The sequence below is a fragment of the Amblyomma americanum genome, chromosome 4, assembly GCF_052857255.1.
Source record: "Amblyomma americanum isolate KBUSLIRL-KWMA chromosome 4, ASM5285725v1, whole genome shotgun sequence".
Lineage (NCBI taxonomy): Eukaryota > Metazoa > Arthropoda > Arachnida > Ixodida > Ixodidae > Amblyomma > Amblyomma americanum.
The window spans coordinates 174901215-175015699 of NC_135500.1; the positions used below are offsets into that span (position 1 = coordinate 174901215).

Sequence of the window (114485 nt, forward strand, 5' to 3'; positions counted from 1 at the left end):
TTTTTAATGCCTCCCGCTCGCTACGGAAGATGGCAGATATAATCCTTCGTGCATGGCTGGGCAAGTATATCTGGAATGAGAGTTGACGTCGCGGCATAAGTTATTGCTTTTCCGTCGCCTGTCTCATGTTACCAGGTTAAAGAATATAGCAACGCCAAAAACGCCCAAGAACCGAATGACAGACTGAGCGAAAAGTAAGCGTCATGGTATATTCGTTGCTAGGGAGAGTACTCAGAAAAAAAAACTGCTGCGAGCATAGCCCACTGTTTTATGAGATCACAGTATACACTAAGTGCGAGCAGCGTCTGCTTTGAAACTTTAAGGATTCCTCATGCACTTGGAAATGCCATTGCACAGCTAAAAAACTTTATACATCCGCACTTGTTCGTAGAAAAACAAAATATGTGCAAGCAGAGAGGTGTGATGGCAGCTTCTCGATGATCTATGATGGGCGATCAATTTCGCCTGGCGTCTCTAGACAACAACATCAAGGCTGTGTAACTGTCCCATAACTTAAGTTGTAAATGGAGCGGTACAACAGAAGAATATAGACATCTGCGTTCGTCACCGGCGTATATGATAGCATCAGCCCACACATGCAAAAAATGGCTTGCTAGAACCGGAGAAGTAAGTGCATTACACATTAAGTTGCGTTGTCTCAACAATGCAAACAAAAGCGAAAGTTCAGATGCCTTCTTCCCGTGCACGCATTTAAGAATCATAAGCAAAGGTTTTAGCGTCAAATACTTCTTGGCTGTGTTGGGAGCAGTTTCAGAAGGAGAAACCGCAGTGCGACAGAGAGCAAGAAATGGAACTCATTAAGACGCAGCACTATGGGCGTCAGGTATCCACCCGACTGCGTGAAGGTCAGTCAAAATCAAGCATGCACCGATTAGACGTCAGTCGCCTGCGAGCGCACCATTCTCTTGCTTTTGTTTAAGTTCTCATTCGTATTATATATATATATATATATATATATATATATATATATATATATATATATATATATATATATATATATATATATATATATATATATATATATATATATATATATATATATATATATATATATATATATATATATACAGTCCTTCTAGACTTCAATAAGTTTTGCCTCATTATTTGCACTAAACTTACGCTAAAGGTTTATTTTCTTAGGCATAAACTATTTTTAATAGTTTAACTTTTGAAGTGGTCCTTGTCTATCTCTTATACTTTTTTGCCACTCGTGTGCAACGCGGAACACACTACAGATGACGGTGATCATCCTCAAGCCAAACTGTAGCACCAGCTCGTACGTTGCGTTTAGTTAGTGGTGGTACAGAAGCGGTAACCACGACAAAAGAGTGGCATAGAGAGAGAGAGAGAGACGACCGGAAAGGCAGGGAGGTTAACGAGGCAGCGCCCGGTATGCTACCCTACACGTGGGAAGGGGAACGGAGCGAGAGATAGAAAGGGGAGAGAGCAAAGAGGAGATCACTTTTCCACGTGTCCGTTGGCCAATACTTGCAGGGTACACCGGGCACACACTGATAGTTCACATCCTTGCACTCAGTCCTGAGTCCTTTAAGAACTTGAGAAGTGCCTTCAAAGCTTTCCTCTGCGATGAAGGCTTACTCCAAGGACCCAGAATCTTGGCTTCAGTAAGGGGCCGAGGATCTAGGCGGCGGAGTGTTGCAGCCAGGAGTGCACGCTCACGCTGAAACCGAGGGCAGATACAAAGAAGGTGTTCTTCGTCGCACCCACGATTCTCACACGCAGGAGAGCCTGCCATTGCGATTAAGTGGGAGTAGGCATTTGTGAACGCCACAGGCAACACAGCAGCGTAGCATCGCAGCGGGAGAGGCCGGACGAACGGACGCAGTGGCGAAACACAAGTACGTAGCACTATCCTGTCCTGTACTGCATCGTGTAAGCGCTTCGTCCTGTTGCAGTCTTTCTGTCCGTGTCCTAGTAGATATGGCTATTGCTTCCTGAAGATGAACGTGCATATCCTCTTGCTGAACTTTCTGCCTAATTGTTACAGCTGCTGGCAGCAGCAGTGACATTATATAGATATATACACACCTCAGTAAGTTAGGAATTTATTCTTGCTCGGTCAGAGGAATGAGTATCGCGCTTTCTTCGCAGAGAAAAAAAAAAATGGCGGAAAAGTAGCTACGTCGAATGTACGGGGCACTGCCAAGGATATTAATCGTTGTCGCATACTGACGCAGTCGTTGGAGCGCTGGCAGCCATCCCGACCGCGTTGCGTTTGGCTACGGCTGAGCGGACTGACCTTGCATCTCGCGGAATATGTACGGTGAGTGCTTATACTACTTCTTCCTTCTCTGCGCAAGACGCGCGTGGTGTTGTCCAGCGCTGTTTTGCTGGACCAAGATGGGAAACAGAATTTTATTTCTTGCACATGAGATGCGTCGCGAACAGAAATTCCCCATCGCTGCCCCCCCCCCCCCCTCCCCCAACCGTCCGCGTCTACCACTCGTTCCTTGAAGGGAGAAGGCAAACAGATTTCTGCAAAGCAAGACAACAGAAGAGTGAAAGGAAAAAAAAAACGTCCGTGCGGCTCTGTTTCTTTCCATCCCTGTCTTTCGTATTCCACTCATGCGAGTGTACAGCCAAGCCAACAAAGCCCAAGCTCCCGTGTTACTCTAAATGCGCGAACTATCACTTCGTGCCCCAGCTAAACTATCTTCTCCTTTTATTCTTTCTCACGCAAAAGCCGAAGGGCACTTCGATGCACGCGAAGACGAGGGCAATCGCTCACCGGGTGGCTCAAAAAGCGGCGCGCCGAATTCAAGACCCAGTGCGCCGAAGTGGGCCCAAGGGGAAAAAAAAAATAAGCAAGTCGAACAGCGGGTCCTCCCAGAGACGGAGCGAGGGAAGGATAAAGAGAGAGAGGGGACGTCGAAGGAGAGCGGCGGGGAGAAGAGCCGGCGCGCTCGACGCGGGATCAAACTCTGCTGCTGCTCCTCGCCCGAGCCATCGGCGTCAGCGTGGGTGAGCTCGGCGCGCGCGCCTCGCAGCCACGAATTGCGGCCGCAGCGGAGCGTGCAGCGGTCGATGCTGTTCCGCGTCGGCGAGCGTGCTGCGACTGGCACTGATTGCCCGGCGAGCACCACCGCCAATTGCTGCGCCGGGCCACGACCGCGGACGTCGAGCAGGAAAGGTCTCGGCCCGCCGAGAGAGGCTTACGCCACCACCTCTCCCGCGCCCCTGACCCTGTGTGCGTTCGTGCGTATGCGGCCTTCATCCCCCCTTCTTTCTCTCTTTCTGTGGGGCTGGTGCCCGGGAGACGCGCTTCTTGAACTTGCAGCACAGATAGGAACAGGCTGACTATTTAAGTCCAAACTTTGCAAAGCACGCGACAGAGCCCACTGGGACTAAACTCTTTTTACGACTCTTGCGAGCTGTATGGAGACGGTCGGACCACTTCCAGCACAGCTGTAGTAGCTCTGTATACAGTGTTCAGAGTACCAACAGTAGAACCCCTGCACGCATGCGCGCAGTTTCTTGTACTGTTTGCTAGATAACTTTATGGTCGGGTTTCGGAGGTACGTCGGGACATATTAAAACAAATAAGGTAGTTAAGAAGTGTGGAATCCCTGAAACAGAGCTGCCGTGTTTGAAAGCTGGTCGCTGTCGCATTTTGTTGCAGCTTGTGTCACTTTTGCACATGTAGTCGCCTGCGCCGTTCTTGACATATTAAAGCTAACTGGTACCGGTCGAGGAAGACCCCCTGCCGCATACAATCCCTTCATTTTGCAGGTGCAACAAAAATGAACACGCAAGAAACCGTTGATTGGGGAGTCCAAGTCCTGCTCAACACGAAGTCGTTGTATCGGTAGCGCACGGCATTTTTTGTTTGTTTAGTTTTGGACTGCCCTCTACTTTGTCACCATTACTCGTCATATAGAACTCTGCGACCTGCTCTTGATATTTGTGCACGGAGGTCCGAACTTCAACGTTCGCTTTAATCCGCAGGAAGTACGGCGTTGAGCATTGTCCCTGAATCGGCGTTTTCTTTGGCTGCCGACAAAGTGACGGGACTACTCAAACAATGCAACCGCTCGCGTTCAGCGCCTAGAATCAGACAGCGCAGCGCTGCGCTGAAAAGTGCATCGGTGACGGATTGTTCGCATCAGTCTTCCGAACAGCGAGTGTGCCCATCTTGGAGAAATGCGCAGCTGCTCGCGGCGTTCCTTACTACGCCTCGCACGGGGAGCTGGAAACGAGGCGCGCTCCGAGCGACCAAGATAGCGCGCTCGCATCTCCGCTCCCACCTGCGCGTTTAAGTGCAGTGCGATCGAGCGAACGACTCGGCGGGATAAAACGTGCATTGTTTTCCCGCCGCCTTCTGTGCAAGCGCGCATCGCCTGTCGCACGCGTCGGTGACGCTATCCGCGCAGTAGCCAGATAATATGGACTTGTGCGTCGTTTGAGAGATACACGCGGACCATGACGGCCGGGGTTCTCCAGAGTTCTGCAGTGCGTCGAAGGCCAGTGGAATGCCGCCAGCTCTCCATTACAACACCAGCCTCGTCGCCGGTACAAGTGGCACGAAACTTCAGCGTCAGCGGAGTGCTTCCTTCTCTCGATAACGTCAGTCTCGCCCTAGTGAGGAGAACACTTTGCTCGTCTCCGATAAACAACCCGTTCTGGCAGTGAACGAAAGAAGGAAATACAAAGAAAGCCTCGGCGGCCGGCGGAATCGACGACGTGGCTTCGGCGGGTGCGACGGGCTGCCAGCGAGCGGCCGTGCTCGAGCCAGCGCGCATGATTCGACTGTCCAGCCTGGAAACCTCGGCGCTCCAGGGTTCGATGGCCAACAGCGGGGACTCCGTTGCTGTGTCGCCGCTGGAAGGGCCCGCTCAAGGTACGGATTGGGAAGTCGCTAATCTAATCTGGCCTAATCTCAATTTCTCTTGGTATGCATAATAGGCATTTGGTGTCAAAATACAACGCACATGGTGCACTGGCGCCAAGTCCCTGCGCCGGCTGTGGTCCGCCCGCAGTGACTGCATGCAAGTCCGAAATCGGACACGCATATGGACTGTAGAAGCGTAGCAGACTGGGCGAGTTGGTGTTCCATGGTAACAATACAATTTCAAACTGCGCTAGACAACAGGACCAGAAAGAGGAGGAGACAAACACGGCGCTGAACTTGCAACTTTCTGGACCTGTTGTCAAGCGCTGTTTGAAATTGTATTGTTACGCATATGGATAGAATTTTATACTGTGCTCCATAGAGCGTTGAAATTAGCCCAGTGTACATCTGTGGGCGTTTTCGGGTTTGTTAACAAAACAAAGTCATGACAAAGCTGCCTGCATTGACAGAGTAACGGTAACGGCTAGTCTGTTATGTGCGGTCGAATAATATACCTAACTGCGTCTTTTATTTGCCTCGCACAAGTTAGAGCCGCCGGGGGCAACGTTCGGCGCGCTTGCAGAATCTTCTTTGTATCGGCAACGAGTTTAACGATACCGATGTCCTGCTCGTGCGTTGCTTGACACCTTCTGGCTATTGTTTAGTTCAGAGTGAGTGTGACGGGCGGTGTACTGTCACAGCCAGGGACCTGCGTTCCAATATTTCGTGACGATGGAGAGTGAACACAAAGGGGGGGAAACTGGAAGCACGAGCATTGAATACGGGAGGACTGATTTTTTTCTCTTTTTTTTTGACCGCGCTATCTGCATGAATGGCTTTCTCAGGACGATGGCGTAGTCAGCCGTAAGTGAAAATTTCCCTTCCCTGAGTGCAGCACAGCTCTCATATCATTTCCTCCCCCCAGAAGAGGGAGTCGCGGAGTTTCTTTTTTCACTGCTGTTCATACGCTAATAAAAGAAAAAGACCGATGTTATATGGTAACAGTGAAAAGGTAATTTAATTCTTCTCGGGCAAGATCTAAGAGTGTTGTCATGATATATACGTAGAAGGAAGCCGAGATACTTCGAACTAAGAATGTTTAACTAAGAATAGAAAGCACGACATGACTATGAAGGTTGCACATTTTGCTGTGGGCTTTCTGAAGGGAGAGACGTCCAAGCAAAACTCATGCCCTTTGTTCACTTTTTGCCACTCTGGCAACTTCCTATGGGGTTCCGTGACTTCTCCTCCTCACACGTTGTCACTGTAACTGTTGTCGTTGCTGTTGTCCGAGTGTGCAGGCGAACAGCTTTGCAGGCTGACGCCGACATTTCCTTCTCTCCTTATCACCTGTGGGGTTTCCCAGTGTCAGTTACGCCCACAAAGGGTGCGCGCGGGATGTGGTATGCTGTGGATAGTAGTTCTAACCGCAGTTGATATTCAACTATCAATTCGCACTATCTGCTCCTCACTTTGCAGTTATAAATTCACGACAGGCCCCTTTCTCGTATACGCTGCACTTACAAGCCAATTAATCCCACGAGCAGTGTTTACGGACGGTCGAGGGATCTCAAGTCGTCATGTCCTCAGCAGAATACCATTGCGAAGGTGGTTAGAAAGAGTAGCAAATTAGTGCTCATGTGAGAACAAACAACGCTTCTCGACAATGTCCACGCTTCAAACTTTATCCCGGCAGGATTTTGTTGAAGTACACGCTGGTTTGCAGGCTTTAGGATTTAGCATAAGGTGTTATTTACAACAGAATATTAATTGTTATATTCGTTCAAATACGCCCATCGCTTCACAGGCGTTAAAGATGCTTTCAGCTATCCGTAAATTTACAATGACTCCGTCTTATCTCGAACGACCGCCATTGTACAAAGGAGGCGTCTTACTTTATCCTCAAACAGCATGTTTACGTGAACGTTTCGCTTCGCAAGTGTCCATTGCACACACAACGTGAAGAAAACACATGAAAGAAAAAAGGGCGGAGGCGTATATATGTGTGTTCGTTCAGGCTCTCCAAGGATTTCCCTTATCTGAGAAGCCTACACTGTGATGAATTGAGACACACCCACATGTAGTCACGAAATTTCACAATGCGTAAATCTGCACACACACTGCCCATGCACAGGGGCGCTGCCGGGGGGGGGGGGGGGGGGGGGGCTTATGGGGCTTCAGCACCCCCCCCCCCCCCCCACCGAAATTTTTTCGAACTGTCGCACACCGCTGACCAAAACAACCACCGGCGTCGGAAGTCATTCTGGCTATTGCCACCTACAGTGTCTTTTTTCAGACTACAAAATACATTTTGGCGTGAACATTGCTAACTCGCGTTGGAATTCGTGGCAACGCCCATGCACCTGGAGTCATGTAACGCAAGGGGGCCCATCCCAGCACAAACTTCCAAGGGCCTATCGATGGCTCGCTGTTGCGGCTAAAATTTCAGTGCAATTACTCGCAATACATGACCGGTGACAGCTGCTGCTGCTGCGCAGTACACTGGAACGAAGGACAGCGTCATTGAGATTTTTCCCTGGCCGTTGCATATGTACAAAAATGTAAAGGTTCTTGAACGACAAACATTAATTAAAATATTTGTCCTCTACTGGCTAATTTCATGGCCTTTACGTTTTTTATATCAGTGGCATGCACTGCTTTGCTGGTTCCGGACCGATACAGCTCTAGACTTCGTGTGATATTTTCTTTACTTAATTAATACGCAAAACCATGGAAGCATAGGTATCAGTTATGTATGGCATGAGTGAACGATAAGGTGATAGTTGGTATGACATAATTACAAGGCATAAAAATGAGCAGGGGACAAGACACATAAGAGAAGCAAACACATAACATACATAACATAAGCCACTAGGACACACAACATAAGCAAACAGGACGAGCTCTTTCTGTTTCCTTCTCTCCTGTGTCTTGTCCCTTGCTTAGTTTTATGTCTTGTAATCATGTCAGCAACAATTTTTAAGACATACGAATGCATTCTTTTATTTTGAAAATACATATTTCACCTGTCTAGACAGTGCCTAGCGTTATCTAATACACAGTGGCATTGCCAATGGCAATGGCAATGCAGTTATTATTGTTGCGTTTGATCCCTTCCCAAATTCTATGAGGAGGCCGCGCTGCAACATGAGCCTTCCCCCGAACAAAATTTCTGGCTACGCCACTGCCCATGCATGCATAAATCCAAACAATTCGAAACTTATTAATGCATTAGAATTATAGTTGTGGTCACAACAAAACCCCGTCGATGTCCAGCGTCACTATATTCGTTGAATGGTCGAAAGAGGTCACGTTACTTTGTGACGTCACCAAAACCTTCCCACCGGATTTTGAGCAACCTAGTTTCTAAACAGCAACCAAGATAAAGAACCGAAGTCAAAAAGCAGATAAAAATGCAAATGTCGGCACCGTCGATCACTCCATAGCGGATACCTGCTAGCAATCCGAATCTGGCGGTTGATGGACCGATCGACAATTGGAAAGACACCGACGGAAACACGCCCAGAAGTTGCAACAGAAGCTACGACAAATGTAAAATCAAATACCATCGCATTGCACTCTTAAGGTGACGTAAGCATCTCCATAGTTTCTGTTTGCAATGAGCACCTGGGCACAAAACAAAGGTCAAGCAATTCTAGCGCCAGTTGCATCAATACTGCCTGGGGAACTAAGCATGCATACGCGTGCACTCTTTACACAGTACATTTATATTTGGTGCAGCTCAAAACAACAGCGAGCATGCTTCGTTGACATCGGGAACCATCGCAATAACGGCACCGCCGAGCAGAGCGGCCGCGGGCTACGCCTCTCGAGTCCACACGAAAGCCGTTCGCGGAGCAAACAGAGGTCACTAACGACGACAAGACGGTCCGGACGCGCCCGTCTGCATCTCCGCCCCATTCGACCGGCCGGCACGCTGATAGCAGCGAGGCACGCTTTCCGTGCGTCCTGTCTTCGAACGCGTGCTCCGACTAGAGGACCGAAGGAGGAGGGGTGTTGCTATTCGCGAAGCTTATCTTGCATAAGAGACACGTAAGAATCGTGAGATATGCGCAAGAGATACGCAAGCACTGCTTGTCTAGTTTACGTCGGAGCCCTAGCGAATCACGGAAGCCAACAAAAAGCGGACCCAATCATCCCAGGCAAAAAACGCAATAAAAAATTTTCTGTCGTGACAACATACAATTTGTAGTATTTCTGGCCATGAACTTATAGCAGCAACAGAAACTTTTGTAGTGGCAACAATTTTTTTTAGTATTATGCTGTCTCATGTCGCTGGGACAGACATACGCGAAAGTACTGCAGAAAATTCTACAGTAGTAAAGAAAATAATGTAATACAAAAGAAAAATCTGTCGTTACGACAATACCATCAACCATTTTGTCGTATTTTGGGCGCGATTCTGTCAGTTTTTTTTTTTCAATTGGTATGTGATGGCCAAAAAAGCACCGTCCAGTCTTGAAGGTCGCTTACGTATATTCTAAACACAAATAACACTATGTGGGAGTAAAAAAGGCAGTGAGCTATCTTCTAGGGCACACCCTTTCAGGGGCAGGGTAGGCTGGCCAAGTTCCTGAGTAGATATCGATCACTAAATATACGGAATGCTTTCTCTTGGCAACAGAGGTGTATTTCCAGTGCAAAACATAGTAACCTTATGCAGTTAGCAATGGGGGGAGGCTTTTAAACACGGCACGGAAGACCTTGAGGTTAGGAAGTAGAGAAGGTTGAAACCTCGGTTAAAATCGTCGTAACTGCTACAACTTGGCATGTTTTGAAGAGGGAATCTGTTTTCTTCGCCAACCGTGAGTATTCCGTACTTTCAGTGATGACAATCTACGCCAGTGCTGGACAAGCATACCCTGGCCCGTAAAGAATGCACTAGAGGACAGCTCACTCCATATTTACTACTTTCGTGTTCAGAGTGATATGGAAATCAACGTTTTATGGCTGACACGCCTTCAACGCCTGTGTAGACGTACTTTTCTTTTCCTCCGAACAATTCTTTGCACGCGGGGCCACTTGTACAGCTTGAGGATTGTTTTTTGTCGCTTTTTAAAAAGATATAGCTTTATGGTTGACGTTTCTGCAAATTATCATTTGGTCTGCCAAGTCATGCCTCACACCTTCAAACGCCAACTCACTGTCCGGTCTGTCTTATGTAAGACTTCCCACAATTCAGCCGAGTACACAGTTAACTACTCGGGTCGCGAACTTAACGACGCCCGCCTCATCGGTATTTTTGCAGTTACGGTTCCCATCACCAGAAATGCCGGGTCTCGGAAAAATTACTTGTTTTCGGTTTACATACCAGCAGCTGTAATGTGCTGAGATAAGGGCTTTGCGCTTTCGGTTTCGCGACGCGCAAGCTGCGCATGTGCCGCCTTGTAAATGTGGCGCATGCTCACTCGGCGTCGACTACAGGCGCAAGCGCACCCCTGCCAATGCGCAGGCGCAACAGTCTCCCCGCTTTAGATATGATTGCTGTAGCGCATCGCGCTATTTTAAGACTCTCTAACGACGTGTTTGCTTGTTTGAAAAATACGACGTTTTTGTAGGCTTATTCTGCCTCGCTGATGCCGTTCAGCGTTGCGGATCGGGGGGATTTCACACCGGTTTGCAAGTAGAGGCCACTTCGTCAATTTGACCCTGGACCAGCCGGTCACTGCTCTGAGGCTATACGATGGAGCTGCACTGTATGAGTGGCTCAGATCAGGAGGGAAGAGAATACAGTAGACCTGGCATAGAGGACAACAGAGTCAATCTTACTGCGTGTAATTCACTTGAACACACTGAGTGTCACGCGCAAAAGGAGTTTGTAACCATGTAGCATGGTTAATTTTTATGTGCGATCTAATAGCTCATTCATCTGTGCGAAATGCCATAATGACTGGCAGGCCCATTGTAGTCGAAATCGGACTGTTTGTTATTCCAGGCTGCATTTCGCACCGATCACTCATTGAATACCTCTCTAGGCAGAAAAATGACGTCGCACATTTATACCATTAGACTACGAAGCTATGCACCATTGTCAGAACACGGCGACAACTATATATAGCACGACGAGAAACTGAAAAAAATTATTCGAAAACCAATGTTATTGCGATTTCTGAGCGTTAATAGCGAGATTTTTGAATGGTGAATTCGCGCACCATACACAGGGCATACATATGGCTCCCATTATGTATACGTCGGACACTGTGAGCATTATAATGCACGGTTGTTTTCTCTCAATCTCTCTTTCTCTATTAACGTGCAATTCATGCAGTCTAAGTGTCGTGGAAAATCGCAGAGGGCGCACCATTCTCCAAGCTAGCTACCTGTTCATGAATTGTGCTGCAAAGAAGACGCTCTGGGAAATATTTCTCATGACTCGGCCACTACCTCCGGTGATCCGGTCCATGAGAAAGACTTCCCAGAATGTAGCGGCTGCTGATGCGGATCACGAGAGGGAAATAACTAGAAGAATAAGAATGAGGTGGAGCCCATATGGCAGGTTCTCTCAGATCATGAATAGCAGTTTACTATTATCCCTTAAGAGAAAAGTATACATCTGTATCTTACCGGTACTCACCTACGGGGCAGAAACGTGGAGGCTAATGAAAAGGGTTCAGCTTATGTTAAGGACAACGCACCGAGTCATGGAAAGAAAAAGGATAGGTGTAACGTTAAGAGACCGGAAGCGGGCAGAGTGGGTGAGGGAATAAACATGGGTTAATGACATCATAGTCGAAATCTAGAGAAAAAAATGGGCTTGGCCAGGGCATGTAATGTGAAAGCAAGATAACCGTCGGTACTTAAGGGTAACAGAGTGGATTCCAAGAGAAGGCAAGCGTAGCGGGGGGGGGGGGGGGGGGCGGCAGAGTTAGGTGGGCGGATGAGATTACGAAGTTTACGGGGATAGGGTGGCCGCTGCTGGCAAAGGACAGGGTTGATTGGAGAGACATGGGAGAAACCTTGCCCAGCAGTGGGCGTAGTCGGGCTGATGATGATGACGATACTCACACCTGAGAAATTCCAAGTTTTTATGTTTCACTGCGAAACTATTTCTACTCGTGCGTTTTAATGCATTAGCATTACTGCCCTAATCTTCGCAAAATCTGCCCGTCTAGTGTTGTGTGATGCCGTCTCCGCCCTCCCGAATGCCTCCACCCACCACCAGTCAAGCCACCTCCACCGTACAGACGTCACCACCCACGGGGACCCCACGCTGCACTGGAACGAAAAACTGGAACGCAGGCGCTGGCTCTGCGATTTACGCGAGCGCGAACGATAAGGACTGCGTCTGCTTGTCGCTATCAAGCGTCACAAGGGAAGCATACCGTTTGCCTATATCGCACAGCCAGCTGCTGCGTCGCTGCCCTGCCACCTTTTAAGCGCCAGCACACCGGGTCAAATGTTCTGTTCGTTCCTACACGGAACGTTTGACAGCACTGGAATCGCGGCGCGCAAGCGAACATGTCACGTGGATTTTTTTTTCGTATTTCGCGCGCATCTGCAGTGAACTAAAAAAAGCTGATACGTAATAGATAGAAAGTTAGAAACTGTTGAGTTGGTCGTTTCGCGGACCGTTCTACAACTTTCTCATTGCACTTTTTCGCCTATCTTCGTTGCTTGCAAAGTTAGTTAATTAATCTTACCTAATTATGCAATTATGCACAATACAAAAAATAATGTGAGTTGCTCCATACAAAGGCCAGCATCATGCATTTGGTCGCGTCGTCTTAGAGCGCAGCGGCGTATTTTAAAACCCTGGCTGAAGTTAGCTGGGACAGCCTGTATATACCAACCAATCGCACTGCGCCGCAGCTTGCGTGCGTTTAAAACCCGCATCGAAAAGGTCGGACGCGGCACGGAATGCAGCCACGCAGCTGGGTGGTCGCTCTGTGCACAGGCTCCATTGTTATACCAGCAAGCATGTGCGTGCAACTGCATCGAGATCTGCCGAGTCCGCACAGGTCCTATCTCCACGTCAAGTTTCCGCAGGAAGCTGTCGACATGCCGACAGCTGTCGGTTCGAGCACGGTGGCAACAAAAGGAAAAGGAAAGAAAACTCCGAGCCACCTGCCCGACTGTGGATTCAGTCTCAAATGGTCCCGCTTCGAAGCACTGTTTAATTTTCTTTCTTTAAAGCGAAGATGGTTGAGGGGGATCAATCGCTGCTCCGCCGCCATTCGTTGGCAGCTCGTGTGGCGTTGGATGCAAAGCGACGTCCTTTGCTGAGGCTAGGGCGCTGTCGTTGAAAATGCCTGACTGTTTCTCTCTCTCTCTCTGTTCGTGCGCGGCAATGCTATGTGGAAGTCAGATTTACTGTCAGCAGGCATTGAGAAGCTGCGACGACTAAGCATCTATCCATAATTACTGTCCGCTGACGAAGCAGTCAGTGCACTGCCCGAAACAGCCAGCTACAGGGAACACCTAGCAGGGACAAGGAATGCAGCAACCGGGAATAACTGACGCAGCCTGTGTCCATATAAACTCGTGCGATCGCGCTCACTGCTGCGGAAATGCCGTTTTAATATGGCGGCTGTATCAGTGTTTGCACAGGTACCGCGCTCAGGATATAGCTGCGGAGAAGGAAGTTAAGTTTCTGTGACCGGCAGACAAGGAACAATGCGCGGCGCACCGTCCCTGTTCCTGTCACACTAAGGAAGTGATCGAGCGTGGATGAGTTTTCGATTTAACGCTCCCCCGCTACACGGTAAGACCGAAAGGCGGACGGAGGCATTGCTTAACGTGTTTGCATAGCTCACAGACACTCGCCCTTTATAGAGGCGCAGAGACGGAGCTATAGCGATGAGCTCTTTGTGTACGGTTGTGATACGCTATACAGAAAAACCCTCAGGATTGCCGTGCCAACAAGGCTAGTAGTCCGGCCCTGTAGATGGGCAGAGTGCATGGTGAGGAATACCCGTCGACAGGCCTCTTCTCGCAACAGAGTTACATTTTGGGCCAGTTTGGATCATGAATCTGTAACCTGTGAGCTTTTCAAATACGCGCAACACAGGACGAAGTAGGGCGTGGGACAAGCGCCTTTAGCTGTTCAGTCTTGAGCTCTTGTCATGTGCATTTTTTAGCTTCCTTGACTCTGTTTAGGTGACCTTTCGTTCAAGACAATTTTATTGCCTGTAAAGTAAGTGGCGGTTCGATAAAACACGTATACTGGTAGAGATCTTACGGTCAGGGACTGTGGGAGGTCACCACAAAATTAAAAGTACGGGGAAAGGTATGCAGGTACTAGGTTCGAACTAGTAAATTAATTAATTTATTTATTTATTAATTTACCTACATCACAGATGGGGCATTATTGTAGGGGGATTATAAACGTAGTAACATACAAAAGTCAAGGCCAAAAAAAATAATACCAAACACAACAAGAACAAATAATACAAACTAGTGTAACTAATATAACGAAGCTCATTAAAAACATGCCTCAAGCAGAGCTGAGGAAAACATTGTACAAGGAACATTGACAATTCTTTCAGGCAGACGATTCCATTCGTTTATCGTGAAAGGAAAAAATGAATGGGCAAAATCATTCGTGCGGCAAGCAATCTAACTTTTTTCGGGTGATTAGTTCTAGAGGAAATATTGCGTGGGGCCTTCAGGTAAACAGTTTCGTCTGCTCCGGTGTCACCGTTACATACACTGTGTAAAAATTTCATTCTCAAGAATTTTCTCCTCTGGGACAGGGACTGCCGCCCTATAGCTCGGTTTTAATGTTTTTTATGCTGGAGGCAAAGTCATAATTGTTAGTGACGAAACGTGCAGCGTGGTTCTGAATTCTTTCTAATTTATTAATCAGGTTTTGCGTATGTGGTTCCCAGAATATGCATGCATATTCTAGAATAGGCCATGCGCTAGTGAGACAGAACGCTTCCTCGAGGGTCAGGGGTGCAGTTTTAAGTTTCGTTTAAAGAAATTCAACGCAGCGCTGGCTTTGTTAGCCGAGTAGTTCACATGATTGCTCCATGAACAGTCAGACGAGAAGTCTACGCCTAGATATTTGAAATTATCAACGCGGTTAAGGGAGTTGCCATTAATGTGGTATTGAGAGGGGACGGGCTAAATAATTATTGTTATTAAGGTGCGGTTAACACATCTAGGTAATAGGAGCTATTTTGTGCATTGACAACACTCAGAAACATCCGGTAGTAACAGTAAACAACATATATTGATTCTATTATGTTAATGCGATATAATCGGAGTGAAAAATATAACTGGTAAAAGTTGAATACTTGGACTACGGTTAAGGTTGTAGGGGTTTAACGTGCAAAAGCTGCTCGGGCTATGAGGTACGCCATAGCAGAGGGCTCCAGGCATTTTCGACCACCTAGGGTTGTTCGCACAGCAGTACACGGGCCTCTAGCATTTCGCCTCCATCGAAATGCAACCACCGCGGCCGGGATCGAGCCCGCATCTTTCGGGTCAGCAGCAGAGCACCATAACCACTGAGCCACCGCGGTGTCCCATATGGTATGGTATGGTATGTAGGGTTTAACTTGCACTGACATCACACAGCACAAAGGCGCCTTTTACGTTTCGTCTTTACCGAAATGTGTCCTCTGCGCTCGGGATTCGATCCAGCGACCTTGGTATGAGCAGCTGAATGCCAGAACCACTGAGCCACAGGGACGGGGCTGAAGAACAACCAGTTTTGAAAAGCGTAATCATTACAAAACAAGACAGACTTCGAGCGAGCTGTGACAAATGCCGCGGAGCTATTCTTCTGACCTCGCCTGCAGGCCCGCACATCGTTGCTTTGTCTACAGTGTTTGTAAATTCTGTCTCATTTCCAACCTGTCAGTGACGGACTACATTGTGCTCACAACAAGAGACCAGCAGCGTGCCGCTTTCTGGGACGCAGCTGTGATGGCGTCTCGTTTCAGACGGGGAGCAGATCTCATTACGAAAAAAAAAGCACACCTGTGTATACTGTCACCGTTAAGACTTCATTTTATTTTTTACTTATATATATATATATATATATATATATATATATATATATATATATATATATATATATATATATATATATATATATATATATATATATATATATATATATATATATACAGCTGCATTGCAGTGACGCCAAACATCGCAGCACAGACGCGCCACTAGCCTGCAAAACGCAAACACGCATAGGAACAGAACATCTTTTTTTTTCATCCTTTTTTTTCAGATATAGAGGTGGGTGCATATACAGAAACAAAAAGAGAGTTATGTATCTATCCCAGACGGAATGTGCAGCAGCAGACACCAAGGCAGTCCGCACGGCTCGGTGCCAACGCCGCGTAGACACGATAAGCGATCCCGCACAGACATTGATAACAACGTCACATCGCGAGAGGGGGCGCGGTTGTCGGGTTTCGAATGCGAGCCAGCCGCGGCCGCATGGCGGGCCGGCGGCAGTAGTTTATCGCTCGTCGGGAGCGCTTAGTCGCGGGCATCAAAACTAAAGCGCTCGCCGCGACAATATCGCCGTAATCGGATGCGTGCGGCTTCCGTCACTCCTGTCACGTGACCCTCCCCTGCTCTGTCGACGGGCAGCCGGCGTTTGTTTCGCGGCTGCGTGATGGCGTGATGGACGTCATGGAGAGATTTCGCTTGAACCAGGTGAGCTTATCTCGTCTGTATTGGCGTGAATGCGCGCAAGGGTTGACGAAGCGTACATTTTGGCGTTCCCGGCACCCGCCGTGTTTGCTCCTGTGCGAAAAACGCACGCTGCACGTGCGACTGCCACAGCTGCGCCACCATTGACATGCCTCCTACCGTTCGCTCCGGCAACTTGTCGCTCAGGGATGGGACGCGGAATTGAACCGAATGTGATGGTCGATTAGCGAATGCATTTCGATGCGGACGTTGCTGCGGTGCTGAATTCATCAAAGCGCGTATTGAGAGGTATTGAGAGAACCAGTGTCCGCGCAACCGGTGCGTAATTGATTTCAGGAAATAACTCTTAGCATGACCCCTTTTTGTCGTTAAACTGAGCCAGCGGCGTCTGTAGGCATATCACGTTTAATTCTTCCCTGCAAATATGCCAAACGTTCTACACGGCGTTATGGTCGGGGTTCAGCCAGTTTGTATATCTTTGAGGAAGAATCTTCTATTTTTGTCCAAGCCCAGGCTTGAAAATTTCCGGGCAGCACCGTAGCGTTAGAACAATATTATACTTCGTTTTGGTCTACAGTGTCAAAATGGCTTTTTTCTGTAGCGGTTCTGCAAAGTTAGAAATAAACGCTGAAATAATATATTACTAGCCAATTCATTAAAAATTTCAAACAAATGTATGCAACCTTCGCTAAGATGGTGACGTAACTCTGCAAGACCAGATATCCGACGACTGTGCGAGTACGCAACGCCGGTGAACTACTTTCTGTAACGGGCCGGCAAGGGCGACACACACTGCAATGCAGCATAACTAATCCATGCAATTTACGCACAAATATTCAACGGATATCATGGTTTCAAGTTTATTCATGCAAAGGTTTTCTACAGAAATCTTGGAGCAGTGCATGTTATCTGTGGCAGGCACCATATCTATCGAATTGCAAAGCTCTGCTATTTGAAAAGCATTATTAATGTACGCAGTGGGAAAAGTTCTGAGACACAATGCGTGAGTTTTGTTGGTAATGTTATAGATTGTTTGTTTTATGCGGTTTAATGTCCCAAAGCGACTCAGACTTTGAGAGACGCCGTAGTGAAGGTCTCCGGAAATTTCGACCACCTAGGATTCTTTAACGTGCACTGACATCGCACAGTACACGGGCCTCTTGAACTTCGCCTCCATCGAAATTCGACAGCCGCGGCCGGGATCGAACCCGCGTCTTTCGGGTCAGCAGACGAGCGCGATAACGACTGAGCCGCCGCGGCGGCCGGTAATGTTCTAGAGTTACGATTATAACGTTATAATAACATTTAGGGTGTGTAATGCTGTTTTATAGTTATGGTGTGAACATGAAAGTAAGTTACGACACAACCTTAACATTATGGCTAGTGTAAACGTTATACGACATATAATTAGAGATTGAGTCATCTGCCGCCTTGTTCTTGAGTTGTACCCGACCAAACCGTAGCGTTGTTCACGGTCATCACCTGCTTTGGCCAGTTACTTGCTTAAGCAGGTTTCTCCATTGCATGTAAGGACTCTCGAAAGTAGGCATAGTGCGTCACGAAAACATGTAACGTTCGACTATCACGCCGGTTAAGCGGCAGTTCCATCGCTGCCCAAGTGATGTAAACCACGTGATGCACCGCCCTCTCACTCAAACTATGGAAACCCAACTTTTAGATATGAAACTTCCATCTGCACTTTTGTTAAACTATTATATCTATTTCATTACTTTTTTAATTGGCGACAGACTTACCTTTTTCATGCACAGCTATAAGTGCTTCCTGGTAATTAGTGACCGTTTATGCCTTAATTACTGGTAAATGATTGCTCTGGCTGACAAAAAAAAAGCCAAGGTAAACACTAAGTTATATTTTATTACACAGGAATACCACATTATGTCATAAAAAAATGGCAAGTTATATGCAGGAAACAATATTCACCGAAAAAAACAAACTAAAACTGCGTTCTGAAGTAAACATCGCCGAATTCTCAAAAATAAAAACTAACAAGTCCAACCCACTACATATTAACATTAGCATAGCGCTCCAAAGTAAAATTTAACGCTATATACTGCGACTAAAACAGTAATTTTATATTATTGTAATGTTCGGTGCTACCTGGGTTTAGTTAGAGCTTATTCGATCACGAGCGCGCTAACTGGAGCGTTCATACATGCTGCGAATTTGTGACACGAAAAAGCGGGTCACGTATTATGTGTCCGAGTGTTCTGGATACCGGCTGTAACTGGCAGGCTATTCCTGTATTATAATATTGGACGGTCCATTTCACTGCAGACGCCGTGGGCATGCTTCAAGGACTTACGTCAAACCCAGTACAGTTAAGGATGAGCATTCGCTTCCTCTCCAAAAACCTCGAAGGGCTGGCGGTCAAGGGGAACTTACTAATATTATTAATGACCCTTTATTAATAAAATAACAAAGGAAATAAAAGATGTTGCTCGCCGCGGCATCTGCCATCGAAACCTGAAGCACCTGAGCTGCGTCTTGCGTGAGAAAAAGGACAGGGAGAGGAAAAGAAAGCGGGGAGCGATTTTCTTTCTAATCGCCAGCAGTTCACCGTTGTTAATAATTATTCCTCTCCTCTCTCCGACGTTACATCGGGCGTGCCGCAAGGAAGCGTCCTTGGTCCATTGCTCTTCTTAATTTACATTAATGACCTGCCAGTAAGCATCTCATCTTGCATACGCATATTTGCTGACGACTGCATTATTTATCGACCAATAAAAAGTACTAACGACCACCTTGCACTTCAAAGTGACCTCGATCGCGTTAACGACTGGTGTAAAACGCGGCTAATGACTTTAAACATTTCTGAGTGTAAAATAATTTCTTTTAGCCGAAAATCAGTCAATTCGCATTTTCTCTACCACATTAATAACGATACATTGGCTCGGACTACGCAGTATAAGTATCTAGGCGTCCATCTTTCACCAAACTTTTCCTGGGCTGAACACATAAACATCATTTTCGCTAATGCTTCCCGGTCACTAGGTTTCCTTCCCCGTAAACTGAAATGCACTACCCCTCAAGTGCGTAAACAAGCCTACATTACTTTTGTCAGACCGCAGCTAGAATACGCTTCATCCATCTGGTCACCTCATCAGAAATATCCAATAGAGAAGTTGGAAGCTGTCCAGAATAGGGTTTGTCGTTTCATTTCGCAAAATTACAATTATCATTCCAGTGTATCCCAACTAAAGGTCGCAATTTCGCTTCATCCGTTGGAAATTCGTAGCGACATTGCCCTTTTATCTATCTTTCACACATACGTCCATGCCACTGATTCACCGCCAGCACATCTACTACGTCCCTCCTACTTATCACATAGATTACATAATAACTACAGCTATGCTCGCATTTATGGCAGCACTCGTGCGTTCAACTTCTCATCACTTCCGCGTGCCATCCCTCTCTGGAACGATCTTCCGGACTGCATCGCCCTGCAGGGTAATCATGACACCTTTCGCAAGCATCTACTCAAGCACTTCATTGATAACGCTTAGCGCATCATTTGTATACTCACGATGCATATAACTTCGTTTTCAGCTGCTTGAGACAGCCTTTTTGTTCTGTTGATGAGGAGCTTTCCTCATGTATGCCTGATATACTCTTTTGCTTTTGTATAACTTTTTGTGCATTTCCCTATTCTCGTTACAGGACGCGTAGTTGTTTTGTACTTTTATCTCTTTTTGTGAATTGCGAAATCGTATCCGGACTCACCTGTTTTTTTTGTTTTTTGCTGTACTTTACTATATATTTTTTTATTTCTAACTTATTTTGCACAAATTCTGTATTTGACCCCCCTTACACAATGCCTCTCCGGAGGCCTGTAAGGCATCTGTAAATAAATAAATAAAGAAAGAAAGAAAGGATAGAGGTAGGGCAGCAATGTACACTATAAACAAATAAAAATGTATAAAAGGGGAAGCTTCGTTATCTACTTTTTTCGTACAGCTGACGCACCGAGTTTTAAACTTCTGTTGGATGGTGAAATTCAAAGCAAAACCCGCAGTTAGGAAGCAGCTCTCTGAGGTTCCGGTTAATTCCAGTCTTCTTAATTCCTGTTATATTCAGCATGCCGGGAAAGCTATTTAAGTTTGTGTTGGAGGAGGTCGAGGTGTGGGGTGCATGTATGTGCAAGCATCAGGCGCGCTTATTTTGCCATTGAAATTAAAGAAACACTGAGGACAAATCCGCTTTTTTCACCAGGCCGCTTTGCGCAAGCGCGCCTCTTCTCCTCCAGCACCACTGGTTGAAAACAAAACCGTCAACTCCTACTGCGCATGCGTAGTTCCTGTTAGTGACAGGCGCATGCGACAGATGGCGGCAGCTGTCAAGCACACACCACTTCACAGGCGCAGCTGGCTCCTCGCGGCAGTACATCGCGCCAGCGTCGTCTCCCGTGATGCGGATCCCAGAGGCTACGCTACACCGCCATTCACTTCAAAATGGCGGTAACCAGTCTTCCTCGGTGTATCACGTCACGAGTTTGAATGGGCGGTCGGGAAAATTTTGAAATTCAGCTTTCTCGTCCATAAATGCGTCTCCTGCTGCCGTACAAACGCTAGCTCAGCCAGAAAGAGACGGAGACTCAATTTTCACTGAGAACAATAACTGGATGGAGCTGTCGTCAGTTTTTTTAAAACATGTTCGCGCCTTACTCCACTGCATTAAGATACCAGTGCACGTAAACCACACATGGTTGAAGTTTATTCGGAACCTTTCTCACTACGATATACCTCACACTCCTAAAGTGTAGCTTTGTTGTGTAAATGCCGAATCACTCAGTCACTCTTCTCATATACGTCTGGTGTGAAGAAGAATATGGGCATTGGCCCAGCCGCATTGCCTTCGCTCTGAGCGAGACCCTGCTCAGCCTAACCGATGGCGTACCACCACTGCTTCATCAAATAAACCACTCTTACACTTAGGGGGTGTATCGATCCCTGTACCTCACGCATGCCACTCTTTACACTGGTTATTTTCTGCTTAAGGTGAAATTCAGTGAACCGTTCGGTCTGATCGGAAATCTTGCACTGCAGAGCAGCTGTCATGAAATAGACTAAAGTGGAATAATAGGTCTGTACCCTTTTGCTTTTCAGTAAAAAGGAGGTTATAACGCACCATTATTTGTAATGTTCATATTCATCTTCATACCGCGCATGCGTGCGCGCGTGGGCTAAGTGGTAATTTAGCGCACCCCCAGTGTGCAGTGTGATTTGCCAGCAAGTAGGGTTGGCAGTGTCCTTGTTGATATAGAAAATAGAGAAAACTTTTGCATTTCCGCTTGAATGTGGCAGTTGAATCAAAGGGCAGATTTCCTCGTGAGGTTAACCTTGCGTGATACCTAGAGCTTGCCTGATGAATGAGTTGCGCTGTCCTTGGCACACACTGGGAAAGCCGCTGCGCTTGCAGGCGCAGATGGCTCGTAACCCTTTCTGACGCCACTTTTTTTTTACTATTTTGACGCTGCTCGTGCACTCGAAAAAGGCCACGTACCGAATTGGGAGCAAGTGCAGCACCGATTGTGATGAAGTACGTGTTACTCATTACAACAGCTAGGGGGAAAAAATGAGCAGGCTTGAGAGCAATGGGCAGGGATCCTGACATTCATGTTTCTCAAGGCGCATCATGCTTTACGGCGTGTATTCTTGCATTTTACTAGCCTGCGCATTCAATGAAGACGGGGGCGTTACCATATTTAAATATTTATTCCTTTCTCCTCTTAAAACAGCGCGAGCAAGACAAATACGCGTCCTTGTCACATTCGCGCTGTTTTAAAAATTATCTGCCACCAATTCGTCCACGCTTCTGCATTTATCCTTTGCTCCGTGCCTAAGAGAAAGAATATTCTCTTGCAGGAGCACTCTAGACAATGACTTTTAAATGACGGTATATTTTTTTTTTTCTGCCTCACTCAGCCTGCTGGTGTGGTGAAGTCGAGGCGCCGCGTTTTGCACGCTGTTGAACCGCCTATCTGTAAGGACACGTGCAGAGACATCTTTTGCTCCTTTTCCAGCACTTTAAGGATGTTGCAGCAGAGGAGCTAGCCGCTTCGCTAAGAAAATTACGGTCGTAAAGAAATGTTTCACTTAACTTGCACTGCTAAAGGGACACTGAAAACAGATTGTAGTTTGCCTTTCTCTGTTGACTACCGCATCAAATAACAAAAAAAGCGACCATGATACACCATGAAACGGTCGACAGGTATCGTCACCTCGTGGCGTTTTCGCATGCGAAATGCGGTGATGCCATGCATGCATGGGTGATGCCAAGTTCAGCTGGTATTTTTCAACGCGGATCGCTGAGGCTAGACCCCACTCGTGGAGGAAAAAAAAAAACTGATTTTTTTTTCATGACCACACTACTCGCCAATTAACGTGGCCAATATCACAGAGTCCCCGATCACTAGCTCCAAAAGTTTGAATTGGGGCTGCGGGGGAAAAAAATGCCAGGATATACGTAGTGAAAGCTAAGGCATAGCTTGGTTACCCTTGGGTAATCTTGATTGCAAATTCAGGTTAGTCTGGTTGTCTGGCTAGTTGCTGTCACGTGGTTCGTCACGCGGTTGGTCACGTGGTTGGTCACGTGGTGCGGTGCGAGCATGGCGAAACTGCGAGTCCGTGGCCAATGTAGCTTTCGCTACGAAATATCCGTAATGTACAAAAAATTTTTCAGCGCAAATACGTCTCTTGGCACCGAACCAATGCAAACATAGAGACACGAAAACCCTAACCATCAGTTTTTACTTTAAAAAAAAGATTTTCACGGAGTTGCCGTGAGTGTCCCCTAGGGGCGTCGGAAAGAAAGTTTCGAAGCCGACAGCCGAGGAAGAGGACAGCGCTTTCTCCTCTCACGAGGGTGAGGAAACCGTTTGGGGCCCCTCTTTCGCAAACAGCCTTGTCAAACGGCGCGACGGCGCCCCTCCACACGCGCCGCTGAATGCGAATACAAAGAGAGAAAAGGCCGGCATATTTGAATGACTTGGTCTTGTGGCGCGTACACTGAGACGCTTCCAATAGAGTCGACGGAGCACGATGGCGGCATATTTGCTCAGCTTGTGCCGTCCAGGGGATAAAAGAGAACTGGTAGCGAACCAGCTCAGGCTGGCCGCTTTTAATCGAGGCCTTTGGCGCTGGGCCCCCATACAACAGGTCCGCAGGACAGCTCAAACCAGTGCAGCCCTGGAATGAGGACTCCACCAATACGCTTGCACAAATCCTCTTCTTTTTAACAAAGTTTTCCTCCTCCTTACGTTGTGCGGAGATGCGCGACAGAATTACGCGGGACCCACGTATCAAAACGTTGGAAACCACGCATCCAAGGTTGGTCTGCTGCAAAGGAACCGTGTATACCTTCTCGCAAATATTTTCGCCTCGACAATCTCTTTGAGGCGCAGCATACTGGAAGCTTTGTTGCTGTGTCCAGAAACAAAATTTATACGCAGTACAAACATCTATGTAACAAGAAAGAGAAAAGAAAAAGCTTGAAATCTTAGTCCGGAAAGGCAGAGATGGGTGAGTCTTCATCGCACTTAGTGAGTCTTTATCGCACTGAGTCTTCGCGCAGAGATAGGCACTTATTCTGATTTGGAGTGCATGGTTCTCAGCTGAGAAGTACTTTTGTTATGCTTTTCTATCTATGGACATTATTGTCTCTTTTTCAAACTTTTTTATCTGTTATCAAAGCAGAGAGTGTTTCATGGGAAATTGGGTTGGGTGGGTGGGTGGGGCGGGGGGATACTAGGCACTGATACGCCGCCGTGAATCAAGTGCAGAATGCTATTAATGTAAGAGCTGGTTGGCACTGAATTTATACAGTGCGCAGTGCTAAAACGAGGGAGTAGAAACCGAATACCTTGCAGCATAATGGAGGCATATTCAATCAATCGAATCAATCCCTTTTAAGTTTCGTCCTGACAGGAACGAACAGAAGCGATGAAAGGCAAAGTATGCGTGACATTTAACAGTGTATACAAAAACTGTGCAAAACTTGGTAATGCTTTTGTAAATTTTGTCGCTGAAAAGCGGGGTCTTCGAGGAAATAAAAGTTGGCTTAACCGAACTGAATGGATAAATGCTTGGTTTACAATACTTAGTGTGTAAGCTTAGTTGCAGTGTTTTAAAACAAATTATTTGCACGTGTCCTTGCCAAGCTTTGAAGAAATTGTTGCCATGCAGCTGGCGTTAGAAATTTACTGCACATATTTTCTATACTAATATGCGGCGATTACGCGTTTTCTTCAAAGCTTGCGATATCGTACACCGTCAGAGCGAAAATTATGCCCCAGAACACGATCCCACCACAGCTGTGAGGTTAAAAAAAATCTCTCTGTACGGAAATGTACACTAACGCGTATTAGTTTCTTTGGTTATTATTTAGTGGCACTGTTTGATATCCCTGTCATTTTCGTATTTCATTCGCTCATCTGACAATGTGATGTAGCGAAGTTTGGCATTGTGAATTTAATTAATACCGCAAGACGGGTACTCCGGTGCTTCCCTTGTTTTTCTTCAACAGGTGCGGTGACTATCAAGGTGCAGATTTTGGTTTCAACAGCGAGAAAAGGTTAATGAGCGTCGTTATATATTTTTCCTACTTATTGCTCATTCGCATATACCCGGTGTTGTTGGTCAGTTATTGCCTCGTCTAAACCCTCGCATTCACCACGGCCGTTATCCAAGCCTAGTATATACGGCTGGACGAACGATACTCCTCCTCCAAGCATTCAATTAATTCGGCCCCGAAGCGCCATCTCCCCAGCCTCCTGATTATCTCGTTGTGTACAACGACGGGCGGACTTCTTTCTTGACAACTAAATATATATCTGATGGAAAAGTAACTTCGGGCTATGGCATGTGGCCGCGTTCGGGTGACCATCGCATATGCGTGTGTTCCTTTGCCGACGCTAGCGTATTTCCGGTCAAGAAGCGCCACTCTAGTTGGCAACTGGCTGCTTTGACAGACACGTAGTTCGTTTCTTTCTAAGGATGCTGCGCACTTCGCGTGTTTCTACTCCTTTGGGAAGCAACACCTGTAACCTGTGCTCACAAAGACTGCGCCCCGCCGTGAAAGCTGAAGCTGCAAGCTATGCGCCGTTTAGAGGCGTTTCGCATCCAAAGACCCCTGGTGAATGGCCAGCCACGTACTTTGCCCAGTCGCGTTAGCCAGCTGTACGATAGTTCGACCCTCAAGGAACTTTCTGTACTAAGCCCCTGATTAACTGATGCCGGCCCTGTAAGCCGCTTAAGCGCTTGTAGGTTTCTTGCAGCGAACGCGGAGCTGATGAACGAGAGCTCCCGCTGAGGGCCGCTGCTAGCCGAACAATGGCTCATTTAGTCGGCGCTTCCTTGTCTCTTCTCTCGCACTGTGCAGCTTGGGACGTTTACGTCGAACGTCGGAAAACCTGTGTATACCAGGAAACCTAATTCGCGATCCGGTCACCTTGGCGCCCAGTTTGTGACGTATAACAAGAGACAGAGTACACGACGCAATCCTGCCACGCTTCAGTAGTTTTTTCACCCGAGAATGCCTCCGATATGACTTATTCGACATGACAGTTTTCCCCCAAATAGGCCCACATTTTTATGGCCGAAAGCCCTAACGTCTTAATGCGCAAGGCCGTCATCATCGTCATCATCGTCAGCCCGACTACACCCACTGCAGGGCAAATGCCTCTCCCATGTCTCTCCAATTAACCCTTTCCTTTGCCAGCTGCGCCCACCCTATGCCTGCAAACTTCTTAATCTCATCCGCCCACCTAACCTTCATGCCACCCTCTGCTACGCTTGCTTTCTCTTGCAATCCACTCTCTTTTGCCCTTAAGGACCAGCGGTTACCTTTCCTTCGCATTACGTGCCCAAATAGGGCTTATAAGCCATATATTTACTCATTTAAGAGTCTTTTTGTTGTGATTCGCTGCCGACACTACATTTTCTCTCTCTCTCTCTTCTTTCTTCCTGCTACAGCATGCCTTTTGGCATGAAGAAATATCGCTCAGATATAAATCCACGCCGGACTTCCGAAGGAAGTACGGCAACGTCCGTTGTACAGGACTCTCAGGTCCAATCTTCGACACCCCTTCCTGAAGCGTTAAAAGCCGGATGGGACAGAGTGAAGGAGATGACGCATACGTTCCTGCTTCCGTTCCTCCCGCGCCCCTGAGCGGAAATTGTGCCGGACACACCCCGCACCAACGGAACGCGTTAACCTCCCAGACCAGGCACTCCTGGAAGCCGAGCTGTTCGATCCACGTGGAAGGGTTTGGGGGTGCCGCACATGAGGCGCAATACAGTTTACTAAAGTTGCTGTGAATTAAGTAAAATAAAGAAATAAATAAGCAGCTTCGGATTAGTAAGACTGTGACGTATTAGGTTGGATAAATGAGTAGAATAATGGTAAAATATTCGTCTCAGCAAAAAAAAAAAAAGAATAAGCAAGCGGTTAAGGCGTGTAATAAGGCCTATACAAATAATGATAGTATTGTTGAGCAGGAATGTCAGGAAGCCCGAGCAAATAACAGGTAACTATGAGTAACGGATCGTGCGTGTGCAACAAGCGGCGAAAAATTTACGTTGCACTAGGACGAAAGTTGGCCCGCATGTATGCCGAATGTCTCGCTGTCAGTTTCCAACAACAGTTGCCCAGGTCTTTGCTTGATGTGTTCCAACACTTTAAAGGGAGAGTGAGAACAACTCCGTCCTAATCTTGTTGCCAGAGGTGGGCATCTGACCTCAAAAATCTGGACCTCACCTCAACCTAAAAAAGAATTTGCCGACCTCACTCAACCTCAACCTCATCAGTTGAGGTTGAGGTCTGCTTAGGCGCCCTCACCTCACTTTTCCTGAGGCCACTGCTGACCTCACTCAACCTCACCTCAACCTCAAATTGGGAGGTTGAGGTCGGCTGCTCGACTTCAGAAAAATAAGGAAAAACAAAACAAAAAGCGATTACGAAGTTTTTCAGTTAAAAACAATTATGAGAATCCTGTAAGACAGGAAAGCCAAAATGATGATGGTATTATTTAATAAGGTGTCTACAGACACTATTGATGTGCACACAATAGGAAGAGCTCATACTCTGGGATGAACCCTCAGAGAGTATACGGCCTGCGGGCAGGGGTGTCCCATGCGCGGTTACCACCAGTACGTCGGTGAGTACTTTATATGTGTCAACACTTGGCAACCTGCTTCGTGTATACTTGTTCATATTGGAAGCCTCTCGATCATTCACGCACGAACCGGCAATTGACAAACAAAAACCTTCTAAACCATCTACCAGAAATTGGGGGGGGGGGGGGGGGGGGGGATGTATTCACGATACTCGTCGATGCACTTTCCAATGCAGCGGTTAAGCAGACGCATATCAGTATATTTCGATTTTCTAGCTCTATCCGGCATAGCGAGAATGCTCTTTTCAGTCCTCTCTATGTTGCCCTCGAAAACACTTAACAAGCTGCTACTGTAGAACACCAGCAGATGCACGTTGTATTTATGTTTGTGTAGAAGCGTGCGGCTTCTTTTATTAATGCGAAAGCATTTGACGGCTCACTTTCCAGGTCATATCCGCAAAAAAGTGTCCGCAAGAAACGGCGCCATGCGACGTCACGAGCCTACGAGTCACGCGACGATGATGACGACGTAACATAATTAACCAACGCTAATTAATATAATTGGGTAATGCTAAGACTAATTGGTATTATTAGTGATGGCATCATATGAGTGTGACGTTATACCAGGTCACGTGACGGCGATGTAATATGCCATAACATAAACCTAGCCACGTGACGGCGCTGTAATATGACATCACACCTACTCACGTGACAACGATGTAATTTCTCGTCCTACCAGGCCCCCATCCAACCCCCTTCCACCCCATTTCAAGATCCATATGGATCCCACATTACTACACATGCGCGCATGACGCATTACAGAGCGCCCCACAGCCCGGCACACATTAAGAACATTCGGATTGTCCAGCAGGTAAACGCGCCAGTTCTCATGTATGACATACTGCAAAGATCATGTAACGACACATGCCTTTGACTCTCGAGATGATGGCGATGATGATGGTGCTAACAGTATATTCTTATGAGCCCGGGGAAGTCTGATATACCGCTATTAAATTAAAAGTTGCCAGAATATTGATTAAATATTGTACCTTACCCAGCAATCGAAGACAATTATTTTGCGGGAAAATAGGAATACTGCAGCTAATAATTAAGCATGATGATGTTGATGTTCCTGGGAGGTCAGGACCCTCCCCCGTTTCCGCCACTTCCCTCCAGGTCCAGGTGGCGATGGTAATGGTTTCGAACCTTTAAACAGGAAATTGTCAAAGAAAATATCTATGATAATTGTAGGGGAAGTTCTTTGTTGTTTGAGGCCAGGACTGGAGTTTTGCGGACTAAGACGTATAGAGTCAGGTACCAGGAGATAGACACTTTGTGCATTGCGTGCGGAGAGGAGGAGGAAACGGCTGAACACTTGATACTTTTCTGTAAAGGGCTTCACCCTACAGTGGAAGGCAGCGGGGCTGACTTACCCAAGGCATTGGGGTTTAGGGATAGTGAAGGGAAAGTGGATTTTAAGAGGTTAGAAGTAACCAAGCGAAGGTTATCTGATTGGTGGCTAAAAGCAAGACAGGAGTAAAATTTCACAAGACATGGCTAGGTGGCTTGAGCCACCGCCCGATGTAAAGGGTTCAGCCGTATCCATCCATCCATCCATCCATCCATCCATCCATCCATCCATCCATCCATCCATCCATCCATCCATCCATCCATCCATCCATCCATCCATCCAAATCCTGGGAATCCGCCTTTTACATTTTCCTGTGCTGCCACCTCGCGTACAACGCTGGAAGCTCACTGGTAGGGTACTGCGCGCCCAACCCGGCCGGACTGAGTGCCGCTGCGGAGCACGTTTTGTTGGAATCTATCAACGATGGCGTGTCCTGGGCAGCACCTGGTACCTGGAGGATTTCTAGGGTTGACTGATGGCTGGGTGCGAAGTCCGAGGCAGGCTGCAGTGCCCACCGAAGAGCAAATTCTTCAGTATCTCCGATCATCCGGCATGCGATGCGAACACCAGCTAGCAAGGGCCGCCGCTTCAGAGATGAAGGCTACGTTCGGAACATAATGTTCAATGAAATATCCCAGATCAGTGAGGTTGGCGTTTTCCGCTGTATATGCCTGCCATTCATGAAAGGTGGATACTACATCGTGCACGCCGTAGTACAGAAAACGACTGGGGACAACAGTTTCCACAAGCAATCGTTGTGCTCAAGCGCTGCCGAATAGCTACACGAGCTATAAAAGCACAAGCGTACTCGCAACAAAGCAGCTCTGCTAGCATTTCACTGCATTTTCCCACAACACACCGCTGCATAGCTTAAACAAGCATGCGCGTCCATAAAGTCGAGCGCGAGGGGCGCACATTGAATCATTCCGGCGATACCACGCAGCGCTCTTCATCATTGATATGATGCGAACACACGCATAACGCACCTTCTTCTTCTTCTGCCTCTTAATACATGGCACATACCCACACGGGGGGATTGGCCAGTGTGTAGTGGCATAAACAAGGAAATTTCCATAGGAGATATGACAAAATTTTAGCACCATGCGTGAATGCTCTCGTAGCTTCTTTTTCGTTGTCCGCTCCATCGCGCGTTCAAAGCGGCTCACAAACTTGCCCATTCGGCCTTCTTGCTTGAGAAAGCAAAAAGCGTCGGAACGAAGTCTAAATGCCGCAGTGACATTCGAGGCCTTCCTGCCCATGAATAAAACCTTTCGTGATAGACTGCACGTGCATTTAAACGCAGTACCTCGTACGTAACTGTCACAAAGGGATTCCCGCACAGTCTTGACGTGCTTGACGGTGCCCAAGGGCGGCACGATCGTCGAGCCGGCGAACTGCTTTTATCCACGCTTCCCGTCGAAGGCTGTCCCAGGAAGCGCTCGGAAAGCGAAAAAATCCGAGTTTACTTCCCTTTACATATTGGGCATTGCTGCCGTATGCAACACATTTCGTAGGTATCGCCAAATGCGTCGCGCTGAACGCCCGACGGCTGCAGCAACGCACCCCGCGTAGGAAGCCGGTTTGTTTACACTTCCACGACCGGTCTCGAGTGGAGCGAGCGACCCTTCCAATATGTTTCGCGACACCGCCGCCAGGGGATGGGCGCATGCGCAGTCGCGTCCTGAAAAAGGCGGATTCTCCGATGACTCGGTGAAGCCGCGGCATTTTGAAAGAAAGGGCTAGATTACGTCTTCGAACACTGTGTCAACTATTAAAATCACACGGGTCAAAACAGCTGGTCTAGAATGGGCAGTGTGAACCGCTCTCTCTATCAGGATCACCACGGCTCTCCGCTCAAATTTCCCCGCAGCGAAATCTTTTTCCGAGACCCCCCCCCCGAAACCCACCCACGACCCCTTTTCCTACCCCGGAGGAAAAAAACCCGCCCAAGTACTCATACGCCTCAACAGAATTCTGGGTACCATTTCGTCAACCTGTATGAGACAAGCTGCTTTAAGTAAATCACTTGTTTTCCTTCAAAACCGAACTAATGATACGCCAGCATTCTCGACGTTTTTTACCCGCGAGCACCGCGCGAGCATTCAGCGAAGCCGCTTAAAATGAACGATGGGTCTCTGCAAAATAGTTAAAGGAAAGATAACGTGTAGTGCCTGGTGGTCTGCAAGGCAGGCCGCCAACCTAGCTGATCCCATACGAGGAAAGAAAAAAAAAAGAGAATGATTAGAAACATAGAAACAAAAATGGCACACTAAAAACAAAAGCGAACAACAGTGTGCCCCATTTAACGTCATATTAAAAGGTTTGAAACAGCGACTCAGCAGCACTGCGCGAGCATGTAATCAGTTCCATTGACACATCTTCCTTAAAAAAAAGGAAAAGGAATCAGCTACCACATCACCATACATTCATTATAGTTTTGCATTTTTTCGCCGCTGCAACACCGCTATGCTGGGACGTTCACTTCGTGCTGCGGTGTTCCGGCATAATAAGTGAATTTCCGAGAAGGAACAAGGAACCGGAGACCAATAGAGAGGGTATTCGAAAGGATAAAAAAGTGAAATTATATTTGCATCTGCTTGCATTACGGAACGGGAATATACAGAATTAGTGGGAGATTCGAAAGGGGAAGTCACGGATCAAAAGCTTCGACGGTGTTACAGGCTTTTCTGGCTTCGTGCTTTTTATATCAAATCAGCAGGTGTCATTGTTAGGAACCACCTGATTCACATTCTCTGGCCTGTGCCGACTAGTCCAGTTTCTGTTAAGTCAGCTTGTAATGTACAGCAGGATCCCCTTTACTCGACTGCGAGACAAGAGCCATGACGTCATCGCCGGCAACGAGCATGAACACGAAGCAGTATTGCTTGGGGCCATCCGCGCTGCGACGAATTTATTGCGTGCTTGTTTGACTGAACTTGTTTGCGGCATGAAACAAAGCTACCGTGGGTCAACGTGAGTTACGTGCTTTGCGCGCTCCCGGGAGTTTGAGCCGACCGGCAGGCAGCCGGGTGCTACGCCAGCGGGGCAAAGGGGAGGGAGAGTGGCGTGGTGTGACACTCCTTCCCGGTAAGACCACAGGGGTGCGTCTTCCTGTAGGCTCGGAATGAACGAACGTTGCGGTGCAGCACCGGAAGCTAAGAGGGAACTGTAGCAACCGGTTGTCCAAACAGGGGAAACCGAACACCAAGCGTCATCACTGCATGAACATTGCGGCGGTGCCCTGCAACTCAGCTTCGGAAGCGGCACTCGTCGGAGTAGACGTGGCAACTGCAAAGTCTCGACCTCAAAATTTCGACCTCACTGAATGACGACCTCACTCAACCTCAAACTCACGCTTGATATTGAGGTCTGATTTGCTGCCCTCACTCACAAAATTTCTAGCCGTCGCCGACCTCACCTCACGACGTGAGGTTGAGGTCATTTTGAGGTTGAGGTCGACCTCATGAGGTTGTCCACCTCTGTTTGTTGCTCGTTAAATCTGACTTTCTTTTTTATGAATGTTGAGGTCTGTCTGGCAGCAAAAGCGCATTTACTGCCGAAGAAATTGCATTAAAACATTTTCTCGGGACTTGGTTAGAACTCACGACGCGTACGCCGTATGAGACTCCGTGATCATCGTTTTAGAGTGAACGGCGTTGTAGCCTAGGCTCCGAGATCCGTATAAAAACCGTGCCGACGCATCGCAGTTTACTTGCTAAACCGGCCGGCGATGGCGACACCTGCACTTCAGTGTTAGGCATTTTCTAGTCTATGAAAGCTCAGTATTCAGTGAAAGCAGCACCTTTGTCGTTTGAATGCAGTGATTTATTCATGACAGCCAACTACAATTTGCTCTGAGTGTCGTTATAGACACCTCGTATTTTTCAACGCCTTTATTTCAAGGACACTGCGTACCTCGGCCGCAAGCTCCACCGCGCCTTTGTTTTTCGGGGCCGCGTCTTCGGGCGCGAAAGCGTGGCACGCCCTCGGAGGCCTTGAACCCTTCCGAGCCGGAAAGGTGAAGGGCGCCCTCCTCCGACGTTGTGTGCCCGGGCGAAGCCGCGGGCACTGACAACTGCGACTCTGGCTCGGGGCTTCGAGCCCGCCTCGCGGCACAAAAGGGCAGCAACAGCAGCTGCAGTGCAAATCTTTGCGAGCGATCTTGAACGTCGCGAAGAGGAGGCTACAGAGGAAGGGCGTTGCCACTGCAAGTGTTCGCTCCCTCGTCCCGCGCACTTACTAATTCATTGCGCTGTTGGCCGCTTTCTTTGCCCGGGGCGGGAGCCGTCGCGCCGCTACACCCAGACGTCGAGACACGGCTGATCGCACACGCACTCGATGTCGTGCCCCTCCGCGACTTCCTCCTTCCTGCCGAAGACGCGCCCTTTTGCGCGCCTCGCGAGTGACGAGACACGTCCGACGTGCAGTGCCTGCGTGTATCCCCTTCCTCCTGGGGTAACACATGTCGGTAACGCGCGCTCGCATGTCCTGCTGTTCTGCTTTGAGACGGCGGTGAAGGTCGTTACGTCCTGGAGTGCCTGCACGCTCGGCGTATTTGCTCTACTTTTACCTTTATGGGAGTACTAGCTGTGCTTAAAAGATTCGAACTTCCTTCATTACATACAGAGTCGATCACACTTGTCTGGAGCGCTTGAGTGGCGTGCTGTGGAGCAAATTAAATTAACTCTTATCGCAGCTGCTTTGCTGGGGATAAGGCGCTGGTGCCTGCGCTGTTCACATGTCTATTAGGCTGCTCTCCAGAGCAATTATTATCAGCGAAAATCAATACCTACTTCAGAATTTCGCTTTATTTCCACCAGGCGGCACCGCTCTAGCGCTCTAGACAAGTGTGATTGACTCTGTACTTCATCAGAGGGACTCGGTACGGCATACCGTTTCAAGAAGAGCTCATTGTGCTCTTCTTGAGCATGTCAGTGGGTATTCGTGTGAACGAAAAAAAAATTTGGTTTATTTCGAAAACGTACGTGTAGCGCACTGTAACTTAATTTACTACATAGCTATACGCTCCGTCGTCACGACTGTTCATTCACCTAAAATAAAAATAGAAATGTAAATCTTGCTTTAATTTTGTGATAGCGAAGTAGCGAACTGGTCTGTTGTGCGTCGTTCACTGTATATTGTCATATATTCATGCACGTGTACTCCGCATCGTCCAGCGTGGCGCGTTCCGGCCGAAGTTCTACGGTGCGGCGGATCGCGAGCCCCTGTGCGAAAGCCGCAATGATCACCTGCATTACGATTCCTCCACGGCAGGTGAGTGATATGCCCCAGCAAGGTGGAGGGGTGGGGGGGGGGGCAACTTTGAAGGTTCCTCCTCTGACTTTATCAGTGCAGTTCGCTGGGCGGCCAGGTGACCGATGATTGCAATTGCATTCTCCAAATCACCAACTGCTAAGCTAGTTAGTGGAGTTCGCCTTATTGTTTTCATTGCCTGTGTCATTCTTTACTTCCAAAAAGGACGACGTCGAGGAAAAGGTTGCGAAGTGTTTACACTCTGCTGCGTAGCCTGCTAAAGTCAGGCTGTCGCTGTCATGGTACCCGTCTTTTGCCGATGGCTGAGATTCACAGAGAAGACCTACAGACTTTGTGGCAACCAGAACTACCACAATAACCATTACGGGCGCACTTTCACGTGTCTAGTGCTGGTCACGTAGTGACACGTGACCTCACGTGGTGGTCTACGCTGTCACATGACCGGGTGTTGACTGTCTGCGCTCTGAATCCGCCGGGGAGTTCATAGCAGCTTTCGCTGTAAAAGGCCTCAAATACGGCTTGAAGTCATTTTCAGTCTAGGCACCACAAGTTTGAATCGAGGGGTGGGGAAATTTTTAAATTTAACCCTCTCAGCAATAGACGCGTCTTCAGCCGCCAGACAAACACACACATACCAGAGAGAGCCAAAAAATATCTATTTTTACTAAGAATTAGAACTGGGTTAAACTGTCCTCATTGTCACTTGAAAAGCTAGCAGCATACTAATCACACGCACAACATGTACGCATTTCTTATTGTGTAAATTGTTTGTGTATATTACCTCTCCCCCTATCCTCTCTTCCTGTCCCCTCACTTCCATTTCTCCATTCTGCCTGCTATCCTTTATTTCCGCTGCCCCAGCTCAGGTGCTTCAGTATCGATGGCAGATGCCGGGGCTAGCAAAAATTTTTTCCTTCCTTTTTATTATTATTTTAATAAAAGCTACTTACTACTACTTCTAGCAACATATACCATGAGCCGTTACCCTTGACGTCAGGGTTATGAGCATAACTTATAGGATAGAACAAGGGGACTGAAATGATACACGCTAATCAGGTTACTCGAATCGATAGTTCCTTGCTTATGCTCTTAGCGTTCGGCGGTTTGGCACTTTACAGACGAGTCGTTCGGTCGTTTTGTTCCTCACCGCAGCATGAACGAAACGTGACTGACGTGCTAGGGTGCAGCCCTCTATTACTCGGTTCTCACCACAGCGTGCTCACTACAGTGGAAGAAGAGCTGCTGTGCACTAGTAGAAGCCATATGCTGCCACCCGACTTCGAGCTTTCTCATCCCAGCGGATAGCCACGCTGGCTGCAGCCGTACGCGACACCTTCTTTCCCGCCCCGCTTGCAGTGAGCACTCAGGCAGATCTTCCAGACGCACCTGTATACCTCAGTGTCACCACCCTCGGTTTAAAGGAATAAACATAAGGTGCACCCCAGCCTTGGCACTACGAATGTGATTACCTTCAAGCACACCGACACGCCCTTACTGGGTGGGATCAGCGGAAGACAATTTTCAAAGAGGTGCCAATCATCCGATGTGTTCGCGCCCCGCCCTCTCCTTGCACGCGAGAGCAGCACGTACGGGCGGGGCAGTATAACCACTGTATTGTGTAGATAGGGTTGACTTTTCGGTCTAAGCCCAAGAAAAGCGATAAAACTACGCCGGTTCTGATTTCAGATATTCGTTTCAACCGATTAAAGGTCGAGTATTCCACAGCTTGCTCTCTGTTGAGTCAAACACAGTCAAAGGAGGAAATAACGAAGTATGGCAGCCAGAGGCGTGGCCAGACGGTGCTATGCTATTGTATTAAATACGGCATGTGTGCATTTTCAGGCACCGCATAACTACATTACACGCCTCTGCAGACCGCAATGTTCCACTTCTCGCGAAACGTCGTCTGCTATATCGTAGTGTTCACTGGCGTCACCCGTTTACCCCCTATAAAAAATGTCTATAGACAGTCTACAGACGTCTTATAGACTCTATCGCCTTCCTATAGATATTTATTTTTGTATATTCATAGTCTATAGACTGTCTATAGACAAAAGTCTACTCAAAGTGTATAGCCATAAATCTGTAGATTGTCTATAGACTGTCTATAGGCTTTGTATTGACTATAGACTGTTCTTTAGGGTTTGTCTATAGAGAGTCTATAGACTTTATAGACAGACGTCTATGGACAGTCTATAGACAATCCAAAGAAATTTTTTTAAGGGACGGCAGCTGCTTGGTTCCCATGTATAAAGGTTCCCATGCATTAAGGTCACAAAAGGTGTCGTGTTCTGCCTACCGCTGTAACCCAACGGCAGTTCCATCCCTGCAGTCAGCTTGCAGACCACACGATGACCGGCCCTCCGCTCAACCAAGCTAGGGTGGCAACTCTCACCCACCGCAAAACACAACGAGATCATGACAATGTAATTGTTAGAAGTAAACTTCAGTTGGCGTTCTTTTTTCTGGTGGTTTCAGCGTTGAACTTCCGCTGCTTTTTTAAATGGCGCGAAATAATTTCTTTATACAAGCACAACAGCATGCACGACCGTTTGTACGTTCATTACTGCGCCAAATCGACTGCTCATGCTCGCAATATACCAGAGATATAATCCAAGCGACTTCTGGCTGCACAGAAATACCGTATTAAGTTAAAATATTCGCGAAAAAAAAAACTAAATATCGTTCTGAAATAAGCACCGAAAAGCCTGTTCTGCAAATACAGAGGTAAGGTGGTGGGTGACGGCAGAAGCCCCGCCCTATCTCCCTGGAAAAACTCGCTCGTTCACCCAATTCCGTTTTTCCGCTCATACTATAGTAAGCTATGGTGAAACGCATTAATCCAAACCGCATCAGAGAGTTTTAGCATAGCGCGTACCGTCTACCGTCACCGCTTACCGCAGCCTACAGGCGATAATGCGCATGCGCGAATGGTGCCGACGGGGAAACCGGGTGCAGGAACCGGAAGCTATCTTGTGCCATTGGCGGCTGGCAGCCGCGGTAAGCGGTGATGGTAGAATTAAGGTGGACACTTTGCTAAAATTCTTTGTTTGGTCACGCTCGGTGTTGTATTAATGACGTTTTCTCCATCTCTCTCCCGGCCTTTGCGCTTTCGCCGGCTAAGGCCTCCGCACTTGCATAAATGAAAAGAAAAAGCACAAAAAGAAAGGAAGTAAAAATGAAAGTTACGCTATATGGATTTGTTCAGATAAGAGCGGTGACCGAGGTTCAATGACTATTCCTTGCAATCTATACATGTGATGGGCAAATGTATCGACACAAAGGAATGGTATGCTTAGTTTTGCAAGAAACGGTGTAGTTTTCCTGGAAAAAAAAATTGTTTATCACACTAGGTGGAAAACGTTCTTTTTGCGATTGCACAAAATCTCATGTTTGAATCCCTCCAGTAATAAATTTTTTTTTGGAACCTGAATATTTCTTCAGTAAATGCATGCAACTTTTCTGTCGGAAGCACTGAAAAACACTGACTCCTATTATTTCGCGACAATAATAATTCACATTGATGAATAAGCAATGTGTTCCAGCAAGGACAGTTTGAGGAAAATTATAGATCAAGAAGAAGTAAGAACTAGAGGCTGAATTTTTTTTTCAGCATAATCTATCCCTTTTACTATTGTCAGACAGAATTTGTGCTTCTAGACCCCTCAGAAATTTTCTAGTTCGGCGTTGAAATTATCTGGAACTCGAAAAGTTTGGAAAAAGAAGGCGAACATTTACAGAGGTTGTGGGGTTTGACATGGGGAGATAAGCACTTTCTCCCCACTCAATCGCGGCTGACACGGTTCAAAGCCGCCCGGACCCCACCCCGTGATCGCGTACGCTACCGAGCGCTCACCGACCACGGCGGGCCTTGCTCTGGGGGAACAAAGGAACGACACATTGGCTGACACAAACAGGCATTTATTGCTACAGAAACAATAACGCCAGCTAGCAACAAGGTACGCTAATGAATCAAGGACGTCCGACTCACCAGCAAGGTTCCGAGCGAATGTTCGCCCGCGCTAGGGCAAGGGATATAAACTCCGCAGGCCGGACGGGACGAGTACGGGAGCCTGTCTCCCCGTCGCTTCTTCGCCCCGCCGGCGAAGAGCGGAGCCGCGAGCGACGCGTCCGATCGCGGCGATTATCCCGGCCGAAGAGACCCCATCTCCCGCGGGCAGGCTTCAGCAGTCTCCCGCGCAGCGACGCTGGCGCCCTCTCTTGCCAGTTAATGTAACTGACAAGGGAATCCGCTCAGCCTCGAGGGGAGACCGCCGCTGCACGGTGCCTCGCGGGAAAGCAAACTCAGGGGGCTGCAGGGCAGGTCCCCACAAGGTTTAAAAAAACAACTTCGCCGATTTCCTTTAAAAATTTTCCTGAAATACCTTTAGTACCTGGCAATTCTTGGTCAAAGAAAAGTGTCGTATTATATTGCTTTAAAATGTAAAACTAAAAGCCTAATGCAGACCGTATTTTGTTCACTTACCATTACTGGATATTGTCCGTTAAAAATAGTAACGGTCATGAATTGGACTTCGAACTGAGTGAATATGGTTGTGTTTTAGTTAGCACAACGGGAATAACCCAGAAATATCTTGAAAGCATGTATTTTTGCTCGTAAGCTTTTCTTAATTACTCAAAACAAGAAAAAGTTTGTTCCTTCACATCGCTTCTATACGTCTGGCAAATGGGATTCAGAATTTTGGCGTACTTCAGAAGTGTTTCGTGGCAGCTTTACCTGGGATAAGATTTGTAACACGCTTAGCTCAAACTTTCACAGCGTTTAGATCAAGCATAGCTCCTTTAATTAAACTGAAACGAAAGGTACTCGAAATGGTATAGTTGTGCTTTGTGCTTCAAGTACTATAAAATGCGCCCCCCAAAATGAGAAGATTCTGTGCTAATGTCGGCGAGCTAGGGCCGCCTGCACCTTCGGTACGGGCAGGTGTTGCCGAAATGACGTCACTTCGGCCGCAAAAAAATTTTCAATTTTGTCGTGGGCGAGAAAACCGAACGGCAACTTGGGAGTCGAATGAAATGGCTAAGTAGCTGACAAGTCTTTATTCCAGCAGGATTTATGCATGAAGGAAGGCAGAGCTATAAGTACAAAATATTGTTTTGCATTTTTCCTTCGTCCAGTACTAAAAAGGTGGGGTTTCCAGATACAGTCGAAGCGTACCGTTGGCAAAAAAAAAAAGACGCTATCGTTTTTCAGACGCGTTTTCACCTCAGAATGCTGGACGCGTCGTTTTGCCATTATTTCAGGCGAAATGTCTGAAGAGCCGGCGCGTGCATGCCTGGCTCCGCCGAACGGTACGCCATGCATTAACAACGTGTCCATTTGTATGCCAAGGCAACTTTCGCCAATGAAAAGGCTCCCACTTACTGTAAGAGCAAATATTAGTTTCATTAACTCACACGTACATAAGGAACATCAAATAAAAGAGTCGGTATTTCCTTCCACAGGGCACAGCAGAAGTGCGTGCAACGGTTATGGTTGGCTAGTCAACAAATGCTACACACCTTGACCTCGATTGGAGATAAGGAAATAGAAAGAGTATGTGGGTTCGTAGGCATTCTCAGAGGAAAGCTAAATGATATTAGCGTTCAGGACCCTCGGCACAGTCAGCTTAGTGACATTTAGGACAGCATGGAAGAGTGGAAAAGGGCAGAGAAAGGACAAGATAACCACATGCATCGAATGTAAAGAAGTTGAATCCCATTTAGGCAAGGCTTAATTAGGCGGCCTAGACCACTGTTTTGGAGTGGAATCAGTTCTGTGCTGACTTAAGGTCTTGTGCGGGGCCACTCCTTTGTGGGGATAGTACACATGAAAGGTTTCCCTTGATTTGGTAATGCAGTTTAGGGAAACAAAGTCATGCGCCTGAAAAGCTTTTTTGTGTTGAGACGTTCGCGAAACGATAACTTCCTTGCAGGATGCATTTTTTCGGCAGACTTTGGCATGTAGGACCATCATAGCCCTAAAACGCTATGTACGCAAGAGATGAGAGCGTTGCTGGGCTAATGCTCGCTACCAATGTCCTGTCTGGTACTGTGTTAAGAAACTTAGAGTAATAAAATGAACCTGCTCAGGCTTGTTACTCAGCTTAAATTAACCGGGCCGTTAAAAGAGCCTTTCACATCAAGGTTCTGATAGTAACATTCGAAAAAATAGCTCGTCCCAAACGCATAAATGAACAATTTCTATGGGGACTCAGCGGTCGTATAAAATTCACTAAAAGAAAATAAATAAAAAATATAACTAAGCAGTATTCACAACAGCTAAATAATAAAACAACATTAGAATATTCAAGTTAAGAAGGACCGAATATTGTTCTTGTAGGGTTGTACGGTTGTATTACGCTGTAGCATTGCAGCTTTGCACAGCAGCACAGCGTAGCAATACAATTCTTGTACGAGTTGTATGCGCTGCATGATATATCTTCGGCGTGTGAACCGTAGTACACGACTACTGGCACGTTACAGAATTCAACCAAGTTCTATTAGATCATTTTACCTGAATTCAGTTTGATACATGCGCACGAAAATCATTGCACAGAATTCCGAATACAGACAAATAGAAGTACCGTGGACGAAACCGTTAGAGGCGTACGCATCTTCAAAGTGCCCGCTACATTCCAGCTAGGTACCTTAACCTATATTTTATTAAGGATGCATTGTACAGGATCTTGAAACTTGCTTGATGGGACGATTACTAAACACAGCGCCCAGCATGTATGCAGGACGTCGAAATAGCTCGAAAACCGACTCGAACTAAGATGTAGGCACATATGACTTAGACGCTCCTGCTACTTGCGTCGCTTCGATCCGTCTTCGCGCAGCCTCAGCGTCTTAGATCCATGAACCAATTTGCCCGATAAGTTTTACTGAAACTTAATATGTCTCTCGGGCAGAGGTGGGCATTTGAACCTTAAATATCTGGACCTCACCTCAACCTCAAAAAGAATTTGTCGACCTCACTCAACCTCAACCTCATCGGTTGAGGTTGAGGTCTCCTTAGGCGCCCTCACCTCACTTTTCCTGAGGCCACTGCTGACCTCACTCAACTCACCTCACCCTCAAATCGTGAGGTTGATGTCAGCTGCTCGACCTCAGAAAACAAACGAAAAACAAAAGAAAAGTGAGTAAGAAGTTTTTCAGTTAAAAAAAATTCTGAGAATCCTGTGAGACAGGAAAGCCAAAATGATTGTATTATTTAATAAGGTGTGTACAGACACTATTGATGTGCACGCAATAGGAGAAGTTTATAATCTGGCATGAACCCTCGGAGAGTATATAGCCTACGGGCAGGGGTGTCCCATACGCGGATACCACCAGTATGTCGATGAGTACTTTATATGTGTCAGTACTTGGCAACCTGCTTCGTGTATACTTGTTCATATTGGAAGCCTCTCGATCATTCACGCACGAACCGGCAATTGACAAACAAAAACCTTCTACACCATCTACCAGAAATTGGGAAGAGGGGGGAGGTATTCACGATACTCTTTTCAGGCTTGAGAATAGTTACCGAATATAAAGAAACTGGTCGTCGATGTACTTTCCAATGCGACGGTTATGCAGACACATATCAGAATATTTCTATTCTCTAGCTCTATCCGGCATAGCGAGAATGCTCTGTTCAGTCCTCTGTATGTTGCCGTCGAAAACACTTAACAAGCTGCGACTGTAGTACACCAACAGAGGCTCGTTGTATTTGTCTGTGTAGAAGCGAGCGGTTTCTTTTATTACAGGGGCTGTGAAGGGGGCTCTAATAAAGTTGCGGCATGCCTGGGATATTGAAGCACGCCGATTCATGAATAGTGTCCAGCAAGGATTTTTTAAATGCGCTTTGTAGAAGTTGAGTTACCTGTAGTAAAAATTTGAATTTAAGCGTCTTCGCGCCTTTCCCTCTCGTCACTTTTTGCACGCTGGAAGGTAGGCGCTCCTTCGCCGAGCCCCCTATGGGAGCGGAGCTTCCTGACCAGTGGGAGCTAAGCGGCTTATTGGCCGCGGCCACGGTAGCTGCCTGACGTATGAAAGAATCTAACCAATGGCCACCTCTCACCTTGTCTACGCAGATGCCGGGGACGGAGAAAGGTGCGAGCATGAAAAATTCGTGATTGTGGGTCGTATGCTGCGTGCAGAAGAGTATTATTTGGCTCTGCTTTTCATGGCAACACAGTGCAGTGATTAAGTGAGTTAATGTGCTCTCCTCGGAAAGCGTTTCAGAGCCTCTTTAATGCGAAAGCATTAGATGGCTCACTTTCAATGTCATATGCGCAAAAATGTGTTCGCAAGAAACAGTGCCATGCGACGTCACGAGCCGACGGTCACGTGACGAAGATGGTGACGTAACGTAGTTAATTAATGCTAATTAATATAATTAGGTAACGCTAAGACTAATAAGTATAATAGGTGATGGCATCGTGTGAGTTGACGTGATACCTGGCCACGTGACAGCCATCAAACCTAGTCACGTGACGACGCTGTAGTATGACATCACACTCACGTGAGAACGATGTAATTTCTCGTCATACCAGGCCCCCATCCACTCCCATTTCAAGATACATATGGATCCCACATTACTACACATGCGCGCATGACGCATTACAAAGACTGCCCACAACCCGGTACACGTTAATGACATTCGGGATTTCCAGCAGGTAAACGCGCCATGTCTCATGTAGGACATACTGAAAAGATAATGCAACGACACATGCCTTTGACTCTCGAGATGATGGCGATGATGATAATGCTAACAGTGTATCCTTATGAGCCCGGGGAAGTCTGATATACCGCTACTGAATTAAAAGTTGCCAGAATATTGATTAAATATTGTACATTACCCAGCAACCAAAGGCAATTATTGTGCGGGAATATAGGAATACCTGCAGCTAATAATTAAGGATGATGATGTTCCTGGGAGGTCAAGATCCTCCCCTTTTGCGCCACTTCCCTCCAGGTGGCGATGGTAATGGTTTCGAAATCCTGGGAAATCTCCGATGACTCGGTGAACCCGCGGCATTTTGAAAGAAAGGGCTAGGTTATGTCTTCGAACACTGTGCCAACTATTGAAATCACACGGGTCAAAACATCTGGCCTAGAGTGGGTAGCGTGAATCGCTCTCTCTGCCAAGAGCACCATGGCTCTCCGCTCAAATTTCCCGCAGCGAAATCTTTTTCCGAGACCCCCACCCCACCAACCACCTCTAAGAACCGCCTAAGTACTCACACGCCTCAACAGAATTCTGGGTACCACTTCGTCAACCAGTCTGAGACAAGCTGCTTTAAGTAAATCACTTGTTTTCTTTCAAAACTGAGCTAATGATACGCCAGCATCCTCGACTTTTTTTACACACGAGCACCGCGCGAGCATTCAGTGGAGCCGTTTAAGATGAACGATGGGTCTCTGCAAAATAGTTAAAGGAAAGATAACGTTTAGTGCCTGGTCGTCTGCAAGGCAGGTCGCCAACCTAACTGATCCCATACGAGAAAAGAAAAAAGAGAATGATTAGAAACATACGAACAAAAATCGCACACTAAAAACAGAAACGATCAACAGTGTGCCCCAATAAACGCCATATTAGAAGATTTGAAACAGCGACTCAGCAGCACAGCGCGAGCATGTAATCAGTTGCATTCACACATCTTCATTAAGAAAAGGAAGATGAATCAGCTACCACATCACCATACATTCAGTATAGTTTTGCATTTTTTTCGCCGCTGCAACACCGCTATGCTGGGACGTTCACTTCGTGCTGCGGTGTTCAGGCATAATAAGTGAATTTCTGAGGAGGAACAAGGAACCGGAGACCAAAAGAGAGGGTATTCGGAAGGATAAAAAAGTGAAATTACATTTGCATCTGCTTGCATTACGGAACGGGAATATACAGAATTGGTGTGAGATTCGAAAGGGGAAGTCACCGATCAAAAGCTTCGACGGTGTTATACAGGTTTTTCTGGCTTAGGGCTTTTTTTAATGAAATCAGCAGGTGTCCTTGTTAGGAACCACCTGAATTACAATCTCTCGCCTGTGCCGACTACTCCAGTCCTGTTAAGTCAGCGTGTAATGTAATGTAATGTAATGTAATGTAATGTAATGTACAACAGGATCCTCTTTATTTGACTGCAAGGCAAGAGCCGTGACGTCAGCGCCGGCAAAGAGCATGAACACGAAGCAGTCTTGCTTGTCGCCATCCGCGCTGCGACGAATTTATTGTGTGCTTGTTGGACTGAGCTTACCCGTTTGCGGCATGAAACAAAGATACCGTGGGTCAACGTGAGTTACGTGCTTTGCGCGTTCCCGGGAGTTTGAGCCGCCCGGCAGGCAGCCAGGTGCTACGCCAGCGGGGCAATGTGGAGGGAGAGTGGGTGCTGTGACAGTAACACTCCTTCCGGGAAGACCAGAGGGGTGCGTCTTCCTGTAGGCTCGGACTGAACGGACATTGCGGCGCAGCATCGGAAGCTAAGAGGGAACTGTGGCAACCGGTTGTCCAAACAGGGGAAACCGAAAACCAAGCGTCATCACTGCATGAACATTGCGGCGGTAGCCTGCAACTCAGCTTCGGAAGCGCCACTCGTCGGAGTAGACGTGGCAACTGCAGTCTCGACATCAAAATTTCGACCTCACTGAATGACGACCTCACTCAACCTCAAACTCACGCGTGAGGTTGAGGTCTGATTTGCTAACCTCACTCACAAAATTTCGAGCCGTCGCCGACCTCACCTCAACGTCACCTCACGACGTGAGGTTGAGGTCGACCTCATGAGGTCGAAACCTCATGAGGTTGCCCACCTCTGCTCTCGGTCTCATGTCATTCGGGAAGAGAAGCCGTGCTTCCAAACGTGTTCTAATTTAGAAAAAAAAAGAAAGCGAAAACGCTGCAAGTACGCTGCTAAAAAAAACGAACTTATACGTATCAGCCACATTCGTTGAAAGGGGTCCATGATGTCTGTTTTATATTTTCTACTGCTCGCGTGAACGCGCACAGCAGACTCATAAGTAAATGCAAAAGCGCCGACATTGTAATGCTGATGCTGATCGCTAGGAGGACCACGCGGTAATAAGCAAAAGACTGAAGCAAAGGCGAAATGAGGGCCTTTTCAATACCGTCTAAGCGACATGGGCGCCGGCCAAAGTAAACACGGCAGAAGAAGACACTGCCGGCTTTCCTTCGAGAAGTGACGTATCGATCGAAGAAGGAAAGCAATTTTGATCTTCACGGACCGAGCTGGAAACGAAGGACATGTTGTACCTCTGTGGAGGTTATGAAGTCGTCCTGTTAAATCGAATCGCCACAGGAACGGAGGAATCTAAATTATATATTAAAGGTGATATCCACTCCACCACTGTATCCAAGTTAGCAGATAAAAAGTCAAACTTACGCGGAAGAAAAAAAGGCGAAATGAAAATTGTGGACTCGGGGAACGCAGATGAATAGTTCATAGTTTCATCAGCGTCAAAAAATACCATGTCCGCTAAAGCAGCGCACTGTAGCCCATGACGTTAGCGACATGTTCGGTTCTGGCTAAAATATGCAAGTACCTGTAAAGCCCTGTCGGCACTAGAGAGTAGGTCGCGAAGGGTGGGAAGGGGAGTCGGGGGAGAGGGGGGAGAGGGGAACATACGGCGATAGATGACTACTCCGGGATTGAATAGAGCCTCATTTTTCAAAACTCATCTGCCCCGTCCTATATGGGCATGTAACCATGTATTTCATAAACTTTAGTCTCATCTTGTTCCAGGTTATTATAGTGCCAGGGTTGCTTTGCGCGACTGCTGCAATGTTTACGGACCAAAGTGGTCTCAGGGGCAGCCATAAGAGTGGTGCACAGTGATGCAGGAAGCATTCGATATTGAGAAAAGAATGTTGACAATAGAGCCTCCGTTCAAGGAATGTTTAATAACGAGCGCATCGCTATCTTCGGGGTTTAAAAAATAATAAAGAAAACTTCGGGGGACGCAACTCAGCCGAGGGACCTGGTTCCGACACGTGCCGATAGAGGCCCATCGTTGAACTGACGTTGGCGACGAACACGTGTTGAGGCCTGGATATGCCTTTGCGGCTTCATTTTTTTCGGTTTCTCTACCTACCGTACCACGCTTACCATAAATTTCGGTATAGAGTCCGTGCGTTATACATGTTTAAAAGTTAAAATCTTGGGCTTCGATGACTTTCTATAGCTGTGGACTACACAGCATTTCCTTCTTCAGTATTTCGAAATAAGACTTGAAACGCCCAACGCGGTCCTATCTACCGGCTGCGGGCTAACATAGGTTGCAGACTGTTAAAATAAAAATCTAGTAAAAAAAAGCTATTTCAGCCAAAGTTGAACCATGTGGATTATACACCGGATGCGGACTGTGTACCGGAATTACGGTACTTTTGAGGAGGGCTGCTCATGTCACGACAAATCGGCCCCTCCGAGTGCAGCCTATTTACTACTACATTTTCAGTTTCAGTTAAGAATTAGCAACAATAAAAAATAGGATTCCAAATGTAAAACGATGCTTCAGTGGTGGCGAACACCAGAAACCAAACGAGCCATGTGCTTTTACTAACCTTCGAGCTGTCACTGTTTGGCGCCAGATGGCGATGATAGAGAAGGAAGGAGGCGTGTAGTTGAAACGATAAAGACGCAAAATTTCAAACGCGAACAAATATGATTGTTACACGGGGGTAAGGAGATGCCTTCTAGCAAGTGTCAGTTGCGGGCGGTGAGTGAAACATGATTTAATATGATTTTGAATGTTGTCCGAGGAACCATTGCACACTTCCACCAACATATTGAGTGAGGTCTAGGTGCACTTGCCCCAATAATCGTGACGTCAGTGAAGCCGGTGGTTGTTCCCAGGAACAACCAGAGCTTGCTGGTGTCGCCGACGTCATCAGTATTGTAGTAGTCCAGGTTGGCCGGTCGACCGTGAGGTCATGCAAGATCCACTTCTGCGCTGCGCCGACCGGCACCGAAATAGCCGTTGCAAAATCGTTTGTTCTGAATTACTAACGCTGCGCACTGCTGCTTTGAGCTCATTTTCATGAATACTTGGTCCGTGGGCCTCATCAAAGGAAAAAAAAAAGAAACAGACACATCAAAATGTTGTGTCTGTACCACTTTAAACGGGAGAAGCAATGGTTTAGGTATACCTTGCACTGGGGGAGTGGAATGGGAGCTTGTAAATGGGAAGGGGAAATGAGGGCTGGTGTGATGAGTGCGAAGGAAGCGCGGACTGCACTTGTGGCGAGGTCAAAAGCCCATCATGCAGGCATGGCGCTTAAGAAACGGACATTGCGTTTAAGGATCTGCAGCCAGCATGTGATGCCTTGTCAGTGTTTAGATTCTTATAAATGTGACTCGCATTGGTGCTCCTGCCCAAGGAGTTCTGGTTTTCTGGGGGCGTGCAGTCATAGCTGAATATTACTAGTTGCCACACCTGGGCGTCAACTTGTCGACGTGTTTCCGGACTGGCTCCGATTTAGGGTTCGGAAACAGCATCAGCACTTCTGATCCTCCCACAGTGGCACAGTATTATAATACGATAACGTAGGAGCCCCATGTCCTCGCGCCCATCGGTGGTGCCCCACTGCCACCTGCCATCTGGCAGGTGACCCTGGTGGTACGTGGAAAAGCCAGTTGCGACCTGCAACCTGTCACGATTGGCAGATGGCAAAGGGGCAAGAGTGAAATCCTTCTCTCCGCTTGCATGAGAGAGGAGCGTGAGACCGGGAGGTGGCTGGCAGGGGAACCCAGAGGGCGGCTACCGTGGGAGGAGGAGGTTCTGACGCGGGTGGAAGAATCCGCTACCCGGGAGTGATTGGCGCGCTCATAGTGAGGTTCTTATGCTGTCGCATTGTCACAGCTGATGGGAAGTAAGTGTCCTCCAAGAATTTTCGCATTCGCAAATCACCGATCAAAGGTATAGCCGAACGCATGTTAAGTCAAAATACTCGTGTAATCTTAACAGGCCATGAGAGATACGTTAGATCGCTATTAGATCACAAGGAAGCTGCAGGGCTAATTTAACTGCAGAACAAATCACTAATGAATGTAATCTTCATTTCTAAAGCGTAAAGAGGAAAGACAGCGTTTCGGCCCCATGCCCCATTATTCGAAATATGTGGTAGTGGGAGTTCTCCGTTTCCTTTGTCTGCTTCGTAGCTCATAAGCGTGCAACACGTTCTGTCCCTGTTCTCCGCGCAGAACCTTCTTCATTCATGCTTTGTTTGTTAAATCGTGCAAGCGCCTACAGATGGAGGCACGTGCCGCGTATGTGATGCCATTCGATCGTTTCACTACCAGGAAAAGAACACGAGGTCCAAAGTGGCCTTCTCCTGTTTCTTTCTTTACACGCCCTAACAATACCGAGCGCGTGGCCAAGCTGGTGTTCCCACTGATGGCGAGGAATTTCGTGCACTGATCGAAGCCGGAGCTAACGGCGTCTGGGAACACTGGCAAATATGCTAAGAAAGCGACCTCTACTGAGCAGATTTCTCACCATCTGTCTATTAGGTCCCTACTTCTCACTTCCCTAACAACCCAGTTCTCACAACCCAGCTTCCCAGCCCAGCCTCCCTTTCTACATAAACAGCTAATTCGTTACGTACTCCGCATCACGAGTTTTTCGCAGTGCACTGGAAGCTGCTAGCGCAAGGCGACGGCTTCCGCGGGCGCGATGCGCGCTTGTGGGCCCCGCGCACAGGCCTGAAAGTCGTTTTCTCGTGCTCGTACAGGTTCCACTGCACTGCGAGTAACTATATAATTTGTACATGGCGTCACGGACGCCATCTTTGAGCGCAGCGCCTAGCCTTCACAATGGTTCTAGCAACACTGGCTTTCACAGTGCACGCCGGTGCAGGTGGCGATAAGCGGATTGGTGGTGAAACTTTATTACCAGCGGATACAGAGGAGCGACCCGAAGCCGCCCCCCGCTTAAACGGCGGCCGCTATCCCTTTGGCAGCGGCGGCGTCTTCAGCCAGCTGGAGGAACTTGATCTGTGTCCTCGGGTCGGGGCTTAGCGTTAGAGCCTCCCAGTGATCAGAGTAGGTAGTGGGGAGTGACTCCCGGGTAGGGACTGCGGGCAGTTCCAGATCATATGATTTAGATCGGCTTTGGAATCACAATTTTCGCATTTGTGTGAGCAAAGTCTTGGATCGAATAGAAGCTATACACAATTTGGGATTTGGATAGGCGTTCGTTTAAAGTTTACGCCAGGCTTCGGCCTGTCGTTTGGAGAGCGTTTTATCTGCTGGGGGAAATCTGAGTCTTGCAAGCCTGTAGTGCCACAGGATTTCTCTGTACGAAAACAACCTCTCCTTGCCAGGGTGAATAGGGCGGGCGGGCTGCACGACCCAGCTCGGCGGTACAGTTCTAGAGCTAGGTTATGGCATTACCAGCAAGGGAGGCATGAGCTAGATGGCGTCCAGGTTAGGCGAATGTGCCGTGTAGGCTGAAAATTTTGCAGAATTCGTGCTGCTTGTGGGGAGGTTCTTCCCAGCGGGTAGTTACGTATCGCCAATTGTGAGTCTCTGCCGAGGACCCCGATAGGCTAAAAGTAATGGCTGTTTCTTCTGCAACATATGTGTGCTGAGTGCGTATATATACTGCCGCTAGTTATGAGTGTACCATGTTCTGTGGTAACCACGGCTACCATATTGTCAGCCGAGGAATCTGCTGCATCTACATATACAACAGAGGTATCATTAAGAAAACGTTCGCCCAAAGATTTGGCTCTCTCTGCACGACGCCCAAAGTGGAAATCTGGGTGCATGTTCCGAGGTATTGGTGGGATGACCAGAAGCTATCGTGTATGATTGGGAAGATCAGTTGTTGGTCCGCCATTTCGTTCGCATGTTACGCCTCACTGTGTGGATGGGTAGCCCAACTGCTTTTTTGACGGATTTTCTGATTATGGCCTCCACTTTCTCTTTTTCAACTGACTTGAGATGCAGGTAAGGGCATATATGCAAGGTATACGTGGCTGATCACAAAGACTTGTACTAAGCGGAGGGTATTGCTTTCCCTCAGGCCTGAGTGGATTAAGTGGATTAAAAAAAACGCGCAGGTTTTCGCCGCGTTTCTAGTCGCAGAAATGGCGGCCGCTACGTGCAGTCCAAAATAGGCCCATGTGAGTGTCGAGGCTCTGCCCTGGCCATTGAAACGCGCGACTGGTTGTGGCGTGGGGCCGACTTTCCCCCTTGAACTATTTATGAGTAGGCAAAAATGCCACGTGACGCAACTGCTGAGTATTCCTAAGTTTCTTTTCCTCCGTGGATGACGGCATTGTCGAAAGCGCCAAGTGTTTGACGTCATCGTCGTCCGTTCCCCGACCCATGTCTATTCGCTGACGAAAGCGAGTGGGACATATGCCTCCATTTTGTGAGGCAAACAACAACAACAACATATGTCTCCTCGTCGGGCGCAATCTCGGTATATGGTCGCGAGATCCTCCACCGGAGCGATTGGCACTAGCGTCAGTCTTGCGCCGCAGTAGGGATCACGTGATGCCCACCGCCGCTCGTCAGCGGTCCCTCTCCGGCCATGTTCGCGACGGGCTACAAACTTTTGACAAAGATTGCACCAGAAAGCTTCCACTTTCACTTCACAGTGGCATGGGCCGACCATGGCTTTGACTGCTAGCTGTTTTCCTCGTCAGGACAACAGTAATTTATTTTACGCGCCAAATAAACCGAGGGGTGCGCTACGAAAAGAGAATGATTGCTAGGAGTACTAGTGGAGGGAGGGGTCGAGCTTCGGGGGAGGGCCCCCTCGGGCACCCCCTTGGATAAGTGCCCGACTCCCATCATTAATTACCTATTGAATAGGTTTGTCTTCGGCCAGGGACACCTGGACGCACAGTGGGCATATTGAGACCGGGAGGTTTTTGCCACGGTTTGAAAGGGACTATATATGTAGTGAAGACAACTCCATCAAATGTTTGTTCTCAGTAAAAATTTATTCTCTGCTGCCTCCTCCTGAGTGTCTTACCCTTTGTCCGGCAGCAAAATACGCATTTATAGACAAAAAATATGAATTAAAAAATTTCTCCACCGCTGGATTCAAACTCCAGGAACGGGAGGAGAAGCATTTGAGCCCTCCTCCGCTCTCGGGTGGCTCGGGCGGTTCGCCTTGTGGCGTTCGTACGCTGGCAGCTGGCTGGTGGAGCAAATGGGTATACACGGGTGTCCCACAACACATATGTGAAAAGTACATGTGAAGCCTAACCCGTGTCTTCTGCAATTTAGACTCGTAAGAAAAGCACGGGACTACAACTGATTACAATTAAGGGAGTAGTTGCTTGACCCGGTGCCAAATTTTTACGAGTACAATTTGGATGGTATCACCCCGGGGGCCGTGTACAACAACAATGCATATGCCACGCACAAATCAAGCCACAAAACAGTTGCGAACTAGAAGAGGTACAACATACATGCTGAGAATACATCCACAGAGCACTAGTCGGAGCCAGTGCAGTGCTTGCTTGTTAAGCAAAATTATTTCATTCAATTACGAACCTGTGATGACACAAACGAGAAATACAAATAAGCGGATCATGTAGTCAATAGCTCTCATTACACTCTGCCATATCTTTGTTGCGAAATTGTGCAAACGTGTATATATATATATATATATATATATATATATATATATATATATATATATATATATATATATATATATATATATATATATATATATATATATATATATATATATATATATATATATATATATATATATATATATATATATATATATATATATATATATATATATATATATATATATATACGTGCTTTTTGCGTGCTACGCTTGTGCGGCATGCTTGTCGTCGAGGTAATATATACATTTGAAAAAACGTTCTGTCGGCTGTAACACGATCTAGATAACATAAGGCATTTCGACAACGGTGGCCTGGTCGTTCGCCAGTGATTCATTACTTACCTTTGTCAACCACTGGTCGACATGGCAGTTGGCCAGCCGTGACCTAACGTTGGCCCGCACTTATTTGGCTGAGCAAATTGGCTGCGGACTAAAGACCAGCGATAGTCTCGAGTCATACCAATTTCTTTTGGGACTGATTTCGGCTGTCTGGAGCTCTTTAGCGTGCACCGAAGTATCAGTACTACAAGAGCGTTTTCGCATTCACACCCATTGAAATGCGGCCACCGTAGCCGTGATCGAATCCGACCTCGCGCTCAGTCGTAGAGAGCCAATTGCGGCTGTTGCAAATTTGCGCCAGGGTAATTACTGCACAGTGCAAGGGAAACAGCTTAGAAATAAAGGAGCTGGGTGGTCTGTGCAGTTATAGCGCCCAGCCGCAAATATTATTCTCATGAATTAAGTTTAGTATTGAACTATAAATTATTTACTTGGAATATTAGTAGCTCCTTCTTGAATTGTTTGCACATAAAATCCACTTTTATTTCTTCAATAATAAAAAAGTGGCCCAGAAACTGAAAGAAAAGTGTAGAAGAACTTTTTGGCAGGCTTGTAGGTTCATTAAGGATCACGTACGCGTTTAACTTGGCACTAATTCGCGCCAAGTTAACCGTGAAAGAAAAGTGTTTGTCGAAGTACTGCTTTATCTTGCAGATGTTTTGTGCACATTTACTCCTTTCTGTTTCGTTTCGCATAGTGCTAGACAAGTCTTGTCCGAAATCGCGATTTCCGCGCACGTCCTGCTCATCTCATGCGTGCTCCGCACAGTTCGACTTTGCCGCAGCGCTCACGAAGCAACGCTGTCGCCATGACAACCAGCAAGAGCCTACAAGGCGGCGCTCGTGCAGTTTTTCCTACTCTCAACGCAGGCGCTGCGGGCTAAACGATAAAAAAAAAAAGGCATATTCTCGAACGCAGGCGCTCCGCTTAGCCTGTTGCCGGCAGTGCGTTCTCCTCCTAGTGTTTTGGGTTTTGTTTTTAGCCGACGCGGAGAGCCGGCGGAGGTTATCGTGCTCCCGCGTTTCCCGCAAGCGCCAGGCGGCGGCTTTCTGGCAGTGCCTAACAGAGGCCAAGTCGGACGCGATCCAGAAACAAGCAGAATACGGGCAGTGCTCGAAACGGAACGACAATCCACGACCACTCGTGCGACGAGGAGCAGCAACCGCGATCGAAGATGGTTGTCGCTGCTTCGATGTCGCGCTACGCCGACGTGCAGCAGCGAATCCAGATGCGCGTCGGATTTCCTTGAAAGCAGCCGTCACTCGGGCGTCTCTTGTGAACGGCTCAAAGGGCCCAGCGCTCACAGTGAGCGGCGAGTGATTGGGCTTGCGCGATCCGGCAATGCGTCCAGCTTACGACGACTTGGGCCGCGCACAAGGTAGGCGGCGGTTTTGTTAAACGTAACCTCTCGTCAGTTCTTTTGCTTTCTTCGCTTCATGCAGCTCGACGTTTCTATTGGCTGCACCTCCACAGGGGCAAGCTTCAACACCCTAAAAATACGCTGAACGTTGCAAAACGGGAGCAGTTTCCTGTGAATCTGCAGAGCAGCTGTTAACTCCCTTGCGGTTTAGGATTTGATTGATACACTGTCGACTGTCTCTCACGGTTAGCCCGTGAATTGTTTGATGTTTCTGTTAAATCTTGTCGAAAGAACCTGATTAAATTGAAACTTTCTTACTGCGCGTATTTGTCGGAGAGTTCAGTTTCATCGTCATGCTAATTACTGAACGCAGCACGATCGATTTTTCGTTTCCAGTCTCATGCCATACGGCTCTAACAAAAAGCCCTTCATTTTAGGACGGCTAACAGCATGCATGTTTTTATACTATTCAAGTTGTATGCACACCCCCTTCATGCAAAGTTTTAGGCGTGCGATAAGTTGCCTTCCGAACGTCCGTGTCGTATCTCTGGCCAGCATATGCCTGACTCCACTGCACTTGCTGTACTGCAAGGAATTGATGCTGCCTCCGATGAAGAAAAATAAAAAATATATAATAGTTTATATGACACAGAGAAGCCATATGGTTTCCCTCGCCTAGGGTGGCTTGTTGAGATGAACGTAACTAAGAATGCTGCCGTGAAGCTCCAGTCATCTTTTCTTGCGAAGCGCTTTCGGCCCACGGAGGAGCCAGCTTCTCAAAACAAACGTTTTGCTTTAAAAGAGGTGTAGTGCATCGAGGACTGCCTTTTGCGAAACCTTTGTTTTCAAAAGCGCTGCCTTTTGCTTAGAGTAGCTGTCCATAAAGTTCAGTGTATCTGGCTAGAGCTGAGCTGCGGTCTGCATGATTTTCTGCATGGTTCGCTCGTCGAGTGCAGTGGCGAAAGGTTGTGCTCACTTGGTCACAAAATTATCACCTTTTGTTTGAAGCGATGGGTGGGATGGCAATGTGCAACCTCATTTATTTACAAGGAAGCAAAGCTAGAAAAGTTTTGTGTTCCTGTGACTCTTGTTCAAACAGTATCGAATACAATCATATTCAGCTTTAGTACCTAAGTGTAATGCAGTCTTGCTTATTTTCTGCGCAACAAGTTAACATTACATTTTGCACATGTGTGATTAAAGTATAGGCTGTGAATGTATACGTATATGTCACATTAAGTTCTGGAAATTAATGATATTTGTTTGTATTTCATACTGGACGAGACTTTTTTTTTTTAGTTAAGACTTATGAAAAATACATGAGCATTGTGCACCATCAAGTTACATGGGGTGCTGTGTCATTTCTCTCCTCTTGTTCTCCCCATGTGGCAAGAAAAAGATGTTATGTTCCTTCGCCGATCTGGTCTGCTATCCGTATCGAGCCTGACAGATATATGTGCGGATGCCTTTTATAAGCGTATCCAAGCTAGTGAGATGATAAGCAGGACAGTGATAAGTTTTGGAGAGTTTACCTTGGACTTATCGGAAAGCCTCTTCATCTCGCATAGGGCTCTCAGCTTGTTTGCCCATTTCTTGCTGCGGAAGACGCAGTTGCATGCCGTGTACTTGTGCCCATGTGTCTGATGAACTCTGGAACCAGTGAATGGGCTGTGCTTGCTGCAAGCTGTCACAATGACATAGCTCATTCCACTTAATTCTTTGACTGACCAGTCTTTTCTTTGTCTCTCCCGGTGTTTGTCCGTGTGTGTAAAAAATATAAGCCATTCATCATGCAAGCCCCCGAGCATGTTCCGATGCTAGGCTTTGCCTCCAGTTCTGCTGGTAAGACAGCGCTCTCCTATGCTGTGGGCTGCTGTTGTTGGTGTCCTGTCTGGCTGCTTGTTGCTTCTTTGTATGCATGTTGCTTTTGTTTGCTGGCTTTTATACACTGCACTTGTCTGTCATGTGTAAACCGTTTCCAGCATTCGCTATTTGAAGCTCTGGCATATGAAAGCATATTATTGCACTCGAGCATGCTGCAATCGGTCGCACTCACCAAATTCATTTTTGTAGCTGCATAAACCACATGTTATTAGAATAATCTCACTTATACCGCAGCACATTGTCGCAATCCAGTTGCCTTTCTAATGATTACATTGTCCCTCTGTTTTCATTTTCGTGTTCTTGTAGACTGTTCTGCTGTGCATTGTGGAAGGATAAGTTGAATGATCACTGCGAGTTCATTCCAGTAGGGCTTTCAGTTAAACGTTTCTCTTGTTCTTTGCTTCTTCTCTCCTTGTGTGCTGAATGACTGCGGCAGATGTTCTTTGTGCTTTTGTGCCATATCTCCCCTTTTGCTGTTATCTGCATTCGCTACTCTTGGTGTTATGCTCTACTTCCTTGTTGTGCTCGGGAATGTGTTGCAGTTAGGCTGCCTTGTGCACTGCTAGTATTTTTGTAGGAAATCCCCGCACTTTGCTAAGAGCAGCAGAGTAATTGCCTATGTGGGTAGGGATACATTCCTTTTTAAGGTGCTGCATTTGCAGACATATATATTCTTTGTTAAAGAATGTAGTTCTCAGGTATTTCAGGAAATTCTGTCCTTGAGTTTTTGCAATAAATATAAAAGTGGCAGCAGAAAGGTTCCATGTCTGGCAGTTGCCTTAAAGAAATGCTAATAGAGTGACCTTCAGTCAAAACGCTTGAGATCTCATTTTGACTCAAGGATAGGGTGTGGCCTGTTTTAACGTTGGGTGCGTTGGACGCATTGCTGAATTTTACATGCTTTTGCTGACGACATAAGTTGTAGATTTGATAGCTGTTTTGAATGAATGGCAAACGTTAGACCATTACATTTGTGGTGGCCTATAATACTTTGGCTGTTAAGCACAGTTTCTGGTAATAACTTGTTTCAATGGGAATTAAAGCTGTTGTTTTAGTATGTGATATAATTTTAGGCTATATAACATTGCCATTTTTGAAAAACTCTGACACATGCTTTGATACTGACTGATGCTGTGAACATTTTAATTGTGATGCCGGTTATTTGCACCTAAAGCAATTCCATAATATTAATTGTCACGGTCCCTTTGAAAAGAGTGACAGTTTCCTTGTTAGCACTCACGGATTTTAGCAGTGCCTTCTCTGTGGGGTGCATGAAACAGTATAGCTCATGACACACTGCTTAATGTTCATGAATATACCAAAAAATGCCAGGGAATGAGTACTGTCACAGTAGCATCAGACAGTGACTGTCGCTGTGTGGGAATGAGCGCTAGAAGTGGAGACTTCCTGACTGATGTAAAAAGATAGCCTTTAACTGCAATGAGCAACGCAGCTGTTGTGCAGTAGGAAACAGGCTCGCCCTCTGTTCTTCAGAAATTTGACAGGTTGATGGCTGCATGACCTAGACATATCTGCTCAGGTTCTTGTGTATGCCTATTTGCCTTAAACCATGTGCCTGCTCATTGAGACCTCAAGCTCTCTGAGTGCACCCTGTTTAAAGGGAATGTGCTTGCGTCCACTGTCGGCAGTGAGATTTATATCGCACGATGCATGTTATTTATGGCCTAGATTGATGTTGTGCTTCCCCACGATTTTCTATTGGGGCCGGGGCAGCTGTGCTTGGGAGTCTGCTGTGTGTCAAGCATGTCTTGTCCTGCGTTGTATTTGGTGCGGTGGTGCTGCAGTGGAATTTCTGATTACATTTCTTCTTTCTCTGATGTTTAGAGCTGTAAACAAGAATTTTTGTGGTTTGTTTGTTTGTTGAAAAATTTGTTTCATTTTTATCCAATGTTCTTTTTTATCCACACAACATTGGTGAGAAGACCATGAGCTCTAGTTTTGACTTTAGAGAAAACCAAAAAATGCAGCGTTGGAGATAAATCATTAAAAAGCTTAAAATATGTGAAACTCAGTTTCACAATCCAATCTCTATCCTGACCTCTAATGGTTAACTTTTTTTATTTCCTTTTTTTTTTGTTGCAGAGTGCAGTGAGCATGCATGAGCAAAACTAACATTGCATGAGTGCTTTTGACTGTGTGTGTGGTTCCCTTTGTGATAGTTTTATCAATTTGTTTTAAAACCAGAAAATGCTTGAGGTATTGTAAGCCCTGAATGGTTTATTTCAAGGCATGCAGTCATACTTTCAAAATTATGAATTTGGCACAAACTTGCGCTACCCATTGGCCATCAATCCTTGCATCAGAGTGTAGTATGCATTCACTCGCCATTTTCGCCATGTTACCAAACCAGCTTGGCATTTTGGATGTTGGAGACTGTGCGGTTGCTATTGAAAGGAGCTACATGGACTGTTGCTGTTATCAGACAGAGTTACTATCCTGACTGCTGATAATTCTCAGAACCCTTTACATCATGCTGTACTTTTTTACCGCCATATATTTATATCTTTAAAGGACTGTATATAGTAATTGTATCCTCTCAGTACTTTCCTGTTGGGCCGAAACTTGAATATTGAAAGGGCTTGAAAATTAAATCAAGGACAGCGCAGTGAGCACCTGAATGGAAAATGACATAGGTAATGTTAAGAGACAAGAACAGAGCAGAGCAGGTGAGGAAATATACTTGAGTTAATGATACCCTAGCTGAAATCATGAAGAGGAAACAGACTTGGGACTTGTATTGTTGAGAACAGACACCTGATGCTCTGTTAGGGTAACAGAATGAATTCCAAGAGACAGAAAACATAGCCAAAGGTGGCAGAGGCACAGACAGGGAGATGAAGTAGAGTTGGTTTTTTGGAATAGGGTGTCCATGGCTCGTGCAGGATAGGGCTAATTTCATATTAATGGAAGAAACTTTTGTCGTGCAGTGGGAGCAGCAGGCTCGGTGATTATAATGATGACGATATTTTTTTCCTTGGCTGTGGCTGACAGCACAGTCCATCTGAGTGTGTTAAGGTGCTTCGCTGCCGCTTGGTTACTTGTGCTTTTGGCGAGGTGATTAGCATAGTGTTGCCACCACATGTGGAGAGTTTGATTAGGTCCCCATCATTGGTTTGCTCATTGGCTGGTTTCCTCATCTTCTACTTCTGGTTGATCTAGAAAGCAGAAAAGAATCCTAGCTCCTTGCATGAGCATTACGATTCTCGTATGCTTGACCTGATTGCAGTGTTGTTCAGTTTTTTAATTTATTGTTACTGTTGGTAGCCACTTACCAACTATTTAAAGATCTTGCGGCCTGTTTGGTGCATTTTTTTGCAGTAGCAAGCAACATGTTCATAACATGAAGGAGTTTGTCATTAATCAAACCCAGTCATAACAAAAATTACAACCAACCCAGTCACTATGATCTTTATGCAGCTGCTAATGATGAAGTGCTCTGCTAGACGGAACGGAGTCAGAAGCATTGTGATATGTTCTTTTTAGTTTAATTTGAAAGCAAAGAGAATATCAATGCACTTTGAGAGTAGGAGTCCCCTTAAAGTTCTTTCTTGCTGTATAGATGATGTATTCTACAGCTTCAGTTTGAACATAAAGTCGTGTGCATTGGCATTGTCTACCGCAATGTATTGTTAGGCTATCTCTTGTCCTCTGCAGCGGATTAAATAGGATTGCAGTTTTGTGTAATTCAAGAATTTGCGAAAATATGCGCGTGGTACTCGATGTAAACATGTGGATAACGTAGAGCTGGGGGAGTGTTATGCAACCGAGAATGTTTATTACTTTCTATTTTATACCAATTTTAGAGCATGCACCCGAAAAAAGTAAGCATTTCTTTTTAACTACTATGTTCAGCGTCATTGAATATCGTAACATTGTGCTCTCATATTACAGACTGTGACTCAGGGCTTCTTTTTCCTCCACTGTAGTGCAAGTGTATTACACTATACACACACCGCAGAAGTGATGTGCATCATATGTGTTAATTTTGGCACATTATTGCTACTTCTGACATGACAGTTTTATTTCATTCATTGTGTAAGTGCAGCATTGTTCTGTTGCTAATGAGTGTCCAGCTGTTTTGTACGAATCTTGTATGATGCATGAGATTTGTGAAAGCCACATTAGCTCATAGCAGTCGTAATGTTTGAGCATTAATTCGAACTGAGTAGTGTGCTGCATGTATGCATGACTGATTATTACAGAATGGCCTGTAAAAAGAGGTTGGCAGGCTGCCATAGCCCGTGTTGGTTATTGTCTGGCTGGAATTTTAGTTTCAGTTTATGGGGAATACATTTTAACGCATTGTAGTGGAATATATTTTCAAATACAAAACTATGGTGCCATTCTTGTGCTGCTTCTTTTCAGATGCTGCTTCTGCAGAACCAAGGCTTCTGTGGACACCTTTATAACAGCTCGCTTCTTTACATTTGTGCATTTATTATTCGCATTCGTATGTGATGTCGCACACTTTTCTGAAAACAGCTTAAGCTCTGTTTGCATACAGTCAGAGTGGAGGTGCAAAGTTTGTGCTGCGATTTTTGTAGGCTGTGATGTGCACAAAATTCAGAGCGGCTCTCTTTCTTTTTTCTTTTTGCTCGGCGCACTACAGAAGAGGATGACAAGACGTCGGGAGCAAGTGAGCACCATGAGACGGGCGAGCATCGCACAATACATCTCAATAGCCCACAAAAGCACAAGTTCTGCTCTAATGGCATCTCGTGAGTTTCTGAACCACCAGCGTTTTTGCATCTGTTCCCTCTGATTGAGGAAGCCTAACGAGATCAGTCATGTGAAACGTTTTTATAATTTCAGTTAGTCATTGACTTGTCAGGCCGCCGTAGTAGCTCAGTGGTTATGGTACTTGGCTGCTGACCCGAAAGATGCAGGTTCGATCCCAGCCATGGCGATCGCATTTCGATGGGGGTGAAACGCTAGAGGCCCATGTGCCGTGCAATGTGAGTGCACATTGCAGAATCTCAGGTGGTCAAAATTTCCCGAGCCCTTCACTGCGGCATCCCTCATAGCGTGAGTCGCTTTGGAACGTTAAATCTCCATAAACCATAAACCATTGACTTGTCATATTGGGGCTAAAGTAACTTTATTTGTAACACAATCATGTTCGGTGGAAAGCCCACTAGTGAAGCCATTTTAGTCTTAAGCAGTAATGGCTTTACTGTGGTAAACTGCATTATTGTAAGGCTTAAATTCTTGGCCTCTTCTAATGAAGAGGTAAGTTTAATGGTAACTGGCAAAGGGTGACGAGAGTTTTTAAGAAACGGTGACAACACAAGCACTTACTTCCCACTTTAATGCAAGGAAAAAGAACACTGTCAAGCACTTTTACAACCGCTGAAGTCAGTCTTGACACCAGAGCACTTCTGCAGTAAAGGGACACTGAGGACAATTTGAACTTGGCCTGTATCGATAGATTAGCGCAATCTAATGACAGCAACACTACTTTTACTGAATGCAGAGCTTTTATAAGCTAGAAAAGGCCAAAAAATAAATTAGAGGTGGTGCCATCATCAGCCAATCTTGTGAGTTAACTGTTGTGTGCCGACACTGTTTTTTTTTTTTTGGGTGGGTGGGGGGGGCAGATCCCAGAGCCTAGGCAACACCACCATTAATTTCCAAACTGTGATCACAGTGTTGTTCTTTTTGGTGTAGGCATCACGAGTTTGAATTGAGTGATGGAAAATTTATTTAATGCAATTTTCTCAGCAATAAATTGTCTTTTGCTGCTGGACAAGCATCACCATACCTAGAAAGAGCCGCGGAATCAATTCCTACGAAAGACAAAACTTGTATGAAGCTTACTGCAGTGTCCCTTTAAAACACTTGGTAAACTTGGGTGCATCCTAGAGGAAAGCAGTTGTAACTTGCAGGTAGCAAGGAAAGCAACCTCTGCAGAGTGGTGTGAAACAAAACAATTTGAGTGAAGTAAAAAAATAGAAACGTAAAAATAAGAAGAAAATTTATAGTTAGAATTGCCTCATAGTAATATGGCTAAATAAACTTTTGAGAGCACTGCGGTGACCCCACACTGTGAAAGGCGAAAGCATGTGCGGCAGCAATGAATAAACGCCTCTTTTGTGTGCCTAGGTGCCTCTTTGTCACTCTTGCATCATCTTGTCACGTGACTTGGGTGTGACATCATTACTTTGTCATGTGACTTCAAAATTTTTGCATCATCTTGTCATGTGACTTTGGTATGACATCAGCACTTACCATCATCATCATCACTTCTATCATTGTTGTCACCCTAAATCTCATTTCCCTTAATTCATATTTGTTAATTGTCATTAATTATCTTAATCAGCATTAACTAATTATTGGCATGATATCATTAGTCTTCATCACAACATATTACACTGCTCATTAATTTTTAATTCAATTACATTACACTCACATTCAAGTTGTGACGTCATAGTGCAGACACATTTTGTTGACATGTTTTGTGGAAACGTTTTGTGGACATAATTTTGAGATTGAGCCATCTAATGCTTTCGCATTAATAAGGAGCTTTCTTGCCCTCCTCCTTTTTGCATTGTACTTTACAATCGCATTGACCCAACTTCTGGGTGAATTACAGTGAAGGACTCGTATAAAGAAGGTGTAATAAGTTTATGAGTGTGGAGCACGCAACAGTAGGGTAATCTCATTCTGGCTCAGTTTCTGTTTAGTAGTGCAGATATGCGTGTAGACAGTGTCTGAGCATCAGCTTGCTGCACGGTAGAGTGGTAACCTGTTCATCATGTGGAGCACGCGCCAGCCGTTTTGCTTGCATCAAACATGTGGCGTACAACTACTGTATTTACTCGTGTAATTTGTGCACATTTTTCTTTAAATTAAGGCTTGAAAAAAGGGGGCACACAAATTATGCGGAGATTTCTCGAACACGTCCTAAAAAAAAAACTCGACCAAGATCGTAACGTGCAATATATACTGCCTGTTGCCGCCGGTATGTCGATCCTCAAACTTGCACCCTTCGCTGGCCAAAGGTGGCTCGAAATGTATACGTAATGCATACCCCCTCCGAACCCGCCACATGTTGTGTAATTCCTCGCAGAATGGCATGACAGCGCGTGCACAGATCAAAGCAACAAATGCGCAGTGGTACAATTGCTAAGCCAACAGTCACAGGCAAATGGAGTTAAAAGGCGATAAAACAGCGCTCTTGTATGCGGACCAATTGACTAGCGGCAGACCGAACAGCATTGAAACCCCATGGTGAAGAGCATACAGTTCGGTAGTTTCTGCTTCGTGCGTGCACTGGACGTTACCGGAAGTTTGCTCTCACAACTGCTTATCCGGCGACTCGGCTGTGCCGATCTTCCCAAGCCTGCCTTGCGCGCACCCGCGTGCACACTGGTGATCTGACGCAGCAGAGAGCGCGAAATATGCGATTAAAATTTTTCTTTTCCTTCAAAAACCTGGGTAATAAATTAGGGGTGCACAAATTACATGGATAAGTACGGTAGTTTTGTTCTGATAGTTGTCTGTGCAAAACGACCAACACAGGTGCTGCTTGGTTTTCACGCTGGGAACTGCCTTGATATGGTATTGTAGTACTGTGTTAGCTGCATTTGGTGAGCTTTCTTTATTTTTCCCTTTCAGGACTGCGAAATACAACATCATCTCTTTTCTTCCCAAGTTCCTGTTTGAACAGTTTCGTCGATACGCCAATGTGTTCTTCCTCTTCATTGCACTGTTGCAGGTGAGCTACTCTCATGGCCTTTGCCATTGAGAGTTGCTTGTATTGAGCTTGTTTTTTTACCTGGCTTTTTTTGCTCGCAGTTTGTTAGATTTTTACAACGCAGATCATATTATTGAAGGATGTGAATTCCTGATGCTGTTGCATTAATCTGTTAATGCCAGAATTGTGAAACACACACACACACACACATGAAAAAAACAGTTTCCTCATTGTGCAAGCTAATGCACTCACATTGAACAGCACTCACGATTTGTGAAATTGTGTACTGAATTTTCAACATAGGGCACTCATTCCATTTTGTGCAAATGGAGCATGTTCCAAATGACAGGCCACGCGACTTTATTCTTGACGAAAAGTGCACTAAGAGTCGCTTTTGCTTAGACAGGCATCTATAGCATATCTGTAGTGACAGAAACCTATTCGCTGCTTACAGTCACTCACTCTCTGCCACACAGCGCCTATGTAACATTTTTTAGAGAAGTTTGTTCTAGTCTCTCGCACAAATTGTCTTCCATAATCACAAATCTCAAACTCTGACTGATAGTTGTTTCTGTCACTGGCTACCTCCTGCTTATCCCTTACTGCTAGTCTTTAACAATTCAGTCCTTCAAAGAGTGCATTTGCCATGTTATTCCTGAGTGTCGTTGTCACTGGGCAGCTGTTGCCACCCTATCTTTTAGTGAAATATGTGTTCTCTGCCTGTCGGACCCTGAGTAGCTTGCGATGTGCATTATCTGTCATCGAAAATCCAGGCCGCAATGGGATTTCAATCACTTTTTTTTTTCAGTGGACACAAAGTTGTACGAATGCCCTTCATCGCAAATTTGCAAAAAAAAAAACGAAAATCAGCAAAAGGCACCAGAAGCAAGCAGCGTTCAGATGCTGTGTGATCAAAAGCAACTTTTAATTCCACCGTTCCTATAAAAACACTAGAAATGATGAGTCATTGAACTCGCTCACAAGCTGTCAAATGTGTAAGCTCTTTACTCGCTTCACACAGCTGCCGTACATATCTGCCTCACTTTCTCCCCAGTTATCTTTCATCTAAAAATGGCTACACTACTGATTTCCTGCTTCGCAGCAGCACCATTAAAAAAAGCATTCCCATATGCTTTCCTGTGTTTTAGTGACTGCTGGCTTCTTGAACGCGAGTCCTCATTTCCTTACTTTTGTCTGCTCAACAGTGGCCCAGGCATATATATGTATTTGAAAACGACACCTGATCGAAACATTTTAGCACTAAGACTTAAACTGGAGCTTCCTTTGTAAATGATTATGTGAAGATAAAGGCGAAACACCTACCAACAAAGAAACTGCTTGATGTGTACAAGGCTTCCATGTGGGCGGCGAAATGTTGAGCAATTTATTTATTGGTTAGTGTTTTGTCTTCATCTTCATGTCCAGCCACCGCGGTGGCTGAGTGGTTATGGTGCTCGGCTGCTGGCCCAAAAGATGCGGGTTCGACCCCGGCCGCGGTGGTTGAATTTCGATGGAGGCGAAATTCTAGAGGCCCGTGTGCTGTGTGATGTCAGAGCACTTTTAAAGAACCCCAGGTGGTCAAAATTTCTGGAGCCCTTCACTACGGCGTCTCTCATAGCCTAAGTCGCTTTGGGACGTTAAATCCCCATAAACCAAACCAATCATTTTCATGTCCATTCCCGACCAGATGAGTTTCCGTCACAACCTCAATTTCATTAAACGAGTATGTATGCTGTGAATTCATGATACTGGGTGCTTAATTTCTTGGTGTCATACTGCCATTGCACTTTTACTTACAATCAGTATGAAGGTGTGCACTTTCAGCAGAGAGCTGGATGCTGAAAATGCTGTCCTAGTAATGTGTGAGCACGGAGCTTTATGAGAATATTGTGACGGACTAGAAGATGACGAACTGTGCAGTGGCGGGGGCAGAAGTGCTCGCGTCAGGTCGCCACCCATTAAATCATGCTGTAACCACCTGTCACGTTTTCTATTCATCGGCTTGCTGCCACGTAACAATGTGACATGTGGTGCCACTCATACTGCACTGACTGTGGCATAATAAAGAAGTACGCCTTTTTCTTCCATTTCATTGTCGCATGCACTGTGCAGGTCTTGCAGCTTTTTTAGATGTTGTAATTGTTTCATCAAAGTGCATGTATCATTAAGGCATTCTAGGAGCTGTTTGCGTGGAGCTTTAAAGTGGTGTTTTTGATTAAGTGCACAAAATGCTGGACATTTATATATCTTTGTCAACCTCCTTTCCTTGCAGCAAATCCCAAATGTATCACCAACAGGTCGTTACACGACAGCGGTTCCCCTTGTCTTTATTCTTGTGGTCTCTGCACTCAAAGAAATCGTGGAGGATTTTGTGAGTTTGTTTTGCTTTTTCTCTTTGTAACCTATGGTCGATGCACGCTGTTTGTTTTTTTTTTTCTCTGAAGTATAGCATTGGTCAAAAATCTTCAGGCCACAAGGTTTGCTTTTCAACCATGTAGCAGCGTGCTGGCGGCACCCTTGGAAGTTCTAAATCTCTGTAGCGTGGGATGAACCCTCGTTGTCACCTTTCAAAACATTTTCGTCTTTGGTTGTGCTGCAAATCTTGCACTACGCAGCTCAGAAGCAAATTGTGTAGCCTGAAGACTTTTCATCAAGAGTGTACAGGGTTGCTCAGTATGAAAGAGAGCACGCGACTACCGTGCTTCGCGAAGCGCTGCTTTCGAGAGCCAGCAAGAAAGAGCTGCACCAGGTGCATGCACTGAAAGAGGAGCCGACCATGTGTACTGTGCATGTGACTTTGCTGCCAATTCTCTCCAGCTGTCAGTGGCAGCGCTTCGCGAAGTGCAGCGGCCACGCGCTCGTGTATTCCTTTTCATATTGAGTGGCCTTGTATATATGTGGGGCTATGTAATTTGCTGCCAGCGTATCTTGAGGTACCAGTGCAGACCAATATTTTGATGTTCCAATGCAGCCTGATGTGCTTCTAATGCTGGAAAGTTCTTCCTGCCCATCTGGACTGTTTGTGTGTGTGCTTTGTGTTCACCTAGTGGTAGTCGCCTGATGGATTTAATAAAAGTGACAGTGCAGCATCAAAGAAAAAGTATTTTCTTTGTGAAAAATCTTTTTATTGTGAAAAGGTTTGAAGCGTATGAATTAAGCTTGCATCTTTTCTTTCCTTCCACTTGTTTGTGACCTTCTCTTTAGTTTTCAGGTGTTTGCCTAATTATTATTTTTTTTTCTGGTTTCAGAAACGGCACCTAGCAGATGATGCGATCAACAATAGTATAGTACTAGGTAAGCAGGAAAGCTTATCTGTTGCATGAATGTAGAAGGCTGTTGCATGAATGTAGAAGGCTTCCTATTTTTTTGCTCACTTGTGTAAAGCTGTACTCCTTCTTGTTGCTGCATTTAAAGTGTTTGATTGAATACAGCACACCATGCAACTTTTCATGAAAACATTTTCAGCTGAGAACTTGGATTCATTAACCAGTGTATTTTGTAAAATTCTAAAAGCTTTCAGCCTTGACATGTACGGTATTTTTCAGTTTATAACTTGTTTTTTTTTTTATGGATTTTTTCTTGATGCATCTTATGCAACAATGCTACCTGTATATAGCAAAGTATGACAATTGATGTGTGAAAAGGGGAAAAGTAAAGAGTGATCCGTGTTCTGCTACTGTGATCCATTTCCACAAGGACCGAGCTGTGCCTGCGCAGTGACAGGTGTGTGCTCGTCATGGCCACCTGCACATGCGCAGATAGCTGACCATGACAGCAGATCGTAGTAGTGGATCACGCTTTGCTGTAACTGTATTTTAAAATTCAATCTTACATATAGAATCCTTGCCACAACCGGGCTGAATGTGGCAGCAGCGTGAAGCATGCTGTGCTACCGCATTGGCCATATCCAGTCCATTTGGCGTAGCCATATTTTTGAAAGTTCTGATTTTGGCGTCGCTTTTCTCGCTGAAAATGATGCTGCCTCTGAGGCTAAGAAGCTCAGATGCGAAATTCAAGTTGCGTGCCATTAAATACGTGGTGGAGAGTGGGAACCAGGCAGCAGGGAGGCAGTTCGACGTGATCAAAAAATTTAACAGGGACTGGCGTAAATCTGCAACAGTGCTCTGGTTGCTGAACGCAACAAAAAAAGACAGACCATGGGAAGAAGGCATGCTGGTCAGAGCTCGAGAATCGCCTGTGCGCGGCAGTTGCGCGGTGAGTTGTAGACTGGAAAATACTGTATCACATGGAAACGCACATGAAAGAATATGTGACAGTTTGGAAACTCTGTTGCATGCAAACCAGCATGTATAACTTCGGAGCATCTGCGAGCAGTTGCGTGTTTTATACAGTTTTGATCTCAGATCACAAAGCCTTAGCATAGATACAGGTGCAGACATAAGTAAATAGAGCATGCTATTGCATTGTAAATACAATCACGCCATTCCTATTAGAAATAGAGAAACATTGTTTGTCGATCAGAAAACACACTAGCGTCCACTACTAGCATGCATATACCACAGTTGCCAGTTTCAGTTAGCAATTGGAAATAGAGAAACATTGTTTGCCCATGCGAAATCATACTAGCGTCCTCCACTACTAGCATGCACATACCACAGTTGCCAGTTTCAGTTAAGAAATGCGGGAAAAATGTTAGAAGTCAATAGCACACTCCATTTACTTTTGTCTGCACCTGTACTTTAGTTGAGTGCTGGGGCATGATGTGAGCTTGCATGTTTTGTATCGTCATTTTGGGCACATGGTCATCAAGTGCAGTATTTGTAGCATGTAGGGAGAACAATGGAAAACTCAGAGCAAAAAAATATAGGACATGGCTCAAGCATGGGCAGGAAGCTCCCCATGACATGAAAAGTTGACATGGTGACATGAAAAGTTGATTTTCTAAACTAAAAAAACACTGTATTTGTCAATAAGCAGAACTGTTTTCTCAGGGAACAGTGAAAGGATGATGACGGTGGTTATACTCATTGCACTTCAGAATCTTGCGTTGTCCAGGCCGTAACTGTGCTCTGATTTTTCAGCTCTTCGGGATGGGGAATGGAAAGGAATCAGGTGGACCCAGGTCGTGGTGGGTGACTTTCTGAAAATCACCAGCGGGCAGTTTTTTCCAGCTGACTTGGTCCTTTTGTCTTCAAGGTATGGCCATTTCAGACTGCTCTTCATTGTTAAGTAATCCTGTGTTGAGTGGTGAAAAAGGCTCATTTTGATAGCTTATGTATTAGGAAAGTGATGTTTGTGCCTTGTTGGGAGACGGGAGTCCTCTGTTGGGTGCAGTGCAAGAGCACCAACGCCATTGTGGCATTACAATCCTCCCAGTGCAATGAAGCGTTAAGCAAAGGATAGCTGATACAAGACAGTTCCCACACTACAGAACTTTTCAGATATTAGCGAATTTTGTTAACAAATATACATGTTCTGCAAGTTCTGTTGAAGCATTAAAGAAGGCTGCCTTGATTGAGACCACAACGCTGTTGTGATGACCCCTGAAATGGAAATATCTAATAGGAACCTGTGTACAATGCGGCGTTTGTGTTTGTCTTAGTTGTGCCAATAATGTGATGACACCCCCGATTTGCTCCTTGCTCAGCGAGCCGCAAGGAATGTGCTACATTGAAACTGCGAACCTTGACGGTGAAACAAACCTCAAGATAAGGCAGGTAAGAAGGAGCGGAAGTGATCTGCAGGGACAGTGACAGCCGACTTGGGCCACTTACTTTTGCTCCTCTTTTATTTACCTTAGGGTCTGACTCAGACAGCAGGGCTGCTTACAACCAAAAGTCTTGTTGAACTGCAAGGCTATGTTGAGTGTGAATTGCCGAATCGTCACCTGTATGAATTCACAGGCAACATCCATATCAACAACCCCAAGTGAGTGTGGACTCCAAAGTTGCCTGATAAGGCTTGTGTGCCGGCTGGTGCATGCACACACGTGAACTGTGTTGCAGTGCTGCTGCTTCCTTGGCTGCTTCACAAATGCAGCTATGGCCGCCGCCTTGCAGGATGTCTGTGGAGTGCAAGTCGGTATATGTAATTATTTGAGGCTTCGCGCAAAAAGCAAGGTTGTTTGCATTGTTGTTAGGGATTTTATTTCTATGTGCAGAGCTCCATTGCAGTTAGAGGGTTTCAGAACGTTATTTAAAAAAAAAACGGCCGTGGCTTAGCTTGGTTAAGCCTGGTGATTGCGAAGCGGGCAAACTCATAATTTCTTCCTTTGCTTCTGCTGTTTCCACAGAGGAGGTTGCACGTTGTCGCCGAGCTGCATACTGGGCACGCCGCTTAGAAAGTCGTTCTTCTTCCGTCTCCGTAGCTCGCTGATGCTTCCTCTTTGCATTCTGCCGAGCTGCCTTGTTCGTAGGCACCATCGTAACATCTGGCTGTATGACTGTCTTGGCGAGAGGAGCGGAGCTGTTTTATACAGCTGGTGTGACGTCACTCTGACCGTAGCGCCCCTGGTGAGAGGAGCGGGAGTTAGGCCGCCGTTGGTGGCTACCGCCTCGCCTCGCGACGGCGTGAGATGGGGCCCCGTTTTTACACAGCTGGTGTGACGTCACTCTAGGTCACGTGGTGTGACGTCACGCAGCGAGGTCACGCTAAAGGTCAATGGTACCTACCACCGCCTCGCCACGGAACGGGCTGAAGTGCGACCTAAAGTGGTATTGCTTCGCAATAATATTGAAATTAAGCACACGTGGCATGCAAAGCATATGGCCATGTGAGTGTTGACTGAATGCTGGGGCTTCACGTGCGGTGGCAAACTTGCTCATTTGAAAAAGCTGAACCCACTTATTTACGACTGTGCTCGCCACCTCTTTGGGAAATGTTATAGTACTTACTGCTGTGATGCACATTACTTGGGGGCATTGACTTTTGTTGAGCACTGTGGTAAGGTGTACATTGCTGATGAGTGCCAAGGAACGCCAGCTGCAGAAGGCAGATTTTTTTTCCACTCCTGCCGAATTTAGAGACTGCATCATATTATCATCTTTCTATAAGAAACCGCACCACGGTGGCTCAGTATTCAGGGCGTTCGGCTAGTGATCCAGAGGACCCAGGTTCAGTTCCGGCCACGGTGGCCACGTTTCTATGCAGTTGAAATGCAAAAGGTATCTTAGTGCTGTTTGATGTCAGTGTGCGTTAAGGAACCCCAAGAGGTCTAAATTAATCCAGAGCCTTCCACTAAGGTGTCCCTCATAGCCCATGTGTAATTCAGCTCATAGCCCATCGTAACTTAATTTCTGCTAAGATGAGAACAGCCTGAGATAACCAATAGTTTTACCTTGACATGTACAATAATCATTAATATTGGAATGTGTACATATATTTGGTGGCAACTTGACAGTCACACATGTTGAAGTAAAGACAAGGATTCTACCAATCTATTCACAGCTTAAAGATATGACAGTGTGATCAGGTGTCATGCTTTGGCATTATTGCCAAGCAAACAGCTGATCTCCAGTTTTCCTGCAGTCACTGCTTTTGGCACCAGCCACTTAATGTGAAACACGGTTTCTAATCACTTTGCTTTACATCTTAAGTCTGCTGCAGTTTTTTTGATGCCTGCTCTCTGCAAGGATAAAGGCATCTACTTTGTGTTTCAAAACTTGAACGTTTGTCAGTTCATTATTTTGTTCTCAAAACAGAGCTGTCAAAATTGCCGTAACATTCTGTTTATTGTGTGTGATAAGGTAGGGAATCATCGATGACCTCAATAGCCGCATGTTGTGCACTTGGCAAGGTTACTACAATGTGCATGCACCCAGTTGTCCACATCGGCCATACTTGAACTGTGGCACCTGGAGTCACTAGAAGATGGTAGTGTGTCTGAAATTCTTCGAGGTGCTGAGAGAGTGATGCTGCTACCTTGATTTAAACAGACATGCTCCTATTATTGGTGCTTCTGTGTGCTGCCGATAGCAAGAATTGAGACTGATGAGAAAGATGCTTGGGTTGCTCAGACTACTTGTTTTAGGTTGTTGTCATGTTTTTTTTTGTGATTTTGTTGCGATGAAAACTAATGCCTGAGAATAGCTGGATCAAGGTAGACAGTGTGGTAGTGTGCCAAGTGTTGATGACTGCATTTCTGTGTCTTCTTAAGGCCTGCCAAAACAGTCCCCCTAAGCCCTGATCAGATCCTCCTTCGCGGTGCCATGTTGAAGAACACAACGTGGGCATTTGGTGAGTGTTCCTGGCTGGTGCAGTGTAACCACAATTGCTTCATCCCTGCGCTCAATACAGCAGCGACTGCAGCATTATTTTACTTTTTCTTCTTTTATCACAGGTGTAGTCATCTACACGGGCCACGAAACGAAGCTTATGATGGTCAGTGTGTATCTTGGGACAATAAGCATGCTTTATAAAAATTTGGGGCAACCGGATGCAATGTCTTTCTTGTGATCCTTCTGTGCAGAACTCTACCGCTGCCCCGTTGAAACGGTCTACTGTTGATAAAGTCACCAACACCCAGGTGTGTGTGCTATTAGTGTAAGAATAGGGGAGCACTCTTAATAGTGATGGCAGGACCATGTGTATTCCTGTCTTGCATTGTTCTAGAACCAGTTCTCATATACTTAAGTTTACTTGTTTGGCAAGCTTCAAGATTTTTACTGAACTCTTCTTTGTGTTAGCAAGAATGCAAGCTACAATTCTGTAAAGTTCAATGTTGTCATTGTGTTTAGTGATTGGTTTCAAGCTATGCTTGCATTTTTATCACCAAACAAAAAAGAAGAAAGACTATAATTTTTATTAATCATACTGAGCTGAAGTAAACCCAATCACAGCTTAATATCACTAGTTTTGATCTCACAGCACACACACACGTCTCTTGTTAGCTGCTTCCCATAAGCATGCAGCTGTGAGCATGTTTTGTTGCTGTTTTGCAGATCATCATGTTGTTTCTGCTGCTTATTGTCCTGGCTCTGATCAGCTCTGTGGCAAGCGAGATTTGGACTGGAAAGCACGCTGCCACTGACTGGTACTTGGGCTTGGATGGTACGTGTGCCACCATGCTGAATTTTTTACTTCTTTAATGCCACAGTGAACAAATGCATCAGCATGATAAACTGAGCTGTGATGGCAGTCATTCAGTATTAGAGTGCCCAGACAGCACTGGTGTGTATGAAGTGAAAGGTGCTTGCTTATTTGTAAGACTTAGTATAGCTGACTTATTTTTTGACATCTTTTGCATATCTTGCATGCAAGTTGAGTCTTCTGATTAGCATTTAACAGATACGAAACTGGGCTAGTCGGTGGTTATTAGCTGCACCAAGCAGTGCTAAAAGAAGGAACACAAAAAGACAGTTAATAGTCAGTGCCTGGTTTGCCTGCATAGCTGATCATTTACAGGCTATGCTTACCTGTTCATGTTTCAAACGTAGGACTGTTAAGATTAACAACATTTTGGCTTCGTAAGTGCTCATTTCAGTCATCGTGCAAATGTATACAGTGTCATGCAAACATGCTCAGATGACAGGAGTGAACAACAATAATAAGAGACAACAGTGAACAGTGGCTGTACTTTCATTCTGACATGTTTTGGAACAAATATGGAGAAGACTACCAAAATGAAATGCAAGGAAGGAAATCTGTCATTGTGCAAACTGTACATATATTGTGTCCCAACTAGCCCAGCTTGGTATATACTTAATGCCTTACAACTCATGGATCTAGCACGCTGCTAGTCTGTCAGTCTCATTTAAGCGTGATGTATTTGCACCTTCAGATTTGTATGCTGACATGTTTTGCTCACCCTTTGTTGCTAGGAGCCTGTAAGTAAATGTCACAGCATGCTCTTTATAGGCATTTCATTTCGGATTTCTGGGTTTAAATTGTGTATCTGAAGCCAACCTGCCATGGTGGCTTAGTGTCTATAACATTCGGTTGCTGAGCCCAGGGACACGAGGATCGAATCCCAGCTTCAGCGGCTGTATTTGGATGGAGGTGAAATGCAAAGACATTCATGTACTGTGCGATGTTAGTGCATGCTAAAGATCCCCCAAGTGGTCTAAATTAACATGGATCCCACCAGTATGGCGTCTGATAAGCCCACGTGTAGCCTTGGGTCTTTACAACCCATGTAGTGTATCTGTAGATATGTTTGTATTTTTTTTTTAATTTGATAATGCTGTTGGGGTCATTCTTATGTGAAGATTGATATGTTAGCTAACCCATTCCTTGCAGTATATAACACAAGTGAAAAGTGTTGTTGGGCAGCACTCATTCAAAAGCGTTAGGGTCACATGAATGGACTAATTTAATTTGCCCAAGGTCAAGTTTAGGCTATTGTTGGTACTTCAATGTCTATGGCCAAAAGTTAACATTAGCATCGTTAACAACTTAGTCCTAACAACTTAGTCCGTTAAGGCATGTTCATCATTATTTTTTTGATGGAAAAAAACCTGGCATACAGGAATTGCAAGGATTGAGTTTAAAGAAAACAAAATCCTGCTTGGGGAGACAGTAATACAAGCAACTTCCATCACTCTGCGGCCTCCCAAAGGGTGTTTAATATTGCGTGCTGTCATGTGTATACCTTTGCAAAGCAACAGTACTGGCATAGGTTGTCTGCATGGAAAATTCACTTTAGTTGCAGTGAAGCCTCTGATATTGAAAATTTGGCACAAAGTAATGTATGCATCTTCAGCTGTTTGTCTAAAGGCTAAAGAAAATATCCAGAAGCAATTATGCAATGAGCACTTCTGTCTTTAAATGGATTGCAGTCTGGATATTGCATATTGCATTGTCATCTGACAAGTGCTGCATTAAGTGCCAAGTTGATTGTGCCTCTCCATCCTGCATGCTCCTACCTTTGCTTGCAGACTTGAGCAGCAACAGCAACTTTGGCTACAACTTCTTGACCTTCATCATTCTGTACAACAACCTTATCCCCATCAGCCTGCAGGTGACTCTGGAAATGGTGCGATTCATACAGGCCAGCTTCATCAACATGGTACGCTCACCTCTGACTGGCAACCTAAGAGCACTTGTGTTTTTCCTAGAAGGAAAAGGGCACTTAGAGCAGCACACAATTTTTATTTCAGGCTGAGGATAAATCAATGTTGTAATTTTGTCGTAAAATGTGGTATTTCAGCTGATGTGTTGTTATCAGTGCTGCTTTTTGTCAATGACTGTGTTGTATGCAGAAAAAAATTATGTGTGATTCTGATATTACTTGGCTTTAGACAGACTTGGAACATGCACTGCCTTTGGAAAAAGTAACCAGGCTGCCCCACTGCTTCTCATGCCATCAGGAGGCTTATTGTCATTCAGAGGAGGATGGCAATGGCATGGGTTCGTGCCATACACGTTATCCTTTCAGCCAGTGGGGGCTGGTGACTGCAACTGCACCACTCTGTCACCAGCCCACTTTTTCTGTGGTCACTGCAGCCTGGTTATTTTTTGGCAGTGGTGGTACATAGTTTATGCACCAAGTGGAAGCTTCGTTTTAAATACCCAGAAGTAGGTTGTTTTTCTGAGTATGCAAGGGAAGAGGGGCAATAATAGTTGGGTGCTGTACAGATAACAGTGGATTCATATTAGCTCTCGTTACTGACTATGGGTTAGTATTTTCTTCTAAATACCCATGGAAGCCGCATAGCAACGTAGCGCAGTCTGTAGGGGTGCCAAGTTTTATCCGGCAAAACTTGTGATAACTAATAAAAGGATATACGCTTAGTATGTGTTACACTGGTACACAGGAGGCCACAGTTGGAAATTGTAGAAAATGTGGTGGTCAAGTTCCCCCTGGTGTAGTACAGCAGGAAAAGTAGCCTCACTGTGCTGACAAAGCTGGTAGTAAGCAACTGTGCTGCATTACGTTTTCAAGAGAAATGTTATAATCAGAACAGCGTGCACTAAGACACGGACACGAAGGGAGACATGACACACACAGCGCTCGTGTGTGTCATGTCTCCCTTCGTGTCCGTGTCTTAGTGCGCGCTGTTCTGGTTATAATGAGTTACCAACTCGCCCAAGCATCTGTTTTAACAAGAGAAATGATCTTGCCTAAAAAATGTGGACGTTCTCTACAAGGACAAGTCTATGTTCAAGTATTATGGAATTGGATAGGCCACCTGGAGTGCAGGTGTGCTCAAGAAATCTAAACTCAATTTTTTTTTTATGCTGGAACCTCACTTGTGTAATTCCTTTGAGTAATACTACTTCCTGAATAATGGATAAAGAAGGCCAGTCCTAAGGCAGCAGGAGAAAGCACAAAACAGATGGAAAATTATACAGCGCACATGAACAGTGTGCCTTATAGACGTGTTAACTTGCCAGTAGATTCCTATTGCAACTATCTTCCACTTACTTAGACTTGATGCCAGTACTTCAGGAGGGAGAACAGTATACGTTGTTCATATACACAAGTTATCAAAAAGTTCGACCACTTGTATGATTGGTCATTTGTTTATTATCAGAAACCTCATCTTAGACATATGGGGCATAAAGCTTAGCCTTTGGTTTGTTAGAAAAGACTTGCAAGGATTTCATAGAAGTATGAAATGTTATTGACATTCTGCAGCACGAACTGGGCAACAGTAGGCCCTTAGCTTGGAGGAGAACATAATTGGGCAAGTACTTTATTCAGGCATTTGGCGCCTGAGGACGGGTGGCGTGTTGCTTGCATATGGTACCCAGGATCACTATGACTATACAAGAGCATGCTGCATGGTTTGCAGTGTACTACCTCTATGGCCCCACTTAGCTATGCAAGCTATGGATTTTTACATTTAAATCAAGGGAAACAAAACTGTCTACTAGACATGCTTTCAGAATCCAGCTTTATTTTGCACACTAAAGCATTTTCAGTGAGTGCATTATTGTTGCTTCATTAGTAAGATTGTCAGTAGTAGTGCAGCGCAAATGTGTTGTAATGCACTAAAATTTAATTTATGAATTTTTAATAGCACTTCATTCACTTGAGCATGTTAATTGTACCAACAACTGCCACTAAGGGGGGTTTGCTGTAGAAGTAGGGGTGCGCCTCTTGCTGTGTTGTCAGGATGCAGAAATGTACCACGAAGACACGGATACGCCTGCCATGGCAAGGACGTCCAACCTGAACGAGGAACTTGGCCAAGTAAAATACATATTCTCTGACAAAACTGGCACCTTGACCTGCAACATCATGGAATTCAAGCGTTGCAGCATTGCTGGCCGGATTTACGGGTAGGTACCATTAGTAGTCTTAGTCCGTCTTGCTGTCCGTCCATTGAACTGTATGCTGGATTGTTTGTACGGGTTAAAAAACAAAATCAATTGGCTTACATTTGACACAGCTACCCTGGGCTAGTTTCAACTGCCTCATGTTTTTTAATGTGACCTTAAATCTTGGTACATGGCTGTTTTTGCAGTCATATGTTTGCACAACACATGGAAAGAGCACCATAGCTAGTGAGCCACCATTGTAGGCTTTTGTGTGCTGAAGGTTCCTTGATGGTAGTGGATGAAAATTCACTTAAAAACAAAATAGGGAGGGCCATAGAGACATCCTAAAGCAAGGCAGCAAGCTAATGAGTACAAAGGTTTTGATTTAGGAGCTGAGTGAGAGGAGGTCTCAGAGCTGAACAGCTGGGAAGACTTTCCTGTAGTATATGATGGTAAGTTGACGTTTGCAGATATGGCATATGGCTAATAATGAAAAAGAGCTGCTAGGCCAGAAGCAGTGGTGGTAGGAGGAAGAGTACAGTGCAGTGACTTTTGGCTGCACTGTGCAGCATGCCACTCCGTACTTTGTTGCATGTGCAGGTGGCGTAAAGTGGGAAGGGAAAGATTCGCACTGGCATGTACTTGGCATCAAGAGGCTGTGAAAGAAAGTGAATTTTTTCATGGCCTCTATGCACGGCTTTAAATTGAAGCATGTGCTGTGTTTGGTCACAGAGGTTGATACATATTCAACCAGGCAGCATTTTACAGTTCCAGAGTGTGTACTTTGGTTGTGAGGAAACTCATTTTTTTTGTGGCTGCCATGCTCTGTAAACTTTGTTGCTTTCATCTCGGACCAATTGCATTGCTGTGCCATACCATTCCTGGTCACTTTTCACCTGTTTAGCAGAAGCTGTCTCAGGGCTCCTTGAGAGCATTTTAGTGGATGTGGTTATGTTCAGCTACTGTTGCAGAGATTGTATTAGAACCCTATTTGGATGCAAGGTTTAGCACTCTGTAGGCATTGTGGGGTTACCAGTAACGGATGTTAAGTGGCACCTCATCCACGTAACATGGGCTCGGGCCAGAGCAGGCTGAAAGCACAGCCAGCATTCTTCACTGCGTGCCTGTACGCTTGCTTTGAAGGAACGAAGGCGCAGTTATTTGAGAGCTCAAGTGTTTATTGCACAGTATGCTTCATTACAGAACACTGAACTAATCCCCAGGCCTCAGTGCAACACATAGCCCTACTGCAGCACCTGAAAGCAGGCCCAAGGTGCCGCGCGTGCAAAGCAAGGACCACACACGCATAATGGCACAGTGAAGGGCACTCGCGAGCCACACGGGCAACCAAAAAGTTACATCGTGCTCGACACGACAAGAGGGAGGATGGGGAATGCGCAGAGCACATCTTGATGACACAGGTCACCATTGGCAATGGCCCATCGCTCGTCGCCATCGGCAATGGCAGGCGGTGACTGAGATCAGCCCATCTCGACTCTGGGGCATCAGAAGCACTCAAGCGAGTGACAGGACTCCATTCGGGCCTGGACCCTAGTATACATACAAGGTAGTCACATTCAACCACCTGTGTTCTTGGTCCCTGGCAAAGGCCGGGGCACTGGGAGGCAGATTCGACACACCTCTCCGCTGCCCGAGTCTAACCATGTTAATCTCCTGCTTGTGACCTCTTGCCGAAACAATGCCCCAAGCGTCACCCAGAGTAACCAAAGGGGACGTGAGTTCGAATAGAAAGAACGGAAGGGAGGGCTGTCCTCGGAAGCGTTTCTCTTGGGAAGGAGGACAGGCAGTGTGGCTGCTCTCATTTCACTTGTGGAAACCCCATGCGGGGGGGGGGGGGGGGGGGGGGGGGGGGGTGGGGGGGGGGGGGGGGGGTTTCTAACAAGTAAGCAGCAGCAGCAGGCCTGCACCCAGGTCGCTCAAGAAGCACAGTTCCTATTGTTTATAGCGTCTTGGTCCAGAGATGGCAGTTATGTGTTTACATTGAAAGCCACTGGCAGCACATTTGTGTATCTGTGTAGCCACTGTAATGTTGGATCTTAAGGACATTGTTTCACAATATTGATTTTTTTTTTTTCAGGTCATTAGACGATGGCCTTGACCCCAAGGAGATTCACGATATCCTGAGAAAGAACACAGTGAGTGATGACATTTCGCAGTGCATGTGGAATTTGTGCAGCACTGTGTTGCTGTTGCAGTTGGCTACCCTGAAAAGGTGTCCTTATGAAATAGTGTCTATGTTGAATTGGATACAAGCTGCATTAGTAATTGATGCAGCCTCTTTTTGCATGCACAGTCGTGACATTATTGGACAAATTCCGTGACATTGCTAGCACAGGATAGTGTGATAATGTTTATTAAATAACACCTTCTTGGTTCTTGTTTTGTAATCCATTTCTTCAATGGCACCGTGTTTGATTCACCTGTCATGTCATGTGTGCATGTTCTGTGCAGTTGAGCACTGTGTGAATGTTTGTTTTGGTGCCTTGTTGGGCTGTTTCGATTAAGGGGCACTGCGACAGGACATGATGGATACCTGCAGCTTTAGTCATCCTGTGCACAGTTTACTCAAGATTAGCAGGTGCCTTTAAAATGCACATCTTTTATTCATATACATATATTTTTTTTATGCCTGTCCAGGCTGCTACACCATATGTACGGGAGTTCTTCACCTTGATGGCTGTTTGCCACACTGTGGTCCCTGAGATTGACACCGAAACACAGTTCATCAAGTACCAGGCTGCATCACCTGGTAATGCTTGTGTGACGCATGTGTTCGACTCAGTTTTGGGATGGAGCTTTCACTGCCTTTCCATCCAGCATCTTTGCACATTCTGATTAGCACTTTCCTCTGTTTCTGCGGTCAGAAACCTTTTTTCATTGCCGATACATGTTCTTTTTCTGCACTTAGGACTTATAACTGCTGTAGTTTCATAACCAATAGCGCCATGAAATATGAAACATTTTTACTTTGACACCTCTTTTCATCCTAGCAGAGCAGCCCTTGTGTAAACAAAGTAGTAAAAAATCACGCTTATGCGTTCAATATTGTGTTTCGTAATGAAAGCTCGAGGTGTATTCAGCAAATATTAATGCTTGGAATGGCAGAAAATGTATCTTCTTGGTAATGTTTGGTATTAATGCGGAAATGCATTCTTGGGCTACACCTCGCACTTTCCGCTTATGGCACCCAAATTCTGAGCCTCACCCATTCGTCCTTGCCTGCTATGGTACCTCGATGCCAGCATCATTCTTAAATTATATTCTGAAATAAGGCTCCAATGCCTAGCAGTAGCATTGAACAATTTAATGGTGCCAAGATGTGAAAATGCTACTTTCGACAAAGCTATTTTGCTGTTGCTAAGCTTAGTCCCTGGCCAAGAATGATTTTCCTAGTGTGGTGGCTCACTGGTTAGGGTGTGCCGAGTTTGCTAAGATGGCTTGGGGCAGATTTGACTGCAGCCAATGTCGTCACTTTGGTGAAGATGGCTGTGGGGCGTTTTTGTTCTGTCTCTTGTTCCCACACCTCTCTTGATCCTTTCGACCTTCTGTCAGCACGAGGTAGTGGTAGTGGGCCTTTTGTTGCCAGCTCATGCCCTTTCTTTTCATATCCTTTTCTTTCTTCACACACAAGCACACACCTCTCACTTACTCGGTCACTGAGCTGGACGGTGTTATCCCATCCGCGATGGCCGCATTTAAATGCAGGTGAAATGCAAACGAGCAGGACACAGCACCAGAAGATGCTGCCAAGCCCCTCGAAGTACCTCTCAAACGCTCTGTGTGCATCTGTGTAGGCATTATAAGTACAGCAGAATCTCAGTGTTATGAATCTCAGGGGTCGCAAAAAAAAAATTGTACCATACAAAATTCCATATCATCCAATGTGAACAAAATTCATATGTAGAAGCAGGGGAACTGCATTTATGGAGATTTGTTTATGGCTGACGGAATTCACGGCCACATGATCACAAATCGCTACTCGCAGTACGTACAGTCGTGACGTCAGTGATGTGCAGGCCGCCTGCTCACGGCCGCTTGCGATGTCAGCAATGTGCAGGCCATGCGCCGTCGCTCACTGCTCCTTGTGCATACAGTGCGACTGCTGCCTGTGTGTACTGTGGCTCGAGAGATCGGAACGTCCGAAATTCTGCAGATTGTACACAATCCACCCTGGCCAGGGAATTTTACATATTTGTGTTATGTTGAAATTTGCATCAACCACATTCATATCGTAGAGGTTCTGTTGTAGTTATTAGCAGAGGTGCTGTAGTAGTATGTTTTATAATGGGTGGTCTCCTGGACTGTACCTTTGAAGGAAGCGGTTAAAGGAGGAATAAAAAGGGCCAGAGATGTAAAAAAGGACATTTACGTTTGCTTGCGGAGAGATTTGTGACTTATACTGTAGAGGACAAGCATATTAATAATAAGTTTTTTTTTTTTTTGCATTCATTCGTGTGTAAAATGTCTCAGAGTTTTATTTCTGCATGAGTAGACTTCAGTGGAGCGAAGACCTGCTGAATTTTTGTTATTTGGTATGAGGGCAACTGTGGCCAAAGAGCGCATGTCTTTTTCCTTATGGGTTATAAATGATAGCTACTCTAAAATTGATAGTGTAATAGTAATGTTAACTGCCTTTATATTTTATAACTAAGTTCAGAATTAATAGTGCCATTGAGTGAAAAATATTTTGGCTTTGATGCCTTTCTTTGAAAGAAGTGATGCTAGTAATATATGATATTTTTTTTCAGACGAAGGGGCACTTGTAAAGGGTGCACGAGAAGTTGGCTTTGTTTTCACAACTAGAACGCCATCTCATGTGACTGTGAACATTGTGAGTGGCCTTTCTGTTTCTCCTATTGGAATGAAACCAAACATATTTTACAAGTACAGCCTTGTGCATGTCACGCAATGTTGAAGTACATAAATTCAGACAAATGACCAGAGAGCTTTGCAAGCTGATTGCAAGTCATGGCTAAATATCTAATTACTAGCTCGTCACAGGACAGGAATGTTCTTTTCTTGCGCAGCAGAAAGTCAATTTGAAGTTGAGGTTTTGCAACCACTGACTTGGAGCGCAATTTTGGCCACTGTTGGTGACATTGTAAACTATTTCAGCATTCAGTCATTTGGCACTGAGTGTTTCATTTTATTTGCATTGAGTGCATAGCACCGGTATGTGTAGAGTAGTAATCTCAGGTTTATATAGCTTAATATCTACTTGGAGATACAGCACTAACCTTAAATGTTAGTGCTGGAGAGTCAAAACTAGCTCTTCGCATAAACAATTGAAGGACCATATATGCATTAAAGGAACACTTGAGGACAACTCCATGCAATTATTGTTCTGAGTAGAGATCACTTCCTTGGCCCTTTCTGGGTATGCTGACATTTGTCCGGCAACAAAAGACACAGTTATCTCGGAGAAAATAAGATTAAAAAGATCTTTCCGCCAGTTGATTCAAACTCGTGATGTCTTTACCGAAAGGGATGAAGTGCCGCCATTTTGAAATGAATAGTGATGTAGCATAGCCTCTGTGATCCGTGCCTAAAAATCTGCGGACACACACGTCTTACTTGTGGAATCGGCCGGTGATGATGACACCTGCATTTCATTTTTTGGTCTCTTCTAGCATATAAAAGCTCTGTTTTTTTTGCCGAGAGTGGTCTCTTGGTGATTAGAACACGGAATGCTATTGATACAGGCCAACTTCAGTTTCTCCTCAGTATTCCTTTAATGCAATCACAATGGTAGCTTTAATGCAGATAAAAGCTGAGTGCCTGGCCAAAAATTCTGCAATGAAAGATTTCGTTATAATTGTGGATTTCTTGGCTGAAAGAACAGGTTACACATTCAGCAAGCTACGCGGTAAAGAAATGAACATTTTCGTGCTTGCACTGAAGGTTTTTCTCAATGCTATTAAATTCTAACACTTGTAAATAATTTGCGGCTCCTTGAAAATTTGCTATTTTAAGTATTAATTGCACAAGGTGATTTTAAGACTCTGCCCCGAGATTGTTTCCTGCTGGAATTATTTTTGGGGTATGTGCTTTACTATACCATGTGTGCTAGTTCCGAATATCAATGCATGTTGCGAGACTTACCGTAGAAGTTCAGAAAATGCAATTCAGCCAGTTTTCGCTGTAGGTTTTTGTAGCAAATGATTTTGTGGCAGAAGCAATCTAAACATGCTGTTTTCCTCACATTTTTTTTCTTTCAGTTTGGTGCAAATGAAAAGTATGAAATCTTGAATGTCATAGAGTTTACAAGGTGGGCTTTATTCATTTTGTTAAGTACGCTTTACCAGTTTAAAATGAAAATAGTAGGGGTGTGTGAATATTCAGAATTTCAAATATGAATTATATTTTTTATTTGCTTCATATTTGGTTCGAGAAATGGATTCTCGAGAATTCCCCAAATATATTCGGCAGCGATGGAATACCGGCAATTTTCATAAATCCGACCTTGGGAAAATTAACCAAAGATCGATTTTAATATGTCAGGAAACCAGTACAAAAGTGTCCCCTTCACTTTCTTCTCTGTTGTTTATGTAATTATTGCATGGGCCAGTCACATTCAGATGCTACTAAGGCTTGGACCTCATGCACGATTCTCTCAGTGGGCTTTCCCTCATGCCACCTAACGGCAGTCGTCCTGTCGCCTTCACAACCTTTCTGGCATAAACTCAGCCGTCTCATTTTGGTAAATTATGATATGCAGGAAAGCCCGCTTGTGAAATTTCGCATTGGGCTCCCAAGGGGGGCCGAATTGAGGTGTTACCAGCAGGGCAAGCGATCGTGTAAGAATCCTGCTTGCTACATAGTTCATTGCAGCCTGTGCACTCCTGATATGTGCAAAATGGCAAGCATGATGATGATCAGAGGACCTCTGTCACTAGGCCACGAATAGGCTGGCCACTAATTTGCAGTTTCTGAGCTTCGCCGCAGCCCGTGACGACAGTAACTATTGGCCGCTTATTTGCCAGCTATCCGAATTCAGTTGCGTACACACTTTCAGATGCCAACTGCGCATAGTTGGTCATTTCTTTTTAGAAGCAGTCTCACCATTCCGACTCCAATGGGCATTCCTCTCATTGACATCCACGTTGTTCTTTGGCTCATTGGCTGTTTGCTGTTTGTGCAATGCATACTCCCCCACAATGCTTCACTGCATGTATGGAAGTTCCTTTTTTTTTTTTTTTCAAGGAGGTGGGTCATTTGATAACGCGAGCCTTGACTTTTGGATAATTCGGGCATTTCTTCTGGTCCCTTGAACTTCAAATTAATGAGGTTTTACTACCCGTTTTTTATTTTAGTTGCCGGTCTTTTGCCATTTCATGGATTTCATTTTGTTACTTATTTTGCATGACTATTGTTATGCTGTCTGACCAAGCAGTGTATATTTCTGTACACATGATGCTTTTTGTATGGCACTAAGTCAATCTACTTTTGTTTAATTTCAGCTGCAAGTAGCATGCTGCATTTTGTAAAAAAAAAAAATCAGAACAATTAACATTTGCCTATTTATAACTTTATAATCTTTTTTTCAATCTGAACAGGTATTTGACATTTGATTTGATATTCGAAGGCATTTTTCCTTCATATTCGATTCGTATTCAAAGATTTCAGTATTTGCACACCCCTAGAAAATAGTAATACTACTTACAAATGATTTTTTTGACCTCTTAGACATTCTTGGTTCTTTGTTGCAGTTAGGTTGAGTATGATTTTATTTTTTTTTGCTGCAGTACCCGAAAACGAATGTCTGTTCTAGTTCGGACGCCCCAGGGCAAAATCAAGCTGTTCTGCAAGGGCGCTGTGAGTATACTTCATGAATTGAGATTAAGTTCATGGTTTGCTGGCCGTTGCTGTTTAAAAGCATTGCTTTTGCTGCCGATTCCTTTCTTATTTTTATGATAATCTTGCCATTGTGCATGGAGTGTTTTTAACATTTCGCTGTTATTTACACGAGAAAAATGAGGCTAGTGCATTGCACGAGGATGCACTGTCAAAGCAGTTTACATGCAAATACACAGCTCTTCCTTCTGTGTTCTAGAGCAGGGGGTTCTCAGTATTTTGAGTGTCTCGGGAAACCTAAAAGGCTTTTAAAAAGTGCTCAGGAAGCCTGTGTGTCTTGGCTTGTGCAAAAAAAAGGAGCATGCGCATGCTTATCTTCTAAAAAATATATTTGTATTCAATTTAACAGTGACTGGATGTATAGAGAAACAGTCTGCAATTAGTAACTACAGTATGGTAAGTCCTAAAATAAAGTAGACAAAACGAAAGAAGGGAGATCAGGCATGCATAGATTTAGGTGTTCAGGAAACCAAAAAAACACTCCAAGCAACCCAGTTTGAATACTCCTTTTTTAGAGTCTTGCAATTCAGTTGAATGCAGAAAACCGGCTCACAGCTTATCACTTTGCTAGGCATTAGCAGGGCAGAACTTGAGATGTGAATAGGAGGTGGGTGTGAGTGCTGGCGCATTTTTGAGCAACCATTTTTGTTTTCTCTCAGGACACTGTCATCTATGAAAGACTTGGAACTGAGAGTCAGAGCTTCAAAGACATCACCCTCAAGCATCTGGAAGAGTTTGCCTCACAAGGTTGGGACCATGATGTTTCTTCTCAGCTACTATTCATTTGTGAGAATCTGCTGAATCATGAGGAGGCTGTGTAAATGCCATCTTATGTAAGGTACATCAGTTCTGTGATTAATTATATCATGCTTGGTCATGTTTGCTTGCATGTAGAATGTCTTGTTTGTCGCAGGTTTGCGGACGCTGTGCCTTGCAGAAGCAGACATTTCACCTGAGTACTACGAGGTAAGGAGGCTGCTATTCTACTTGCAGCTTGTATATTTCACCCAGTATTCGGTTTAACTGACAAAAGCTTACATGCTGAAAATTGCTCTTGGAAAGGCTAAAATATGTGATATTCATTTTTTAGTAACATAAGTTCTGTGTAAAGTATATTGTATTTGTTCTTTACTGATGACAGCCAATTGTACGGATTTCACTGAAATGAATTCCAGCACTATTTTTTAATGACGAGCATTAGATGCACATGCCTTGATGGGTGCCTCTGAGATAGGATGGACATAACTGCTACACAAAGCTGGCTGCCTGTCATCACTCGGTTGGGCTTTGTATTGTAAAGAGGAGGAAGTTATGAGGAAAGGAAAACGCGTGTATTCCTGGCATAGTCTTGTGCAGCCTTTGTGGACATGTCTGGGAACTCGGGAAGGGGGGGGGTTATGGTACACATCCAAGTAGGAGCACAGATACCCAGGATTGCAAAGCACTGAGGCTGGCTGTCGCCAGTACATTAATTCACTCGTAGGGCAAGGAATCCTCATAGCTTTTCATAAGCAACTTACTTTTCATCGGGAATCTTTTTCTGTGTTGCTGTCTGCCCCATTATCTGCGTTGCTGAACTTCCTTCTAATTGTCCCATTTCTGTCATGTAGTGCCTTTCCGTCGGCGCAATTTTCTTCTGCGAATAAACTCCCTTCTTTCGCATCCTCTTGGTTTATTTTTTTGTTGCATCACTCCCAGAAAATGCTTTTCTAACTGGCTGCCTAACATTCTCTGCCCTACTAACGCGCTGCATATTGGTAGGGCAGATCACAGTCAAACTGATTACACAGTGGTGTATAGCTCCTGCATGTTTTAATACTATGTGTGAAAAAAAAAAAAAAAAAACCTTCCTTGGAAAAGCTCTGGTCATTGCAATGTGCTGTCACAGCAGGACTGAAACCAATGACATTGAATAGCAGTTTGTCTGATTTGGCGCACTTATGTCCTGCAGCTATCTGCTCATTGTGGTGCCATGCTGCCATTAGTTTTCAGCATAAGTATATGTTTTGCTGCACTTTGCTTGGTCTTCCAAAATAGCCTTGATATTAGCCATCAGTACGCTGTTCTGCTAGCAGCTGTGAAAAATCATTGACTTGTATGTTGCATGAGGTGTCACTCACTTGTATGCTACTAGTATAACTTTTGTGCTGAAATTTCAGTCACCAAGGTTATTTATGTGCAACAACCTCGTAACACCTTTGCAGGAGTGGAAGAACACATTCCACAAGGCAACCACAGCCCTGCAGATGAGGGAACAAAAGATTGAAGAGGCTGCACAGCTCATTGAAACGGTACGGTGGGCATTGTTGCCCTGCTTGAGCTAATTCACTTGGCCTGACTGGCAAGAATATTGTAAATATGAAACAGGAAGACTGCTGTGGCATTAGACCACTGATTTGTTCAACCTTTATTCCAATTGCAGAATCTCTCTCTCCTGGGCGCCACTGCCATTGAGGACAGACTGCAAGATGTGAGTAGTCATTTTTTTTTTTGCACTGCATTACAGTGATAAGAGCAAGGCGAGTGTGGATGAGGCATATTTTCTGGTATCCACCATGCAACTTATTAAGTTGATTGTTTTAATTTCCTGTGGTGTAGCAGTAGTTTCATGCATTTTTTCAAGGACCGCAGCTGCAGGTTGCTTCGAATGTTGAGAATTGTTCTTTGGCACAAACAGGGTGTTCCGGAAACAGTCGCTGACCTGCTGAAAGCTGACATCAAAGTTTGGGTGCTGACAGGGGACAAGCAGGAAACTGCCATTAACATAGGTATGCCGAGCAATGGGAATGTGGTGAATGCTTCTGTGGTGCACATTACGCCAGAGTAGTACCAGCAGTTGGCTAGACAGATGCATTGTGGTGTGTGAAAAATACTGGCATCAGTGCAGCATACAGTCAACAAAGTTACTTCCTCCTTGTTTGTGACAAGATGTCCAAGTATAGTTTTCTGGTAAAATTTCTGTCGATTTCTGTCTTATATCCGATGTCTGTCTGCTTCAGCTAAAAAGACTGTGCACTGTCTGGGTTTTCCATCTATTTGTGCTCTTCACTTGCCGGAAATCTCACATTATGCAAAAATTAAAAAAAAAATAAATTTAGGAAGATTTAGAGCATTGTATTTTTTTTTTTACAGTAAAGACCATTTGACTTGCTGTATTCTTTTTCTATAGACATGGTCGATGATTGATTGCCGAGTGAAGTCGAGTGTTTGTAGCTTTACTGTAAAATTGCTGGTAAGAAGGTTAGGTTCATAGGTAACCTCCATGATTCACTTAGTGGAGGTAACAAAAGATTGAACTGTGCAATAATAAAACTTTACTGAAATTTTTCTACACATTACTGGCAAGAGGCCATATAATGTTCTCATTTTTAGTGACTCTTCCTGCGGTATTTGCCTTTTCTGCTAAAATAAAATTCATTCCATTTGCAAGAAGCGTAGTGTGCACAGGTATTTTCTGCTGTGTTGCTCGTGTATTTATATGCACCCCTGCACAAGAACTGAGCCTTTTGAGCACAGCCTCTGTGTGAAATCATAAACGAATGCCCTTCCTATTTCAGGGTACTCAACAAGGCTGATTTCTCAGTCGATGCCACTTCTAGTCATTAACGAAGAAAGCTTGGACGTAAGCTTTTTTCTTTTCTTTTTCTCATTTTGCTGCATTAGTGCTTTATTTTGTGGTAGACAAGAAAAGGGTATGTTGCTAAAACAGGCTTCAGGATGAGCAACAGACTTTTTTTATTCTTTCGTTTACAGGCGACAAGAGAAGCCATTCGTAAACATGCTCACGACTTTGGCGACCTCCTCAGGAAAGAAAATGAGCTTGCACTTGTGGTTGATGGGAAGGTAAATCTTTTACACATTTTCTCATTCATCGGTAAATGCTCTGACATAAATTTTGAGCCTTGCAATGGTGCAGGCTAAAAGGTTCTGCCTCTGAAAATTCAGAAGTATGAAAAGAAAGTGGTGCAGCTGGCTACTCGGTGTTAAACCATGTTTAATGCCTTCTCTGTGCAGACACTGAAGTATGCTCTGTCCTCCGATGTCCGGCGGGACTTTGTCGATATTGCCCTTTCGTGCAAGGTCTGCATCTGCTGCCGGTATGTGGATGAGCTGTTTCTCACTAAGTGTAGAGATGGCTCAAGAAGCTGTTTTTTAAATAAAAGACACCTGCAAGTACATTTCGCACATGGATACCACTGTGGCTGTGCTCTAAGCCTATGCAGAAATTCAGATTAGTAGCCTGCATTTTGGTTTTCATTCATACAGGGTGTCTCCCATGCAGAAAGCAGAGATAGTTGACATGGTGAAGAGCTCAACGCACTGTGTGACTTTGGCCATTGGTGATGGTGCCAATGATGTTGCCATGATCCAGGTCAGTTTTTTTTTTTCCTTCTCTCTTTCACTTGCTGGCAGTTGCATACATTTATTTCATCATCAGAAACTTGATAAATAGCCGCCGCGGTGGCCGAGTGGTTATGGCGCTCGGCTGCCGGCCCGAAAGATGCAGGTTCGATCCCGGCTGCGGCGGTCGAATTTCGATAAAGGCGAAGTTTTAGAGGCCCGTGTGCTGTGCGATGTCAGTGTACGTAAAAGAACCCCAGGTGGTCGAAATTTCCGGAGCCCTTCACTACGGCGTCCCTCATCGCCTGAGTCGCTTTGGGACGTTAAACCCCCGTAAACCGTAAACCAGAAGCTTGATAAATACTTACCTTTTCCAGTCAGGAAGGCTACCAAATTTTGGTCATTACAGTTAAGAGATATTTCACGAATTAGGACATCATTATGAAACCCACTGTTGGGCATATTTATGAAACATTTGCAAGTGCATGCCCCTGTGTCAATTGCTGTATCAGTGATAACTTGATCTGGTACGTGTGGAAATGCTCAAAAGATTTTCTTGGGTTGGAGCTGGGGCTTGGAGCCCTGTGTTCTGCAGTGGAACATTATCTCTTTCCTGCCTGTTTCAATTTCGTTGGACTCATCATATGAATTAAATAGTTTTTAGGCGCAAAAAAGGACAAGACACATAGGGTAGGTGACAGGAACTCGAACTTTATGAATTGATTATGTGACCTGCTTTGACTAAGGACTACATCTGTCGACCTCACAAAACTTCCTTCACTTTCATGCACTGTTGTGTGTTAATTAGAAAAACATATGTAAAAAGTATTGCCTTAACTAGCTGCACTTTTGTCTTTAAATAATGACATGCTATGACTCTGAAATCACGATCTCTGTAAACTGTTACTCTGGAGGTGCAGCTTATTCTTGCCATTTGAATGCTGCTTATGTCATGGTGATTCTGCAGAGTTTTTGTTCAGAGGCTGTTAGCTTAAAGTTGGAGCTGCTAACAAGAGTTACGCCCACTTCCTGCCTTGCAGTCAGCACATGTGGGCATTGGTATCAGTGGCATGGAAGGCTTGCAGGCTGCTTGTGCTTCCGACTATTCAATTGCACAGGTAAGCTAGCCTCTGCTTCATTCACAAAGGCAACATTCTGCATTATTTCACTGTGAATTGGAATCTGAGGCTGTATTTCATAGCAGTTCTTTTTCCAATTCAGTCTTTCATCCTTCTGCCATCAGCAGTTGTGTTTTATGATGTCCTGACAAGTAGTTCAAAAAGCAGTGTTGCTTGCTGGCTTCGGTTCAATAATAGGGCTGAGCAGCAGCAAGAAGGCAAAAGAATGAGTTGCTAAGGGAATCTCTGTAAAATGCAGTTTCTGGTTACCACCCTATTATAAGATGAAGTCCTTGCTAGCAGTAATGAGGTAAGCTGCTGAAATGTCAAAGGTCACTGTAATTGACAACTTCATGACGTTTTGCATGCAGTGCATTGGTGTATACCACGGTTTGCTCTTAATTTATGTTTTGCCTCATGCTCTGCTGGTTCTCATATTACAGTAGAATGCTTTTTTTTTGTTGTGTCTAAATACTGAAGTCGTTATTCAGAGATTTTTGGATATGAAAAAGGAAAACTAGTGCAAATTGCACCCATAAGTTTGTGCGGTTAAGTTGAACAGAAATAAAACCATCTCAAAGTCACAGCGCAGGGAAAAAAAATGCAGTCAATGATCTCTTCAAAGCTAAATTATTACAAGATTATATATCACTTGTTTGTTGTCTTTTGGGGGACAAGTACCTAAAACAGCAATTGCAGACACAGATTGCATAAATACATGCTTCAGTATAGGAATGTAACCCCATGAGAAATAAATATACTTTTATCAGCCATATGGTGTCATTTGTTGAGCTTATGTAAGGTGCAAAAGGTGGGGAAATCTACTTGTTTGGGTTCATTTGATACTTTTTGGGATTCCTTCCATCGAAAGGACCGAAATGCCAGACCCAAACCATGTTGTGTGTTGCTTAGTACACAATGTGGTGCGATCATATGCACAAGCCTTAAAATTTCCTTTGCATTGTTCTGCAGTTTCGATTTCTGCGCCGGCTGCTGTTTGTGCATGGTGCGTGGAACCACAACAGAATGTGCCGGCTGATCCTCTATTCATTTCACAAGAACATCTGCCTCTATGTCATTGAGGTGAAGTTTACTTCTTGCGCTCAGAGTTCTTTATGTGCTTGAATTTGGAACTGATAGCCTCTTGTGCATTCGCAGTTGTGGTTTGCAGCTGTGAGCGGTTGGTCTGGACAAACCCTGTTTGAAAGGTGGTCCATTGGCATGTACAACGTGGTGAGTAGACTGCTCACTGTTGCCATGCTGGCTTCTTGGGCCTGATGTTGTGAAGAGCTGGTGTAGTCATCCCTATTCACAATTACTGAAGAAATGATGCAGTTCTGATAGTGAACTGTGCGCATTGCAGATGTTTACCGCAGCTCCTCCTCTCGCCATTGGTCTCTTCGATCGCACCTGCAGTGCGGAAGTCATGATGAAATATCCAGCACTCTACAAGTCATCTCAGAATGCCGAAGGCTTCAATGCCAAGGTAAGAACATAAACCAAAGCTTTTATCATTTGACACTTTGGGGCAAGACAGTTATGGAAACTGTGCCTGTGCAGTTGTTCTAGAAAGAGTTTCATTTCTTTGCGGCAGACTCAGAGTATCGAGATGAGCTTGCTGCTCGGCATTCGGAAGTTCTTCGGTGAAGCAGTTTATGTCCTCATATTTGGAATTAGGCTGCAGTTGAAAGTAAGAAAATAAAATTGACTGTTTTGGCAAGCTGCAGAGAGAGGACGATCATTTCATTAAGGCAAAGAGGTCACAGTACCAGGTTACAGAGTGTTTATCTGAAGTGTTGATAGTAGAGACAGAAATGAGTGTAGAGGTTCTACAGTTTTTATCTTTTTCTGCTATATCATCTTGCTTTCCTTCTTGTTCAGTCCTTTCTTCTAGTATGACCTGAGGTCTGAACTGCCTGACTGTGACACTTACTTTCTGATGCTAATGCTACTTTTCATTTCTTTGGTGGTGTTAAATGAAATTTTTTCTACCAACCAACCCTGCAGGTATTTTGGGTGTGGATCATTGATGCAATCTACCACTCGGTAGTCCTCTTCTGGCTGACCATGCTGGGAATAAAGCAGGGTAAGTGGAGTGTCTTCATATTACCCACCGTGAAGACGACTGCAAGCCAGCATCACAATGCGTTATCTCTGTTTGAGGCCTTGCCCATAATTGCTTATGTCTTAAGTTGTCCTTTGTGATATCGACTGTGCGATGTCGCACTGTTATTGTGACGTCCGTTATCTTTCTTTGTCATATTGAAGTTAGTATTTTAGTATTGTTTTTCAGACTTCTGTACTGCCTGTGATTGCACTAGTTTAAATGTGCCGGTTTTATTTTGTATCTGTCCTGACAGTGATCCCAGTGTTGTAGCATGTTCTGCTTTGGCTGTGGTGCAGATGTTGCCTGGGCGAATGGAAGAGACGGTGGATACCTCATGTTTGGAAACATGGTGTACACGGTGAGTGCCTCTGAGTGCCACTTTTGGGCAGCCTGCTGGGTTGTTGATAACAATGCAGGAGTAAGATGGGAAAGCTTTGTACAACATTTTCATTTTTGTGTTGCTCTCGTATTGTGTGTTAACGGTTTCTCTTGCACCTTTCCAGTATGTCGTGGTGACAGTGTGCCTCAAGGCTGGTCTGGAGATGAACTCATGGACTTGGGTAAGGCTGGCATAATTCATCGTGTTGCATACAAAAAGCTTTTCTTGCGCTCAACATTGTTCTTGTGCAGTCACTTTGGTAAAGCGCTTTGCACTGTGAAGTTTTGGTTTGTCTTTGCTTGCAATATTGTGCTGGAAATCGTCTAAACACTCATTGGGGCCTATTCGTTCAGGATATTTGTAGATTTAGTGAAATTGCTTTGCTTTGGAGTGACTAGGACAGGGGGAGGCAGTTTGAAATGTGTGCAGCCTTGCTTCAGTTTGGGGACTTGACCAGCACTGATTAGCCATTCAAAAGTACCTCTGTGAGAATCCTTCATTGATGGCTTGGTATATTATTTGTCCTTGTTGTTGACCTGGGGTGCTAGTTTTGTTGTATGGAGATAAAGACGCTTGGTTGTTTTTTTCTGTCTTGTCGAGATACTGAATTTGGTTCGTGCTTTAGGTGTACCGATTTCCCAGTATTTTTTTCTTTTATTCTGCTACATTTGTTTCTGTTTTCAACTGCATCTCCTTTTGCTGAAGTTGAAAATGCAGACTATAGCTGTGCACCTTTCTTTTCTTTTCGTACAGCCTGTGCACATGGCCATCTGGGGAAGCATTGGCATGTGGATTATATTCCTGCTCATCTACTGCAATATATGGCCTACGTTGCCCATTGCTCCGGACATGGCTGGCATGGTATGTGGGCACCAGCAGTTTTACTTTCATCACTCTCATTTGTTTGTGCAGCTACGTCATTTTACACTAACGTTACCTTCGTAGATTGTAGGCTTAAGACTGTTTTTGCAGTCTTTTTGAGTGAACATGTGTGAAACCCTCTAATTTGTCATGGCTTTGCAACGCCACATACCGTTCATTCGAACAGACACCAAGAACAGCTCCATTCAGCATTTGTTCTTTGTGAAATTTGACTCTATGGCATTTTGTGGCTCTGTTTTTGACGTTTGTTCGGAAGCAAAAGATATATTCATCACTGTAAAATTCGGAAGTGGCTTATTTTTCCTGCCACTCATCACTTTGATGACATCGATTGTGGTTCCTCGCTGGAAGTAGATGGCAGTAGTGGCGATCCACTATTTAAAAAATTTTTTGATGTCATTGCAATTTTCTTGTGAAACTAGCCTGTGGCAGTGCTACTCGTCTTACTTTTTTAGAACTTTTCTAGCTCATAAATTTTGTTTTCCTGTGAAAGCAGCCTCCCTCCCATTAGTATGAGGTAATTAACTGATATAGGCCAATTTTAACTTGCTCTCAGTGTTCTCTTAAGGAGAGATGCGACTTTGAAGTCCAAAAACATAGCCAAAAAAAATTGACCTTTTGATAATTGTTCTGGCCGCTTGTATGGCTCGTTTATTCTGCTGTCCCAAAGTTTCATTGCTGAAATCGACTGTACTGTAAAACAAATTGCTTCCTGAACCGTGGTGGCTGTGCATTGTGGGGAAACACTCAAAAAGTGGGTGTCTTTCTCTGTTACAGTTTTCTGCTTAGATACTCGCAGCTTGTGGAGCAGAGTTCTTCACATTTTATCCATTGTGACACTGTTTGTTGCACACCTAGGACCATGGTGAAGAAAAAGGAATGTGGTCGCTGACCAAGTCATGAAGTTCAAGACTTGGTCAGTGACCACATTCCTTTTTCTTTAATCCAATGCTTGACCAGACGAATTTTCGTCGAACCATTGATTAGGACCGTGGTGCAGGTCAACCACTTTTTTGTTTTTCAAATTTATGAATTTCAAATTTCTTGAAATTTTCTGTTTACTCTAGATACATCAACGGACACTGCATTTGCAAAAAAAAAGAATGTGAAGGGTGTCTTGACCTGTAGCATAGTAGTAGCAATGCAGTGAATGTTGAACTGGCATTCTGCCACATGTTCTTGACTTTGCAGACTTTTCACAAGATTCTGAGGAAACATATATTAAAAAATAATCTGGCGATACAACAGGAAAATTTTGTGAGAGTAATCATAAACTTAGAAATGGTACCATAAAAATTGCGTGTAAATAAATAAAGAAAATTAAAAACAAATTTTTTGCTCTGCTCAAAGGATAACTGGAGGCCACAGGGATTGTGACAGTTGATTAAAGTGGACCAGAAGTGTGGAAACAAGCAAATTGTTTTTTCTTTTTTCTCCACTTTGCAGGACATCATGATCTTCTCATCTGGGATCTTCTGGATGGGCCTCATCATAATTCCCTTCATGGCACTGCTGGCAGATGTCATCGTCATTGTGTGAGTGCCCGGCACCTTTCCTTCCTCCACTTTTTTTGTTGCCATCATTGCCGTGTGCACTGAAGGTTTTCGCTGAAGGTACCTGTCAGAGAGGGAAACTTTCTCATTGAGAGTTTGTACATGAAATGCTCTTTAGTCATTTAGGACTGGCAGTCACAATTACCAAACTGTATGGTTGTGTGTATTGTCCAGTTGACTTGTACTTCTGCAGGAGCTTGAGTTATTTAGTCTCCACCCTTTCTTTGCTGTGCTGTGCAGCTTGTTCAATATTTTTTTTTTCTTCTTGTGTTTGTATTCTTTATCATTATTATTATTGACCAAACTGCACACCACGGTATGATCACACCTTCACACTGCGGTATGATCATCAACATTTCACTCTTCTGTGACCATATTGTGCACCTGTGATGTCTGTGTGATCTAAGAGCACCAGGCTAAGGTGTCCTGAGATGGTAAATTTTTCCTGAGCGCACACATTCTGTAAACTTTTGCTGCAGACTGTTCATGCGAAACATTTTGGGAGTTGTTGGGTTGGCCATTGAAGCAGTTTGCTGTCTCAGCCGCAAGGAGACATTGGGTTAACTTTGCGGTCAGTTCATATTCTCTTCTTATTCTATCTAATCAGCAGGAAAACTCACGAGTGCATAGTGCTCTTGTTGCATGTGCTTGCACTTGTGGGCCCATAAAAGGGGAGGAATCTTTTTCTTCGTCCGCGGCTGACAGTCAGGCTGGCACCTTGCCCCATGATCTTGAATACATTAGTGCTCAAGCCGACCACAGTGGGCCGTGGAGCATGACAGTGTGCTGGCACAAGCATCACTTATTGCTCTTAGGAACAATAAAGCTGGTCAGCAACAGGTGAAAAAAAATTCCTCATACAGGCTACTCTAGACAACAGTCAAGGATGTCCGACTCACCAGAAAAGTTATGGGCAAATGCTCACCCAGGCCATGGCCGGGTGAGCCTTAATGCTGTGCTCATGTTGTGCTTGCACTGTCAGTGGCAATTGCTATAATGGCACAGGCACCCTTCCTTGAAAAATAGTGCAGCTAACGGAAGCACTGGGTGGAGAATCTGACCTCCAGCGAGATGGTTGCTTGAAAGAGTTCCCACACATTTTGGCTGCCTAGTGCTCTTCACCTAGCTGTTTATGTAGTGTAGACAGCTTCAGAGCTGCGCTTTTTAGTAGTTAAAACTCAACGCTGATGTGCATGTGTGTTCTGGCAGCTATATGAAAAGGATTGAAAATGTTGTGACCAGCTTCAAACTTATAAAAAGGTGAAGATTGGGTCACTGACAAGTCAAAAGGTTATTGTGAATAAGGGTCTCATATGGGATCCGACACATCATTTTTCTTTGTTTCTGACTTGGTCAGTGACCCAGTCTTCACCTTGTCATACTAATACTTCATCCTGACCAGGCCTGGGGGGTATTCCATCGGACATTATATAGTAGCTCCGAACTTAATGTTTGTTAATGTTCTGAAAGTTACTGTTATGTGTGGAAAAAGCTCGGTGTGATGTGATGGCAAGGGAAATATAACAAAAATGACTGCTTATAGCGGGGAAAAAAAGGGGGTTGCTGGTAGGATGATGGGTATGGCTAGTATATCATTAATACCCAGAGGCTTGCTTACGTGTCAAAACATGGTGGCTACAAAGAATCCGCTGCCAGAAATATGTTGGTTTGTTTTATTCTTTTTGGTCTGACATGTGCAGATCAAGTGACAAAAGCCCAATGCCCTCGCATCAGCATTTTAACTTTCTTTCTTTTTTTAAATTTCAGGATTAGGCGTTCATGTTTTAAGTCTTTAACAGAAGCTGTGAGAGAAAGTGAGATCACTCATGCTGACCCCGGCCCTGTAATTCTTCAAGGAACCAAGCAAAAGTAAATATGCATGATTTATTTTTTCACCCATATAAGCAACATAGTTGCACATAGATAAGCAAAATAAAGAAAAACCAGAAATAGCGTGCTCAAGGTGCACCTATGAATGTCCCTTTGGCTCTGGACAAGTGGATATCATGTGGTTTGATTCTAGCATGAGTATGAAGGGAGTTTATAAAAATGGTTGCTGTTCTATAGTTAGTTTGGTTTTAGTGCTTCTAGTTTAGATAGAGTTGATAAAAATGTGGCAGCAGATGCAGTGCGGCTGTTACAGCATGGTAATATAGCCTAGAAGAAAAGTGCTGGAGCTCTGAAAGCCAGCTAAGTAATGTTGGCAGGCTGCTTTGCTGCCCTGTTTCGCTACCATCACTTGCATGCATTTTGGTGAACACTTTCTTTGTGGTTGCATGCTAGTAGCACATTTGCATGTGTGTTGCTGGTTGTGGCATGCTGCAGCGCTTGCACCTAATGAAATGCTTCACATTTCAGCTTGGTTCCCTCACAAGAAGGCAACGTTGGCTGAAGCATGTGCAAGTGTGCTGCGCACTTCTGTGCTGAACTGTTTTTCCCTCTGCATGGCCTTACGTCATCAACTTTCCTGTGCTCAGACATTGCCACTTGCAAAAAAGGGGTCTTGAATGTGGGCTGTTCATGTGTGATTTTAAGAAAGCACCCTCTTTGTTGTACATTATCAGAATTGCTGTGTAACCATTTCGCTTCATTGTCAGGAGTGCTGTTTTGCAGCTTTCTCGATTTCTTCAACAATACTGAGTTGAGAGGTGGTCCAACTTCATTTGTACCTCGGATCTTGAACTTACCTTGTGAGCATGAAGTGTGCACCCATATGCGTGACGTGCTGACATGCATTGTCCTTAGCCTGTGAGGAATCGGTTGCCTATTATGCGATTTAAGGGTCCTCGTTTGTGCTGTGATGCCCTAAGCTTGGTGGCTTCCCTTAACGACTTATCTTGCATGGTGGTGGCTCTTGCATTGTATGGCATTTCTAGATGCCTTTTGGTGCAACCACATTTAAAAAAAAAAAGCATGGGTAAAGCATTTATTTCGGGCCTAACGGCTGTTGGCTCTATGCGTTACTTAAGATCTTCACCTTGTGTTCAGGGCATTTGCACAGTTAATATTGATCAATGTAATGCGCCACACCCTCTTTCTTTACGTTCAAATCTGGCAATCGCAGCATGGCTCATTTCTGTTTTTTCGTGTTGGTGTTCATTTGTGGCGTTATGCATGGATTGTTACCTGTCCTTCCTAGCTTAGCAATGTGATATAGCTCAGCACTGCATACGAGAATGGTTTGTTGATGTGTGAAACATCCACATGTAAGTCTGTCTTCTTTTTGCATGCCTGTATAGTGTTTGCATTATGCTGCATGACCCACTGATGTGTTGTAGAAGAGAAAATGAAAAGGCTTGCCTCTGTTAAGCATATGGCAAAATTCATATCTTTGCCTAAAATACAGGAAGTCAACTAATTAGAATTTGCATGTGTGTGTGAAGTATCATATTTGCTATAAGTTACAGAATAGCTGTTCTAACTGTTAGATCATTTGGGCTCATTACTGACAAGAGAAAAAAATATGTGCACCCTTTTTCGAAGGTTCACAGGCCACCAAATCTTATTCTTGGGTGTGTTATGTGCTTGTTTTAGGTTGCCAGCACTCGTTTAAATTTCTTGTGGTTGTGTATCTGGGTTGTGTACAGGAGCCCCACTACATGGCTGAGCAGCAAACCCTGTGGCATGCTCAATCAGCTGCAAAAGTTTATGGGATGCAGGTGCACAGAAAAATGAAACCTCGATATAACGAACATGGATATTACGAATTATTGGCTATATAGAACTCTTCATAAATATTTTTGAGAAACACATGCGATTTCTGCTTTATATATATCGAATGCGGTTGTCTATGAAATGGATATATCGAACTCCCCTAACTGTGCCCGTTCGGATGGCGGGCGGCAGGCTTCGCAGCACTGCACAAGTGACTAGTGGTGATGCAGCAAGCGTTCGTGCGAAGGTTTTTTTTCTCGCACTCCGCCAACAGCGGCGTGTAGGGTTGCAGTCCGGCAGTGAGTACGCGTTCACCCCTATGACATCTGTCTTAGTGCCCTGGAAGCACCAGCACAGGTGGTTGTAATCTTGCAGTAACAATCCTGCGCTCATATCGGCTGTCGCGGAGGTGGTGTAGGTGGCGATAGCTTTAGCTCTGACATACCGCTTTCCACATGACACAGCTGTGATGCGGGAAGCTACCGTAACCGGCACTTAACCTGCGTTTTTGGTGCTGTACGGGAAGCCAACCAAACTGGCGCTCGGATTTTTGCGGCCTGGGAGTAGCTGTGAGCGCCTTCAAAAAACCGCCTAAACCTGGCAAACCTTCTCTTTGTTTCTCTGATAAGGATCGCCAGAATTGCTGTCCCTTCAATGACTAAATTGCAACGCTGTTACATGCGTGTGATTTCGGCTGTAGCGAACTATTTTAAGACTTTTTACTTGTTATAACGAGGTTTCACTGTATTGCCACTGTCATGTTGGCCAGCTGCCTAAAATGCTTGCCAATCTGAGAGCATTTGCTTGCTCCGTCTAGTGAGAGCAATACCAGGCGATGACTCGGTTACCAGATGGCGGTGCAGTTCATTGTTTCCGAGCATGTAAATCCTGTAAACTTGCGCTGCTGACTGTACAAGTTGGCAAAGGGTGCGCACGAGTAGAAATAGATTACAATTAATTATTCTTATCATGGAATATACCATTGCTTACTTGTGTCAGTACTTAACAGGCTTGCATGTTTTTATTGTTGTTGTATGACTAAATTGAAATCGTTTTGTGCTTACACTAATAGCACGGTACCCTTTGCATGGTTTGAGCACGACAGTCACACCAATATGTCAATGTGCTTTCATGCAGCTCTGTATCAGCACTGGGCACTGATCGCGTAATGTTAGCATTAAGCACACATTACAGAACCACAGGCGGTCAAAATTATTCTGGAGCCCTCCACTATGGTGCCTCTTTCTCTCTTCATTCTTTCACTTCCTCCCTTCTCTCACAGCATGGTTAAGATATCCACCGAGGAATGAGGCAGTTACTGAATCTTTCCTTTTCTCAAAACCAGTTCTCTTTGTCTCTGGCCATACAGGTCACACATGCTAAGTACAAAAGTACTCCATAAGGACGGACCACATTAAATGTTTCTTTTATCAAAGTTCATTGAGAATTATAATTTTCTGTCAAAGGACATTATGAGCCACAGATCTGTGGATACTGTTACTATCTTATCACGGCCCCTGTGTTTCCTGATATCTGGAATATCTGTGAACAAAAAAGAACGAGTAGGGAGTAAAAAGTGAGGACTTAAATGTAACCATGAGGAGGCATTTAGAGAAGCTAGCAAAGCTTTCTATTGTAGATGTGGCCTTGTAATTATGCTATAGTAGATGAAGAAGGAAGGGCGCTTGTGGAATCTTCCTTGGGGTTTGGAATTCTTTCCTACTTTTGATGGCCCAGGGCCACCATGCTTCTAATTCTGAAAAAGACAAGCTGTTATGGCTGATTACGAGCTGGTTCTTCTTGCTCTCAAAACTTCAAGCTGTAGAGTTGATGACAGAGTTGATTGCGGTGAAAAGCACATTGATGTGTGGTGTGCTACCCACTCCTGGCTATTATGTCTTAGTTTGCATTTGTCCCCTTCCGTTCTTGTTTCTCCTTGCCCTGCTCCCTCCCCCCCTTGCCCTAGTGCTCCTAGCCCTGCCCCCCAGTGCACCGTGTATGAAAACAGACAAGCGTTGCAAGCTGCAGAAACCCGGCTGTGATGCGGCTGGCATTGCCTCCTACCTTGCACGTGCGCTGCTCCATGGGAACAACGCTACTTGGTGCCTGAGAACTTGAATCTGTGATATAAATGTGCTGGACAGCTTTGTGTTGACTCAAAGTGAGGAGGTCACCGCTGCCGTGTCGGTTTACATGAGCTTGCAGTTTTTGTGCTATTCAAGGTTGTGAATGTGTACGCTCCGTCTGACGAATAGAAACAAAAAGGCTTTGCACTTGCAGTGCGTGTGAGGACTGCAGTGGAGAAAAGGCACGTTTTTAGGAATGCAGATTTACAGTTTACCACTAGTATTTGATAGCTGATGACTATCAACTCTCAGATTGCAGCTTGGTACACATATATTGTCTTGCCTGTTGCAGCGCCGATAAGAATTGGGTCTGTGACACACACCCTTTGATGAATTGATGTGGTGTGTTCCGGTGTATTCTGCAACTAGTTGTTTGAAAGTATTGATGTTGGCAAGGCACACATGCAGTGACATGGGTGCATCAGGAATATGACCGGTTTTTCAAACCATGTCTTTCATTGTCAGGACAAACGGCAAAGAGCATTACAGTGGATACAAGCAGTGCTTGTTTCTCAGATGGCAGACAAGCCACATTGGCTTTCTAAATACTCTTTTCTGTTATCTGCTGGGATACTTTTGTGTGAATATGGTTGGTCCATACCATTTTCTCAAGCACATACCATCTTGTTCATATCATAACTCTTTTTGCCTGCAAAAATATTGTTAAAGGTTGTTATTCACTATGTTAGTTAATGCACCTCTGTGCCCTATTTGTGATGGTTATGTGCAATTTCTGAAACACACATGACAGAATGAAGAGCAGAAGTTTTACTTTCAACTTGTGGTGTTGACTAAGGAGTTGTAGAAGTTTTCTACATTGCTTAGCGTAGAGCTCATTTGGAGTCCCGTTTGTACACCATTCATAAAGACAAATACATCATCTGAAATATGCAGCATAATTTTGGATAAGCTTGGAAGTGATATTTTGTAGTGCTTCAGTTACAATTCAGTAATATACTCAGGCCTTACTTGATTGCTTCAGGTAGGTAAGATTTTTAGCACATATTCAAGACTGCTCTCACATATTGAGTACAAGTTGAAAAATGTGGTGCACTCAGAGGCATACAGCGTACTCTTCGAGCTTGTAAATGACACTTGCTTGTTTAGAAAAGTTTTGGAACTGTATGAGAGTATTCAGAGATTATGCAGTATCCCTTTCAAGATGATTCTTGCTCAAAAAAGATGTGATACATTTTTTTTTGTCGGATGTACAGCAGCACATCAGCAGCATAATAGGCATTACCAGAAATTGGGAGAAGTGACTAACATGTCTGGTTATTATGTATATTTATGTGTAGCAGCCAGTGGAGCCTAACGGAGCTTACATGCTGAATGCGTGCCACACATTTACTAATTTAAGCAAGGTAGCAGATGACATTCCAACTGTGTGATGCACATTCAGTGCTCGACTTCCAATTGCTCCAGCAACTTTGCACAGTCAGTGGTACTGACCAGGAGGCTCTTGTTTCATTGAATTCCTCATCGCATGTGAATGAAGATGCTACTCATTGATGCATTGATGCCCTTTCACGCGTAGCAACTGTGTTTTCCTTTTTTTTGCATGCAAGTTGGCTTCTGCATGTAGCATGGTTTCTTTGCACTTTGGTTGTATTTGTGTGTGTGTGGAAGCATTGTTTTACTTTTACACCAAAGACTGACTGTGTACAGTTTTTGTCGGCATTTCCTTCGATGAAATTTTTGCAATAAACTGTCGCTGACAGCTTCTGTGGCAATGGTCACTCATTTCTGGTAAACCTGAAAGGCCACTTCAGGGCCATATTTCATTTCCAGGTCAAGTATGTTTGTAAACAAATGATTTGCTCGATTCAAGTTGAGGCATGTGCAAAACAGCACCCAGCAGTAACCTGTCATCGTAACCACAAACACTTCCTTGGCAAGACATGCATTTTGTATTGGCAGATATTTTGTCTGCGGTTGAGCAGCTTTTCTCTGCACCCTGTAATCGGATATGGCAAACCCAAGTAAACTTTACCCTGGATGATTTGAACTCAGGAGATCAAAATTAGTTCTAATTACACTTGATGTTGACGGGACTAAGGTGGCAGTTCAAATAAAGTGGCTGTTTGAATTCAAGTTCACATTAACAAGGGTCTACTGCTTTACTTCAAGAGGAAATAAAAGCCCACAAAAAGTTTGAGGTGCTGTGCGTGTTAAATGTAAATTTCCTAGCTGACAGATTGCATTATTTTCTATGTCTGAGGTTATTTCTTGTTTGACACTTTCTGACATGAATGCTTATGGCACAAGCTGTAGGATAGCTGTAGGTGTAGTGAGGATAGGCCTTTCATTTTTTTTTTTTTGCATTATGGTTTTAGTGCAGAACCATGGTAGAGGAGGACTGGAAAGGTGAAAACAAGTGCAGAGCTAGTCTCCTTCATTTGGCAGGGTGCGTTTTTCTCTCCCCCCCTCAACACTTCTTCTTCAAAAGGAGTGTTCTATGTGCAATACAACATTGCACATTGTATTTACGGTAAGCCTTGAAGCACATGAGTGTTCAAGTCTGCTCAAAGTGTTTCTCGCATACGGAGGGCTTCACAAATCTGCTCTGTTGGTCCAGGTTGACAGAGACTGCACGTCTTCTGAAGAATGTCTTCATGAAGCCTGTCACCACAGCACACGTCCCCATAGAAGTGGAGCTAAAACGTGTGTGTCCTTTCCATGCTTTACTTATGCTTTTGTAGTCATCTCAGCTGCTTTCATTGTTGTCCGTGTCTAACAGTGCTGCTCCTCTTTGTGAGCAACTAAAGCCTTACTCTCTTAGGCCTGACTAGTGCCCTAGCTCTCCACATTGTGTTGCCGCTGCTTCGGTATAATGAACGCACCAATACTGTACGTGCTGTCTACTACTTTGGTAGAAAAAAAAACAAAACTGGCCAACTAAAAGTGCAACCTCTCTGTTGCCTGCATGCTCACCTGATGTCATAAATAGCATCATCCCAGTGTAGTAAGCCTTTTCACTTATGTCACGCGTCACGGTTCATAACATTGGGTGTAGTAAAACCTATTTACACAAACAGCGACCTTGAAGTTTCCTGCATACAGTTGCTAGCATTGTTATAGTAATGGTCTCCATGTCTTTGTCCTTTCAATTTTCCTTCTATGTGTTCAAATGAATAGAAGACCTTCATGATACCCGTTCATGATTAAACTGTGCGAAAGAACGGGGACAGAGACAAGAAACACGTACAGAGCTTGTTTCTTGTCTCTGTCCCCGTTCTTTCGCGCAGTTTAATAATGAACGAGAAGCACCAACTAGCCCGCCAGAAAACCCTTCTCATGATACCACCTGTGTCAGTATTGGAGACAAAACAGGCGCTGTTCCTGTATAGCAGTGACTGTGGGCAGTCCATGCTTGAATGCACAGATGTCACATTGGTGACCGGTTTTGTTTACTACCATGTTTTTTTTTTGCAGTATTTGCCTGTTAATATGAAACTAAGTAAAGTTAGGCATCATCGGCAGAGATGACAAAAAAGTCAAAAGAAGGAGAGCCATCCTTTGCTATAAACTAAATGCCTGTCATAGTTCTTTCTTTGCCTCCTGGCAGCTGCTGTTAACTCCTGGTTGACCATAGTGCCTCATGTCAGTGTGTGCCAAGGCTGCGATTTTTTTTTTTGGTCTGTCATTACCGCAGGCGACAGCATATTTCAATTTAGTTTGCCCAGAACTGGCAACTACTGCAAACAGATATGGTATTGCGCTAAACTGACTGTCTAATGCCACCTCAGTGTGACCGCAAACTAGCCAATGGTTGGTTCAGTAAGCAGAAGCACCTGTACCCATCTACAAAAGTGATAGTTGGTTCACAGCAACCAAAGTTTGCCTCGTACCTAGTGATGTATATTGTACCTAGATCATTTTATTTGTGATGTGATTGAACCATAAAGTTTGTAATAAAATTAAGATAGAGTGCATTCAAATATGAGTGAGTTTACTATGCAGAAATGGTTACTGTTTGGTTATTAAGTCTGATACTAAGCAAGAAAGCCAGCTGTTGGTTAAGAACGTGATGTGCCATTACCAGACATAGCAGGTCTGAAATGTGAATGCCGTGCTGTGAACAAGCTTAAAGCGGTAATGCGTGCCTTGCATATGATGCAGGCAGTAGAAATGGGGATAGTTTTCATTTGTATTCTCGCCTGCTGCGGTGGCTATGGTGTTGGCACACTTAGTAGAATTGAAACAAGTGAGCTTACTGTGTACTTTGTACCAATCTGACTAATTAGTTGAGATTAATCAACTTTTAGACCTCAGAGGTACATAAAATATTTCACTTTGAAAGTTGCATAAAGCCAAAAAGAAACAAATTGCATAATTTTTATAGATGTCGGGAGCATTTTTTTACCTCGTCCTGTGAAGAAATTGCTCAAGAGCCCAGAAGAGAAGCAAGGTTGCAGCCAGCCACAGTGCACCCATAGTTGCTGTGGCTCTAGAAATTGTGGGTGTCTTGTTTCAGAGGCCAGCATATTGTAGCAGTGCAAGGCATGGGATGTGCATGGGCACTGCTCCCACAGGCATTTCGGATTATGCACGCTTTGCTAAGAGTGTGGTAACCACTCTTCTAATAAACGTAAACTGTACCATCATCACTGATTTCTTTCGGTGGTGTTCAACTTCCTGGCAAAAGTATTTTGCACATTTGTAAATGGTGTAAAAGTTGAATCACAGCTGTTAACAGCTGTGCCTTGCCAGCATTAACCTATAGGGCAGAAACGTGGAAGCTAACAAAAAGGGAGGGTTTATCTTAAACTGACGACAACGCAGCGAACTATGGAAAGGAAAATGATAGGTGTAACATTAAAAGAGAATGTGCAGAGTGGGTCAAGGAACAAACGCGGGATTAATGACATCGTAGTCAATATCGAGAAGAAGAAATGGGCTTGGGCATAGCATATAATGTAAAAGCAAGATAGCTGATGGTCATTAAGGCTAACACTATATTCCAAGAGAAGATAAGCCTGGCAAGGTGTGGTAGGAAGCCAGGTGGGCAAATGAGGGCAAGACGTTTGATTTAAACGGCTGCCAGAGGTTCTGCCTAGGTTTCATTTAAAAATATGTAGCACATATTAACATGAAAGCGTTAAGGAGCTCGTGTCGCAAAAAATCTGGCATCGGCGTCGTCGACCAGCAGTGAAAAATCCACTAAAAATCCCCAAGAGAAGCAGTCTTGAAGGCAGATCAGCCACCTAGGTCACGTAACCTGGTGGCATCATCACAATCTGCCCACCGGATTGTGCGCAAACTGCGGTGGCAGGTGGCAATTAAATTAATGACTGGTTGCGAGAGGTTGCTCAGGAAGAGCAACCTGGGACGCACAAGCCACACCGGTAGCAGCACCTGCCATCGCAAGGCAGTTGCGCATCACTTAACCGCTGCACTGCTGCACCAGGACTGTGGTATAAGGACTCCCAGGGATCTATGAATGTTAAGTAGAGAATGACCAATTGTGCGTACATGGGCATTAACCCATTAATGCTATCACGTCATACCTTTAAAGCACTGGAGTTTAAGTTTCCCCTCCAATTTTCTTATTGGGGCCCTTGGCTCACAGTATGTTGAGTACGCTTTATAAGCACAAGTAAATGTATGCAGGCTAGCCTTTCTTTTGTTTTGCTAATTTGTCCTTCATCTTGACTTAATTCGATGCTGCTTATGTCCTGGTGATGTCAATCCATTAGGACGTCAAGTGACATATGTGTGCAGTTACATAATCTTTTGACAGAGAAAAAGAATTTATGTTGTCACTTGCCAGAATCAAAGAAAAAGGAATGGCATATCAGCATTTCAGGGGATGGGTACCGGCTTACACTGTTTCCTGTGTGAAATTGATTAAATTAAGTTATTGCCGTTGCCTATTCTCCTGGGTGGCATTTGAATGAACCTTATTTAGTGTTGAAACATACTGCCTTGTTGTAAATGCAGTCTTTTTTTATAGCAAAAGCTTTCATGCGATGACGTTCTCTTATAACGACTGTAGTCTTAAGCAGTGCACTTAGATGATACACTTAGTATAAAATGTACACTTGGCTACAAATAGCTTATGCTACTCCGGCACAAAGGTATGAACTTTGTATGTGGCTTGAGCGTGGAGCTGAGAACTGTGTTATGCAGCCAGCATTTGCGAGTGCGAGCAATGATGTTTTGCCTTTTGATTCTGGGCTGCTGCAGAAAAGCAGCTTCCTCGTGGCCTCACTGTGGCATAATTTTTTTGCAGCCAATCTTACCTGAGCTGCATTTGCAGAAGTTTTACTGAGTATGATAACCAGAAGTAGCATGCATATTGAGATATTTCATAAAGCAGCAATGCCATGATGTTTTACAGCGAAGCTGTATACCTCTACCATCCAAGGAAATTTTCGTGTCGTCATAAGCAAGAAACGCCAGGCTAAAGAAAAACACGCTCGAAAATGCACTGATTTTGCAAGAAAGAAACCGTAATTTTAGCGAAGTCTAGTGAGTGCTTTAGTCTGCATCTCAGGCGCTGCAGAAATTTCCTAGTCAATTTTTATATACAGTTGGGAACACCTTCCGACGCGTTCCGGTAAACATTAGGTTTTCAGCTGCTTCGAAAAGGGTTAACATCATTCGAAGCCCTCGTGTGAAGTGCAAACTGCTTAATGTATGATAATGGGGTTGGCATAACTGGCTAAAAATAATAAAAAAGTGAAAAAAATTGCAGGACAATTAAGGTTGCCAAGGGGTCCACAACTGGACTGGAATGCCATGAAAGGAAATGATTCCTGACCCACATATCTTGGTGGACACCCGTGCCATTAGGGAGGCAAAATGAAATGAAAATTGGTTTTAAGAAAAGGAAATGACTCCTGTCTCACATATCTTGGTGGACACCCAAAGGGAAGGAATATTTCCCACAGGTGCGGTGCCCACAATTATAACTATGCTTTCAGATAAACATTAGGGTTGCAGAGCTGCTTCAAAAGGGGTTGACATCATTCAAAGCCCTTGTGTGAAGTGCAGACCGCATAATGTGTGATAACGGCGCCTGCAAACAATGCGAAGTATGTTCTTTGTCCTCCGTGTGTGTTTCTGGGTAAAGATTATAGTTGCGTTTTTGTGTCGTCGTCGTAAGCAAAAAACTCCAGGCTAAAAATTGAATGCAAATAGCATATCTCCTTTGAAATCAGCAATACAGCATGCAGCTCAAGTACATTTCACTTGTCTCTGGTTTCACGTGTGAATTTTCAAGTGAAGTCGCAATGGGTAATTGGGTGTCGTTCTACAGCTTCACTGTCCAACCACCTTCACAGCGTGGATTGGAGCCACATTTTTTTTTTTTTAAAGCTTACATCTTGACTTAACACTGTCTTGTGCATATCATTTACAGATGGCTACGCCTTTTCTCAAGAAGAGCATGGGGTTGTGCCACAGGCAAGCATTGTTTCAATTATTTTTTTTTGCAAACCTTTCCACAACATTCAACAAAAGGACACTATTTCAACATTCTACAGAATGCCAAGGGTGCTGCATGCATGTGGCTTGCAAGAGTTATGCTGGGAAAAATTAAAAGTGCCTATAAACAAAAATAAAAGGTTGGCTCTAAAGATTGGTTGTTAATAGCACATGTGGAAACAATGAACACCTTCGACTTTTTTAGGCTAAGGAGTTTTGCTGACACTGTCTCATATGTGGAAACTTCACAGTAGGGAATCTTATACATTCGTGTTTAAAATTTGTGGTTATATGCCTATTAGTTTAATATTACATTATGAAATTTATACTAATATGGCATGAGCTCTAGCAGTGCTTAAATTTTATCCTTTCATTGCTTAGCACTTATCTCATAAATCTCGGTTCTGCATATATTCAGTGACCTGTATGTACTGGTGACATTACTGCTTATTTCTGCTGCCATCAATAAATGATTGAATCTTATGTGCTTAATGAAATTGTAAGCAGTCTTGGCTACATTTGACAGACCACCAAGCCTTTCATTTTTTTCCTGTAGAATGTAATTATTAGGGGTAGCCTGTTAGAGATCAGATGTTCCCAGTGTCCTTGCCAAAGAGGTGTGCTTCGGCTATTTAGTGGAGTCACATAGTACCAAGTTTCAATACTGAATGTACTGGCTCATCATTTTGTTTATGGCAGTACTACGGGTAAAGGTAACTTGTCCCATGTCTTTTCTCTGCCTACACAAGTCGCATTGTCTTCTCAGACTGATGTTTCCTCACACTGCCTCTTGTTGCGGTCTTTTGAATTGGGCACATTTGTTTGAATGATTGGGGATTCTCTCGAACACGTCATTTGAGCCATTTGATTCAAAATATGCTTAGAAACTGTTAACTTTCAAATAAAAACTTGTCGGAAGCTTGTCACATTCAGCTGTTTACTGCTAGAGTTTGGAATTCAGAGTAAGAGGAGGCTTAATGGGAGATTAGACATCTCATGAAGCCAAGCCATGTTATTTAGTGTGGTGCACTGAGCTACTCTATGGTCTGCTCTTTGCTACTGTTTGGCCGTTGTTCATCTTCCTTTTATGAGAGCGCTGCGTAAGGATGTAGTCACACAATAAGGCAGGGTGTCTTTCATTCAGGCTGACCTCATTCGTGCATACGACTCCACCAAGACAAAGCCAAAAGGCATGTGAAGAATGATGCTCAAGCCATGAGCACACATTCCAATCCAAGGAACGGCTGCTCAGCAGTGTCAACTGGAAAGTGTACATAGCAAGTGCGACTGCTTATGAATCTCTGTATGTACGTGCATGGATGTAATCAAGTGACTGTCTCCATGTCAGCTTCTGTACTCTGCAGACATGCTACTCTACATGCTGGCAAATCCTTTTTGTGGCTGCAAACTGTGAGTGTGAACAGCTGATATTACTACATGATGTGTAGTGTTGTTTTCTATGTCATTATGAGTGCTTGCTCTGTAAAGCAAGGACAGCATTGCATTTGCTTTCATTTGTAGCGTATATTGGATTTGCTGCCCAGCCTCTTCACTCTTCAGTGTATAGTAGTTAGAAGCAAGGCTGAAAGGTTATTTTGGGATGCAAACCTTTTTTGAGAGAAGTGGAAGTGAGCATTTCCTCATGTCTAAGGCTATATTCTTAAGGTAATTATCTTATGCGTACATTTTTGAAGTTTTGCGTATGTTAAATGTGTACTCCCCTATACAGGCACACGAGTTGACATGTGCGGAAGTGCAGCAGAAAACAACCAAACATTTAGCACATCAGCCACAAATAGTGCGGCTTTTCATCAAAGGTGGCGAGTGTTTCAAAAGTAGCTGTGTAAAAGAGAGGTGACCACATTTTATAAAAATTATGTAGTGAGAAGCTGGTTTTCCACGCAAATTCTTGTGAAATTTCAAATTGTCAATATCGGAACATACTTAAGCAGAGGGCAAGCTTTTGATAACATTATTAGTGTGAGGCGAAGCTGTTTATACAGGTTTGAAGTGTCCATAGTAATCCTGTAAAATAAGATTAAAGAAATTAAATGAATACCTTTCAATATTACTGTAAGCAAAATTTCCAGTGAAACATCTGCTTTGAGCTTTGTTACAAAATGTCACTAGAGTAGTGTGTGCAACTTCTCTCCCCCCCCCCCCCCCCCCCCCCCTTCGAGTTACTGCAGACTTGCACCATGACTAAGCTGCTCATTTTCAGGAATAAAAAGATTACACTACAATGTGTGCACAAACTTCCACAAAATTTATATACCAAGTGCAATTGATCATATTACTATATAAAGATTACTACACTGCGGTGTGCTGTTTGTGGGGTGTATATTACTGCTTACAGCAAGCTATTTCTTGTTGTACATAGTGTACAAGCCTTCTTTCCGGTGAGAGCAGAGTGGAAGGTCTGGAAAATGCAACAGCTTAGCAGCACAATACATTTTAGATAGCACAACCGTGACTAAAAGTGCTGTTTGCAGATATGCCACACACCAGGAAGCTTGGTAGGCATTCTTGATGCGCAGAGCCAGTCAGAGGGCAGCACGATGGCTCGCAACTGCCACGTAATCTTGGCTGGATGCGATTCCTTGTGTGTCAAGAATATTTCTTGTGGTGCTTACATTGCTTGAAAGTCTTTCACAGCCCTACCTCGTGGCGTGCTCTGGAATGCGCACTCTAGTCATGGCAAACAGCCTTTGTCTGTCAGTAATGTGTACATTTCCTACAATGCTGTGGTGAACCAAAGATAGCCTAGTCATAAGTTAGTGCGTGTTACATCATCTTGCACTGCCTCGAGGCGGAGGTAACTTCGTTTTAAAAAATCTGAATATGGGCGCCTATGTTTCTTGGGTGCGCATCTGTGTCCAAGTGTAGGAAATTGTGCTAGGAGCCCACTGCCACCACGTTGATCTGTCTTTGTTTAAGCCATCCTTTTTTTCCCTGTGTGTACTGAGGCCTGCATGTCACCATAATGTTCGCTGCTTCAAATTGGTGGGCTCATCTGGTTAACTTGTTTCACATCCATTTCTACTGAAAAGTTGACGTGCACATGTTATGCAACTTTTCACAAGGCAGACAGAAAGAAAAATGCATAGAGTTCCATGTGATCATTGTCATTTCTTTCCATTTCTAAACCTCTGGATGGACTAACCATCATTTCAGACTGTGGATTTTTTTTTTTTTGTGAATTGCAGTCACTGAGTAAGCACATTTCTGCAGGCATTTTTTTTATTTATTATCATTATTTTTTGTGCTGGAGACTTGTATATTCAGGTGGGAATACTCATGTCTGTTGATGTTGTCCATGGTTTTGCACGTGGCGTGAACAATGCTTCTTGTCACTGCCAAGGAACTGTTGCATGCTTTAACAGGCAGACAGCCAACAGCTGCTTGCATTTGTTGTCCTGGTCAGAGGAGTGACAAAACTGCTGTTTGTCGGACACTTTGGAACGGGCAACAACAGCCAGACCTTAGTCAACAGATCAAACAGTACTAAAGCAAGGCAGACTTGAGCACTCACATGCAAATAGTGTTCAAAATGAACTTGTGGTATGTGCTGCTGAAGCTTAAAATATAATTTAATGCGCAAGTGTCTCTGTTTAACCCTTCTCTTTCATGCTTTGCTGCGACTTGAGTGCTTAACGTGACAGCAGTGCTAGACAAAAGAATTGAGCGATGGGCCAAAGTGTCTTGGATATTTGTCACATATATGCTTGTATTTATTGATGTAAAACTGCAGTAAAACATCATCTGAAGCACAAGCTAGGCCTTTGTCAATTTTCTGTATGAAAGGGCCAAGATGCTTGCTGAAGCGAGACCACAAACACTCAATCAGGCCAGGTTCATTTGCATTTCAGTCCGCATTCAAGAAATGAATTCTGCTGAACAATAGTTTTCTAAATGCCTTGGCATGGTGCTAAGTGGGCAACACTGTGATGAATTCACTTTCTACCTCCATGATGACAACTTGCTAATCTCCAATAACGTACGGTTGTGGGCAAAAGTTTATGGGATGTGAGTTAGAAGAGGTTTATGTGTACAGGCAGTCAACCAAATTCATGGAAAAGCCCGGACGCGCAAGGGGAGATGCATGCGCTCCATCTGCTGGAGCTAATAACGTTTGACTGGGTAGCAAAGAAATGCATCATTTATTTTTCTGCGCACAAAATTATATTGGTACAGGGTCAATGATGAAACCTTTTTCCCTTTGGAGGCTGCCATTGTATGGGGATTTCACAAAGGAATTGCAAATTGAAGCCTTTTGCAATGTCTATAGCCTTTAATGATAGCAATATCATTTCAAATGCAAAGCTTTTTTTCCTTCAGGCTACCTTGTAGCCATTGCAGGTGCCAGTAAGGATTCATCGCCATATGCAACCGTTGCAGTAGTTGCAGAAGCACTGTGCTAGTGCAGAAACATATTTTATGTGAGCGCACAATTTTACACCTGTGTGCTGAAACCATGGAACTATATGCATGAGTAAAAGCATCTGGGAACTAGAGTTAGCAATATATCCTGACGTATAAATCACTTTGCTTACTGCCTGTATGTATGTGCATTTGCCCGCCTTGGATTGCATCATTTGCAGCTGTCATGTATGTCTATACTTGAGTGCAAAGTTAGGAAAGAAGCCGCAGTGCAGACTTTGTGCAGTGGTATTTATACTGGTAAATGTGTAATGGCAAGGTCGGCTGTCTAAGGCAATGGGATATAAACATTAGACGATAAAAATGGCGCTTTTTGAGAAGCCAGCTTTTCGAAGGACTTCAGGCACATTCTAACACCATGCTTGGGGCCATGAGGCAAAGAGTGCAGCTAGTGCTGAAAAAAAAAAAAGAAAGCTGGCTATGAACGTGGAAAGTCTAAGGGGAGGGGGCCACACTGGGCAGTGCAAAGAATGAAGTAGCGGCAGCAAGTAGCGGAGGCATGGTGGCACTGTATCGGTCGTTTTGCCATGAGAGTTTCTTTACTGCCTCTTCAATGGCACTGAAATCACAACAGATGCCATGTTCATGGAAAGCTTTGGTTTTCACATGAAATCAAACCCTCAGCTCCCCCAACGTTATATTCATGGCCATGTTTTATTTGTGCAACTGCACAAAATCGGACGAAATTAAAAACAAAATGTGGTAACCGAAAATAAATCACATAATTGCATCACATAATGGGATGATAAGAGCATGACTGAATGTACTTGTTTTTCTTAACACTGCATTTAGTAAATAGCCATATTCCCAGACAGCAGCCGTCCTCAGTGCCATGACATCACAAGCATTTGATATAGTAAAGTTGTTGGTGAAACGAAAGACTACTGTAGATACGTTCTACTGTGTACAACTTCCAATCTGTACGTGGATGATGGCCATCACCAAATTTACGACAACTCTGAAGTGTACAAGAAAGAGGCCAGCCTTTTCCTTGCCACTCTTGCAGCTTTCAAAAAGATGGGAACACATTATCCTTTTTGTCTGTTTTAGATGTCTGTGTAAACTGGGTAACAAAAGATGCCTAACAGTTTGGCAAAAAGTCTGTACCGACATCCAGCCCCAACCTTCTCAGTGCTTTAGACGTGGTAAAACGTAGGCATGTGCGAATAGTTTTTGTTTGGTTCGAACCAAATTGAAATTTTCTGCGAATAGTTTCGAAGCGAATCTTCCGAATACTTCTGGCACACAAAAAAGGTTGAACGGCACAACAGGCATTTTCAAAATCATGTATTTTTCAAACACATTAGGCCACTACATGAAGAAAAAAGGGAGAGTGCATTGAAGCTTTGTCACACTCATTGGAGCTGCATCGACGTCCTGCAAAAATGGTGATCGGAAATTGGGGAAATCGACCTACATGTGGAGCTGAAGCTTATTTGTGACGAGACGAGATGTTTGTGTGGGTGCGAGATGAGAGGAGGGTTTCGAGGTGAAAGAGCAATGAAATTTGGCAGCCTTTTAAGGAAGTGCAATAAATGATTACACACAAAATTCCACTGTAGTTTCGACAGATTTTTTATGTACTTCACTGCTATGCAAAATTTGCAGGAAGCCTAATGTGGCAATAAAACATGGTAGGAGCCTGCAGTCACTTAAATTTTAGCCGAAGGAGTGGTTTACACAGCAACATTCTCCAAATATTTTTATCAGTTTGACTTTTTCTACACAGAATATTTATATTCATGCTTGCATTATGCACTCATTATCATCACGTGAAAGTAGTTTCAGAGTAAAAAAAAAAGTAATTCAGAAAAGTAGGAACTGAACTGCATAGAGAGTTTATCAAAGAACACAATGCAACAAACTGCATGAAAATCTATATAGCCTTTCATGCTACGCTTTCTGCAAGCAGGGAAGTCGGGCCAAAAAACTGTTTAAATAACTGGCATTGAAGTTTCACAAACAGCCACTCGTTTGCTACCTGCAGTCATAAAAACAGTGTTGAAAGCCTCTTCTGTGCTGTTTTTTGAGAAAATTTGTTGGGATGTGATTATGTAAATAACTGGCATTGAAGTTTCACAAACAGCCGCTCGTTTGCTACCTGCAGTCATAAAAACAGCGTTGAAAGTCTTATGGGCAGTTTTTTGGGAAAGTTTGATTAACAATACCTTTTAGATACGAAATGTCA

General features: G+C 44.7%; 1 protein-coding gene across 14 annotated transcripts; it reads left to right on the forward strand.

Moving 5' to 3' along the window:
• The first annotated feature begins 2903 nt into the window (after window positions 1–2903).
• On the forward strand, window positions 2904–111630 carry ATP8A (ATPase phospholipid transporting 8A1). 14 transcript variants are annotated; one of them, XM_077662323.1, is made up of 43 exons: window positions 4605–4879; window positions 34227–34323; window positions 55408–55468; window positions 60141–60249; window positions 63149–63248; window positions 65500–65598; window positions 66476–66521; window positions 68270–68384; window positions 68836–68905; window positions 68989–69116; window positions 71344–71423; window positions 71527–71567; window positions 71656–71712; window positions 72128–72236; window positions 74063–74193; window positions 76246–76412; window positions 78490–78547; window positions 79050–79161; window positions 81161–81243; window positions 82631–82680; window positions 84158–84227; window positions 84926–85013; window positions 85180–85232; window positions 86471–86557; window positions 86689–86736; window positions 86944–87034; window positions 87824–87888; window positions 88020–88109; window positions 88281–88363; window positions 88533–88638; window positions 89648–89725; window positions 90698–90808; window positions 90884–90958; window positions 91089–91211; window positions 91733–91811; window positions 92129–92190; window positions 92336–92392; window positions 92965–93072; window positions 94540–94628; window positions 96414–96515; window positions 103005–103090; window positions 107793–107836; window positions 109002–111630. In XM_077662323.1, the coding sequence occupies exons 2-43, from the start codon at window positions 34291–34293 to the stop codon at window positions 109053–109055; spliced, it is 3498 nt and encodes a 1165-aa protein (XP_077518449.1). In that variant the 5' UTR covers window positions 4605–4879; window positions 34227–34290; the 3' UTR covers window positions 109056–111630. The 14 variants fall into 14 exon arrangements, with proteins under 14 accessions (XP_077518438.1, XP_077518445.1, XP_077518450.1 ...); XM_077662313.1 differs by lacking the exon at window positions 4605–4879 and adding an exon at window positions 16375–16510; XM_077662312.1 differs by lacking the exons at window positions 34227–34323; window positions 55408–55468 and adding an exon at window positions 2904–3229 and having other exon boundaries at window positions 3772–4879.
• Window positions 111631–114485: the final 2855 nt, after the last annotated feature.

Coding starts and splice junctions, on each gene's coding strand:
- ATP8A (XM_077662311.1), top strand. CDS start 16,478: ATGGACGTCATGGAGAGATTTCGCTTGAACCAG. Junction 69,117..71,343: donor ATCCATATCAACAACCCCAA/GTGAGTGTGGAC, acceptor TGTCTTCTTAAG/GCCTGCCAAAACAGTCCCCC. Junction 81,244..82,630: donor CTCATGTGACTGTGAACATT/GTGAGTGGCCTT, acceptor TTTTTCTTTCAG/TTTGGTGCAAATGAAAAGTA.